Source organism: Osmerus mordax, chromosome 12 (genome assembly GCF_038355195.1).
Source record: "Osmerus mordax isolate fOsmMor3 chromosome 12, fOsmMor3.pri, whole genome shotgun sequence".
NCBI classification, from domain to species: domain Eukaryota; kingdom Metazoa; phylum Chordata; class Actinopteri; order Osmeriformes; family Osmeridae; genus Osmerus; species Osmerus mordax.
The window spans coordinates 18,061,467-18,205,645 of NC_090061.1; the positions used below are offsets into that span (position 1 = coordinate 18,061,467).

At 45.3% G+C, this 144,179-nt stretch overlaps 4 protein-coding genes, 1 long non-coding RNA gene and 1 other non-coding gene across 13 annotated transcripts; 5 read left to right on the top strand and 1 right to left on the bottom strand.

The window, feature by feature from the left end:
* Positions 1 to 38,751: 38,751 nt before the first annotated feature.
* On the top strand, positions 38,752 to 58,750 carry hspa9 (heat shock protein 9). The gene is made up of 16 exons (XM_067247383.1): positions 38,752 to 39,071; positions 40,091 to 40,149; positions 40,248 to 40,335; positions 40,412 to 40,593; positions 41,654 to 41,778; positions 41,888 to 41,961; positions 42,253 to 42,359; positions 42,474 to 42,636; positions 42,943 to 43,035; positions 43,129 to 43,338; positions 44,857 to 45,084; positions 49,791 to 50,013; positions 50,571 to 50,665; positions 50,781 to 50,873; positions 57,406 to 57,546; positions 57,693 to 58,750. The coding sequence occupies exons 1-16, from the start codon at positions 38,991 to 38,993 to the stop codon at positions 57,774 to 57,776; spliced, it is 2,046 nt and encodes a 681-aa protein (XP_067103484.1). The 5' UTR covers positions 38,752 to 38,990; the 3' UTR covers positions 57,777 to 58,750.
* A 16,779-nt stretch (positions 58,751 to 75,529) lies between these two features.
* On the top strand, positions 75,530 to 77,521 carry LOC136954132 (uncharacterized). The gene is made up of 5 exons (XR_010878080.1): positions 75,530 to 75,628; positions 76,040 to 76,098; positions 76,437 to 76,456; positions 76,642 to 76,706; positions 77,000 to 77,521. It is a non-coding gene; the product is annotated as an uncharacterized lncRNA (long non-coding RNA).
* Positions 76,127 to 76,327, top strand: LOC136954773 (small nucleolar RNA SNORA74). Its single transcript, XR_010878136.1, has one exon. It is a non-coding gene; the product is annotated as a small nucleolar RNA SNORA74 (small nucleolar RNA).
* Positions 77,522 to 80,271: 2,750 nt separating the features above from the next.
* fgfrl1b (fibroblast growth factor receptor like 1b) lies at positions 80,272 to 95,240 on the top strand. The gene is made up of 7 exons (XM_067247603.1): positions 80,272 to 80,452; positions 80,575 to 80,666; positions 87,368 to 87,640; positions 92,282 to 92,377; positions 92,642 to 92,920; positions 93,200 to 93,553; positions 93,645 to 95,240. The coding sequence occupies exons 2-7, from the start codon at positions 80,594 to 80,596 to the stop codon at positions 94,034 to 94,036; spliced, it is 1,467 nt and encodes a 488-aa protein (XP_067103704.1). The 5' UTR covers positions 80,272 to 80,452; positions 80,575 to 80,593; the 3' UTR covers positions 94,037 to 95,240.
* A 919-nt stretch (positions 95,241 to 96,159) lies between these two features.
* On the top strand, positions 96,160 to 106,506 carry fbxo38 (F-box protein 38). The gene is made up of 21 exons (XM_067247177.1): positions 96,160 to 96,518; positions 97,530 to 97,791; positions 98,008 to 98,141; positions 98,313 to 98,476; positions 98,560 to 98,725; positions 98,932 to 99,207; positions 99,309 to 99,402; positions 99,602 to 99,732; positions 100,223 to 100,393; positions 100,509 to 100,651; positions 101,407 to 101,617; positions 101,821 to 102,021; positions 102,275 to 102,574; positions 102,686 to 103,498; positions 103,640 to 103,740; positions 103,813 to 103,915; positions 104,121 to 104,287; positions 105,269 to 105,414; positions 105,717 to 105,820; positions 105,960 to 106,073; positions 106,248 to 106,506. The coding sequence occupies exons 2-21, from the start codon at positions 97,661 to 97,663 to the stop codon at positions 106,424 to 106,426; spliced, it is 3,849 nt and encodes a 1,282-aa protein (XP_067103278.1). The 5' UTR covers positions 96,160 to 96,518; positions 97,530 to 97,660; the 3' UTR covers positions 106,427 to 106,506.
* Positions 106,507 to 124,475: 17,969 nt separating this feature from the next.
* csnk1a1 (casein kinase 1, alpha 1) lies at positions 124,476 to 140,935 on the bottom strand. Of its 8 annotated transcripts, none has more exons than XM_067248331.1 (12): positions 140,214 to 140,935; positions 139,711 to 139,817; positions 138,554 to 138,680; positions 137,361 to 137,459; positions 134,496 to 134,579; positions 133,703 to 133,842; positions 132,835 to 132,922; positions 131,598 to 131,672; positions 131,091 to 131,197; positions 130,741 to 130,853; positions 129,903 to 129,984; positions 124,476 to 126,469 (listed from the first exon to the last, which is right to left on the bottom strand). In XM_067248331.1, the coding sequence occupies exons 1-11, from the start codon at positions 140,334 to 140,336 to the stop codon at positions 129,923 to 129,925; spliced, it is 1,125 nt and encodes a 374-aa protein (XP_067104432.1). In that variant the 5' UTR covers positions 140,337 to 140,935; the 3' UTR covers positions 124,476 to 126,469; positions 129,903 to 129,922. The 8 variants fall into 8 exon arrangements, with proteins under 8 accessions (XP_067104432.1, XP_067104430.1, XP_067104431.1 ...); XM_067248329.1 differs by having other exon boundaries at positions 130,705 to 130,853; XM_067248330.1 differs by having other exon boundaries at positions 130,705 to 130,853; positions 132,844 to 132,922; positions 140,214 to 140,933.
* Positions 140,936 to 144,179: the final 3,244 nt, after the last annotated feature.

Genomic DNA, 144,179 nt, shown 5'->3' on the forward strand with positions numbered 1-144,179 from the left:
TGAGCAGGCTACCACTGCCACACATTGAAGAGGAGGATGACACAGGACAGGTCCTCATGCTGGATGTGGTGGAAAACCCACCAATCACAACAGCCCAGGTGAAGCAGTGGACTGCGAAAGATGAAATATTATCACAAGTGCTGTTGTGGTGTTTGAATGGCTGGCCAAAGGAGGTGGCTTCAATGTTCAAGGCCTACAGCCAGAGAAGGCTTGAACTCAGTGTCAGAGATGGATGTGTGCTCTGGGGAGCGAGAGTGGTTGTTCCAAAGAAGGGGAGGGCCACCCTTTTAAAACATCTACACTACACACACCCAGGCATCTCCAGGATGAAGGGCTTGGCACGTTCATACGTGTGGTGGCCAGGTATGGATGCTGACATAGAAAGAGAAGTACAGTCCTGCCACACATGCCAGGAAAACAGAAAGGCTCCATCTGCAGCTCCTCTCCATCCCTGGGAGTGGCCAGAGACACCCTGGAGTAGATTGCATGTTGATTATGCCGGCCCTCACTTAGGCAGGATGTTTCTTATCGTGATCGATGCGCACTCAAAATGGCTTGAGGTGTATCCAACAAGTAATGCAACAAGCCAAGTCACCATTGAAAAACTCAGACAGTGCTTTAGCACACATGGCCTGCCTCAGACAATAGTATCGGACAATGGCACATGCTTCACAAGCCAAGAGTTTTAATCATTCCTGAAACAGAATGGTATACAGCACATAACATCTGCACCCTTTCACCCGGCATCAAATGGCCTAGCCGAAAGAGCCGTGCAAACGTTCAAACAAGGAATTAAGAAAGCAAAAGGAGATACTTTGGAAACAAAAATAGCAAGATTTCTGTTCAATTACAGAATAACACCCCAAAGTACGACTGGCTTGTCTCCAGCTGAAATGCTGATGTCTAGGAGACTGCGGTCCACACTGGATCTTCTGCTGCCCGATGTGAAGTCAAAGATTCAAAAGAAACAACTCAAACAGAAAGCACAACATGACTTACACAGCAAATGGAGAAGCTTCTCTCCTGGTGACGACGTGTACATCCGAAACTATGGTCACGGACCAAGGTGGGTCCCAGCCGTCATTGAGATGAACACAGGGCCTGTCTCCTACACAGTGCAGACAGGAGATGGACGCGTCATGAGACGTCACGTGGACCAGATCAGTAAACGTCACGCGTCGATGACAGAGACATCCATGCCGGACATGACACTGGAGCCCATGAGTCTTCAGGTTCCAGAGAACGCAGCGGAGGCTTTGACCAGAGACTCGGCTGTTCCAGCGTCGGTGAGAGGAGAAGGGAGTGAGCCCACTGAAGGGAGTGAGCCCACTGAAACAGCCCAGGTTCACCCTCCAGCTGATCCGCCAGAGACGAGTGCAGACTCACCACCGGTGCTGCGACACTCTGAGCGCACAAAAAAGACTCCAACTCATCTGAGAGACTTTGTGAACTAGTAGTGAGCTCCCTCAAGCAAGAGCAAGAATGCGCTCTGGGACTCACTGGAAGGATGGTAGTTCACCCACCTTCCTAGTTATTGTTTTCTTAAAAAAAAAAACAAAAAAAAAACTATGCACAACACCTGTAAACATTGCCATTGATGTATAGGCTAATTATACTTTTCAATTAAGAGTTACATCGGAACACTATTTTAAGATAGTCAATAGTGTTATGATTTTATGTAGATTATTTTGATAGTTAAAGCATACAGGATGGTTAGTCAGACTGTTACTGTCTATAGTATATAGTGAGCAGTTGAGGTCACAGTTAACGTTGAAGCTCACCAGAGTACTTTACTCTTAAGGGGGGAGGAATGTGGTATCGTGATCATCTGGTTCATATAGATACTATTGCAATACCACCCCACTCCAGCAGGAGGCACAGTTAACCCTAAAGGTCAAGACCTTGACAGTAGATCAAGCAGTCCCAACCTGAGTGATGTCTGTCATCCACAATCTCTGTGAGTTCTTATATTAAAGACGGAACATGATCATCTGGATTGAATCCTCATTTAATGGACACTACGTTATCACATGAACATAATTTATTTTCATCACCAATTATATAGAACAGCTTTCTCAAGCAGTTTGTGATGCATTTTGGAAACAGGAGATGAGCCCCTGGTCTAATGCGCCACCTGGCTTGAGAAACCCGTTCTCAAAGACTTACTTTTAGTCATTATTTGGATAGCACACATATTCTGAATGCCTTCGGTAGAATTCAAATGAGCCATTTTAATCTAGATTAACGCCAAAATTACAGTGAGATTAATCTAGATAAAAAATAATAATCTATGCCCACCACTACTTTTAACGATTAAAAATGTATGAAAGTCAATAAGATACTCTTTTCATCACAGTTTTTTCTCCATTTTCAACAGTAAGAAAATATCGCAATGCATAACAATGACAGATATACTTTTAACACTTTTTCTCACCATTTTCTTTTTAAAGCACATACCTCTTGAATTTTCTTTTGTACATTTAGTCATTTAGCAGACGCTCTTATCCAGAGCGACTTACAGTAAGTACAGGGACATTCCCCCCGAGGCAAGTAGGGTGAAGTGCCTTGCCCAAGGACACAACGTCATTTTGCACGGCCGGGAATCGAACCAACAACCTTCTGATTAATAGCCCGACTCCCTAACCGCTCAGCCATCTGACCCCCTTGTGAAACTGGTGGACAAGAAGATACAGCATTCATCCATTCAGTACTTTTATCATTATTCTAACAATATTTTAGAAATCTGAAACACCTGCCAGAACAGCAGTCTACATTAGACCTACAGTCGACACATTAGACCTACAGTCAGATGGATTACATAACGGTTGACCAGCATAAACACACAGGACATCGTAGTAATTATACTGTTGGTACTATATAACCCCATCGCAAAAATGCAGTCTTCGTTTGACTGTTTTAATCGTCTGCGAGCAAAAATAAAAGACTAAACTACTGATAGCATACAAAAGTTACATATATTACATACCTTTATAATTATGAATAAATGAGGAGGCGTAAAACTTAAATACCTTGTCTAACAGAGTACTCGGGGCTCTGGACGTCCGTTTGGCAATACGGTGTACATCGGAAATTGTAACTAGAGAGGGTACAATTTCTGGGGAAATTGTAGGGTGTGCTTGCTTGCGTCGGTTGCACAGGGGTCCGTTTTATAATGACATTTTTACAACTGATATTTCTGTATATTTTATATAAAAATGCATACTTATTATTTATAAAGATTACATAGATTTAAAAGCATTTTTTTGCTGCTCATTTACAACTGAAAATACGACTGAAGTGTAGAATGAAATAGATGTCTTCTCATTTCCCCTGCAAGAGGCAGCCTAGCTCATCGTTGAATCAAAACGAATAAATTTGGCAGACCGGTGTAAAAATTGACCTAATCTCTATGACTTAAACGTCTTTTTAAGTTTTCCCTTATTGTGATATTTTCAGGGATTTAGCCTACTCATTGCATTCATTCATTAATAAAGAACCCCCTTTGAAGATTATTCTACGACGTTACCGGCAGTAGAAGATGGAATCGCGATTCAAACAGTACCATCTGCTAACTGAAAATATGCCCCCCAAAACGTAAATAAGCTTGACATTTATTTAGTGGAAGATCGCTCATTCACAAAAAGCTTACTGGTAGCGATCATTGTCAGTAACAACGCAAAATGCGATATAGCCCTGTGTGGAGAAGCTGCCCCGGTAAATTGTACTACTACGGTACAGTAGCCTACTAGACTACTGCTGTGTTCGTCTTGGTAGCGATTGCGTTGGTTGAATTGGATTTAACGTTCCGTTGTACAGTTTAGGCTGAAATTAATTATTTTCATGAACAGATTGACAAAGTTTAGGCTGTGGCAATGAAATTCAGGTTAGTAGTTAGACTTTTGATTTAAGTAAGGGGAGTGCCGAACATGTTCTGTCGCCGTTTGACTTCCTACAGCTGTGTAGATGTTTTTGTAGTGTCTCGCGTAGGCTACAACGTTGCAGTGAGCTACACTGGTTTGAAACCACAGGTAATTATAATTTCACCCACAAATCGTTTACTTGTAATCTAATGTCATAATAAATCCTACAACGAAAATGTATTTGTGAGGAATGTTTATTTTAACGATTGAAAACAGATGCATCATAGACCACTGAAGTATGTGTTGCCCGGGCAACAGAGGCTAATGTCATGATGCTAATACTTCAGTGAAATAGTAGACTACTGTTTCCGAAAGTATATGTACTTCCTTAATAATATCAGCTTATCAGTAAATAGTTATCACCCTGGCCTCTTTGCTTGTGGCATTTCTGCAGCTGCCTTGCAGTAAAGCTATAGTTAGCCTAGCTATCCCCCAAGTTAACAGATGCGAAACGAATGTTCTGCCAAAGGTAGTCACGCGTGTTTTCGTGACGTTAGTGACGTAGTGACGTTAGTAACGTCAGTGACTGTGGCTAGCAAATTAGCCACCGTTAGCTTCACTTTTCGCCACAAAAACTTAACTTGAGCCTAAACCATGCAACGGAACGTAAATACCAATAGAAGCAACTCAATCGCTACCAAGACGAATATTTTGACACCTAGGTTGTCTATGTAGTCCAAATATTGACTGAGTTTTAGGGGGGCAAAAAGAAATAAAAACTAGAAAAGGCTGTTCCTGCGAAACAGCAGTGAGAATGCTGAAAACCTGAATGGGGATAGCTGACCATGCTAAAAAAGCTGAATAGTGAAGATTTTGTAGAAAGTTATAAGCTGTAGCTTCAAAGCAACCGAAAGGTATTTTTGAAAGGGGCTGGAGCAGCATTCCAACAATGATTTGAAAGGATTTACCATTACTTTTAAAGGGAGAATATTTTTTGGAGAAATACCAAAAGTCATAGCCAACATCTCCTGAAGGAGCTGAACGTTTTGATACAAAAGTTGTAGGGATCGGTGAAAGTATGCAGAACTAGTTAAAGGCCAAAAAACGGCGGAAGAACTAAGAAGTTGATATAATAACTAGAAAAGGCCTTTCCTGCTGAAAATGCGTTGGAATGCTGAAATCTGAAATTATTTTTTTTAAATGGCTGAAAATACAGAAATGAGAAAATACCCGCAAGCTGAAAGCTGAAATTAATTTAAAAAATGTGTGATTCACACAAAAGAGGGAGTGTGGAAGCTGAACTGCATCATCTAACAAAGCTAAGAGCTTAAATAGCCTACAATGCGGGAGCAGCTGAAAGCTGAACTGTTAAACAGAAGAAGTAGGCTAGCTAGTCATAACAAGAATATTATAGTTTTAACAGCTGAAATTATAGTTGGGGTAGTAATAGCTGTAGCCTATCATTGAGTGCGTTTACTCGGCTTTCTTAGTAGGATTCAATGTGTTGATTGAATGAAACATACAGTAGTAGGGCCGATACAGGAAGACACGGCGACACTTTGTTGCAGAAGGATGATGGTGCAAGTTTTGTCCGTGGAGCATACAACGATTAATAAAAAGAATCATGTAGACACGTTTATTGAGTAATCGCATAACTAACTAGAGAGGATACAATTTCTGGGGAAATTGTAGGGTGTGCTTGCTTGCGTCGGTTGCACAGGGGTCTGTATATTTTATATAAAAATGCATCGGGCCTACTTATTATTTATAAAGATTACATAGATTTAAAAGCATCTTTTTTTTGCTGCTCATTTACAACTCAAAATACGAGTGAAGTGTAGAATGAAATATGATGTCTTCTCATTTCCCCTGCAAGAGGCAGCTGACAGGCTGAATCAAAACGAATACATTTGGCAGACCGGTGTAAAAATGGACCTAATCTGTATGACTTAAACGTCCTTTTAAATCGTCCCTTCTCGTGATATTTTCAGGCATTTAGCCTACTCATATTGCATTCATTCATTAATAAAGAACCCCCTTTGAAGATTATTTTACGACTTTACCGGCAGAAGATAGAATCGCGATTCAAACAGTACCATCTGCTAACTGAAAATATGCCCCCAAAAACGTAAATAAGCTTGACATTTATTTAGTGGAAAATCGCTCATTCATAAAAAGCTCACTGGTAGCGATCATTGTCAGTAACAACGCAAAATGCGATATAGCCCTGTGTGGAGAAGCTGCCCCGGTAAATTCTACTACTACAGTACAGTACTAGACTACTGCTGTGTTCGTCTTGGTAGCGATTGCGTTGGTTGAATTCGATTTAACGTTCCGTTGTACGGTTTAGGCTGAAATTAATTATTTTCATGAACAGATTGACAAAGTTTAGGCTGTGGCAATGAAGTTCAGGTTAGTAGTCAGATTGTTTCAACTATTGAAAGACTTTTGAGTAAGGGGAGTGCCGAACATGTTCTGTCGCCGTTTGACTTGAACAGCTGAGGAGTTTTTGTTAGCTACTCACACTAGTGTCTCGGGTAGGCTACAGCGTTGCAGTGAGCTACACTGGTTTGAAACCACATGTAATGGTAATTTCACCAACAAATCGTTTACTAATGTCAGAATAAATCATACAACGAAAATGTATATGTGAGGAATGTTTATTTTAACGATTGAAAACAGATACATCATAGACCACTATAGTATGTGTTGCCCGGGCAACAGAGGCTAATGTCATGATGCTAATACTTCAGTGAAATAGTAGACTACTGTTTCCGAAAGTAGATGTACTTCCTTAATAATATCAGCTTATATTGTACATTACACATCACACATTGTGTGTCATATCACAAAGTAAAATGAGTAAATAGTTATCACCCTGGCCTCTTTTCTTGTGGCGTTTCTGCAGCTGCCTTGCAGTAAAGCTATAGTTAGCCTAGCTATCCCCCAAGTTAACAGATGCGAAACGAATGTTCTGCCAAAGGTAGTCACGCGTGTTTTCGTGACGCAGTGACGTTAGTAACGTCAGTGACTGTGGCTAGCAAATTAGCCACCGTTAGCTTCACTTTTCGCCACAAAAACTTAACAGAAGCCTAAACCATGCAACGGAACGTAAATTCCAATAGAAGCAACTCAATCGCTACCAAGACGAAACTTTTGACACCTACGTTGTCTATGTAGGCCAAATATTGACTGAGTTTTAGGGGGGCAAAAAGAATAATAATAATAATAATATATATGTGAGAGAACAAAGGTTGTGCCCTTGCCGAAGGCAAAGCACACCCAATTACACATGTAAACGGAGTAATTGTATTATTGGCATAAACCGACAATTGCTAGTAATCGGGTTTCTCATGGTCAAGTAAACGCACCAATCACCTGTGTGAGAGACTGAGTGGTGCGTGTCTGTCGTTGCCACGGTGATGGTGTAGCTATGATTGCTAACGCGCTGAGGGCAGAGAATAACAGAAATGTAGCTAGAATCCACACCTCAAACAAGTTAACCTAGATGCAAAACTGTACGTCCAATCCCAAAAATAAGGATATTTTCCGAGACCCAAGACTGCCGAAACCAGAGATTATTCTTTATATGTCTGTGCAGTCAGAAATACGACTCTACCTGCAGTTTCAAAAACGTGTTCCTTCTGCTTTCCTGGTGCGTGTTTGTTTGGTTGCCAGAGCGATGGAGCATCTGTGATTGCTAACGAGCTGGGCAGAGAGAATAACTAATGTAGCTAGAATCCACACCTCAAACAAGTTAACCTAGACGCAAAACTATACGTCCTATTAAAAAAATAAGGATATTTTCCGAGACCCAAGACTCTGCATAAACCAGAGATATTCTTTATATGTCTGTGCAGTCAGAAATACGACTCTACCTGCAGTTTCGAAAACGTGTTCCTTTTGCTTTCTCTGACGATTTTGTCACCAGATTTGCATTGGTCTCTATGGGGCGAGAGTTGGACTTTGTCTCGCTTTCGTGGGGCTCTGAACAAATGTGTACGTCTGTTGGATTCAACAGACAACTGTCTACGACCAGCACAAAATTAGCTATCTATTGATCCAAAAATGAAGCATGAAGAGCGAAAATTGTGGCAATGCTGGCAAACTAGAAATATTTTTTCAACGACATCCGAAGCTGCCCTCCACTCTAAGCGTTTCAGTCTGCACTCTAGGGTTTCACGTACACACCCATGTAAATCTCAGAAACGGCTTGAAAAAGTCATGAAACATAATCAGTGATATTGAAAAAAGTTGAATAGATATCAAAAAGATGAATTATTTAAAAATAGTTTAGGGTTTTGTCAACATTTTAAAGTTTAAATGGTGGCTCTAGCTGAAAGATTGAGGAAGAAGAAGGATTTGGAAGGTGAAGAAGTTTAAAGAAGTTTGAGAGGATTTGAAAGAAAACTCCATTGGAAACCCATGTTAAAAATATTATGAATATTGATTTATATTAATTCAAGCATAATAGGTACAAAGCTGCAAAGTCATAGCACCCATCGCCTGAAACTGCTGAATCTTTTGATAGCTGAAAGGTTTTAATAGCTGAAGATTTGAAGGCGCTGAAAGGTGTCTTGGAAGAAATAGAAGAAGAAGTTGAATAAAGATTCAAAGAACAATACTTGGAATGCTGAAGCAGCATTCCAACAATAATAATATATATGTGAGAGAACAAAGGTTGTGCCCTTGCCGAAGGCAAAGCACACCCAATAATAATATATATGTGAGAGAACAAAGGTTGTGCCCTTGCCGAAGGCAAAGCACACCCAATAATAATATATATGTGAGAGAACAAAGGTTGTGCCCTTGCCGAAGGCAAAGCACACCCAATAACAGAAATGTAGCAAGAATCCACACCTCAAACAAGTTAACTTAGATGCAAAACTGTACGTCCAATCCAAAAAATAAGGATATTTTCCGAGACCCAAGACTCTGCCGAAACCAGAGATATCCTTTATATGTCTGTGTGGTCAGAAATACAACTCTACAGGCAGTTTCAAAAACTTGTACCTAATTCTGCTTTCATGGTGCGTGTCTGTTTGGTTGCCACGGTGATGGCGCAGCTGTGATCGCTAACGAGCTGGGCTGAGAGAATAACAGAAATTTACCTAGCATCGACACCTTAAACAAGTTAACCTAGACGCGAAACTATGCGTCCAATCCAAAAAAATAAGGATATTTTCCGAGACCCAAGACTGACTAAACCAGAGATGTTCTTTATATGTCTGTGTGGTCAGAAATACGACTCTATCGGCAGTTTCAAAATCTTGTTCCTTCGGCTTTCTCTGACGAATTTTACCCACCTCTCCATTGAAGTTAGTGAGAGAATTTGAAAGGCTGCTCTCGCTTCAAAGCTCATAGCTGAAAATCTGTAAATTTGAGCTGTTTAGTAGTTACATTGGCTGAAAGAGGACAGTTTTTCCTACATTTTAATGTATAACTTTCTGTAAATTAAACTATATGAAAGTTAGAGGAATTTGTTTGACAATTTAGTTGAATATAAGAAAAAGAGCAGGCAGCAGAGTGTGCCACTCTGCTTGCTGCTCATTCATAAAAATCAAGAAGGAGCAAACATTTTAATGTATTTCAAACTGTCATAATTCAAAATTGGCTGAATATTTGAAAAGGCTGAATCATTTGGGAATAGCTGAATGTCTTGTGAACATTTTAAAGGTTGAATGGTGTCTCTAGCTGAAAGTATGCTGAAGTAGTTATGTTTGAAAGAGGAGGAAGCTTTAAATGATTTGAAAGGATTTACCATTAATTTTAATGGGAGAATAATTTGCACAAAAACCTTATTATTTTAAAAAGTATAAAAGTGAGAAATACCAAAAGTCATAGCCAACATCTCCTGAGGAGCTGAACGTTTTGATACCAAAATTGTAGGAATCGGTGAAAGTATGCAGGACTAGTTAAAGGCCAAAAAACCTACGGAAGAACTAAGAAGTTGGAATAATAAAAAGAAACAGGAAAATAATAGTGAGAATGCTTAACAGCATTCTCACAATATATATGTGAGAGAACAATGGTTGTGCTCGACGAAGGCGTGAGCACACCCAATAGTAATACCTATATATGTGAGAGAACAAAGGTTGTGCTCTTGCCGAAGGCAAGCACACCCAATAAGGTGAACGTGCAAACTGTGCTGCATCTGAGTTTTACACCGGTGTCAGTACAATGCAATCAGCGACACAGGACGCAAAATACCAAGAGGAGGTCTTGGAAATTAAGTGGGCTCGTCTCCAAATAGAAAGAGATGAAGTTCACAAGGCCCTCCATTGCTGTGCCTATTCTTCTGCCCAACCAACAAGGTAGTGTCAAATTTAGGTTACCTTATAGCCTAAGCATACAATGTTTATTTTAATTAAGTAAAGGCTGAATTGTGTATTGTATCATATATTCAGTGTTGCCTGTCCCATCTGCACTTCTAATCAGCCATCATTGAGTCCATCCTCACCTCCTCCATCACCGTCTGGTCCGCTGCTGCCACTGCCAAGGACAAGAGCAGGCTGCAGCGTATCATCCGCACTGCTGAGAAGGTGATTGGCTGCAATCTGCCTACCCTCGAGGACCTGCACACCTCGAGGACCCTGAGGTGAGCAAGGAAGATTGTGGCCGACTCCTCCCACTCTGGACACTCCCTGTTTCAGTCACTCCCCTCTGGAAGAAGGCTGCGGTCCTCACGCCACAAAAACAGTTTCTTCCCTTCCGCTGTTGGCCTCTTCAACAAGGCCAAGGGACCACACTGACTCTAATGACTTCTTGCTTAAAACACACTGCTTTTTGGACTGCATTACAATAATGGTATCTTGTACATTTGTATTTTTTGTAATATTTGTATTTTTATATTGTAATTTATATTTTATTTTATTGTATATTTTATTTAATTCTAATTCCACTTAGTACTGCTAGTTTATGTACCCTTAGTATAGATAGTCCACATATTTAAATTTTAGGTCCCTATATGTTTATTGTATGCACCTTCCTGCCAAAGCAAATTCCTTGTCTGTGCAAACTTTCATGGCGAATAATTCCCATTCTGATTCTGATTCTGATCCTTACATGTTTTGTTTTTTTCACCTTAGATCCATGTGAGGAGCAGGAGCAGGAAGAACAAACTCCAATAAAACAAATATTTCCCAACTTACTTGTGCCTTGGTTTTTAACTCTTCTTGGTACTCCACTTTCCATAGGCAAATATATATATGAGTCCTACATTTACTACTTTATTGAACTACAAGGTTAAAAACCATGCATATAAATGGTACAACACATGGCATGTCTCATCTAGCAGCCTAAATAATTCAATGTACAAATACAAGCATCTCAATCCAACATATTTACTGTCTTATTTTCTAATGTTGTCAGGCTTAGACCGTGTTCTTGCTTAACCAGACTTTCCTGTACTGACCCAACGGGAAAACGATGATTTACCACGGACATTCACATTTTCTTATTCTCATCAGTTCAATATGTAGGCTACATTTATAGAAAATCAACTTAAATAGCCTACATTTAGCCTAATGCATTAAATAATGATGAACAATGCTTTGATATAGGCTACACACCATAGCCGTTAAATGTATGGCTATGGTAGTTTGTGATTTCAAATGTTTAGGCATAGGCCTATATCTCAATCTAATTATCCGAGTATAATTATCATAGCTATATAATTGTTAACAGTAGCCTACAATTGCAAAACAAACCTAAATCCATACCCTCCATTTCCCCAACACAAAAACCATGTTAAAAAGTTAGGGTGTATAATGTATGGGTGAAGGGGCTGGGAGGGAGCGAAAACTCATACAAAAATCATAAAAGCCATTGAAGATAGCCTAAGTCCTGCACTGCAGATTTGTCCCCTCTGGTTGTGGGGAATTGGATGTGGTCTTGGATGTGGCAAAGTAATGCAGTTGTAACAGCCTGCACAGATCTTGACACTGAGGCCTTGGAGAGCCCATGTCCATCTCCAAGAACCTCCAGAAAACTGCCAGTGGCATAGAATCTTACACTGCCAGTAGTTGGGTTGCAGGGGTCAGTGCAAGGACCTCCTTGTTAGCCTCTGCAGGTCTGCTTCTATGTGGTTCAGGAGCATCATGATATCATAATGTCATCTGACATATCTTACACTCATAATGAGTATAATTGATCAACCATCAGTTCAGTCAAGACACTCACGTGATTGATTTCACCATTTATTCTTACACATGACAAATGGTTTTACATTGGCGGAATGGATGTACATGGGGAAGCTCCCGCCTTCACTGCATATGCAAGACATGAGGCAGGGACCAACGAGTTAAATCCCCACGGGGAGCACAGACAGACAACACGGGGGTGAAGGGGACGGTGGTGGGTGGCAGCAACGCAGACGGCAGGTTCGACAATGCGTGTGCGTGCATGGAGCGGCTTTATAGCGCCGCCTATCGAGCTATGCCTATGGCCTGAGGGCACGGCGATGGGTGGTATGACGCGCGCTGCCCGAGTGCCTTGCCTGAACCTGCTTCGCTCATTTCAGTCAAGACACTCACGTGATTGATTTCACCATTTATTCTTACACATGACAAATGGTTTTACATTGGCAGAATGGATGTACATGGGGAAGCGCTCCCCACCTTCACTGCATATGCAAGACATGAGGCAGGGACCAACGAGTTAAATCCCCAAACACCGACACTCCGCCAGTCTATACTATGTGTAGAGCGGAGCGTCGCTCCTCTTGAGACTGCATGACATCCCACCATTTACTGGTGATAAAATTCTGGATGCCCGGTCATGCTACCATTACAGTGACTACGGCTTTGTGTGCGTATCCTTAACGTCGTATACCATCCTATGTGCGGTCCGCGGAGCCGGCCCACGCGCACGTCCCGTCAAGACCCAGCGCTCAACGCGACGTGCGCCCGCAACCGCCCCCGCGCCGCCCATCACTCCGGTATCCTTCTCATCCGACGCGAAGATGGATGTACGGGAAGGCAGCACCATGCCGGAACGGGGATACGTTATCTAGTGGGAAGGAACACAAAAGAAATGTGACAGCACACAGGCGCCACGCCTCCACATGCTGATCCCGGCCGGTGTCCGGGCATCTCCTGAGGTACTCCCCGCTTACAATAGAGCGTGCAGCTTGCATTCGCACTGGCGGCGGAGTTCCCACGAGACATTCTAGCACTAACGGTCCGGTAGCCTTCTCATCCTGCACGGGGCAGATTTATGCTACCTCTAGAGACCCGTCCTCTAGCGCCCGTCGGCGACCCCAGGATGTACGCAAAGGCGCCTGTGTTCGTGCACCAAATATGGGTGTTACGTGAGGATGTGAGAAAAATGTGTCGGCGGCGCATCCGCCGTTCCCTGGGAGACCAGGGCATCTCAACGGATATCTCCATGCAAGCAACGTGGATTCTGATGGCCACTAGCGCATCCGAGCACGTCTGCGGATCACCACTGCTGCACGGAGATCCGAAGAGACATTCTAGCTATAGCAATGTACGAAGCCACCCAACCACCGGATACGTGCAGACCCCGTTGGTCGCTTAGTTCTCAGACCCGCTCAGCTTGAGCGTCTACGTTGGACCACTGACCAATGACTGATTGGGTGTGCTCAAGCCTTCGGCGAGAGCACAACCTTTGTTCTCTCACATATATATTATTATTATTATTCTTTTTGCCCCCCTAAAACTCAGTCAATATTTGGCCTACATAGACAAAGTAGGTGTCAAAAGTTTCGTCTTCGTAGCGATTGAGTTGCTTCTATTGGAATTTACGTTCCGTTGCATGGTTTAGGCTGAAGTTAAGTTTTTGTGGCGAAAAGTGAAGCTAACGGTGGCTAATTTGCTAGCCACAGTCACTGACGTTACTAACGTCACTAACGTCACGAAAACACGCGTGACTACCTTTGGCAGAACATTCGTTTCGCATCTGTTAACTTGGGGGATAGCTAGGCTAACTATAGCTTTACTGCAAGGCAGCTGCAGGAACGCCACAAGCAAAGAGGCCAGGGTGATAACTATTTACTAATTTTACTTTGTGATATGACACACAATTGTGACGTGTAATGTACAGTATAAGCTGATATTATTAAGGAAGTACATCTACTTTCGGAAACAGTAGTCTACTATTTCACTGAAGTATTAGCATCATGACATTAGCCTGTGTTGCCCGGGCAACACATACTACAGTGGTCTATGATGTATCTGTTTTCAATCGTTAAAATAAACATTCCTCACATATACATTTTCGTTGTAGGATTTATTCTGACATTAGTAAACGATTTGTTGGTGAAATTACCATTACCTGTGGTTTCAAACCAGTGTAGCTCACTGCAACGCTGTAGCTTACGCGAGACACACTACAAAAACATCTACAGTACACAGCTGTTTAGGAACTCCCCTTACTTAAATCAAAAGTCTATCTAACTACTAACCTGAACTTCATTGCCACAGCCTAAACGTTGTCAATCTGTTCATGAAAATAATTAATTTCAGCCTAAACCGTACAACGGAACGTTAAATCCAATTCAACCAACGCAATCGCTACCAAGACGAACACAGCAGTAGTCTACTACTGTACCGTAGTAGTACAATTTACCGGGGCAGCTTCTGCACACAGGGCTATATCGCACTTGGCGTTGTTACTGACAATGATCGCTACCAGTGAGCTTTTTATGAAAGCGATTTTCCACTAAATAAATGTCAAGCTTATTTACGTTTTTGGGGGCATATTTTCAGTTAGCAGATGGTACTGTTTGAATCGCGATTCCATCTTCTACTGCCGGTAACGTCTAGAATAATCTTCAAAGGGGGTTCTTTATTAATGAATGGATGCAATATGAGTAGGCTAAATGCCTTAAAATATCACGAGAAGGGAAAAACTTAAAAGGACGTTTAAGTCATAGAGATTATGTCAATTTTTACACCGGTCTGCCAAATGTATTCGTTTTGATTCAACGATGAGGCTGCCTCTTGCAGGGGAAATGAGAAGACATCTATTTCATTCTACACTTCACTGGTATTTTCAGTTGTAAATGAGCAGCAAAAAAACCTTTTAAATCTATGTAATCTTTATAAATAATAAGTATGCATTTTTATATAAAATATACAGAAATATCAGTTGTAAAAATGTCATCCAAAAACGGACCCCTGTGCAACCGACGCAAGCAAGCACACCCTACAATTTCCCCAGAAATTGTACCCTCTCTAGTTATTACTTGTTTTATTTCTTGCGAAACTGCTGTACAGACATGGCTCACGCAGTCTACACATGGGTGTCCGTTCATGCGCTCATCAGCTTCTGAGCATCCACAACGTCCGATGCGTTGGGGCGCACGTAGCGCTCTTACGCCGATGACGACCAACGGCCCATCAGTTTCAGCGTTGACATGGGCACCTTCGTCAATCGCTGCTGTGCGGTCAATCGCTGGACAGCGGCATTCTACGGGTTTCTGCGGTGCGGCGAATACACCACGTCGCCGCACCGCAGAAACCCGTAGAATGCCGTGAGAAACACCGTTTCGAGCAGAGCGTCGACGTACACCCCGAAGTATCCCCGTCTTAGAGCAGACACCAGTTTGTGCAGTATGGGGAGTGTGATGGGGAGACGTTTGTCTTTCCTTCGGGCCTCTGCTTGCGTAGACCGTTCATGAGGAGGCGGACAGCCGGGCTCCCCAGAAGGCTGCCTGCAGAAGGATCCACGCACCGAAGGTGGAACTGGACACCTGCCACCAATGCCTTGATGGATGATGGTTGCAGCTTACGGGATTCGAAGCAGTGCACCATGAAGGCGCACAGCACGGACAGATTCACAGGCAAAGGGCTCACAGAGAAAGCACTGCAGTACGTGGAAAATTGAGGCCAGGCAGAATCGTATGATTTTAATGTGGAGGAGCACACACCCAACCTCATGTAGCAACATGCAGACAAAACATGCTGTTGTAGCCAAACCGACCCTAGTCTAGTACGGCTTGGTGGAACATGGGGCATACCAGGCCGGTCGGTGACGAGTGAGGGCGTAGCAAGTGGAAGTCCTGCAATTTGAATCGAGATAGGGAATCAGCGCTTTGGTTGGCAAGCCCAGGGACGTAGGCTGCGCGCAATACAAAATTGCCCAGGACGCTTGTCCAGGTGAGGCGTCTGACCAGTCGGTTAATGAATGGCACCGAAGACCTCCCCTTATTAATAATGCAGACCGCTGCTTCGTTGTCGCAGAACACGGTGATCTTTTTCCTGCACCATAAATGCCCCCACAAAAGACAGGATATAATGATTGGGTATATTTCGTGAAGCGCGCTTGAATGGTGCTCCGGCGGAAGAGACAGGATCTCCTCGGGCCATGCAGCACAGAACCACTCACGACCGTGGTAACCCCCTAACCCGACGGACTGGGCGGCGTCGGTGTAGAACTCCAGGGCGGCGGACGTTTCTACTTCATCGTTATAGAAAAACGAAATGCCATTCCATTCGGCGCAAAGGAGAGCCCAAAAGGATAAATCCGACCTGCACCCGACGTCGAGCGCCAGGGTGTCCTGCAGGTTTTCTACGGTTTTGCATAGGTCGAGGAGCCTAGAAACGAAAGCGAGCCCTTGAGGGATGATGCGCATTGCGAAGGTTAGATGCCCTAGCAGAGACAGCAATTCGCGTTTACTCATGGACGCTGCACTGCAGGCGGCCCCCATTACGGAGTGGATGCGCTCGAGTTTCTCGGCGGGCAACGAGGCCTTCATTTGTACGCTGTCCAGCTGAATGCCAAGGAACTCGAGCGAGGTCAGCGGGCCTATGTTTTTTTCGTCAGATAACGGGACGCCCAGTGAGTCGAAAGTCTCTCGCAACACGGAAATGCAACGGGCCGGAGGCGAACAAGGAAAATACACCACTAAAAAATCATCCAGAAGGTGCAGGACAAAAGGCAATTTTAGCACATTTAACAGGATCCAGCACAGCGCTTCCGACAGCGTGTCGAAGATGCGCGGGCTGCTGCGGCAGCCAAAGGTTAACCGAACAGAAAAATACAGCTTCCCGCGCCAGCGCACACCGAACAAATGCCATTGAGAGGGGTGGAGTGGCATGACCTTAAACGCATCGGTCACGTCCGCTTTGCCCAGCCAAGCGCCCGCGCCTGCGATTTTAATCATATGAATTGCGTTATCCACACTGGCATAATAAAGAGAAAAAGGCCCACGCGGTATAAGGCTGTTGATACTTGCCACCGCGCAGCCGTGCGGAGCCGACAGGTCCACTATCAGGCGTTTCTTGCCTGAATATTTGCGCGTGGCTACGCCTATGGGGCTAACCCTGAACGAGGAGAAAGCGGATTCATCGAAAGGCCCGATCATGAACCCTTTAGTTGTCTCTTTTTGAAGGAGTGTGTCCACGACCCCCGGCTCACGAAGTGCCCTCTGCAGGTTGTTACATTCATATTTGACAGTTGGCAGCTCAGATAGACCAGCACGAAACCCATGAGTCAGACCATTCAAAAGGTACGTTACAAAACACCGATCTGGATACTTGTCCAGAGCAATTCTGAGTCTCTCAATGTTAATAGGGGTTGACACCAATTTATTCACTTGCCCTTCAGAGCCGGGCGGGCCCGACGAGGGCACACAGCTCGGGGATGAGCGTCCCCGCAGAAACTGCAAGCATGCAGGTACCTGCAGTTAGCATAAGAACATACATTCTCATTGAAGTGTATACACAGTGGTGGGTTAGCCGCGGATGACTGAAGGGGCCCTACCTTCCTCCGACCACCTCTAGACACGGCCTGCAGGGTCGCCTCAGGTGTAGGAACGGGCGCATATGCGGTTCTGGGACACAGGTTTACAGTGTGAGCCAGAGATCCGCACACGGAGCAAGAGAGCGGCATGTGCCCGGTAAACACACGGCTCACCAAATCTAGGTCCCTCAATGACCAGTCCAGCCGCTGATTCCATTTCTGGAGGTGCAAGGCCTCCTTAGCGGACAGACATTTGTGGTACTCGTAGAACAAACTACCACCGTAGCGCAGGGCCAGATCACAAATAAGAGCCAGGTAGTCATCCATTTCGACGCGACGCTCGGGATACGCCTCGCATAACGTGTCACGGTACACCCCGAATGCCACGCAAAATTTGGCCAAAGTCAAGTTCTTGGACATTCTGGGGTCGCTGCCCTTAAGGAACACGGACACTTCCCCGCAGTCGACCACACGCTGGTCCAGAAGGTCAGTCGCACCAAGCAATATCTGGACTAAGTTGATATCCATACGTGCAAGGATTTGGCTCCTCAGTTTTACGGACACGCCAGCCGCAGGGGACAAGAACGGTACACCGGAGGCCGCAGCCGGTACAGCCGAGGCCAGGCTCCTCCGTGGCACCACGTCTCGGTCGGAGGCCGCAGGAGCACCCACAAACCCGGAGAAGGTCGGAACGGGATCCCTTGACACCCCTGCTTCCAGGACGGCGATGCGGGAACTCATGTCGCCGAGGGAAAGCTGAATGTCCGAGAGGGCGGCCAGCACAGGATCACGGGTGGCGCTTGTGGAAGGGCTTGGCTCCCGGAAGCGAGCCCTCTTCGCAGGCAGCACGGCAGTAGGACAGGCAGCGGAGCCCCGCTTCCCTTTCTCCGACGCTTTTCCCGGGGGAGCACCCAGGGGTGCGGATGGAGCAGCCGAGCCACGTTCCAGGAAGAACACAAACAGATCCTCGTGGCTGCATCCAAGGGGTGGTGTTATTCCCTTGGCGTACAGGGCGTCCAGGATCTTGTACACCGGCCAGTTCTTCATGGTAGCCGTTTTCCCTGCCAAACGCGAACTACGCCTGACTCGGATCCCCGAGTCCTCGCCAGCCGCGCAGAGATCCTCCGAAGGAGACTCCTCAGGGGGCTGATCGAGACAATCCACCAGATCCCCAGAACCACCCGCATCGTACAGATCCGAGGAGGACATGACGAAAGGGAGACAACGCAATCACAACGACCAGACAGACGATCAAACCGCGGACCGCAAAGCAATGGCAGCAACGCAGACGGCAGGTTCGACAATGCGTGTGCGTGCATGGAGCGGCTTTATAGCGCCGCCTATCGAGCTACGCCTATGGCCTGAGGGCACGGCGATGGGTGGTATGACGCGCGCTGCCCGAGTGCCTTGCCTGAACCTGCTTCGCTCATTTAAAGTAGTGTTGATTATTCAGAAACAATGATTCCATGTTGAAGACATGGGGTGTTCATTACTTATGTGTTTGTCACAATGTCATTTGTGGCCAATATGTGAGAATCATGAGATTGCAAACTTGGTCTTGGAAAGCTGTTGGCCTATTATTGCAAGATTGTAGATATAGCCAACACTAGAAAATAAGACAGGAAATATGTTGGATTGAGATGCTTGTATTTGTACAGCTGATATGAGTGATACCATTTATATGCATGGTTTTAAACCTTGTAGTTCAATCAAGTAGTAAATATAGGACTCATATATATATATTTGCCTATGGAAAGTCGAGTACCAAGAAGAGTTAAAAACCAAGGCACAAGTAATTTCAGAAATAGTTGTTTTATTGGAGTTTGTTCTCCCTGCTCCTGCTCCTCACATGGAATTATAAGGTGAAACAACATGTAAGGATTGGACAGGCAACACTGAATATATGATACAATACACAATTCAGCCTACTTAATTTAAATAAACATTGTATGCTTAGGCTATAAGGAAACCTTGTTGATTGGGCAGAAGAATAGGCACAGAAACGGAGGGCCTTGTGAACTTCATCTCTTCAAACAAGAGCTTCCTCTCCTCAATTTGGAGACGAGCCCACTTAATTTTCAAGACCTCTTCTTGGTATTTAGCATCCTGTGTCGCTGATTGCAGGGTCCTGACACCGGTGTAAAACTCAGATGCAGCATAGTTTGCACGTTCACTTTATTGTCATTGCCTTCATATAGCATCATACAATGTACATTGAAAAGTACTAAAATAGGTAGCCTATAATAAATGTAAAGTTTTCTGTGGCGACAAGAAAATATTTTTTGTGTACTGTAATTCGTCAATTACTGTGGTTAACGTTTTAAGTCTTAAAGTTGCGTCAGAAGAATCACATTTCAGTACAATGGACAGCATCTAAGTGGAACTTAATAGACACGTACGATGGTTCTCCTTATGAGCATGTTCGGGAAACGCACGTAAGAAATAACGATGGATCGTTATTTTGATCGTAGAGAACCCTCGTAACAGCTACGATCGAGCAAAAAACGAAACCATCCATATTTCTTACGTGCGCTTCCCAAACATGCTCCTAAGGAGTAGGCTAATCTATGCGCTTTCAAGAGCTACAAATTTTCAAGAGACACTTTAGCTACGATGTCTCTGGGAACAACCCGTAAAACTAAGATTTGTCGTACGATGGATTCCACGATAAACTTAGGCTTACGATGCTTTCCCGATAACGATGGATCGTAGCTGTCAGACGTTTTCAGACGTCTGAAAAAAAGGAAGGCTAGCTTCAAACCCGAAGAAATAGCGATTCTTATTGCTTAAAAGCTTAAAAGTCTTATCTCGTTGTTATGATCAGTGACCTATGGTCTTTTGTAAAGCTCTCTCTTGGAAGTCGCTTTGGATAAAAGCGTCTGCTAAATGTAAATGTAATGTAAATGGAACAGACATACGGAAAAGTGGCAAGACTTCTCCAGTCTCTCAAAAAGAAAGGCAGCTGCAGTGAGGGCTTCTCTGAGCCAAACTGGTGGTGGCCCAAGCTCTGCCACATCACTGACACCCGAGGAGGAGAGGGCAATTCACATCATGGGTGTCACTTCCACTGACGGAATCACTGGGGGGGTGGATATCCGTGGGGGTGTTTTGCCCACAGCCAGCACCTCAAGAGCACATGACCCTGATTGTCCGGTCTCCCCTGGTCCCCTGGTCTCCCCTGGTCCCTTGGTTTCTCCTGTTCCCCTGGTCTCCCCTGGTCCCCTGGTCTCTGGTGTGCTGCAGACGGCGGTCTCAACCGCACCCAGGTTTGAGGCCACCTGTGCCTGCAGTCAGGATCTAGTGGAGCTGGAAAGGGAGAAAATTACTATTCTGAAGGGAATTCAGCAAACCCTGAAGGACTCAGCGGCCAGGGAAGCAAGATTTCAGGAGGAGGTCTTGGTAATCAAGAGGGCTCGCCTCCAAATTGAGGAAAAGAAGCTCTTGCTTGAGCAAATGAAATTTGAGAGGCCCTCCATTTCTGTGCCCATTCTTCTGTCCAACCAACAAGGTAGTGTATAGGTTACCTTACAGCCTAAGCATACAATGTTCATTTTAATTAAGTAAAGGCTAAATTGTGTATTGTATCATATATTCAGTGTTGCCTGTCCCATCCTTTCGTGCTTTTGTTTTTTCATCTCATAGATCCAAGTGAGGAGCAGGAGCAGGGAGAACAAACTCAGAAATAAAACATATATTTCTGATATCTTGTGCCTTGGAACTCTTCTTGATACTCCACTTTCCATGGGCAAATCTATATGATTCCTATATTTACTACTTTATTGAGCAACAAGGTAAAAAAAAATGCATATAAATGGTATCACACATGCCATGACACAGCTAGCAGCCTAAATAATACAATGTACAAAAACAAGCATCTCAATCTCCAACATATTTACTGTCTTATTTTCTAGTGTTGACTATATCTACAATCTTGCAATAATAGGCCAACAGCTTTCCAAGACCATGTTTGCAATATCATGATTCCCACATTGGCCACAAATGACATTGTGACAAACACATAAGTAATGAACACCCCATGTCTTCAACATGGAATCATTGTTTCCAAAATGAATAATCAACTCTAATTGATGGTTGATCAATTCTACTCATTATGAGTGTTAGATGTGTCAGATGACTCTAGTCAGTTTAATTGACATACAGACCCGTCCATTACATTCTCACGGTATATAAAGAAGAGGTCTAGCCTACTTCTCAAACGGAACATGGCTGGAATACAGCAAATCATTCGCTTGAGAGCTAGAGAGAGAGAGAGAGAGAGAGAGAGAGAGAGACGGAGGCGGCCCAGAAGTAGGCTGGTGAGGCTCAATGCCTTTGTGAGGACGATGATGAGTCCACTGGACATCCTTGACGATTCTGCTGTACTCCATAAATACCGGCTCAGAAGGGCTGACATCGTGATGCTCCTGAACCTGGTCGAGGCAGACCTGCAGAGGCCAACACAAAGGTCCTATGCACTCACCCCTGCAACCCAGCTAAAGGCAGCGTTACGCTTTTATGCCACTGGCAGTTTTTTGGAGGTGCTTGGCGATGGACATGGGTCTCCAAGGCCTCAGTATCAAGATCTGTGCAGGCTGTAACATCAGCATTACTTTGCCACATCCCAGACCACATCCACTTCCCCACAACAAGAGGGGACAAGTCTGCGGTGCAGGATTTTTTTTTCAGTGATGAGGGGCTCATCACTGATCTTGTGGCAAGATGGCCTGGCAGCAGCCACGACTCTTTTGTTTTTTCAAACTCCTCTGTTGGCCAGGAGACACACGCTTCCAGGGATGGATGGCTGCTTCTCGGGGACAGTGGGTATCCATTGAGGCCATACCTTTTTACTCCTGTCGCCGACCCCCACAACAAGGCTGATGAGAGATACAATGAAGCTCACCGTGTGGCCAGGAGTATCGTTGAGAGGACTCTTGGAAGATGAGATTCCGATGTCTCCACAAATCGGCTGGAGGTCATCTTTTTCACCCTTCAAAATGTTGTTCAGTTATTGCAGTAACTGCAATGCACCACAACATAGCTGTAAGAGCTACAACATCCCTGGGTCCTCAAGAAGACCAGTTGGAGGAAGATGGTGAGGAAGATGTAGATGGGCCACCCCTGCAGGCCCACGATCCCCGGCATGTCCAGTATCTGTCTGGCTTTGAAGCACGGCAACGTGTCATTGATGAGTTTTTCGTGTAGGCCCTGAATGGCTTATGATTTTTGTATGAGTTTTCGTATGAGTTTTCACTCCCTCCCAGCCCCTTCACCCTGACTTCCCAGTCAACCCTGTGGAGTCCTTCCATTTCCTGGGCGCTGCCATCTCCCAGCACTTTTTGTACATCTCTCTCTCAGAGGCGCTTTGGATAAAAGCGTCTGCTAAATGAATACATGTAAATGTAACATCAGCTCCCTCATCAAAAAGGCACAACAGGATGTACTTCCTGTCTCAACTGAAGACGTTCATCTGTCAAAGACAAAGATGGTGCAGTACCATATTTGAGTGCATCCTCACCTTCTTTATCACTATCTGGTACCCTGCCATGGACACACTGTTCCAGCCACTCCCCTCTGGCAGGAGGCTGCGGTCTACCCGGACAAGAACCTCTCGCCCAAGGAACAGTTTCTTCCAATCCCAAACTCTCACTGACTCATGTATAAATGGAATTAGGCATAACTTTAATCCAGGAAAATAATACCACATTAGGCCAAATGAAGTACGGGAGAATTGTACTGCACCTCCCTCTTCCCAGGTAGGCTATTGTTTCTGCATATACACTCTATTCCTCCTGTCTGCATGCTCACATGTTTTGTTGCCCTCCCACCCTCTGCTTCTCTCAGGCACGCCAGGGGGATCTGCTCGTGCATCTGCTCAGTCGTGACCCTTAAGGACTCTTCCACCACACATCCGGACCGGTAACAAACCATCCTTACCTACTTCATTCAGTCTTGATCATATTCTAGAGAATGACACTCTTGTCTTCACAGGACGCTAGGCTCGGCCTCGCTAGCAGCCTCCCCATTGTCAGGCTCAGCTTTGCCACCAGCCTCTTCATCCACCGGGCTTGGCGTGCTACCAGCCCTATAATTCTAATAAACATCTTCAATGTTCAATTATTGTTGTGTTATTGCACTCGTAAAAGCGTTACGTTAATGCATTTCTAGTTACTATTGCACATTACAACAGCCATATTTCAATGTTATAGTATATGTGTAACCTAAATTTACTTGAGAATAAACCGGATTCTGATATTGTTTCGGCACATAAACTTGTATGGTTCACTAACAAATATCCCAGTTCCAACGCAACTGGTGTAACAAGAGAACCAAAATAATCGTATTTTCCATCGGAAGTAATTTTCAGCATTAGTCTAATGTAGTTTTCATGGTCGGCCTACATGTGTCTCCACTGAGTCTCTTTGCTACGATGCATTTAGCGATCTACGACTGGTCTGGAGCTCTCGTTAATCTACGAGGATTTTCAAGTGCCTCTTTAGCTACGATGGTTTCGGGAAACGGCCCGTACAACTAAGATCCGTCTTACGATGGATTCTACGATCAATTTAGGCTTACGAAGCTTTCGGGAAACGCAGCCCAGGCTAGTTTCGAAGCATAAGTTACCATAGTAACCGAGTTCGAACTATGTTGAGCTAGCTTTATGAAACCGAATGAACTAGAAATGAGTCAGACTAACTGACATAAGTCTTGCTTATTCGGTAAACTCGCTTTATGGAACAGGCCTCTGGTGTGAAAAGCAAACCAAAATAATCTTATTGTCCATCGGAAGTAACTTTCAGCATGAGTCTAATGTAGTTTTCATGGTTGGCCTACGTGTGTCTCCACTGAGTCTCTTTGCTCACAATGCACTTAGCGATTGAAGGATTTAAAGTCTGTGTGTCTATTCCAATATGTAATGATGGTATTCAATGACACAAATCTGTGTTCTAGAAAGAGTGGTCTGGAGTCGCAGAGGTCCGATAATATCAGCTTTAATGCAGCAGTTGGAAATCAACAAGTACAGAGCTCTGGGTTTGTCTAAGTTTCCCTACCCGCAACAGAGTTTTGGGCAGGTTCACGAAGTCCAACTGGCTATCTTTCCCTGCCCCAGCATATCATATACAATGCAATTGAAAACACAAGTATCAAAAAAGGGTTGAGCTTGTTCTCTCGTGCGTCAGGGAGTTGTTCTTGCCTACGCGTCCCACCTGCTCTGGTGCCGTCTCCACCGAGATTCAAGGTTGTTTCTGAAAATGAAGAGATAGAGACACAAAGAACAGCCTGCTTCCCACACTCAGTGTGAGACCCTATGTTTAAGCCTGAGCACACTTCTAAGTTTCATAACTTTAATAAGCACAATATATTCTTTAATCCCTCTTTTGATCTCTGAAAACACCAGAGATCAATCAACATAGCCCGGACCAACCACCGCCTCCTCGTCCTGGTCAGCCAGCCCCAGCAATGGCATTTGGAACACCGTCTTTGGGTTCTCCACAGCTGAGCCAATGATCTGGTTGCACAGGGACCTGATACACGGGATAGAGCAACAATCATGTTGATATTGATATAGCCCACTCTTAAGTAAAATAGCGGAAACCTTCTTAGTCCAGTACTATTCTAGTGTGGTCAAGCAGTATCACTCTTGACCTAGTCGTAACCCTCTTTTCTGGACTCTCACATTCGTAGCAATAGCAAACGGTTCACTGCCCCTCCTGGCCCTTCTCCACCAACTCCTGGAACGTATGACTGGATTCTGGAGCAGCACAACACATGCTCCAGTGGTACCACGTACTTCCTTTCCCCAGCACCCTTAGGGCGTGGAAGGTTCTCTCGATGACCTTGAATGGTCCTGTCCATAAATGTACAACAGGCTTCCCCGAACATCTGATGATGTATTGGGGCAGGTGGGACAGGGTCTTCAAGGGGAAGGAGGGGGCAGACCACTCCTAGGTCTGATGAGGCATAGGGGCAGATGGGGCAGGGTCTCCAAGGGAATGGGGCCTTAGAACAGGGGTTAGGTAGTCAGACCCGCCGGTCTGACTCGTCCTGAAGCAAGGTGTGACAACAAACCCAAATTAAAAAAATATCCCATTACCGATTACACAATGTTGACATACAAATCAACAATAATGATGAGACTATGCAGCGTTATGGCCAAGTGGTGTGGACACACTGGACACAGTGGGAAAACCCTAATGATGATATAGGGGAAAACCCACCGTCACTCCACAGAGTGGACATTCGACATCCATGTATCCACGGCAGACCTGGACATGCTCACAGGCCCCCTTCACCACATACATACAACTTTAGCCAAGCTTTTAGAATTGTAATAAAATAAAATAAATTCGAAACAAATAGAAAAACCAGAAATTAGACAGGATATTTTAAAGTTTTCATAAGATCCCTCCTTTCATTGATAACTTTAATCAATACCCAATCTCCTCGTTTGACTCCTCCACTCTTTGGTTTACTGCTTCACCTGGAACAGAATTTAGCAGAAGACATCTCTTTTCTAGTTAGCATTTTTTCTAAAATTGGTTAACCATATGATTCGCCTCTTCATCATGCTATGTGAAAGGTTTAAGTTGTGGTATTACATATGATCTCCAATAAATCAATTCAAATGGTGTTATGCATCTGGTATAGGACTGGGAAAGACTTCAAATCACATAGTAAACATACTGTATCTATAATTACCAGGCAGTGTTGACCCTTCAGTTTTCTTATTGTTGAGCAAACACATGTAACAGCATCTAATAAGACCATACATCATCATTTGATATTCAACTCCTATTAGTCATGCCTAGAAATGACAATCTGTTTCTTTGTTCCCTTCTTTAGAAAATCAACTGTTAGTCTAATTTCGTTCACTCCAAAAAACCTTTTCTGTCTTTTAAAACAGTTAAGTTTAAGACCAATATTGTTTTAGATTCTCTATTTTACCAAATCACAGCTCTTTTTTATCAAAGATATGATCAAAGCAATTTTCATTATGCCAAACCAGAATCCGTATGCTTCTTAAATGAAATATAAACCAAATCATGTTCTTAATGTAGCTATTAACCAAACATTTTTCCCAACTATATTTTCTATAAAGGTCAGATAGGTAGAACTTCATAACTCGTTTTGCTGCAGTTCAAAACGAGCCAATTAGCTCAAACCATCATAACCACAATTTATCAGACTTGATGAGTCTTCCCAAATTATTTCAGAACTGAATGTTATAATAACCCTCTTCATAATACAACATTATCACAGCCTAACTGTTTATCCCAAACAGTATGCCAGGCTCTGATAAAACTCTCAAATAAAACTTAAAACCAAATTATAATTAAACTCAAAATAAAAGTACATTTAGTTATTTTCTCTTTCTCATTTTTAACCAAATTACATCTAATACCTTTATCAAAACTCTTAAAAACCCTAGATTTTACTATTTTGACTTAAAATGTTATCCCATATACCTTCAAAGTATATTCATAGTTTCCTCTTCAAAACATCAGTGTTTAAACCAATCATCTCTTCACATCCACAAAACGTTCTTGTTTTATTTCATAACCTTTCATGATCCTCTCTAAACCAATCCTTTATGTAACTTTCCAATTGCTTCCTCATAATTTTTCACCTACATTTCCTCAAACCATTCTTTGACCAACACAGCTGTTTAGCGTTTACCCTCTATCCACTTAATTTTGCTCTAGTGTAACTCTTCCAATTGTATTAGAACCAATTTATAAACCAGGGGTATACCCTCTGGGATAACCTTTGTAAGATATCAACGTAACTGACTCTTTTAGCCCCCACCTTTCTCCAACTCTCCTCGGGATTTCTTTAACTTCTTGGTCAAAGGAAAAAACACACCACACTCCTCTCTATTTTTATTAAATTCAATCTGACTCCACACAAATAGACAGTGTTCAGGGATTCTAACCCTTGGAGAGGACTCTAACCTCCCCTTGGACAAAGACAACGAGTTCAGGGACTCTAACCCTTAGAGAGGACTCTAACCTCCCCTTGGACAAAGACAACGAGTTCAGGGACTCTAACCCTTGGAGAGGACTCTAACCTCCCCTTGGACAAAGACAACGAGTTCAGGGACTCTAACCCTTGGAGAGGACTCTAACCTCCCCTTGGACAAAGACAACGAGTTCAGGGACTCTAACCCTTGGAGAGGACTCTAACCTCCCCTTGGACAAAGACAACAAGTTCAGGGACTCTGACCTTTGGAGAGGACTCTAACCTCCCCTTGGACAAAGACAACGAGTTCAGGGACTCTAGCCCCTGGAGAGGACTCTAACCTCCCCTTGGACAAAGACAACGAGTTTAGGGACTCTAACCCCTGGAGAAGACTCTAACCTCCCCTTGGACAAAGACAACAAGTTTAGGGACTCTAACCCCTGGAGAGGACTCTAACCTCCCCTTGGACAAAGACAACGAGTTTAGGGACTCTAACCCCTGGAGAGGACTCTAACCTCCCCTTGGACAAAGACAACGAGTTCAGGGACTCTAACCCTTGGAGAGGACTCTAACCTCCCCTTGGACAAAGACAACGAGTTCAGGGACTCTAACCCTTGGAGAGGACTCTAACCTCCCCTTGGACAAAGACAACGAGTTCAGGGACTCTAACCATTGGAGAGGACTCTAACCTCCCCTTGGACAAAGACAACGAGTTCAGGGACTCTAAACCTTGGAGAGGACTCTAACCTCCCCTTGGACAAAGACAACGAGTTCAGGGACTCTAACCCTTGGAGAGGACTCTAACCTCCCCTTGGACAAAGACAAAACACAAAAACGGTTGATTTGCCACCACTGTTGGTTTGACTAGGTACGATGAAACATAGTAATCGTCTAAATTTGGTTCTCAGTTCCGAATAGCAGTACTTTGAATTAACAGGTGTCTGCTTACCTTTTTTTTATGTTGAGGCGCCTCTGACGATTACGTCTGCGTCCTCGTACCGGTGGACGAGGAGGCCCGATCTGTCGGTCGGGCCGGAACCCTCTGGACTCCCTCTTTTCAGCGTCGGGGTCACCATTTGAAGGATTTAAAGTCTGTATGTCTATTCCAATATGTAATGATGGTATTCAATGACACAAATCTGTGTTCTAGAAAGAGTGGTCTGGAGTCGCAGAGGTCCGATAATATCAGCTTTAATGCAGCAGTTGGAAATCAACAAGTACAGAGCTCTGGGGTTGTCTAAGTTTCCCTACCCGCAACAGAGTTTTGGGCTGGTTCACGAAGTCCAACTGGCTATCTTTCCCTGCCCCAGCATATCATATACAATGCAATTGAAAACACAAGTATCAAAAAAGGGTTGAGCTTGTTCTCTCGTGCGTCAGGGAGTGGTTCTTGCCTACGCGTCCCACCTGCTCTGGTGCCGTCTCCACCCAGATTCAAGGTTGTTTCTGAAAATGAAGAGATATAGACACAAAGAACAGCCTGCTTCCCACACTCAGTGTGAGACCCTATGTTTAAGCCTGAGCACACTTCTAAGTTTCATAACTTTAATAAGCACAATGCATAACTTTAATAAGAACAATATATTCTTTATGATCTACGACTGCTCAGGGTGTTCCAATCCAATGTTGCTTAGAAAGACCAGCACAAAGGTAAGATTGATTTCTCAATCAGTGGCACCCCCAGACATTTTTCATAGGGGTGGCCAGATGGGGCCACTGAAAATCTTGGGGTGGAACACCAAATTCAAAAGCTGTAACTGAATTTAAAGGGTTGATTGACTGGGTTTTTGGGGTATTTCACACTGTTCCTTAAGGTCTCCGAATAGGGTATGTAACATTGGTTGGGCTGAAAATGGCCCGGGTGCTGTGTTATGCCCCCTGATACACCCTATTGCGTTAGCAATAGGCTAGACTGCTATTCGTTTTCTGGCTATTTTTTCAGAAGCTTCCCTTCTAATGCCGATTCATTTGCTAAGTAAGGTAAAGCTATGTTGATGTGTTTAGAAACATATTCTACCTATAGAGGGTTTTCACAACGCGTCAACAGACCGGAAGTCGCCATATTGGAGGCACTCCGCATCACAACAAAGCACAGGCACTGAAGTATATCCCAAACATCGTCAAGGAAAATGGTTAATTATTGCCTGTTTTCAGGCAATAATTTCAGGCCGCGCATCCGGGTTACCGCCCAGAACGTGACGTCGGTGAAAACCCTCTATGCTAGATACAGGAGACGTTAGCATTGATAATAGGCTAACTGTTAGTTACTTACAGCTAGCGTTTGTGATGAGCATACGGTTGGAACAGCAACTCTTTTCAGCAACAGCGGCTTAGCAAATCCTTCTTTAAATTGTCCAAGGTTTTCATTCAAAACTGTCTTTGGTGAAATGGCATTTTCAAACTTTCTCCTTTGTTGTTCGCGTGGAAGTACACAGAGCAGCGCGCAGCTAAACTCGTGTCTGAGATCCTGGGCCAGAACACCAGTGGACTGGTCTGTATGTAAATGTTGAGGCGTGACAAAGGTGATGAGGAATTTGTGACGTCACAAATTCTGCTTTTTCAAAACCGATCGTTTAACAGTGCGTGTCCACTGCAGCGATGCGAGTGACAACATGTTTTCCATACATTTTCTATGGAGCCAGGCGAATCGCTTGCGTGGTGTATTGTGTTTAGCGACGCGACCGAGTTGAGATTTTTTCAACTTTATGCAAATGAGGAGCGATTTTCGCTAACGATGGCCAATCGGAGTGTTTTCTTGTTTCTCGTAACGTAGCAACCATGGTGAACATTTCTAGCTTTCTAGGTTTCAAGGTGGAGGAGAAACGAATCATTTGTGTGGATGCTTACCCAGTCCTGTACGATACATAGCTGTATTCGTACAGAGATGTTAATAAAAAACGATGCATGGCGCAAGTTGCTGAAGTTGTTGGTGCTTATACTTTCAAATTCAGTCTAGTCACATTACGTAACTTCGTTCTGTGGTAACTAGCTAGCTAGCCCAGCTGGAACTCCCTATCGTATCGACAGATTAGCAGAGAGTTTGAGTAATATAATAAAACGTTTTTTACACATGTCAACGTGTATGTCTATTAAACAGTTTTGTATTTTGTATACAAGTTGTATTTTGATCGATGTTGCGAGTACGTAAATCCAAGTCTGCACACTTGGGCATGACAACTACAACAGTGACTTTAGAGAACTACATTCTACATTAATCTGTTTGAAACGCCCCCGAGCGTGGTAAACTGTGGGAAGGCGAGCGATGGCAAGCGATTTGCGTCGCTGCAGTGGACACGCACTGTTACAGCTGCAGTTTCAAGTTGTGAGATTTAGATAGGAAAGAGGTGTCAATGGAATTTGAGGTTCACTGTATGCCCATTTTACCCACCGAACTGTCGTTATTCAACTATGACAAGGTAAAATCGGTTTCGCAATCAATGACCCCTTTAAGGAATTGTATTCTGTTGTTGACAGACGTTGACATTCAGGGCTTAGCCCAAACCGAACAGGACCTTGAGTAGGCTTTATTTGACTTCAGCGAGGGACATCAACAAAGAAAGCAAGGTTGCAGGCCCCGGCTCAGGAACCCCGGCTGGCAGATAACTGTAGATACAGGAGAAAATAAAAAGTCTGAGAAGTAAGGTGGCCACCCGTCCAGGTTTTCCCGGGATTGTTCTCTTTTTGAGGGACTGTACCGGAAAACGTGAGAGATGAATTGTCCAGTTTTTTGTGAAAATGTATTTCTACATTTGAATTTCATAATTTAAAATAAAACATAATTTGCAATTTCCTTCTACTGCTATTTTCTTCCTGGTTATGTTCAAACATTTTTTGCCAATCAATTAATCTCTGTTTCAACACAGTTAATTTTAATCAATAGCAACAAAATATGATCTCACATTCCTTATTTTCAACAGACGTGTTACAACAGCTTCCAGCTTAGGGAGTCAGCTGGCTGAGCGGTTAGGGAATCGGGCTAGTAATCAGAAGGTTGCCGGTTCGAATCCTGCCGTGCGAAATGACGTTGTGTCCTTGGGCAAGGCACTTCACCCAACTTGCCTCGGGGGAATGTCCCTGAACTTACTGTAAGGCGCTCTGGATAAGAGCGTCTGCTAAATGTAAATGCTATTACAGTTCCATAAACTTGTTCAACACCATTGGTCTAGCGCGCCAAACGCGGTTAGAGTGAGCTATAACTTCTTGAACATAATTAACAATGAAATACATTGTTCATCAAATATTAACTTGTTAGCCTATGATAAATTAGGCCATTTATATCCCTTCAATTCACCGACCGCAAGACGGATATTACTGTAAACCAAAGGAAAACTCAAGTAGGCGTTGTATATAAAGAAAACACAATTATCATTCAATAAACTCGTTATAGCCACAATCGTTAAACGCATATAGAGTTTGTACACATTTTGTAAAGACATTTTGTGTGTATCACACGAGCGCGCGTAGTCCGTGAGCGAAAAGTTTTAGTTTAGAGACGTTCACTGACATGCTAGAGACACTGCATTTATTCTGACAGACTGTTAAAGCCTGATGGCGCCACTCTGTCAAATAACAAACAAAGGTATTTCTTTGAATCCATTCATTACAATTTTTTATTTGTTTAAAATAATGAAACACGTTAATTATAAATTACAGCCATAATAAGCAATATAAATAGGCTATGCTTTCAGGATTTACACAGTAGAAGTAAGGCAGACATCCAGTCTGCTGTTGAGTTCGCGGGCCACATTTTTTAATTTCTCCAGGAACATTTTTGGAGAAACTGACGACTCACACTGAACCTCAACATTCCATTGTTTTTCCTTAGACGAGGGAGAGAGAAAGAGAGAGAAAGAGAGAGAGATGGTGAGAAGGATAAAGTTATCATCAAGCATGTCATAGTAGATTATGTGGTGGAGGTCACAGTGAAGATGGATGAATGGATGATGGATGGAGTGCTGGATGAGACAAGTCTCATTTTGTTTCACCTACATTTTTACATAAGTCCTTGAATGTTTCCAGCAAAACATTCGCTGTGGAGTTTTCTGGAAGCACAGATGTCAGTATTTTCATTCCTTCTATGAAGTATTCAGGTGTGGAAGTGTCCTGTTTAATAGCAAAGAAAACCCTTTAGAATCAGAATCAGAATTGGTGTTTATTCGCCATGAAAGTTTGCACAAACAAGGAATTTACTTTGGCAGGAGAGCCTACCTAGGCAGCCATTTTCGGCGCCAACTAGAAAGTTACAGCATAACATGAGGAGAGGGGAGGAGAGAAAAAGGCAACCCCCAGACAATGCTTTATTTATGACAATGACCAAACTGATTTGATATGATGTTCTTTGTGATCTATTTCCCTTTCTCTCTGTCTTACCCCACACAGCAACTTAAGACAACTGCATTTGGCCTCCTGGGGGAGAAAATAAACCAATGTTTCAGCATACAATGACACACTTACATCATATGGTTGTTGACTAGTAATTCAATGAGAAATCTTAATCTAGTCAGAAATAGAAGTTAGACAATTAGACTAAAATCATTATAGCTAACCAGTCTAACATAGAGCAATGGAGAACAAAGGGAAGTTGTAGTAGCATGTTGTAGTGTGCTGTAATACTGTTCAGACTGCAGTCAGAAAAAGTAGATCAGATATGTTGTACACAACAGATGAGAGATAACTTAGTAACCAAGGCTTTGCAGAACAGACTACAGAATGTGTCATTTGGCACACTATCAGACTAACACACGTGCTGGCCTCTGATAGAACGAGGATAAGTGAAGAGAAGAAAGGATGAAAAGGAAGATGGATGGACAGAAGAAATTATGAAGAGAAGGATGGATGTAGAAAAAGAAGGAACGAAGAGCAGAATAAATCGATGGACAAATGAAGTGTGTGGATTTAGGAGAGAAAGAGTGTAGACTTACCGTACTGGCAGAGCAGTTTTCCGGGCAGGTCTGCCATCCAAAACAAAGACACGTCAATCTTGACAACAAATCTTAAACAGCATCTCAAACAACACATCAAAAAACATAATAAAGTCAAATCAGTGTAACACTGTTATCTTACCTGAACTTCCTCACTAACTGTATCCCAGTCACTAAAGAACTCAAAGAACACAATCTTACAAATGGGTCTAGCTGACATTTTATGGGTCAGGCCTAGCAGGATTCCTAGTGTGACAAGAAGCAGGGTTCTCTGTTGCAAGGACATGACCTGGATGTGTTCGAGTAGAAATAAATATCTGCTACTGAAACCAACTGGTTGTGTGGAATGGTTTACCTCTGGTTCTGTTGGCATTTTTAAAGACCCTTTTCTGAATTTCCAATGTTAAATTCTGTGAATTTTGGGGAACTTCTATTGTCGGTTTTCATAGTCAGCTAACTACATTTTCCACAGCAGGGCTCCTTACGCAGATGAACTTTCTGACTCTGCTTGAGTGCATGGCACCTCAAAACATATCAGATAAATCTTATCTCATTCCATTTCAAAAGCATTTCCTTACACATCTTCGCATAGGCCTGGCTAAATAGTCAACCACAGTCAAACATGAGAGATGTTCGCTCTCTGGTTGTGCCACACAGTGTGCGAATTACGGGGGGGGTTTGGGTGGTCTGACCCCCCTAATTAAGACTTGGACCCCCCCAAAAGAGGTAAAAACAACAGGTCGGGGGGGTCGATACATTTATATATCGTTCTTACCTGTAATCGTAAATATTACAATATATTTACCATATTCATTCAATAACAGGTTGGCGATACACAGAAATGTTGACTTTATGGCAGGGAATGTCACACACATAAACACAGCGCGCGAGTGACAAGTGCACAAAACAACTCAAGAAACACTGCGTGCGAGTGACTAGTGTGCAATACAGAAGCTGGTTGGATCCCCACAGAGCAGGGGTCACCAACACGGTGCCCGTGGGCACCAGGTCGCCCGCAAGGACCACATGAGTAGCCCGCAGGCCTGTTCTAAAAATAGCCCAACTCACCAGTGAGCTGCGTCTAAAATGTACTTTTATTCTGTTGCTATTCTTTTTTAATCACACTTGCATTTATATAGATTTGAAAATGACAATATCTTTAAATAAATAAATAAATGCTTTTATTGATGAAAGTAAAAAACAGTATTTTGCGCATGACAAAACTTCAGCGTTCATGGAGAGTGTAAGCTGGCGGGTGCAGCGAAGATGGGGAGCTGAATGCGCTTTCTTACCCCAAAAACATGGCAGAAAAAGAAAAAAAAACATATCATTCTCACAGTGAATGGGAGGAAGAGTTCTTTTTTACTACTGTGAAAGAAAGCTGCGTGTGTCTCATTTGCGGGGCGAATGTGGCGACGGCAAAGCGGCACAATGTGGAGAGACACCTGTCACAAAAGCTACCATCCTAACTACCCATCGGGTAGCGCGCTACGGGCATTAAAATACCTGATTGAAGTTGGCCCTCCATCCAACCATAGACCTATACACCCAACGCAAAACATCGTCAAAATAGTCTCAATCGTTTGTGCTGCAATTATTTTAGTTTGTGCTGCTTTACAGAATGAAGAAGTGATCATCTGAAAATGTAAACAATTGCTGAGATTAATAGATTAAAAGTGTTGAATATTGATATTATCTGTTTCCCACCTTGTTATGTCATTGTTGATAGTTATTGTGAGAAATCATTGACATGATCAGTGTCTTAATAGATGAGTATCATTAATCATTAATAACAATATATAACTAAAGGTAAACTGAGCAAATTTTTGTGTGTATCAAGTGGTGCATCAAACTGGTAGCCCCTCGTATGACTCAGTATCTATGAAGTAGCTCTCAATTTCAAAAAGGTTGATGACCCCTGCCTCAGAATGTAGCTACCGCGTAGTGAGAAAGTGCAAGAAAGGTAAGTTAGCTAGCTTAACTAATACCCCCAAAAAATTATAACATAATTTAGATCAAAAAAAAGTTGCGATTGTATTTGTAATGGCAATTAGCTATAGAATATTCACAAGAATGTAGACGCCCACGCCTGCGCTGTACTGGGTTCCCTTTACGGCCTGGAGAAGAAGTTGACCCCCCGATTGTCATTCGCACACTGGTGCCACAAAGAAAGTGTGAACTAGTTATATTGAGGTGAAATAATTCTATCATTCTGATTGGATTTTAAGAGCAGATTGATTGCTGTAATATCATATATATATCTTGAACGTTTTTGCCAATAAAAGCTTTTAAAACCTTTAAAATGTGTATTATTGTTTTCCATTATTCCATAGAAACACATGAAAAAAACTATCCACAAATACAGAACTAGCTAAATTTGCAAAAGACAAAATGTGTCACTGCCAATACTTTTGGCCTCAACTGTACCTTGATCAAATTATTTTTTATACAAAACATGTTCAGGGTTACTATATAACTAATGTGTGACTTGTGATTGTGAAGCGTAGAATGTGATTGTCACATTCTGCGCTTTTCCCTGATGAGATGTATTCTCAAATGATGCATGGCAGCAATGCTGACTAAAGATCAAACATAAGATATCTGTCTTTGATTTTCTGACAGTGCCTCTGACACACCATGGGAAACTAGAGATAAACCCTTGCTGGGGAAAAACCAATAGTTATTTTTTTCAGAAAGCAAAGGTGAAAGTTGAAGAGTTCTGTCCTTAACCACTGATCAGTTTACAATAATGAAAGACTATAACTAATGATTACATTATTACTTTTATACTGTTTGGAATGCTCTGAATAAAATAAATAATGTTGGAATTATACCCTGCTATATTAGCTACTTAGAACATGGAACGTCAGGGCCATTTCTAGGAGCCCTATCTAAAGCCTAAACAAAAGCTATCTAGCATGCAGCATCCTCTTTCTGTGCTTGCTAAGGCTATGTTGATTGTCATCCCCCTGACGTTTCTTGAGAGTAAAAAAAACATATTGTGATACTATTTAACTGCCCTGATTCCTGTTTTTATGGTCCAGTCTTCTGAGATCAACTTGTATGCGTGTATCAGACACCTGCACCTAGATCTATAATATATACGTTGATTTTGTCTTGAACTTGTACTTAGCGATTCACTTCATTGACTTGGTACTTTCACAGCAATTTGGTACTATCTAATACGTCTTCAATGTCAAAAGTAATGTCCCACAATAACTGATGCCAAATATTAGGTTAAAAAGAACAATCTACGTTTGAAATCATTATGTTTTCATATGTATGTTTATTATTATTCATTTGATGGATATTTGTATGAATCATACATTAAAATTCATGCAATTAACCAGCCAAAAACAAAACACGCCCCAACCACCACTTCTTCTCTTACTTTGTTACACTAAAACACTGTAAATTATTATCATACATTTTTACAAACTGTATATATGCTGTGTATGTATATACATTGTATAATTGCGATGCCTTGCACATCTTTCGTATTACTTCACTGTTTATACATCCCAGTGTGAAATGACTGAGCAGAATCATGTAGATTATACTGGTTTGTTTCAGACCCGAGGTGGCAGGGGACCAATAGATGTTTCCTTTCATATGATGACAGGAGACACAGGTAGACCTGGCCATCCACTTAGGGTACAGACCAGTGGAGCTCAGGCCCCCTTTCTCCTACGCAGATCTCCTCCTCTTCTCTCCTCCTTCTCTTTTTCTGTTTTCCTGGTCTTTCCTTCTGCATATCTCCCCCATCTCTATACTTCCCCATCACTCCAGGAACTCGCTCCTCAGACTCCCCTCACTGTCAGAGAAGTTAAGCAGCTCCTCCAGCTCGTCTCCCTCCGTCTCCTCCTCTTCCTCCTCTGCCTCCCGGGATGTCTGAGGCTCTCCCTTCCCCGCCAGCTCCAGGTAGCCCTTGGTGGTGGGATTAGGCGCTCCTCCTCGGCCCCCAGCCTCTGCTTTGGTCTTAGTGGCCTGGACCATAACAATTCTGTCATCCCAGGTGGTGGGGTTCCCTCTGGGGCTGCCGTCGGCCACCCGGTTGCCTGCATCTGCGCTGAGGGCCCTGGCACTGGGGGCCAGAGATACTGCAGACTTGCTGGTACACAGCCCCATGGCCCTCCACTGGTTTGGCAGGAGCTGGCTCACTGTCTGTTCCTCAACCTCTCCCTGATGATGCACCTGTGCCTTCTTGAGAGGACTGGTTGAGGTTGAGCATTGTTTCTTTAGGATGTGTGTGCGTAGAAGGGAACCCTATTCTCATTATCTAAACACAGACGTTTAGAACAGGAGCTTTTGTCCCTGGTCTCAGCTGTGTTCTTGAGAGCTCTTGACTTTAGAACAGCATCCATACTGACAGCTCATCACACAAGTCTGTTTGTGGCAGTTAAGCTCTCATACTTGAGCAAAAATATAACCCACACAATCAAACTATATTTATTTAACAGGATGTGGGTTCAATCCAAGTCACCTTAATTAATTTGTGAAAAGGTTATTTTGGACCTCCCAATTGATAGATTTATTGTTTTAACCCAGATAGTTAATTTCATCCTGAAACAATGCACTCCCTCTGGTAATCCGTAGAGGACACCATGTTCAACTCTTCAGCAATGGTCATCAATAAGGTAGAACTGACCCTAGTGTTAAGGTTCATACCTTCAATTACATAATTTGCTTACATTTGAGCCTTTACCGGATTTCATTTCCGTCATTGTTTCTGTTAGTTTCTAAAACGGCTTTTGTAATTCAGGTGGAATCACTCCTATGTTGCATGACCGAGTTTTATCTTGTGGTGTAACCTTCACATGAAAGCCAAGTGCTCATACTAATAGTGTCGTTTACGTTTCAAGTGATCTAGATTCTCAACCAGATAAACAGGGATTTTTTTTATGACACATCTGTGCTTAGTCCTTCAATCAAGAAATGTTGGTTTGTGCGTTTTGTTATTGTTAAAATGACAAGGCTCTAACATGAAGAACTAACTACCGGCTTTACTGATGTAACGCACGTGAAACTGATTCCTTTTCCAACATGACCTTCACGATCCCATGGTGTAGTGCCCCAAGTCTAAGTCTGAATATATTTTAACACATTTTGTGGTCAAAGGGTGATAACGTAGGGTGAAAACGTATTAACTTTAATTGTTTACGATATTAAGTATCCCAAAATACTACAATGTATGAAAAACTAAGTTAAATTGCTTTAAAATGAACGGTTCGATACAGGCAGTATTTTGGTGACTCGCAAAGGGTCCTTCTCAAAATGCATGGTGCAACATGCGTTGGATAATTCGAGAACATACTTGCATTCTCCTGTCCCTTCGTTTAAGATCACTGAGCAGAGGCCAGCATGCTCCTGACTTGATAGGCGAAAGACACTTGTAGTTTTGCTCAGGAAATATCACCTAAAGTCTATTTAATCGTAAAAATAAGTGGGTAACCTTTCGATTTAATCTTATTTGAACAGTTTAGGATTTTTATCTTGAGGCCTTGCGTTTTCTAATCCAAACCAGTTTCCCACACGTCCTACCACAATGTTGAGCATTGCAAGAACAGCTTCAAGGTCTCTCCCCTCGCAGAACTGCACCAGGAGTGTGTCCATCTTGATAAAGAAGGTAAGGCTAACATTACCAACGACTCATCCCAAGTGTTACTGTTAGAAAAACGTTAAGTTGTCAAGCTAACCCGTTACGACGATGTTACCTAAGATTACAAAACAGTTAGAGCTAGCTAGTTTGCTAACGATTACAGTGTAACTGGCTAGGCAATTGTGATGGAGGCTGGCTAATCCACGATTATGGTTATGATGTGACATTCATGGAAGGCTCTCACGAGCCTTGGATAAAGTCACTACAATATTACTCTAGCTGGTATGGGAAACTGGGGTTTACAGTTATTACCTGGGCGCTAGTGAGTGTCAAGCGAGCTAGTTTAAATGTCCTATCTTACGTGATCCAAGCTAGCTCCCTATCCGTGACGCAACCTCATTTGCAGCTTGCAAGAGATATCGAGCTTGGTTACGGATATTTTTCAATTTAGTAAAGCATTGGTTATCAAGTGATTGCATCGATTAAGTTCCCGTCTTAGAATTTCGTCAAACGAGTATTGTTTGTTACCATCCTGCAATAAATAGCGAGGGACCTGGCTACCTAGTTAACATATCTCTTCATACTTTTAACGTTTAATTTGCCAATATTGTAGGGTAGCAATATAGCTAAATGTCGCTAACGTTGACGCTAGAACAGCACGTATGGCAGCACTTTTTACCCGCATAATAGCCCGGTTTTAAATGAATGAACTGGCTACGACGTCATTCATTGTCCCCCTCACGTGAAGAGAGCACCGATGACCTTCGATGTGGTGTCCCTGACTTCAGCCCTCCCCCCAAATGGGAACACAACTGCCCCTCCATGTACAGGACATGTGCACGGAAGCAGACACGCCTCACACAAATTTGAATAAAAACAATGTTTTATTTTGTCAAGCTGTTAGTTATGTGAGCATGTGCCCACTTCAAAGCTCAATGTTGTCAGGTCCAACTGTTGATCTGACAGTTAAGCGATAATTTAATATATAATCAAAACATGGAACGTGTGACATATTTTCATTAAATGTGTTTTTCCGTCTTTTCCAGGCTTGCTGGAATGGATTCCAACAGGACACCCTTAGAGCCATGGCCAGAAGAGACTATGCGTGCGTTTCTTTGTAACCAGGTGTAAATTCTGCATGTGAATGTGTTAGTACAACGTGAGACTATGTTGTAGCACTAACTGTGACAGTGTGTCTTACAGCTCCGAGGCCATCAAAGGCTCAGTTATCGGAATTGACTTAGGAACCACCAACTCCTGTGTGGCCGTCATGGAAGGCAAGCAGGCTAAGGTCAGCAAGAGAACATTGATGGGGGACTGTTTGTTGCCTGAGAGTTTTCTAGATTCTTAAAGGTTGTGTGTTCCAGGTACTAGAGAATGCAGAGGGCACGAGGACCACCCCCTCTGTTGTGGCATTCACAGCTGATGGAGAGAGACTGGTGGGCATGCCTGCCAAGAGGCAGGCCGTGACCAACCCCAACAACACATTGTATGCCACCAAGCGGCTCATCGGGCGCCGCTACGACGACGCAGAGGTCCAGAAAGACATGTGAGTGGAAGAGTATAAACCTACAGAGTTCTATGCTTAAATATTTACCTGCTGATACAACTTGTCCATATTTCCACACACAAGCTAATCTTTTGCCAATGGTTCTTGAAGTTATCATTAGAAACATCATATACAAATCTAATAAATTCTTGATAATTTTTTTAAATGGGTATGGTACGTTGAAGGAATTTGTACAACTTCCTGCATAGTATTAGGCGGCAGCCATGTCTTCATGTCACGAAGTTCATAATTTTACAGTTTTACAGTCAAATCTACACAAAAAAGGCAAGCAGGGAAGCTTTCAAGAGATATGGGAATTCTGCTTTTTGCACCTAAAATAGAAACGTGAGCAAAGGCAGCAATCGGTATCGAATCAACAGACGTTCAATTTACTGTAGGTAGCAGGGGAAGAATACAAACAACGAAAATCACCAGTTAACCTAATTTAAATTAGCAAGAACTATAGACTAATACAATAACAGGGTTAAATGAACTGACAACATAAGTTATACGATTTACGCTCCAGTTCAAGGACGCACACACGCAATCTCAACTGCGGTGTGAAGCGCGTGTCCGTGCTATTCTCCGACATGCACTCTAACAATCACTGATGATAGAGGGCTTAAATTTTGTTCAGCCGTATTTCTGATACCGAAATGGTTGTTCAAGGTAGGTAATTATACAATGAGTGAATAACCGTAATTCTTAAACACAGTGACAACATCTTAAACATTCAGCGTCATGTCCTCCCTGAATAAAAGGTTTTGAAAGTCTTCACTAAAACTGATTAAGTGTGGGATCCCTATATTTCAAATTGTTTAATTGAACCTTTCTGGTGCTTCAAAATCCATTGAATATACGCTTAAGAGTCCATCCCACCAGCCATGTTTCGTGGATGTAATTTAATCCTGCTGTAGCGTAAAATACATGGCATTTTGGGGATTATCCCCATTATCCTTAATCTGTGTTTTGGAACCTGACCCTTAGGATACTAGTGAGGACAGTACCAGTCCCAGGGGGGTGACAAAGTGTGACAGGATGTTGTGATGTGTGTCTACAGAAAGAACGTGCCCTACAAGATTGTGCGTGCATCCAATGGTGATGCATGGGTGGAGGCCCATGGGAAGCTGTACTCCCCCAGCCAGGCTGGAGCCTTTGTCCTGATAAAGATGAAGGAGACTGCAGGTAAGGCATCATTATTAACCCTAATCCAATTGCCAGGGCTATAACAGTATGAATATACAGTGTACCTGATTCCAACGTGTGTGTGTGTGTGTGTGTGTGTATGTTTCAGAGAATTACCTGGGTCACAGTGTGAAGAACGCTGTGGTGACTGTACCAGCCTACTTTAACGACTCACAGAGACAAGTAAGGATACACACTCACTCTTGGCTTGTTGTAGACACACACAAACTGATGAATTGGTAAAGGAAAAGGTAAAAAGTTGATAATGTAGCAAATTTTGTCTCTGCAAAATGTTATCAGGTTTCACAGTAACTAACCTTTACATAAAGTTCTAAGTTCTTGGAATAAGCCATTAGGTGCCCTTCCTCATGAGTTCTGTATTAACAAATCTATATTATAGTTTTCAATTAAAACAACTTAATTGATAAAAGATGAGAACATCTCTCGACAGTTTTGCGTGATTGTTGTTTCCAGGCTACCAAGGATGCTGGTCAGATTTCTGGTCTTAACGTGCTGCGTGTAATCAACGAGCCTACTGCTGCTGCCCTGGCCTATGGCCTGGAGAAGACCCAGGATAAGATGTGAGTTTTATTTTAATTTGTTCACATACAGACTCACACAAACACAAGATGTCACTAGCGCCTCGATTCTTTAAAGTAACTGACTGACTCCCACTGTCTGGGCTTGCGTTGCAGCATCGCCGTGTACGATCTGGGCGGCGGCACCTTCGACATCTCCATCCTGGAGATCCAGAAGGGTGTGTTTGAGGTCAAGTCCACCAATGGAGACACCTTCTTGGGAGGAGAGGACTTCGATCAGCACCTCCTCACACACATTGTTAAGGAGTTCAAGAGGGAGGTGAGTAAGAGGAGTATGAGGAAGAATAACCTTACAGCTGGGATGTTCAACCCTGGTCCTCAGGGACCCCCTGTACTGCATGTTTTAGATGTTTCCCTGCTCCAGCACACGTGATTCAAATGAATGGTTATCAGGCTGCCACAGAGTTTGATAACCACCCATTCATTTGACTCAGGTGTGTTGGAGCAGGGAAACATCTAAAACATATAGGACAGTGGACCCTGAGGACAAGGATTGAACACCCCCGCACTACAGCGACTGTAGAGGAGGTAAACAAACGTTTAAACATGTGTTGGATGCTTGCAGAGTGGCGTGGACCTGACCAAAGACAGCATGGCCCTGCAGAGAGTCAGAGAGGCGGCAGAGAAGGCAAAGTGTGAGCTGTCATCCTCGCTGCAGGTGACTAGGACACACACGTTCACGCCCTTAGAACAAGTTGGAGCAGGTGTTGGATACAGGACTGACTCAAGAGAACTCTTCCTCCTTCCCTAGACTGACATCAACCTGCCCTACTTGACCATGGACGCGTCCGGCCCCAAGCACCTGAACATGAAGATGACCCGCTCCCAGTTTGAAGGCATTGTGGCCGACCTGATCCGCCGCACCGTGGCGCCGTGCCAGAAGGCCATGCAGGATGGCGAGGTCGCCAAGGGTGACATCGGCGAAGTGCTGCTAGTAGGGGGCATGTCCCGCATGCCTAAGGTGAGAGACTACTCTAGCTTAGCACTCCACTTACCCTTTGGCATGGTGGATGCCAAACATGTATGGAGTCCGACAATAAGATTGTTGTATGGAGTCTTAGAATAAGATTGTTGGATTGTAGGTGTGTGTGTGTACCGCGTCACTCTACATTTAGTCATTTAGCAGACGCTCTTACTGTAAGTGACTTACTGTAAGTACCAGGACATTCCCCCGAGGCAAGTAGGGTGAAGTGCTTTGCTCAAGGACACAACGTAATTTTGCATTGACAGGAATCGAACCGGCAACATTCTGATTACTAGGGCTGTCCCCGACTAAGATTTTCTTTGGTCGACCAATACTCGACTAAACGTCTGAAAATCGACTAATCGAAATTTGAAACGCTTTTTTTTTTTTTTCTTCACTAAAAAACAAAAAGGTTCGAACATTTTCCCGATCTGACTCAATGGCTGCTGGACATTGCCGATTCAGCCGCTAATAACCTACTAATAATAAGACTCGTATCACCAGTCCTGTTGTAACGGAATGCCGATGGTATTTAGTATCTCACAATGTACTACAAATTTAAAATATTGTTTGTTTAACATGCAAATCATCAGAGCGCGCTTATCACTGCCTGAACTTGCAGCATGCGAACTTACGTAGAAGCTGAGTGGGGAACGGTGCAACAGAGAAAGATTTTGTTGTCTTGGCCGGAGAAGATAATGTCATTCGATTTGGATGTGATTCTTATAATGGGCATATTCATTTTTCAACCCAGCGCGTTAGCATTAGTGAAGTAGGCCTAGGCCAACTTACGTTTTTCAGGTGGTAGGCTACATCATATTTGACGTCTATGAAAAATAAACCGTTGTTGGCAGAGTTTGCATTCAACGTTTTTCGAGTCACCCGGTACTTTGTAAATGTAAATGTACTTTAATGAAATGCTGACATACCACAGATTTCTTTGCCATTTTGACTAATAACACCGACAAAGTAGGCTATGGCAGAGTTTGTAGTTCGGCAGCCAATTGTGCTCGTGCAAAATACCAAAACAAAGCGCAGATTAACGAAAGGGAAAACAGTAACACCTTTTCTTTTAAATTATATATTTTTAGAGTTGCTTTATTTGTCTTAAATAATATAATCTACAATTTCTGAAGAACATTTAGTTAATTCAGCAATGATGACACAAGCGGGAATCAGATACTCATACTGCCATACGGCAGCTCGACTAAAACAATCTTAGTCGACCAAGAGCATATCGACCAGAAAATCCACTAGTCGACTGAGTGGGGACAGCCCTACTGATTACTAGCCCGATTACCTAACCACTTAGCCACCTGACTCCCCTAATGGCTACCTACCGGACAGAAGCACTAATATGCAGAATACAAGAAAGGGTTTGATACCGGGCTTACCTGATCCACCGGGTCTGTTAATGAGACCAGACTGTCCCAGCTCTGGGTCTGTGGTGCTCTGTCTGTGAGCCAAGGCTCTGCTGTGTGATTGGAGGTATGTTAACCTCCTCCTCCCACCTAGGTTCAACAGACCGTCCAGGATCTGTTTGGCCGCGCCCCCTCCAAGTCTGTCAACCCGGACGAGGCCGTCGCCATTGGAGCCGCCATCCAAGGCGGAGTCCTGGCCGGTGATGTCACAGATGTGCTCCTGTTGGACGTGACGCCCCTGTCGCTGGGCATCGAGACCCTGGGAGGGGTGTTCACCAAGCTCATCAACAGGAACACCACCATCCCCACCAAGAAGGGCCAGGTGAGGGGGAAACACACACACCTTTCATAGATCCTCCTCACCAAGGAGAGAAACACATTTACATTTATTCATTTAGCAGATTCTTTTATCCAAAGTGACTTTCAAGAGAGCTTTACAAAAAGTGCATAGGTCAATGATCATAAACGGAAAGATAGCCCCAAACATTGCGGGTAGCCAAGACATGAAGCATACATTGAAAAAAGCAAATGAGTGCCAATGGCTAAAACCAGAAGAGCATGTAGTTAAACAGATTACAATTAAACAACATGATCCTCGAGAGTGCTAGTGTTCCTGGAGAAAATCAAGCAACAATAATATAATTCACAGCGAGTACAAATAGTTAAATCAGTTACAACTAACGGACAAGAGCAACACGTCCCTCAATAATTGTCATTGTGTTCCTGGAGGAAGTAAGCTAACATCTGATCCAACAATCTTTCTTAAATACTGTTGTACTCACGGAACAAGTGCGTCTTTAGCCTTTTCTTGAAGGTCGAGAGACAGTATCTCTGATGGAGGTGGGGAGATGATTCCACCATTGGGGGGCCAGACAGGAGAAGGGTTGGGTTGGGAGCGGGCACTCTTGAGAGGTGGGACCACCAGACGGTTGTCAGAAGAACACCGAAGGCGGCGGGTGGGGTGTAAGGCTGGACAAAAGACTTGATGTAGTCAGGTGCAGTCCCGTTCACCGCTCGGAAGGTCAGTACCAGCGTCTTAATTCTGATGCGGGCCGTGATGTGTAGCCAGTGGAGGGAGATTAAGAGCGGGGTGACATGGGAGCGTCTGGGTAGGTTGAAGATCAGGCGTGCTGCTGCGTTCTGAATCCTCTGCAGAGGGCGGGTTGCACATGCTGGGAAACCGGCGGGAAGCAAGTTGAAGTAGTCCAACTTGGAGACAACAACTGCTTTGACTAGCAGCTGGGTGGAATGCTCAGACAGGAATCTCCTGATCTTCTGGATGTTGTAGAGGGTGAATCTACACGACCGGGAGACTGCAGCAATGTGGGCCGTGAGGGTGTGCTTGTCATCCATGGTAACCCCGAGGTTCCTGGCAGAGGATGAAAGGGTCCCCGTTGCAGATCTCAGGGTGATTGAGAGATCGTGGGAGATGGAGGGTTTGGCCGGGATGATGAGAAGTTCAGTTTTGGCGAGGTTCAGCTGGAGGTGGTGCTTGGTCATCCAGGCGGAGATGTCTGTGAGGCAGGCCTCGATTCTAGCTGAGATCCCCGGATCGGTCGGGGGGAATGACAGGTATAGCTGCGTGTCGTCAGCGTAGCAGTGGTAGGAGAAGCCATGGGAGGTGATGATCGGTCCAAGTGAGGTGGTGTACAGGGAGAAGAGGAGGGGTCCAAGGACAGAGCCCTGTGGGGAATCCAGTCCGTCTTTGGACTTGCGCCATAACCTCTCAACTGCCCGAAGGTTGGATCGTTCTTCACAAAGAACATCCGTGAGCCACGGGCAGGAGGGAGAAAATCGTGCAGGCCTGGTTGACAGGGGACGGTGTCAAGTGATGCAGTTAATGTAGATATCAGGGTGTTGGTGGCAGTGTCGGTGGGGAGAGACGTGAACTCGTCAATGGGAGGGAGGGAGGATGTTACAATGGAGGGGGATATGGAGCAGAGATTACGGCGGAAAGTTGCGAGGGTAGTGATCAGAAATGTGTAGTGGGGTTACAGAGGTTAAGTCAGTGATGCAGCTGCGTGTCAGGATGAGGTCAAGCTGTTTTCCTGCCTTGTGGGTCGCCGGTGTGTTCAGCAGCGTCAGGTCGAAGGAAGTCAGATGAGACATGAAGTCGGCGGCCTGTGTTCCTTCGAGGTGGATGTTGAAGTCCCCAAGGAGTATCAGTGGTGTTCCATCATCCGGGAGGACGCTGACGAGCATGTCCAGCTCCTCCACAAAGTCGGCTGGTGGGCGATAGAGGACAACTAAGAATGCTTTGATAGGATCAGTTGGCATCACATAATGTTGTTCAAATGATTTGGCAGTGACAGTGTGTGGTGGATGTGGAGAAAGGAGCAAAACTGTCCCACCACCTCGCTCGGTTGAGCGAGGTGAGTGAGAGAACGAGTGGTTGACGGAGAGAGCAGCTGGAGTTGCCGTTTTCTCTGGGCGGATCCATGTCTCTGTCAGCGCAAGGGCGTGAAGAGAAGCATGGGATGCAAACGCCGGGATGAAGTCTGCCTTGTTCACAGCAGACTGGCAGTTCCAGAGCCCTATAGAAAGAGAGGGCAGGTGTAGAAAATCTGGATAGGTAGTGAAGGTTAGAAGTGGACCTTTTTATACTTAATAACATAACATGTTCTAGGTAGATTAGAATACAGATAGGGTGATACTTATCAGAAGAGGTGATCCGCCTTCGTCGGCCATCCTCGGTGGACTCCTGCAGGTAGACTCCCTGTCTTTGTCCGACCGATTCTTTGTGCGCCGAGGCTGCCGCTGCAGGGCTAGGTTGCCTTAAATATGCTACGAGCCGCATGTTACAGTCAAGAGTAGGTGGCGCAAAGTTTTTTTTGTAAGTCGTCGAGTGTTTATTTACCTAGGTTATCCAGAAGTCAGAGAAAATTTACAAATGAGCTGTTTCGTCAATAAAATAAGCACATTTTCAGTAACTACACTGCCCATTTCTCGTCACATTTGAATTCAGATGCTGATTTACATGTACTGTTTAGCTGAAATATGAATTGTAAAAACTTACAGCAATGGCGGTCAAAGGATTCTGTTTGTCCTGTTTATCACGGCAACCCCGCCCCTGACGCAAGCGGTTCTTAATACTGACCAATCACAGCCAAGGGGGCATCCGGAATTACGACAGATAGTTCGAAAATTCAGGAGGTGCACATCGAGCTCTCCGAGGGCTCTCAGAGAGGGTGTTCCCATTTGTCCGTTTTTTGGAAAACGGAGAAGCATATATCAGCCTACAGTTCTCAAAGACGCACACACGCAATCTCAACTGCGTTGTGAAGCGTGTGTCAGTGCAATTTTCCGACATGCACTCTAACAATCACTGCTGATAGACGGCCTAAGATTTTGTACAGCCTAATTTCTGATACCGTGGTGGCAGAAATTTTGCCATAGAGGAAACACTGCACTATATATTATCATTCCAGGTTAAGAATACTAATGGAGGCTGCGTTGGAAATCGTAAATCAAACTTTTGTCATTATTTTGAGTGGAAATTTCATTTGCATTTGTAGAGGTGTATTCGTGCACGTCGGGCTGGCCCTCACAGCGGAACAACAGTTTAGTGGCCACTCTGTCCATTCGCGCACCTCACAGTTGCGTATTGATCAGACAAGAAGACACGCTTATCAACTCGATTACTATTGATCAAAACAGAACGAGGGTTCGGCTGTAGCCTACTTGAAACATACTATTGAGAACATATTCGCTGACATCCATTGCATGCGTGATGAACACAGCTTTTTTTCTTTTCATAGCAGACTTTTTTTTTGCCTTTGGCGCTCGGGATTTGTCATTGGCGCTCGGGATTTGTCATTGGCGCTCGGGATTTGTCATTGGCGCTCTGGAAAACGGCTTTGGCGCGCGCCACCATTTTCTCTATGCAGGAAAAACCCTGAGTACAGGGACATTCCCCCGAGGCAAGTAGGGTGAAGTGCCTTGCCCAGGGACACAACGTAATTTTGCACGGCCGGGAATCAGACTGGCAACCTTCTGATTGGTAGCCTGATTCCCTAACCGCTCAGCCATCTGCCCGCCTTGGATCAGAAGACTTATATTAAAAAAGGATATTCTTGAAAACTACTGTCGAACTAATAAGATAATAAACCGGTCTAGGCATTACAGAAAACATTAAAACGACTAAACGCACGTGGAAGAAAAATGCACGTGGTGTGAACAATGGCTAGCCTGGCTAACACACCGAGCAGGCTAACTTAGACATAGCAACGAAATAGCTAGCAAAAACCTATGATGAACTAGCTAGCAACACATTAATTCCCACTCGCCAAATCCTTGAATCAACTACGCAGTTCTTTTCTTCTTTTCTATACTTCTCTTATCTTTTGTCAAGATAGTATAATGTACACCACTTATTATTAAATGAAAATAAAACATATATGTATATCACTTTTCTTGGTTCACGTTCAGCTTTCACTCTTCGTTTTAACATCTTTTTTATTCGTGCTCACGTTCGTTCACCTCAAGCGTGGGGAGTGAGCCTACAACACACCGTGAGCTGATTGGCATAAATTCAAGTGTTCATCATTACATTTCTAAAACGTGATTGGCTTATTCTAAATAATTTGTTTAGTTAGAAAATAAATATTTTGCTCAAATTAACCTTTAGATTTAAACATTTAAAATAACAAATAAATCATTTGTAACCTGGTCTTTTTTTACTGGGTTACACTCGGCTATCAACGACCCGCGGTCTAGCTAATCGATGTCACGTCAAGTACCCGAAACTACTACAACAATAGATCCTAACGTACCTATTATACTAGTAGATCCCAATCTGCTCGACCCGTGAAACTAAGTTACTAATGACCAATTAATGTAAATAAACTCTTGCTACTTACAGTTAGATGACATACACAAGGTTTATTCAACAATAACACTGCGCTCAGACACACACCCCTCACAGCCACCCCCAAGAAGTCTGGATGCTCATATTCACATTCTTCAGTGTGAATATGGCATGGCCCCCTCCTCCTAAACAAAGGCACCCTAACCCCCCTCCCCCTCCAGGTGTTCTCCACAGCGGCTGATGGTCAGACCCAGGTAGAGATCAAGGTGTGCCAGGGAGAGCGAGAGATGGCCGCTGACAACAAGATCCTAGGCCAATTCACGCTGGTGGGCCTACCCCCCGCTCCCCGTGGCGTCCCCCAGATTGAGGTGACCTTTGACATCGACGCCAACGGCATCGTCCACGTGTCTGCCAAGGACAAGGGCACTGGCCGCGAGCAACAGAGTAAGTAGGCTGCGCACGTGCAAGAACCTGAGAAACAACACTCAGACATCAACAACCAAACATGTTCTCTGATGGATGTCTCTGACTGCTCGTGTCTTCTAGGGCAGTGGTTCCCAACCCTGGTCCTCAGGGCACCCCTGTCCTGCATGTTTTAGATGTTTCCCTGCTCCAACACACCTGGTTCAAATGAATGGTCATAAGCAGGCTTCTGCAGAGCTGTATAACGACCCATTCATTTGAATCAGGTGTGTTGGAGCAGGGAAACATCTAAAACATGCAGGACAGGTGTTCCCTGAGGACCAGGGTTGGGAACCACTGTTTTAGGCCAGGGGTGTCAAACCCTGGTTCTCGAGGGCCAGGGTTTGACACCCCTGCCCTAGAACAGTTGTTTTAGGGTAATGATTGACCACTGGGAACAAAGAATATTGGGTAACTTCGACAAAGTATCTCTGCCATGTCTAAGTTTATAACCAACCTACTCTCATCCTGCTCTGCTCCCTTTCTCCTCCCCTTCTCTTCCTCCTTTCCTCTGAACCCCCCGTCCTTTCCTCCTTCAGTCGTGATCCAGTCTTCCGGAGGCCTCAGCAAAGACGACATTGAGAACATGATTAAAAACGCTGAGAAGTACGCCGAAGAGGACAGGAGGAGGAAGGTAGAAGACGCCACAACCTGGAGACGGTCCATAGATCATTGAGACTTTAAATTATTACTTTGTTTCTTGTATCTAGTTGACAGTGTCTAATCCGTCTGATGTTGCTGGGGTTTAGGACCGTGTGGAGGCTGTCAACATGGCGGAGGGTATCGTCCATGACACCGAGTCCAAGATGGAAGAGTTCAAGGACCAGCTTCCAGCTGATGAGGTATGGCTAGAGGCTCTTGTCAGTCAGTTTTAGATCTATTAAAGATCCCAGTGTTTCCCACAGACTAGAAAGCAATTTGTGGTGGGGCGACATCCTTAGAAGAGTGTTCCGAGTACACGCAGCAAGTTTGGCGTGAATCCATCAAAGATTTGCTGAGATACAACACAACTTTCTGTTTGGCGGCTCTGCTGCCGATTTCGATTGGCCGTAGCGGACAAACGGTTTCGAAAATCTAAAATCATTTTGATAGTTTGTGTGAGGATTGCATTGACTATAGCTTGTAGCTTGACTACAGGTAGCTAGCGACTGCGCTGTACCTGGCTTCCTTTGCAGTGTCTTACAGTCTCGCTAAACAGAGAACCAGAGACATGACAAGCTTGTCGGCTTTGGCTGGATTCGAACCTCTGACGTTTCCAGGACACCAACTTATCCTAGTGAGCGATTCTCAGTGCTGCAAATCACAGTTCAGTTACTGGGTAAAAATATAAGCAGTTTTTCCTGTGGCAAGCGGTTGTCCGATTTGGCCCAAGTTTAAACAGCTGTAATTCAGTCCTATTTTGACATGTCAAGGTGATTGTGGTCTGAAGATAATCTGTCCCTAATTTGGTGAATATTTTATACATTTTGTAGGAGGATTAGGACAAAAACGTTTTATTAATTCATTCAAAATGGCGGCATCAATTCGGCTGGTATCATAAGTTAACGTGTCAGACACGGGATCACCCCCCTAGAGGTTAGAGGACACATCTACAAAGCACAATAAATCTGACTCTTCTTGAGTATAGATCCCATCCATCCATCCATCATCTTCCGCTTGTCCGGGGGTCGGGTCGCGGGGGCAGCAACCTAAGCAGGGAGGCCCAGACTTTCCTCTCCCCGGCCACTTCCACCAGTTCTTCCTGGGGGACCCCGAGGCGTTCCCAGGCCAGCCGAGAGACATAGTCCCTCCAGCGTGTCCTGGGTCTTCCCCGGGGCCTCTTCCCAGTGGGACGTGCCCAGAACACCTCACCAGGGAGGCGTCCAGGAGGCATCCTTATCAGATGCCCGAGCCACCTCAACTGGCCCCTCTCGACGCTCTAAGGGAGAGCCCGGACACCCTGCGGAGAAAACTCATTTTGTCCGCTTGTATTCGCGATCTCGTTATTTCGGTCACTACCCACAGTTCGTGACCATAGGTGAGGGTAGGAACGTAGATCGACTGGTAAATGGAGAGCTTCGCCTTTCGACTCAGCTCCTTCTTCACCACAACGGACCGATGCAGAGCCCGCATCACTGCGGACGCCGCACCGATCCGCCAGGGAGGCTGAGGAGTGTGATCCCCCTAAAGTTGGAGCACACCCTCCGGTCCCCCTTTTTAAAGAGGGGAACCACCACCCCGGTCTGCCAGTCCAGAGGCACTGTCCCCGATGTCCACGCGATGTTGCAGAGTCGTGCCAACCAAGACAGCCCTACAACATCCAGAGCCTTAAGGAACTCCGGGCGGACCTCATCCACCCCAGGGGCCTTGCCACCGCGGAGCTTTTCAACCACCTCGGCGACCTCAGCCCCAGAGATAGAAGGGCCCCCCCCAATGTCCCCAGACTCTGCCTCCACGTCGGAACGCGTGTTGGTGGGATTAAGGAGGTCTTCAAAGTATTCCTTCCACCGATCCAGGACGTCCCCCATCGAGGTCAGCAGCGCACCATCCCCACCATATACAGCGTTGACAGTGCACTGCTTCCCCCTCCAGAGTCCAGAACCTTTTCGAAGCCGTTCGGCAGTCATTCTTCATGGCCTCGCCGAACTCCTCCCACGCCCGGGTTTTTGCCTCCGCGACCGCCAAAGCCGCATTCCGCTTGGCCTGCCGGTACACATCAGCTGCCTCTGGAGTCCTACCAGACAACAAAGTCCGATAGGCTTCCTTCTTCAGCTTGACGGCTTCCCTCACCTCCGGCGTCCACCACCGAGTCCGAGGGTTACCGCCGCGACATGCACCGACCGCCTTGCGTCCGCAGCTCCGGTCAGCCGCCTCAACAATGGAGGCCCGGAACATGGCCCCTTCGGACTCAATGTCCCCGGCCTCCCCCGAGACATGGTCGAAGCTCTCCCGGAGGTGGGAGTTGAAGCTCCTTCTGACAGGGGATTCTGCCAGCCGTTCCCAGCAGACCCTCACATTACGTTTGGGCCTGCCAGGCCTGACCGGCGTCTTCCCCCACCATCGTAGCCAACTCACCACCAGGTGGTGATCAGTTGACAGCTCCGCCCCTCTCCTCACCCGAGTGTCCAAGACATTCGGCCTCAGATCCGACGACACGACTACAAAGTCTATCATCGAACTGAGACCTCGGGTGTCCTGGTGCCAAGCGCACATATGGACACCCTTATGCTTGTTCGTTATGGACAAGCCGTGTCTAGCACAGAAGTCCAACAACAAAACACCGCTCGGGTTCAGATTGGGGGGGCCGTTCCTCCCAATCACGCCCCTCCAGGTCTCACTGTCATTGCCCACATGAGCATTGAAGTCCCCCAGGAGGACGAGGGAATCTCCGGGAGGAGCGCTTTCCAGCACCCCTCCCAGAGACTCCAAAAAGGGTGGGTACTCTGCACTGCCATTTGGTGCATAAGCACAAACAACAGTGAGGACCCATCCCCCCACCCGAAGGCGGAGGGAGGCTACCCTCTCGTCCACCGGGGTGAACCCCAACGTACAGGCGCCGAACCGAGGGGAAACAAGTATTCCCACCCCAGCTCGACGCCTCTCACCGAGGGCAACTCCAGAGTGGAAGAGAGTCCAGCCCCTCTCAAGGAGACTGGTTCCGGAGCCAATGCTGTGCGTCGAGGCGAGGCCGACTATCTAGCCGTAACTTCTCTACCTCGCGCACCAGCTCCGGCTCCTTTCCCGCCAGCGAGGTGACGTTCCACGTCCCTAGAGCTAGCTTCTGCAGCCGAGGATCGGACCGCCAAGGCCCCCGCCTTCGGCCGCCGCCCGTCTCGCACTGCACCCGACCCCCATGACCCCTCCTGCGGATGGTGAGCCCACTGGAAGGGGGTCCCACGTTGTCTCTTCGGGCTGTGCCCGACCGGGCCCCATGGGAAAAGGCCCGGCCACCAGGCGCTCGCCATCGAGCCCCACCCCCGGGCCTGGCTCCAGGGGGGGCCCCGGTGACCCGCTTCCGGGCAGGGGCAACTGAGAACCATTGTTAGTTTTCTTCATGGTAGTTTTTTGAGCCACGCCTGGTCTGATCCTTCGCCTGGAACCTGTTTGCCTTGGGTGACCCTACCAGGGGCATAAAGCCCCCGACAACATAGCTTCCAGGATCATTAGGACACGCAAACCCCTCCACCGCGGTAAGGTGGTGACTCAGGGAGGCGATCCCCTGATCCCCTGAGAATGAAACATTATCATTACCATTATACTGTTAGACAGCTACTGTGGCATACCTGGCTTCACTAAACAGATAAACCAGTATCATGACATGCTTGATGACTGTGGTTGGGTACAAACCTATGACCGTGCACTTCAGAGGAACCCGTCTTATCCCAGTGAGCTATTCTCACTGCAGGGAAATGCTGTGTTCAGTTACTGTATAAAAAAAAGTAAGCAGTTTCTCCTGTGGGAAGCGTTGTCAGATTTGACCCAAGTATAAAAAGCTGTAATTCTGTCCTATTGACATGTCAAGGTGATTGTGGTCTGAAAATGATTTGATTACATGTCCATGAAAATAGGAGCAACGGCGAACGAGGAGTTTGTTTTTATGAAAATTCCAAATGGCCGACGCCCAAAATGGCGGACACGGGACAATGTGATATATTTAGACTTAGTATGCCACGTAGAATCAGAACAGACCAATCTTGTGATTTATGACAAATCGGTTCAGAAGTTATGATGCAAGAAATCCGATGCACTGGCTAGATGTAGCATCACTATATCTACAAAGCACAATAAATCTGACTTCATGAGTATAAATCCCCTGAGAATGAAACATTATCTTGACCATTATGATTATACTGCTCGACAGCTACTGTCGCATACCTGGCTTCACTAAACAGATAAACCAGTATCATGACATGCTTGAGACTTTGGCTGGATTCGAACCTACGACCTTGCACTTCAAAGGAGCCCGTCTTATCCCAGTGATAAAACGCGCTGAGGGCAGAGAATAACAGAAATGTAGCTAGAATCGACACCTCAAACAAGTTAACCTAGACGCAAACTATACGTCCAATCCAAAAAATAAGGATATTTTCTGAGACCCAAGACACTGCCGAAACCAGAGATGTCCTTTATATTTCTGTGTGGTCACAAATACGACTCTACCGGCAGTTTCAAAATCTTGTTCTTTTTGCTTTCTCTGACGATTTTGTCACCAGATTTGCATTGGTCTCTACGGGGCGAGAGTTGGACTTTGTCTCGCTTTCGTTGGGCTCTGAACAAATGTGTACGTCTGTTGAATTCAACAGACAACTGTCTACGACAGCACAAAATTAGCTATCTATTGATCCATAAATTAAAAGCATGAAGAGCAAAAATTGTGGCAATGCTGGCAAACTAGAAATATTTTTTCAACGACATCCGAAGCTGCCCTCCACTCTAAGCGTTTCAGTCTGCACTCTAGGGTTTCACGTACACACTCATGTAAATCTCAGAAACGGCTTGAAAAAGTCATGAAACATAATCAGTGATATTGAAAAAAGTTGAATAGATATCAAAAAGCTGAATTATTTAGTTTAAATGGTGGCTCTAGCTGAAAGATTGAGGAAGAAGAAGAATTTGGAAGTTGAAGAAGTTTTAAGAAGTTTGAGAGGATTTGAAAGTAAACTCCATTGGAAACCCATGTTAAAAATATTCTGAATATTGATTTATATTAATTCAAGCATAAGAGGTACAAAGCTGAAAAGTCATAGCAGGAATGGCCTGAAACTGCTGAATTTTTTGATAGCTGAACGGTTTTAATAGCTTTAAAGATTTGAAGGCGCTGAAAGGTGCCACGGAAGAAATGGAAGATAAATAATAATAATAAAAATACGTTGAATAAAGATTCAAAGAATAATACTTGGAATGCTGAAGCAGCATTCCAACAATAAGAAGAAGAAAAGGAAGACATACTTAAGGTGGCTTCGCCGCTTTGCGGCTTGGCCACCAATGAATCACACGCACAACCCAAAATACACACATTTAACACCCTATACAAAATTCACACCCCATTTAAGTCCTATCTGCCAGAAACGGAAGAATAGAAATGAGTTCCCTTATCCTGAGACCTGCTTTCTTACCTGCCTGTTTCTATATCTATTTGTCCACCTCACAAGTTGCTTCAGCTGGCTCTCTCACAGCAGCATGTTGGATGCTGTCCTCCTCTCCTACACTTTCTTTCTCAATGCCTAACAAATGTATCTCTTTCTCTCCCTGACCCTGTCTTTCTGCTTGAGCAGCACTGGTTGAAGCCTGAAAATATTTCTGGGGAAATTGTGGGGTGTAGAAGGCTAGTTACTGCACTACTACAGAAGTGTAGTAGTTAGCTAACTCTACAATTTACCGGGCTAGGTCTGAATATAGGAGAAAAACTGAGCTGGTATATGCAGGTAGCAACGCTAGTGCTACCTGCATATACCTAACTATTTAGCTGGTCGGCTCCATGATGCCGGTAAGTAGGGCACGTGAGATTTCTCACCAAAAACAAAGAGGAACCCTCTTGTCTAGCAGATTAGGACATGTTCATAGGTACCTAGCAAAAAGCAACCTCAACTTTCCTAGACTTTTAGCTATGGTACTAATGCTGAGGGCTTGCTGATATCGCCGTCTGTCTAGAATGGCGTATCTATGCGTCGTTGCTAATGTGTGCTGATGTTGTGACTGTGTGTCTATGTGAGAGAGACGTGTGAGTGACCGAGAGACGGAGGGAGAGCAGGGAAAGGAAATGCAGCTGAACAAATACGCTGCGGGTTTTAAATAGCGTGAACAACATTTTTTTAAAGAATAATGAAACGCAATATGTGGCGGCCGGTGTTGATTCTGTGTCTGTAGCTTTAAATGCTATGAGGAAAAAAGAGGTGGGGCTAACTGCCATGCTTTGTCGTTTGCAAGCCATGATGTCTGGAGGAAAAAACAATGTCGCGCTCGCACGGTCGTAGATCATTTTGTCATTGGTGGACCAAATTCTCTGTGTGGGCAAAGCAGATAAAGGGGAGGTAACCTTCCCTATTGTGACGTCACAATAGGGAAATTTTCAAAACCGAGCGTTTGAGCTTTCATTTTCTCAAAGGCGGAGAAGAATACCCAGGGCTTGGTTTTACACCTATCGAAATGTCTAGCCACTGGGGGACCAAGGGCAGGCTAGGGGAACTCATAATAATGTTAAATAACCTTCTAAAGTGAACATTTCATGTCATGGGACCTTTAAGGCAAATTGCAGTTGCAAAGTCAAAACTAAATTGTACACCTACAGTATATATATTGTGTGTGTGTGTGAATATAAAATAAAACTACAAATTGACTATTGACAATCTGTTCTCACCCCTCAAAAAAGTCATGCCTTCCCTTTTCTCCTGTCAGTGTAACAAACTGAAGGAGGAGATCACCAAGGTGCGGGACCTTCTCTCCAGGAAGGACGCAGAGACGGGGGAGAACATCAAACAGGCCGCCACCAACCTCCAGCAGGCCTCACTCAAGCTCTTCGAGATTGCCTACAAGAAGGTACGGTTCCCTGCCTAGCTCAGCACGGAAGGCTGTGATTTGATTGCGGCACTCATTGTTGGGGCTGGAAAAATGCATCCTCCTATCCAACAAGGTGTGATGTGTTGATGCTTGGTGATTATTGACGTTGTGTGTTTGTCCTATAGATGGCGTCAGAGAGGGACGGCAGCGGTGGCAGCAGCAGCTCAGGGCCGTCCTCTGGAGAGGAGAAGAAGGAGGGCCAGCAGTAGAACCTTTTGCCCTGGAGGTTGTCATGAAGACAATGGGGTTATGAACTGGTGGGCTTGGGAGATGCGCCGATGCGTTGTCCTGAGCGATGTTTGCGTTCAAGTCATTCTCACCTATACTGTGTTTTTGCAGTAAAACAATACAGTACAATAATGTCAATGTATGTTTCTCTACCCCCCCTCCACACACACACACACACACACTCTAATTTAATTGTCGATATATATATATATATCATGTATGTTTAAACACCAATTATTTACATCTGATGTGAAGTAGTTTCTGTATTGTTATTTTCTGTCTGCGAGCCCACTGGGTTTTGACCTGGCTCCGTCTCTCGTCAGTCTGAAAATGTTGTGTTCCAGGCCAGCCTGGCCGTAGCTTCTCCTGGTCTCAGCTGTGTGGGGGCCCCTGCCCTGTTAAGCGTAAAGTTACATCTGCCTCTTCTGTACCGAGAGAGAAGTATAGTGATGGACATGGTGGTGAGATACCATAATATGACAAAGCAACAGGCTTGTTTTTTCATTTTTGGGGGTTTTGATTTATATGTTTGAATCTAGAGAAGGGATTGCTGGTGTTCCTGGGATGCATGAGAAGTGTGATTGGCTCGCTCATCACCATGGATACATGTTTAATACTGAAGTCGGTGTATATACATGGGGATCAGAGATATTATGCATCATTTGTAACTGACTGATTAGAAACATGTCCCGTCATCGTCATTTTGCTAGACTACAGAATGAATCTCCTTGATGGCATGTGTTGCCATTAATACAGTATACGTTATTACCTGATGAGTTGCTACTTGACCTACAAAGAGAGCTAGCTAGACAGCTGTTCTTAAAGGTACCCTCTAAGTGGGGTAGTGGGGGCAGCTGATGGGTTTGGGTGGTAGACATGATGATGGATTACATCAGAGTGAAAATCTGTCTCAATTACTGTTGCTGTCTTTTCTAATAAAATTCCAAATTTAAAACTTTTGTTTTCCTGATTTGGGCATGTGTGGTCATATGGTAGAACATGGTAATCCTTACGGATTACATTAAAAGTATGTTTCCAAACCTTTGTGTACTTAATTAGAAAAGAAGAACCCTTTATGGTCCTACAGTAATAACACTTAAGAACAATTGTGTGAATTGTCACAAAATTGCTGCATACAGCCCTACTGCACTTTCATGTTTATTACGTTATATTCAATTGTACCGTATTTGTCAGTACTTTTTATATCATATGTTGAAAGACAACGCATATTTTTAACATTCTATATGTTCATTATACGTTTATTGAATGCACCAGCCTAACATAGTAAATTCCTTGTTTGTGTACACTTTGTGATTTCATTTTTTTTTCTCAAATGCTTACACACGTTTTTTTTTAACTTTTTTTACTACAACTGCACATGCAAAATGCCTCACTTCTCTTTAAAATGAAGCACCGCATTCAAAATATCACAAACACGTCTCAAAAGCACACATTTGTCTCATGTTGCAAACACTTGCCATTATATTACATTTTTGGATACATCATACACACAGTTATTAAAAACCTAAAGCTCTTCTTTCATGAGCTCCTTTGTACATTCATGTAGAAGATTGAAAGTAAATGGCAGAGATTAAAAATTCATGGTAAACTCGAAAACAAGATTGAAACCAAACTTTACTTTACTATAAGCATTTGTGGTTGTGAATACAGTATTACACTGTACAAAAGAAAGAGTGTAGTAGGACAGAAACCAAACCTAATTTTGAAAAATGTTATTACAGAATGGTGTGTGTGAGCCATGAACTGTAGCATACAGTAATATATACTATTTTCTACAATATTGTCAGAATGTCTTCTTACAGTCACTGTACTGTTGCACAGTATGATACAGTAATCCACCAGACTGTGACCAATCATGCAGTGCACTGCAGTCAATGGATGATGATAGATACTTTATTAATCCCGTGGGGAAATTCAGGTATCTCTCAGCTCATACCAACAACAACCACAGACAATATTTACAGACAGGGTTGCCAGGTCTGTGTGACAAAACCAGCGCAATGGCCAATCAAAACCAGCCCTAAACCAGCCCAATGGCCATTAAAACCAGCCCAATATCAGAACTCAAAATATGCCCCTGCCAAACTATATACAATGCTTTTAAAGTCCAATAGCATTGCTATAATTGCCAAATGTATTGTAATATCTACAAAGTAACACCAAATGTTTAGTATGCCAGCATTAAAAGCAATTTTCAGGAGGTTTTCTCAGGAGACTGAGAGCATTAGGCACGTGTGCACACGCACATGAGGGCTTGTCCCATGTCAATGTGTGTAAGTGCTGATCTGGAGTCAGTTTGGTAGGATTTGGGTATAAATAATTTCATTTAAAATATGGATTTTTATTTAAAGATATTCATGTAATTTGCATGCAAAATAGGTCTACCCGAACCAGCGGACCAAAAATTCAACCCGCGGCAACACTTCAAAAGTAGCCCAATTCCGCGGGAAAACCACGGACCTGGCAACACAGACAACACGATACAATACAAACAGACAACACAACAAGGCCATGTACAGAGTAGATAAGATAAAACGTACGTAGGGTGCTGAGCTGCCCGCTACGGAGACTGCTGGACTGTCCTGCCAGGACACGGCGGAGGGGACGACCGACACCGCCCACGATGGCCAAGAGCTTGCCCCGCATCTGTATCTTGACAAGTCACTGGCTTCCTGACCAGTCTGTCCAGCCTTAGTGTATCCCTTCCGCTTTGCTCCAGGGGCCCGTTCTCCGTACGTCGCTTACATCCGAGATCAAATGACACATCGAAGATGACATCATCATGCTAATCATGATCTGGCTAATTCGGTTCTTCCAACACCCTTGTTGTTTATGATTAGTATAGCTGGATTGAGTTATGCGCAGGGGCGGAGCCACATGGTGGCCAGGGGGGGCCACGGCCTCCATTGGTCAGAGAATGGCCACCCTGCCTTTTTTTTTTTTAAACCTTCCTGGACAGAAACGGTATAAAGCTGAAATAAATGCATTAGTATTTTTTTTATAAAGTCGTCTTATATTGGCATTTGTCACTTATGCTACAAGCCCCATATTCGCAACATGTTGGGCCACGCCCCCATCAACAGCGCAAGACACAAACCAACGTACCTGCATTCTGACAGCGCTTCAATGGAGACTAGCAGCTAACCACTGGATACCGTTAGAAAAGTGCTGCTCTGAGTGATGCAGTGTGTGAGTTTTAAAATAGTCGTTTTTGACAATCAAGTGCCACCCCAAATAAAAGACTGGCCAGAGCTGCCCCCGCCCAGAAATAATGTCTTGGCTACGCCCCTGGTTATGCGTTGGTCTAAAAGGGGGTATGTATCGATAGTAGAAACCTTGATCAGCAACGCTGCTATTGGCTGCTCACATAAGTCTATGGCTGCTCACCATGGCCAAAAAGAACCCCCCGTGTTTTCTGCAAAAGAGCAAGAGCTTGCTCGAAGGTTACTCCAAATTGGAAGATTTAACCAAACTGCAGGGAACACCTCAAAATCTGCAAAATCCAGGAGAAACCTGGCAAAAAGTAGCGACCACGTTAGATGTTTTATCGTGTATTACAGTAGGCTATTTGTCTTTGTATTTTCTTGTTTTCATAATTACTTTGTTTATCATCTAATGTCATATAATAATTTAATGTGGTTCCAACAAATTAATGATGTAAATGACACCCTCACGAGAAAACCAATAGGCTACCTCTCAAAAAGTAGGCTGGCTCGCTGTGCTAATTGGATCTATCTATCACGCAATGTGCGATTAATATTAAATTCTGCAAATTATTTGTGCACCTTCTATAAAAGGTTTTTGTCGTAAAAAACTGACAATACATGGCTGTGACAGACTTCCTGTATCACCTCTGCTTGTAAATCCGCAATCAAATCCTGTTTACATAAAATAAACCTGCTCCCGAGCAGATTCAAGTTTACGGACCTGTTGCTATGACAGCAAGTCCAGGATGAGCTTCAAGAACCGAACAATCCAAGATCATTACAAATCGTCAATCAAATCCAGCTAACTGAGTTAGCGACGTACCGAGAACGGGCCCCTGAACTACATCCGGATAGCACGTTTCCTACATTATCGCTAGCTACTTTACCATCGAGTTAACATGACTAGCGCATATTACCATCAATTAACTGGCTGTGGATAGAAGCGATACATCGAATAGTGAAGGACTTAAATATTGTGTGTCTATTCCAATATGTAATGATGGTATTCAATGACACAAATCTGTGTTCTAGAAAGAGTGGTCTGGAGTCGCAGAGGTCCGATAATATCAGCTTTAATGCAGCAGTTGGAAATCAACAAGTACAGAGCTCTGGGGTTGTCTAAGTTTCCCTACCCGCAATAGAGTTTTGGCTGGTTCACGAAGTCCAACTGGCTATCTGTCCCTCCCCAGCATATATTTGGGTGTGCTTTGCCTTCGGCAAGGGCACAACCTTTGTTCTCTCACATATATATTATTGGGTGTGCTTTGCCTTCGGCAAGGGCACAACCTTTGTTCTCTCACATATATATTATTATTGGGTGTGCTCAAGCCTTCGGCGAGAGCACAACCTTTGTTCTCTCACATGTATATTATTATTATTATTTTTATTTTTATTTCTTTTTGCCCCCCAAAAACTCAGTCAATATTTGGCCTACATAGACAACGTAGGTGTCAAAAGTTTCGTCTTGGTAGCGATTGAGTTGCTTCTATTGGAATTTACGTTCCGTTGCATGGTTTAAGCTTCAGTTAAGTTTTTGTGGCGAAAAGTGAAGCTAACGGTGGCTAATTTGCTAGCCACAGTCACTGACGTTACTAACGTCACTGCGTCACTAACATCACGAAAACACGCGTGACTACCTTTGCCAGAACATTCGTTTAGCATCTGTTAACTTGGGGGATAGCTAGGCTAACTATAGCTTTACTGCAAGGCAGCTGCAGAAACGCCACAAGAAAATAGGCCAGGGTGATAACTATTTACTCATTTTACTTTGTGATATGACACACAATTGTGATGTGTAATGTACAGTATAAGCTGATATTATTAAGGAAGTACATCTACTTTCGGAAACAGTAGTCAACTATTTCACTGAAGTATTAGCATCATGACATTAGCCTGTGTTGCCCGGGCAACACATACTACAGTAGTCTATGATGTAGCGTTATCTGTTTTCAATCGTTAAAATAAACATTCCTCACATATACATTTTCGTTGTAGGATTTATTCTGACATTAGTAAACGATTTTTTGGTGAAATTACCATTACCTGTGGTTTCAAACCAGTGTAGCTCACTGCAACGCTGTAGCTTACACGAGACACACTACAATTTGTAGTAAACAGCTGTGTACTGTAGCTAGATGTTTTTGTACTGGAAGTCAAACGGCGACAGAAAATGTTCGGCACTCCCCTTACTTAAATCAAAAGTCTATCTAACTACTAACCTGAACTTCATTGCCACACCCTAAACGTTGTCAATCTGTTCATGAAAATAATTAATTTCAGCCTAAACCGTACAACAGAACGTTAAATCCAATTCAACCAACGCCATCGCTACCAAGACGAACACAGCAGTAGTCTACTACTGTACCGTAGTAGTACAATTTACCGGGGCAGCTTCTCCACACAGGGCTATATCGCATTTTGCGTTGTTACTGACAATGATCGCTACCAGTGAGCTTTTTATGAATGAGCGATTTTCCACTAAACAAATGTCAAGCTTATTTACGTTTTGGGGGGCATATTTTCAGTTAGCAGATGGTACTGTTTGAATCGCGATTCCATCTTCTACTGCCGGGTAACGTCGTAGAATAATCTTCAAAGGGGGTTCTTTATTCATGAATGAATGCAATATGAGTAGGCTAAATGCCTGAAAATATCATGACAAGGGAAAAACTTAAAATGACGTTTAAGTCATAGAGATTAGGTCAATTTTTACACCGGTCTGCCAAATGTATTCGTTTTGATTCAACGATGAGGCTGCCTCTTGCAGGGGAAATGAGAAGACATCTATTTCATTCTACACTTCACTCGTATTTTGAGTTGTAAATGAGCAGCAAAAAAATCTATGTAATCTTTATAAATAATAAGTATGCATTTTTATATAAAATATACAGAAATATCAGTTGTAAAAATGTCATTCAAAAACGGACCCCTGTGCAACCGACGCAAGCAAGCACACCCTACAATTTCCCCAGAAATTGTACCCTCTCTAGTTGTGAGAATGCTGTTAAGCATTCTCACTATTGTTTTCCTGTTTCTCTTTATTATTGGGTGTGCTCAAGCCTTCGGCGAGAGCACAACCTTTGTTCTCTCACATATATATTATTGGGTGTGCTCAAGCCTTCGGCGAGAGCACAACCTTTGTTCTCTCACATATATATTATTATTATTTTTTTTATTTCTTTTTGCCCCCCTAAAACTCAGTAAATACTTGGCCTACATAGACAACGTAGGTGTCAAAAGTTTCGTCTTGGTAGCGATTGAGTTGCTTCTATTGGAATTTACGTTCCGTTGCATGGTTTAAGCGTAAGTTAAGTTTTTGTGGCGAAAAGTGAAGCTAACGGTGGCTAATTTGCTAGCCACAGTCACTGACGTTACTAACGTCACTGCGTCACTAACGTCACGAAAACACGCGTGACTACCTTTGCCAGAACATTCATTTCACATCTGTTAACTTGGGGGATAGCTAGGCTAACTATAGCTTTACTTCAAGGCAGCTGCAGAAACGCCACAAGAAAAGAGGCCAGGGTGATAACTATTTACTCATTTTACTTTGTGATATGACACACAATTGTGATGTGTAATGTACAATATAAGCTGATATTATTAAGGAAGTACATCTACTTTCGGAAACAGTAGTCTACTATTTCACTGAAGTATTAGCATCATGACATTAGCCTGTGTTTCCCGGGCAACACATACTACAGTGGTCTATGATGTAGCGTTATCTGTTTTCAATCGTTAAAATAAACATTCCTCACATATACATTTTCGTTGTAGGATTTATTCTGACATTAGAAAACGATTTGTTGGTGAAATTACCATTACCTGTGGTTTCAAACCAGTGTAGCTCACTGCAACGCTGTAGCTTACGCGAGACACACTACAAAAACATCTAGCTACAGTACACAGCTGTTTAGGAAGTCAAACGGAGACAGAAAATGTTCGGCACTCCCCTTACTTAAATCAAAAGTCTATCTAACTACTAACCTGAACTTCATTGCCACAGCCTAAACGTTGTCAATCTGTTCATGAAAATAATTAATTTCAGCCTAAACCGTACAACGGAACGTTAAATCCAATTCAACCAACGCAATCGCTACCAAGACGAACACAGCAGTAGTCTAGTACTGTACCGTAGTAGTACAATTTACCGGGGCAGCTTCTCAACACAGGGCTATATCGCATTTTGCGTTGTTACTGACAATGATCGCTACCAGTGAGCTTTTTATGAATGAGCAATTTTCCACTAAATAAATGTCAAGCTTATTTACGTTTTGGGGGGCATATTTTAAGTTAGCAGATGGTACCGTTTGAATTGCGATTCCATCTTCTACTGCCGGGTAACGTCGTAGAATAATCTTCAAAGGGGTTGTTTATTCATGAATGAATGCAATATGAGTAGGCTAAATGCCTGAAAATATCATGAGAAGAGAAAAACTTAAAATGACGTTTAAATCATAGAGATTAGGTCAATTTTTACACCGGTCTGCAATAATGTCACGAAAACACGCGTGACTACCTTTGGCAGAACATTCGTTTCGCATCTGTTAACTTGGGGGATAGCTAGGCTAACTATAGCTTTACTGCAAGGCAGCTGCAGAAACGCCACAAGCAAAGAGGCCAGGGTGATAAATATTTACTCATTTTACTTTGTGATATGACACACAATTGTGATGTGTAATGTACAATATAAGCTGATATTATTAAGGAAGTACATCTACTTTCGGAAACAGTAGTCTACTATTTCACTGACATATTAGCATCATGACATTAGCCTGTGTTGCCCGGGCAACACATACTACAGTGGTCTATGATGTATCTGTTTTCAATCGTTAAAATAAACATTCCTCACATATACATTTTCGTTGTAGGATTTATTCTGACATTAGTAAACGATTTGTTGGTGAAATTACCATTACCTGTGGTTTCAAACCAGTGTAGCTCACTGCAACGCTGTAGCCTACTGTACCCGAGACACTAGTGTGAGTAGCTAACAACAACTCCTCAGCTGTTTAAGTCAAACGGCAACAGAACATGTTCGGCACTCCCCTTACTCAAAAGTATTTCAATAGTTGAAACAATCTGACTACTAACCTGAACTTCATTGCCACAGCCTAAACTTTGTCAATCTGTTCATGAAAATAATTAATTTCAGCCTAAACCGTACAACGGAACGTTAAATCGAATTCAACCAACGCTATCGCTACCAAGACGAACACAGCAGTAGTCTAGTACTGTACTGTAGTAGTACAATTTACCGGGGCAGCTTCTCCACACAGGGCTATATCGCATTTTGCGTTGTTACTGACAATGATCGCTACCAGTGAGCTTTTTATGAATGAGCGATTTTCCACTAAATAAATGTCAAGCTTATTTACGTTTTTGGGGGCATATTTTCAGTTAGCAGATGGTACTGTTTGAATCGCGATTCTATCTTCTGCCGGTAAAGTCGTAGAATAATCTTCAAAGGGGGTTCTTTATTAATGAATGAATGAAATATGAGTAGGCTAAATGCCTGAAAATATCACGAGAAGGGACAACTTAAAAGGACGTTTAAGTCATAGAGATTAGGTCCATTTTTACACCAGTCTGCCAAATGTATTCGTTTTGATTCAGCCTGTCAGCTGCCTCTTGCAGGGGAAATGAGAAGACATCATATTTCATTCTACACTTCACTCATATTTTGAGTTGTAAATGAGCAGCAAAAAAAAGATGCTTTTAAATCTATGTAATCTTTATAAATAATAAGTAGGCCCGATGCATTTTTATATAAAATATACAGACCCCTGTGCAACCGACGCAAGCAAGCACACCCTACAATTTCCCCAGAAATTGTACCCTCTCTAGTTGGGTGTGCTCAAGCCTTCGGCGAGAGCACAACCTTTGTTCTCTCACATATATATTATTATTATTTTTATTTTTATTTCTTTTTGCCCCCCTAAAACTCAGTCAATATTTGGCCTACATAGACAACGTAGGTGTCAAAAGTTTCGTCTTGGTAGCGATTGAGTTGCTTCTATTGGAATTTACGTTCCGTTGCATGGTTTAAGCTTCAGTTAAGTTTTTGTGGCGAAAAGTGAAGCTAACGGTGGCTAATTTGCTAGCCACAGTCACTGACGTTACTAACGTCACTGCGTCACTAACGTCACGAAAACACGCGTGACTACCTTTGCCAGAACATTCGTTTAGCATCTGTTAACTTGGGGGATAGCTAGGCTAACTATAGCTTTACTGCAAGGCAGCTGCAGAAACGCCACAAGAAAAGAGGCCAGGGTGATAACTATTTACTCATTTTACTTTGGGATATGACACACAATTGTGATGTGTAATGTACAATATAAGCTGATATTATTAAGGAAGTACATCTACTTTCGGAAACAGTAGTCTACTATTTCACTGAAGTATTAGCATCATGACATTAGCCTGTGTTTCCCGGGCAACACATACTACAGTGGTCTATGATGTAGCGTTATCTGTTTTCAATCGTTAAAATAAACATTCCTCACATATACATTTTCGTTGTAGGATTTATTCTGACATTAGAAAACGATTTGTTGGTGAAATTACCATTACCTGTGGTTTCAAACCAGTGTAGCTCACTGCAACGCTGTAGCTTACGCGAGACACACTACAAAAACATCTAGCTACAGTACTGTACACAGCTGTTTAGGAAGTCAAACGGCGACAGAACATTTTCGGCACTCCCCTTACTTAAATCAAAAGTCTATCTAACTACTAACCTGAACTTCATTGCCACAGCCTAAACGTTGTCAATCTGTTCATGAAAATAATTAATTTCAGCCTAAACCGTACAACGGAACGTTAAATCCAATTCAACCAACGCAATCGCTACCAAGACGAACACAGCAGTAGTCTAGTACTGTACCGTAGTAGTACAATTTACCGGGGCAGCTTCTCCACACAGGGCTATATCGCATTTTGCGTTGTTACTGACAATGATCGCTACCAGTGAGCTTTTTATGAATGAGCAATTTTCCACTAAATAAATGTCAAGCTTATTTACGTTTTGGGGGGCATATTTTCAGTTAGCAGATGGTACCGTTTGAATCGCGATTCCATCTTCTACTGCCGGGTAACGTCCTAGAATAATCTTCAAAGGGGTTGTTTATTCATGAATGAATGCAATATGAGTAGGCTAAATGCCTGAAAATATCATGAGAAGGGAAAAACTTAAAATGACATTTAAATCATAGAGATTAGGTCAATTTTTACACCGGTCTGCACTAATGTCACGAAAACACGCGTGACTACCTTTGGCAGAACATTCGTTTCGCATCTGTTAACTTGGGGGATAGCTAGGCTAACTATAGCTTTACTGCAAGGCAGCTGCAGAAACGCCACAAGAAAAGAGGCCAGGGTGATAACTATTTACTCATTTTACTTTGTGATATGACACACAATTGTGATGTGTAATGTACAATATAAGCTGATATTATTAAGGAAGTACATCTACTTTCGGAAACAGTAGTCTACTATTTCACTGAAGTATTAGCATCATGACATTAGCCTGTGTTGCCCGGGCAACACATACTACAGTGGTCTATGATGTATCTGTTTTCAATCGTTAAAATAAACATTCCTCACATATACATTTTCGTTATATGATTTATTCTGACATTAGTAAACGATTTGTTGGTGAAATTACCATTACCTGTGGTTTCAAACCAGTGTAGCTCACTGCAACGCTGTAGCCTACCCGAGACACTAGTGTGAGTAGCTAACAAAAACTCCTCAGCTGTTCAAGTCAAACGGCGACAGAACATGTTCGGCACTCCCCTTACTCAAAAGTATTTCAATAGTTGAAACAATCTGACTACTAACCTGAACTTCATTGCCACAGCCTAAACTTTGTCAATCTGTTCATGAAAATAATTAATTTCAGCCTAAACCGTACAACGGAACGTTAAATCGAATTCAACCAACGCAATCGCTACCAAGACGAACACAGCAGTAGTCTAGTACTGTACTGTAGTAGTACAATTTACCGGGGCAGCTTCTCCACACAGGGCTATATCGCATTTTGCGTTGTTACTGACAATGATCGCTACCAGTGAGCTTTTTATGAATGAGCGATTTTCCACTAAATAAATGTCAAGCTTATTTACGTTTTTGGGGGCATATTTTCAGTTAGCAGATGGTACTGTTTGAATCGCGATTCTATCTTCTGCCGGTAAAGTCGTAGAATAATCTTCAAAGGGGGTTCTTTATTAATGAATGAATGAAATATGAGTAGGCTAAATGCCTGAAAATATCACGAGAAGGGACAACTTAAAAGGACGTTTAAGTCATAGAGATTAGGTCCATTTTTACACCGGTCTGCCAAATGTATTCGTTTTGATTCAGCCTGTCAGCTGCCTCTTGCAGGGGAAATGAGAATATATCATATTTCATTCTACACTTCACTCGTATTTTGAGTTGTAAATGAGCAGCAAAAAAAAGATGCTTTTAAATCTATGTAATCTTTATAAATAATAAGTAGGCCCGATGCATTTTTATATAAAATATACAGACCCCTGTGCAACCGACGCAAGCAAGCACACCCTACAATTTCCCCAGAAATTGTATCCTCTCTAGTTATTATTATTTTTTATTTTATTTTTTTGCCCCCCTAAAACTCAGTAAATACTTGGCCTACATAGACAACGTAGGTGTCAAAAGTTTCGTCTTGGTAGCGATTGAGTTGCTTCTATTGGAATTTACGTTCCGTTGCATGGTTTAAGCTTAAATTAGGTTTTTGTGGCGAAAAGTGAAGCTAACGGTGGCTAATTTGCTAGCCACAGTCACTGACTTTACTAACGTCACTGCGTCACTAACGTCACGAAAACACGCGTGACTACCTTTGCCAGAACATTCGTTTAGCATCTGTTAACTTGGGGGATAGCTAGGCTAACTATAGCTTTACTGCAAGGCAGCTGCAGAAACGCCACAAGAAAAGAGGCCAGGGTGATAACTATTTACTCATTTTACTTTGTGATATGACACACAATTGTGATGTGTAATGTACAATATAAGCTGATATTATTAAGGAAGTACATCTACTTTCGGAAACAGTAGTCTACTATTTCACTGAAGTATTAGCATCATGACATTAGCCTGTGTTTCCCGGGCAACACATACTACAGTGGTCTATGATGTAGCGTTATCTGTTTTCAATCGTTAAAATAAACATTCCTCACATATACATTTTTGTTGTAGGATTTATTCTGACATTAGAAAACGATTTGTTGGTGAAATTACCATTACCTGTGGTTTCAAACCAGTGTAGCTCACTGCAACGCTGTAGCTTACGCGAGACACACTACAAAAACATCTAGCTACAGTACACAGCTGTTTAGGAAGTCAAACGGCGACCGAAAATGTTCGGCACTCCCCTTACTTAAATCAAAAGTCTATCTAACTACTAACCTGAACTTCATTGCCACAGCCTAAACGTTGTCAATCTGTTCATGAAAATAATTAATTTCAGCCTAAACCGTACAACGGAACGTTAAATCCAATTCAACCAACGCAATCGCTACCAAGACGAACACAGCAGTAGTGTAGTACTGTACCGTAGTAGTACAATTTACCGGGGCAGCTTCTCCACACAGGGCTATATCGCATTTTGCGTTGTTACTGACAATGATCGCTACCAGTGAGCTTTTTATGAATGAGCAATTTTCCACTAAATAAATGTCACTTATTTACGTTTTGGGGGGCATATTTTCAGTTAGCAGATGGTACCGTTTGAATCGCGATTCCATCTTCTACTGCCGGGTAACGTAGTAGAATAATCTTCAAAGGGGTTGTTTATTCATGAATGAATGCAATATGAGTAGGCTAAATGCCTGAAAATATCATGAGAAGAGAAAAACTTAAAATTACGTTTAAATCATAGAGATTAGGTCAATTTTTACACCGGTCTGCAATAATGTCACGAAAACACGAGTGACTACCTTTGGCAGAACATTCGTTTCGCATCTGTTAACTTGGGGGATAGCTAGGCTAACTATAGCTTTACTGCAAGGCAGCTGCAGAAACGCCACAAGCAAAGAGGCTAGAGTGATAACTATTTACTCATTTTACTTTGTGATATGACACACAATTGTGATGTGTAATGTACAGTATAAGCTGATATTATTAAGGAAGTACATCTACTTTCGGAAACAGTAGTCAACTATTTCACTGAAGTATTAGCATCATGACATTAGCCTGTGTTGCCCGGGCAACACATACTACAGTAGTCTATGATGTAGCGTTATCTGTTTTCAATCGTTAAAATAAACATTCCTCACATATACATTTTCGTTGTAGGATTTATTCTGTTATTAGTAAACGATTTGTTGGTGAAATTACCATTACCTGTGGTTTCAAACCAGTGTAGCTCACTGCAACGCTGTAGCTTACGCGAGACACACTACAATTTGTAGTAAACAGCTGTGTACAGTACTGTAGCTAGATGTTTTTGTACTGGAAGTCAAACGGCGACAGAAAATGTTCGGCACTCCCCTTACTTAAATCAAAAGTCTATCTAACTACTAACCTGAACTTCATTGCCACACCCTAAACGTTGTCAATCTGTTCATGAAAATAATTAATTTCAGCCTAAACCGTACAACGGAACGTTAAATCCAATTCAACCAAAGCTATCGCTACCAAGACGAACACAGCAGTAGTCTACTACTGTACCGTTGTAGTACAATTTACCGGGGCAGCTTCTCCACACAGGGCTATATCGCATTTTGCGTTGTTACTGACAATGATCGCTACCAGTGAGCTTTTAATGAATGAGCGATTTTCCACTAAACAAATGTCAAGCTTATTTACGTTTTGGGGGGCATATTTTCAGTTAGCAGATGGTACTGTTTGAATCGCGATTCCATCTTCTACTGCCGGGTAACGTCGTAGAATAATCTTCAAAGGGGGTTCTTTATTCATGGATTCATCAATGAATGCAATATGAGTAGGCTAAATGCCTGAACATATCATGACAAGGGAAACACTTAAAATGACGTTTAAGTCATAGAGATTAGGTCAATTTTTACACCGGTCTGCCAAATGTATTCGTTTTGTTTCAACGATGAGGCTGCCTCTTGCAGGGGAAATGAGAAGACATCTATTTCATTCTACACTTCACTTGTATTTTCAGTTGTAAATGAGCAGCAAAAAAAAATGCTTTAAATCTATGTCATCTTTATAAATAATAAGTATGCATTTTTATATAAAATATACAGACATATCAGTTGTAAAAATGTAATTCAAAAACGGACCCCTGTGCAACCGACGCAAGCAAGCACACCCTACAATTTCCCCAGAAATTGTACCCTCTAGTTATACAGTGCAATTGAAACACAAGTATCAAAAAAGGGTTGAGCTTGTTCTCTCGTGCATCAGGGAGTTGTTCTTGCCTATGCGTCCCACCTGCTCGGGTGCCGTCTCCACCCGGTTTCAAGGTTGTTTCTGAAAATGAAGAGATAGAGACACAAAGAACAGCCTGCTTCCCACACCCAGTGTGAGACCCAATGTTTAAGCCTGAGCACACTTCTAAGTTCATAACTTTAATAAGCACAATGCATAACTTTAATAAGCACAATATATTCTTTAATAGTGTCCCCTAACCGACCCACTGGATCAGAACGTTATTTATTTTAGGCTATAATTTATATTAGGCTGATCTGAAATTGATAGCCTAATATATTCCGATGTCTACCACTATTTCAAATAGTAGCTACATAAGCCTACCAAATATGATTTGGTAGAGTGCGTTTACAGTCAGTAAAGAGGTTATTGGAGCCTATAAAAGTCTGATGCCTACAACTATTTTTTTAATGGGAGTCAACAAACAATGTACAGATTAAGACATGACGGCTTAAAAAGACCTACTAGTAGACCAGGGCCCAGTTCGTCGTAAGGGTTGAAGCTAAATTAATCAATTGTCCCTTTGGCCCGTTAACATTAGCCAGATGAGTGAGAACAGCAAATATGGTTCGTCAACGGCTGATCCTCATCCAAATCATGTGGTTAATTTCAACCAGGCTAAATTTATCAGGGAAATTGCACGTGCACGTCCTACTTCAAAAGGCAGTAAAGGTCGATCACCAAAACCGTGATTTTCTAACGGTATGATGGCGGAAAAGACGAAAGAGAGAGCGGTGATAGGCTCGCCATCCGAGCAAACTATTATAATGAGTCTCTACGAAGACAATAAGCACATGGCTAAGTCAAACACCGCCACCGCTGCCAGACCAAGACAAACAGCTTGGGAAAAAAATTGCCGATAAGCTATGCGAAAGTTTTGGGGAAATGTATAGGCTCATAAGTGACTCATTACCCCAATTAATCAGATCACATTTCTTTAAATGTGCCTGCTGGCAGTAGGCTTAATTGAAATTAATAATCGAATGAGATCTTGCTAGCGAAAATAATGATCTCAACTCTTTCAGAATAATTAGGCTAGATAAAAACAAGGCCAAAGAGTATCTAATTGATACGAATTCATAGACATGGTAGGCTACTGCGCTTATATCATGTACTATATATGTGTATATGCATGTAGGCCTATGTGTAAATCCCTCTTTGATTTCATTGACTGGGACATGGCCAGGGAATATGATGAATTGATTCATCAGCTGGTAAGCGCCAAGTACACTTTTCTTAAAGAAACGCATGCTGCGGCTTTGCCAATGTTTTCTGCATCGCCTATACTGTAGCCTATAAAAACGTAGCCTATACCTGACGCAAAAAACCTCAAGGCTATTCAGAGTCTGAAGTACAGTTAAAGTTTCAAGTAGCTTTATTGTCAATTTCTTCACATGTCAAGACATAAAAAGGAATCGATATGACGTTTCCCACTCTCCCACAGTGAAACATATAAAAAGCACCGGCACAACAGATAAGACAAGACATTTCCTAAAACATAGCGTTACATATTCACATACAGCAGCATAAGCTCATAATAAAGCATAAAGCTTGCTTTTTTTCTTGCTGCAGCGTGTGATATTTGCAATGTACGGTCCGAGAAGGTCTTGCAAATAAATGAGTCCTTGTCGGCTGAATCGATATCGCTCAAACAAGAACTCATCCGTGTGAAATAAAGGATCTTGGCAATCGCGAAGAACTCTATTGGTATGGAAAGCTATTCGAACTAAAATATAGCTCCTTCAACTGGGTCTCTCAAAAAGGGAGCAGCCATGTTATTTTCCGGGGGTGTGGCAAGCTTATCAGCTACACTTACCTTAGCCTGCTCTGGAGCAGGTTAGTGCTAATTGATATGTTACTATGGTGATTTATCGAAAGTTGCTTCCACGAACAAAAAAGAGGGGCTTTTTTTATCTTAGCCTGAAAATTAGCTCGCTAAACCGCTTAGCGAGCTACGACGAATACCCCCCCTCTATTGCTTAATCAAAAAAGGTCTATAGTATACCGTGCGTTGTGCTGAAACAGCTATTATGTGTACATTAGAACATGTGTATAAGGTGCGAGAGGCAGTACATTACTGCCTCTCGTACCTTATTGATTAATTATAATACGGGTGGATGAAATCAAGCATTCTGATTGGTTGAGAGGGAGTTCCGGGGTGTGCATTATTGAGCGATAAAGTACTGTGCGCCTTTTTACATTTACCTTAAAAGGGAAGCGTTCCATATTAGTGCGCACTCAAAAAGTAACTGTACACCTGTTTACAATTAAGCTGAGGAGCGTTCCGTATTGGTGCGTTATCAAAATAACGGTTAGATTGTGCGCGGCCGTTATTCATTTCAAGCTTGACAGTAATCACATCAACAACATGTTTCGTGTTAACTTCGATCTTTTGGGGGGGATGACTTTTGATCAATGGTTTGCCGAAGAGGATGATTCAGGTGGGCGTCATGCTCTTATAGACATTAAACATTCCCTAAACAGACCCTAAACATTCTAAATCATTCAAATGTAGGCACTGGGTATAGGCTATACTATAGTTACGAGTTACTCGATAGAATAAGGGCAAACAGTGTTTCTTTCGTTGCGCAACATTTCAAAGACCTCATTTTCTTTACGTACGACCATAGATATATATAAACACAACATAGATATATATAAACACTAGATTTCTTACGGCGGAGTCTAGAACGTCCGCACATGGCGGCCATCTTGCTACAGTCAACGTCAGAGATGTCGTTATGCCGCATACTTCTATTAAAAAACAAAAAACATAATTATTCATAAGTATGCAGTGGCATACCTGCATCTCTGACGTTGATAACAAACCAAACCGTTTCAAAATCGGTTGAAAATTGAGCAAGTTATGGTCATTTAAAAAGTACATCAACACAATGTTATGGGTGAGCGAGTTGACTGTAGCAAGATGGCCGCCATGTGCGGACGTTCGACTCCGTTGTCCGGCAACGCGGACGAGACATCTAGTGTTTACATATATCTATGCGTACGACGCCAGTGACGTCATGGGGAAGGACGCGTCTGTGAGCATCTATCCCATCAGTCATAGCGGCAATCGGCTATAAAAACGTGCGCGAGGCGTTTACAACTTCTCAATCTGCTGATAACCAGGAGTGAGAAGACACGACAATGTTGAATTATATTATAATATTCAAATCGGCGACACATAAGTGAGTGACTAAAATAATGCGATACATTCTGTATTAACGTTTCCCAAATGAAAGCTTGTGTATGCTAGCAATAACCATGGATCCTTATTGCGTCTTTCTAACAAACTACAGTAGCTAGCTAGTGTGGTAATGGTGGTCACCTTACAAAGGCAATACAGTATCACAATGTAACAGGTCGTTTGTAAGGAATAACTAGCTGGTAGTGGGTCAATTTAAATGTTAAGATTCGCCTTTTGGTGGTTCTAATGTATTCTGTCCGGTTTACTAAACCAGGCGAGTTGAGCCTGCCTGAATCAAGTTTCTCGTGCGACGTTTTGCACGTGGTCCAACTCAACCATGTCTGGATGTAGCTAGTTATCACGCTTTATCTTGTTGCTAACAATAATGCTGAATTTGATTTTGTTTGTCCAGGTCTTACCTTTGTACAGAGCCAGACATGGAAGAGCATATTGGAACATGACACATTTAAGGTAACTTCTCAGACAGGCTAGCTTACCTCCCAGCGGTCAGTCAGCTGTCTTGGCCTTCCGTGCCAAGATCAGTGTTACATTGCTGGTAGATAATTGCCCCACCATCTGGCCTGGTCGGGTGGACACTGTTTTAGTGTCTGCTTGTGCTGGGCTGCGGCAGGGCTGTGCCCCTCTGAGAGTGGACTGTCCCTCTGTACATGGGGGCCGTCCTGGTTTGGGGTCCAACACCAAAACATGGTCTTGTATGAGTATCCCTGATGTGTTGTTGTTGAGTCAGTGGTTTTAATGGTCCATTTTTTTCCCCATGTGAACTTGTGAATTACAATGGCTGTTTTAAGATGTCAACCATACCTTAAGGGTAAGAAACTTTTGTACTTGCAAATTTACGGTCAATGAAATGACGTGTGTGTGCAGTGATGATACTATCAACACATCATTCAGATTTTATGATGATGACACATCGGAACCCTGAGCACAGTACCTTCCTAATCAAATGGGGTGTATTTTCTTGACTCGACTCATCCTCTGTGCTCCATCTTGCAGGAACTGTAGACCCACAGCATACGGTGTCTGGATGAGCTGAGGCTCTGCGTCAGTACAACTCCAAGGTATAATTATAATAATCCTAAAATGTATTTCTGTTCAATTATCCTAAAGTGGTCGGTGGAATGGAGTATTATAAGTACGACCTTTGAACCCAAGTGTGTACTCTCATGGCGGAGGCCTTCTTCCCTCGCTGTGAATTCAAAAGCCTTGGCAGAGAGACTGCAGGACTTTGGCACAGGTTAAAGTAGGCTCAATCTACAATAATCTGACTAGAAGACCTGAGACAAACCTTTTAGTCAGAAGTGCAACACTCCCTCTACCATGTCACTAGATTTACTTTTCTCTTTCCCCAAAGGCAATGCCAACTGGATGTAGGACGGGACACTCAGGCTGTTCAAGTCAGAAGACATGCGCTTCAACGTTTGAAGCTTTTACACTTTGACTTCATGTCGAGTTGAAGCAAAAGTACCCAATAATCGTTGAGCTGATTTGGTATGGCGAGATCTGCTCAATTAAAGGCTACTGCATATTGAGCTGAAATGTCAGCCAGGTTCAAATTCACTTGGTGTGGTTATGCATTGTAACTTGTGAATTCTGCAATAAACAAGTTAACTGCAACAAGTTTATTTTTTTCCAGTGTTGCAATACAAAATGTCACTGGCTGCAATTTAGGTTCTGACTTGTAGTAATGTGTAAAAGGGAGGATCAAACCTGTCATGTCGATATGAAATTGTTACTCTTACACATAGGGGAACTGTTAATTTGTGTGGCTGTGCATATTGAATAGCATTTTTGGACTTTCACATTTGCTGCTAAAACAGCTGGGCTATGCATTCGAGTATGTTAATTCTACATGAGGCGAACATCAGCAAGGACTAGGTGGTCAAAGTGGCCTTGAAACGCCTTGAAACTGAAAGTTTGTCAGGGACTGCAAGGCCTTATGTAGTGTGGTCCAGTCTGCTGAGTCCATTGGCAGGAACCTCCCAGCCCTACTGGACACCTACCACACACAATGCCTCAGGAAAGCAGGCAGGATCCTAAGACTTACCACCCATCCTTCAGTCTCTATATCCCATTGCTTTCTGGCAGGCACTACCATAGCATTCAGTTTTGCACTAGCAGACTACAATAGTTTCTATCCAAGGGTCATCAGGCTTGTAAATGGACATTGACATGGACATCGATACATTTCTCACTGGTCACTTTACATTGATACATTTCTCACTAACCACTTTACACACTGTCACTTTCAGTTCATATTAACTTACCCCACTTGTCTTAGGTTAGTATAAGTCTTGTGTTAGTTAGGTCTATACGGTTAGTATAGGTCATTGTGTATTAGAAGTCTAGTATATTGTATTATATATTGCATACTATTTTGTATATTTAGGTTTATTTGAATTCTATTGTAGCTTATCATATACGTGTCAGGTAGCTGAGCGGTTATGGAATCGGGCTAGTAATCAGAAGGTTGCCGGTTTGATTCTGGCTGTGCAAAATGACGTGTCCTTGGGCAAGGCACTTCACCATACGTACCTTGGGGGAATGTACCTGTACTTACTGCAAGTCGCTCTGGATAAGAGCGTCTGCTAAATGACAATGTAAATGCTGTAATGTATGTTCTTAGTACTTATATGTTATGTTATGCCAGGTTGCTTGCGTTGTCTTGTCCCAAGAATTTCAGTGCCTAGTCTGACCTTGTGGTCTGTGCACCTGACAATAAAAAATCTTGAAACTTGAAACATGAACTAGAGAGGGTACAATTTCTGGGGAAATTGTAGGGTGTGCTTGCTTGCGTCGGTTGCACAGGGGTCCGTTTTTGGATGACATTTTTACAACTGATATTTCTGTATATTTTATATAAAAATGCATACTTATTATTTATAAAGATTACATAGATTTAAAAGGTTTTTTTTGCTGCTCATTTACAACTGAAAATACCAGTGAAGTGTAGAATGAAATAGATGTCTTCTCATTTCCCCTGCAAGAGGCAGCCTCATCGTTGAATCAAAAAGAATACATTTGGCAGACCGGTGTAAAAATTGACATAATCTCTATGACTTAAACGTCCTTTTAAGTTTTTCCCTTCTCATGATATTTTAAGGCATTTAGCCTACTCATATTGCATCCATTCATTAATAAAGAACCCCCTTTTAAGATTATTCTATGACGTTACCGGCAGTAGAAGATGGAATCGCGATTCAAACAGTACCATCTGCTAACTGAAAATATGCCCCCAAAAACGTAAATAAGCTTGACATTTATTTAGTGGAAAATCGCTTTCATAAAAAGCTCACTGGTAGCGATCATTGTCAGTAACAACGCCAAGTGCGATATAGCCCTGTGTGGAGAAGCTGCCCGGTACAGTAGTAGACTACTGCTGTGTTCGTCTTGGTAGCGATTGCGTTGGTTGAATTGGATTTAACGTTCCGTTGTACGGTTTAGGCTGAAATTAATTATTTTCATGAACAGATTGACAACGTTTAGGCTGTGGCAATGAAGTTCAGGTTAGTAGTTAGATAGACTTTTGATTTAAGTAAGGGGAGTGCCGAACATGTTCTGTCGCCGTTTGACTTCCTAAACAGCTGTGTAGTTTAGATGTTTTTGTAGTGTCTCGTGTAAGCTACAGCGTTGCAGTGAGCTACACTGGTTTGAAACCACAGGTAATGGTAATTTCACCAACAAATCGTTTACTAATGTCAGAATAAATCCTACAACGAAAATGTATATGTGAGGAATGTTTATTTTAACGATTGAAAACAGATAACACTACATCATAGACCACTGTAGTATGTGTTGCCAGGGCAACACAGGCTAATGTCATGATGCTAATACTTCAGTGAAATAGTAGACTACTGTTTCCGAAAGTAGATGTACTTCCTTAATAATATCAGCTTATACTGTACATTACACATGACAATTGTGTGTCATATCACAAAGTAAAATGAGTAAATAGTTATCTACCTGGCCTCTTTGCTTGTGGTGTTTCTGCAGCTGCCTTGCAGTAAAGCTATAGTTAGCCTAGCTATCCCCCAGGTTAACAGATGCAAAACGAATGTTCTGCCAAAGGTAGTCACGCGTGTTTTCGTGACGTTAGTGACCTAGTGACGTTAGTAACGTCAGTGACTGTGGCTAGCAAATTAGCCACCGTTAGCTTCACTTTTCGCCACAAAAACTTAACTGAAGCCCAAACCATGCAACGGAACGTAAATTCCAATAGAAGCAACTCAATCGCTACCAAGACGAAACGTTTGACATCTACGTTGTCTATGTAGGCCAAATATTTACTGAGTTTTAGGGGGGCAAAAAGAATAAAAAGAATAATAATAAAAATAATAATATATATGTGAGAGAACAAAGGTTGTGCTCTCGCCGAAGGCTTGAGCACACCCAATGAACCACAACAGTGTCTAATAAGGGTATCCGTAGACGGACTCTGACCACAAGGGGGCGCTATTATGCTGCACCTGCATATGATCACCGTCTCAGGCTGGTCCTGGATTGGCCAGAGGTTGCCAGCTGTGTCACAGTGAGCGCTGTGCCGCTGTTCCTTGTGGAGAGCCGAGAGATGCAGAACAGCACGGGAAGGATGAGGAGAAGCAAGAAGCCGCAGCACTTTTTTTTTCAGAAAGGACTGATCCCTTAACCTTTTCACCATTTTTGACCCTGCACTATTAAATGTCGCACATTCGAACGTCAAATGTGTGAAGTATTCATATTCGGTTCATTGTGCAGTAAAGTAGATTTCAACGCCAGTAAAACTTTGTTTGGTATTAATTCACAACATTACTTTGGCTGGAGAAAAAATGTAAGTATCCAACTTATAGGCATGCATTGAATTCGGTCAGTTCGAAGAATTTAAATGTAATTTGGTAAATTTTATAAACTGTTTTGGCTAATATGAAGGACTGAATTCTCGTTTCTCGACAGACTTTCAACTTTGCGAAAGATGATCTGGATGGACGCGTGTGTGTCTCTGTGCGCTGTTCTGCTCACTCTGCTCTCGTCGTGTGAGGCTAAAGGTAAGAATAACTCCTCAAAAGTGGCCCCGAGAAAATTAAAGAAGTGGTATGCTGTCCATATGTGTAATTTGTCCAAACGAGTTTCCTCTGAGCCATATGCAGCTTATTATAGCCTATGTTTGAATTCAAGTATGCTAATAAAAATGAGCATGGATATAGATCAGCTGAATATTAATCGATACTTTTTTTATGGACATTTTGAGCATCTTTTCAAGAAACGTCTAACCAATAATGAAAATGCATTTTTCACAACAAATTATTTATTCACTGCCGTTTCTGTTCTGTCAATGTTTCTGTTGGAGTAAACTCAGCTGAGGCACCGGCTACTCTCGCATGTTTAATCCTGAGGAATTTATCAAACAATTCAGTGAACTCCTTTTGGCTTCTGTCTTCACTCTGATGTGAAGTCAGAGCAAGCAGGGAGAGACACAATCCATGTAGTGGCAGAGTGTTTAATAGGAAACTGTGCTGAAGGGTGCCCTGCTGACTGACATACCACACATGGGCCTGGAGGACTGGGGCTGAGGCCAGGGCTGGAGGACTGGGGCTGAGGCCAGGGCTGGAGGACTGGGGCTGAGGCCAGGGCTGGAGGACTGGGGCTGAGGCCAGGGCTGGAGGACTGGGGCTGAGGCCAGGGCTGGAGGACTGGGGCTAAGGCTCGAGCTGAGGCTGGGGCTGGACGGTTGAGTTAGTAGTTAGGGTAGTTACCCTTTAGATAGGGTATAGAGGTTGGAGGACTGAGGCTGTATCTAGGGCAGGGGCTGGAGGTTCTGAGGCTTTAGCTAGGGTAGGGGCTGGATGTGAGGCTGTGGCTAGGGTAGGGGCTGGATGTGAGGCTGTGGCTGGGGTATAGAGGCTGGAGGGCTGGGATCTACAAGCTTGGTAAGAACAGAGGTGTGTAAGTTAGCGTTTCAAGCAAAGTAGAAAGGTTGTGAAGTTAAATCAGAGGAAACCAAGACCTCTTCAGATCAGGTGGAGTCATACAGGAGGGGGAAAGGCCTGTCTTTCTTTCTTGTCTAGAGGGAGTGGTGTGTGCGGTCTGTGTGTGTGTTTGTATTGATTTGTCGTTGATGTATAATGTAGATTCTCTAGTATGGTAATTATTCCACAAAGTTCCCCCTGAGTAAGAATGTGCAAATAGCTTCTAAATAGGATTATTAGTTAAATGTGCAGCCATGTGGACTAGTGTTGGTACCTGCAGTATACCTATGTGTGTGTTTGTGTGGGACCCAGACCTCAGGTACCCAGGAAGGCCACAGCAGCCTTTATGGGGCGTAGAGGTCGCACTGACCCTTGCGGTCATCAGCCTATTGTTCTCTCTGTTTACTCGACCATTAAGTGTGCTCATGCATTCTGTGTGTGTGGGTTGTGGGGGGGGGGGGTCTCCTGGACTCCTGCTTGGCATCATTAAGCAGCTAATGGTTGATAGTGGTGGACTGTGGTGGATAAGTGATGGATACAGTAAGTGGTAGACAACTGGTTAATACCTGACTGATAACAGCTTGATAGTGTATCTGGTGGTGCCGGCCAGCTACTTTGTGTGTGTCCCTCGAAGCCTGCTAGCTGTTCTGATGCAGAGTCGCTCAAGCTGTGTACCTGTGTGTGTTCCTCTGTGTGTGTGTAACCCACAGCTAGTCTAACAAGTACTCTAAAATCCTAATCTGGAAAACAGACCTATTATGGGATGCGAACCTGACGTTTGCTCTGGCAACAGTCTTTGTAGCCCATCAATCAGTGTTATCTCATCATATTCTTAGTCAGCATGCAAAGAGGCTGTTGCCAAACCCCTCAGACTCTCACTGCTCTCTCTCTCTCTCTCTCTCTCTCTCTCTCTCTCTCTCTCTCTCTCTCTCTCTCTCTCTCTCTCTCTCTCTCTCTCTCTCTCTCACCTCCATGCTCTTTAAACTCTGCTGGAAGAAGAAAAACCTCCTCATTATTGTTGTTTTGAAGTGGTTCCCAGCCGCGTGGCGGTCTCTGTAGCAGGGATGTGGGTTAGCATGGCGCTGTGTGTGTGTGAGCAGAGGAGAGGCAGCTGGAGATAAACAAGGCTAGCTAATGAGCCTGTTGTTTTGGTCTGGGCCTCAGCCCTGGGGTGCTTAAGAACCGGTGGTCTTTATAGAACCACAAGAGAAAGAGAATATTCTAGCCCTGGTCTAGGACATACCACACAGGAGAGAGAATGTTGTAGCCCTGGTCTACAAAAGGCAAACGGAACATAATTAACATTTCCAAACATTCTACCATACTCCAGTTTATGGTGTACACATGTGTTTATATGTGTGCATGTGTGCGTTTTTGTATTGGGCCCTATTCTTACCTGGGAGCGCAGTGTATGCACAGGTGTGAGAGGGGCAGTACAAGAGTGAAAGAGAGGTTGGGAGATCCTGTCATCCCTCCATCCCTCTCTCCATTGTTCTCTCCATTCCTGTGGACTTAGCGTGCCGGGGCTGTGTGCTCACACAAGACCAGGCTGTATATCTGTGTATGTGTGCATGTGTGTGTGGGGGCGCATGTGTGTGCACGTGTGTGTGTGTGGAGCTGCTCCCCATGTCAGGTCTTTGTGCTACAGATGGGATTATAGGTTCTTTAACTACAGGGATTACAAGATCCTTTCTCCTCCCCTCCCTCCCCCTCACCCTGGTCTTTAGCCTGTCACACTGAGTCAGAGGTCTGAACACAGCCTGCGTGAGAGAAGGAGAGGACAGGACGGGGTGGAGGAGATGAGTGGGGTGGGGAGGTGAAGAAGGGGAGGATGGGATGGGGGGGAAAGAGAGGAGTGAAGGAGAGTGCAGTCCTGAGGCATGGAATAAGGGAAGAAGAGGTGGAGGAGAGGAGGGTTGGAGCTAGTGGAGAGTAAGGAGAAGGTGGAGGAGAGGGAGGAGGAGGTGAAGGAGAGGTATAGGGGAGAGAGGAGGAGGTGGAGGAGAGGTATAGGGGAGAGAGGAGGAGGTGGAGGAGAGGAGTGGTGTAGAGGGAGGAGGAGAGGGAGGAGGAACAGAGGGACATATGAGGGTGGAGGTGGCTAGTTGAGTCCTGTGGTTTTCACAGAACAGCAGCATTCATGATGGGTAGACCCTGTTGGCACAGCGGGAGAAGGGAAGGAAGGATGGAAGGATGGGAGGGCCTCCTGATCTTTATCTCTCCTCTGCTCTCCCAGAGGAGGACCAGGTATTGTCTATCTTTGGAAGATTCATAGAGGGGTGCAGGGGCGTAGCCAGGACATTATTTCTGGGGGGGCCAGCTCTGGACAGTCTTTTATTTGGGGTGGCACTTGATTGTCAAAAACTATTTTAAAACTCACACACTGCATCACTCAGAGCAGCACTTTTCCAGTACGGTATCCAGTGGTTAGCTGCTAGTCTCCATTGAAGTACTGTGAGAATGCAGGTACGTTGGTTTGTGTCTTGCGCTGTTGATGGGGGCGTGGCCCAACATGTTGCGAATATGGGGCTTGTAGCATAAGTGACAAATGCCAGTATAAGACGACTTTATAAAAAAATACAAATGCATTTATTTCAGCTTTATACCGTTTCTGTCCAGGAAGGTTTAAAAAAAAAAAAAAGGCAGGGTGGCCATTCTCTGACCAATGGTGGCCCCCCCTGGCCACCACGTGGCTCCGCCCCTGGAGGGGTGAGTTCTGCTGCATAGTGCATAGGAGAGAGGTCAAGACATGGTTCACCTACTGCTGAGTGGAGAAGCCGCCACACACACAAACATATCCACTCACCTACACACACACACACACACACACATATTTACTGGGGTGAATCAGAGGTAATCAGAGGTAAACAGGGGCTGTAAACCTAGCTATGTTTGCCAGGGCCTCATATCTTCTTTATATCACACACACACTCAAAACACACCCACACACAGGTTCTAATCTTGGCCGTGATAAGGAGCTGAATTCCTGTGCCTGGTGTGTTTGGTCTGATGCTCCTATCTCTCTAGACAAACATGCTGCTACAATAGAACTGTTCTGCCTCAGCCCTCTCCCTGTCAGGACCAGGATAGGACCAGCTCAGGGCCAGTAGATCTCCTCCTCTCAGGACCAGGATAGGACCAGCTCAGGACCAGTAGATCTCCTCCTCTCAGGACCAGGATAGGACCAGCTCAGGACCAGTAGGTCTCCTCCTCTCAGGACCAGGATAGGACCAGCTCAGGGCCAGTAGATCTGTCCTTTGTCAGGACCAGGATAGGACCAACTCAGGACCAGTAAATCTTCTCCTCTCGGGACCAAGATAGGACCAGCTCAGGGCCAATAGATCTCTCGTCTGTCAGGACCAGTTCAAGGCTGGAAGATCTCTTAGCCTTGTTCCCCTCTTCTCTTCCCCCTCACACAGACTCTTTTGGTTCATTGATAAGAATCTCTCGTTCTTACTTTCTCTTTATCAACATCTCTCTATACCATATACAACTGAAAAAAAAGACCACTGCACATTTTCTTTCCTTTTTTCAAAAGTTGAGAAGGACAATTTTATTTTCAGAAGGGTAAAATTCTTAATCTTCTCTTATTTTTTCCCAGAGCTGTATATACTGTATACATACTATACTTTTTTTTCTTTTTCATCGTCTATATCTCTATATAGATACTGTATATATACTATATACAGTATATATATATATATTATGATCTTAACATTTTTCTTACACACATGTATATGCCACTTCCTGTGCTGTTAAAAGTTGAAGCTGTGTTGTGGTGTGCTGTTTGAAGCTCTTTGTTCCTCTGCCGGATTCTAGGCTCAAACTCCCACACACTCACACACACACACACACACACACACACTCAAATGCAGATGTCTGTAGCATTGAGATTGAAATTAATATCAGACTTGCCTGTCTTTCTTTTCATTTGTCTTTTAGTTGGTAACTTTTATCTAGCTTGGTTAAAGCACAAATACACAAACACACATTCACTCACTCACACACACACACACACACACACGCACGCACAAACACACACATTCACACAGATGATGTATAAAGGGAGTAGCAGCTCACTCCTGTCAACTCTACACACTCCTGCCTGTTACTTTAGAGCATTTGTCTGTTATGTGTCTCAGAACAGTGTGTGTGCTTGTGTGTGTGTGTGTGTGCGTGCTTGTGTGTGTGTATGTGCGTGCTTGGGTGTGTGTATGTGCGTGCTTGGGTGTGTGTATGTGCGTGCTTGTGTGTGTGTATGTGCGTGCTTGGGTGTGTTTGCGTGTGTGCGTGTGTCAGTTCAGATTGGGGGGTTCTCTGGCTGGCGCCTCATCTGCCAACAGATCCAGTCAGGCCTACCGACTGGTGGTGGACCCAACCCTCCTCAACCCCCCTCCCTTCACCCCCCCACCCCCCCTTCCCCTCCCTGTCGGCACCCTCATACCCGTGACCCTTGTCCCCTCCTCACTCCCCTCTCCAAGCCACTTTAAATCTTCTGCCGTCACAACCAGACACCTCTGTGACAGAAGGAACCTCTCTCCTCTCCTATTCCGGAGGACCAGGTCTCCTCTGTCTACCTGGAATTCTATTCATGGAGCAGTAAAATGTCTGGTCCTCACTTGGAGCACAGAACCATCTCAGTCTAACTCTGAGGAATGTTCTGTAACTGTACGCCTGCACCGAAAACAAGCTCCACTTCTCTGCTCCACTTTACTCTCTCTTTCTCTATCTCTCTCCCTCCTTTGGCACTTTCCTGGAAGTCTACCAGATGCTCCAGGTGAAAACAGTTCTTTGACTTACACACTTACACACACAAACCTTTAGCCAGGCAGAGAAACAGACATTTTAGGTTGAGTTTAGTGTTTCTGTGTCCATAAAGTTGGCTGTTCTCCCACCTGTTGCTGTTAACGCCACAGGATGTGACAGTACCAGGCATGAATGAGGGGTGCTGTCCAACACACACACACTCCCAGACACACACACTTGCACTGTATCCACTCACACAGGCATGCACACGCATAAACTCATACATACGCACACACCATACTCACAGACATGAGCACACACACTCTCACACACACACACACACACACACACCAGCGGTGCGCAGGGCCAGAGGAAGTGGAAAGCAGCTCTCGTGGGAGCTCTACTGCTGAGCGGACAGGATGAAAAGAACTCTGTGCACGCAATGAGCAGGCAGAAAAAAAACCCTGACAGGAATAACAAGACATTCCCCTCGAATAACTGAGCACAACCCCCTTGGTCTCCATCTCAATATGCCTCCCTCCCTCTCTTCCTCACTCTCCATCTCTCTCCCCCCACCCCCCTTCCCCCTCCTCTATCACTATGTCATTCTGCGCTCTTCTCCAATTGGTGGAACCTCTCTTGTGAGGACCTCCCCCCCACCCCAAGTTCTGTGTCGCTCCTTGTTGCATGACAATCATTTTAAGACAGTTACAGCTAACCAACAACAGCAACAAGTCTCTCAATAAGAGTCATTGTGATCCTGGAAGAAACTAACATCAGGTCCAGCCAAACATTCCTAAGTACCGTTGTACTCCCGGAACAAGTGCGTCTTGAGCCTTTTCTTGAAGGTGGGGAGACAGTCAGTGTCTCTGATGGAGGTGGGGAGTTGATTCCACCATTGGGTGGCCAGACAGGAGAAGAGCTTGTGTTGGGACCGGGCGATCTATCTAATATAATGTTTCCCTCATCTGTCTGTCTGTCTGTGTCTTTCTCTGTGTGTGTATTTCTCTGTGCTTGTGTGTTTGTGTGTCCAGGCCCACCCTGGGTGAGCCGGCCGGTGGAGGAACGTCAGACGGCCTGGGTGGGCCGCAGCGTCCGGCTGGCGTGTCCCGTGGAGGGAGACCCCCCGCCCCTGGTGCTTTGGGTGAAGGACGGCCGCAACGTCAACCCTGGCTGGAGCCGCTACCGTGTGCTGGAGCGGGGGCTGAGGATCCGGGAGGTGGAGGAGGGGGACGCTGGCAGCTTCGTCTGCAGGGTCACCAACGGGTTTGGCAGCGTGGCTGTTAACTACACGCTCGTCGTCCTAGGTGGGAATCTGCTGAACACACACGGTTAGACACACATGCGCACGCAAAGGCGAACACACTCGTTGTAGGTGACGATCTGTACACACACACAAAAACACTCGTCATTGTGGGAGGGGATCTGCACAACACGGGCACACACACAAAGACGAACACAAGTTCGTAAACGTACCCTCTCCACATAAACATACAAAGACCCGCACAAACATACACGCCTCATGCACACGCAAAAACGGTCACACAAACACGGCAACATTATAGGAACATGGTTTCATTCAGCCAGCCTACAGTGAGCGGGTTCAGCCGTTGTGGAAGTGTAACATTGGAGCCGTAGCGACGACTGTTGCTGACTTGTTGGTACTGAGAGGACACTGCAGAGGTTACACACACCCTGAGAACAAAGGGCTGCTTCTTTACCTGCTGACACACACACACACCACGCATGTTTATCAGGTCTGTAACACTATACACTGCTACTTACTTTACAAGCACAGCAGGGCAGATGCCCACACTTGTACACAGACCAAAACACACACACACACACTTACAAAATATCTTCATTTGTGTGAAGAAGGGGAGCAAATGTATTTATTTTTTTGGTGATGGAGGGCCGCTGTGGAGTTTGAGGGGGGGTTGGGAGGAAGGGAGGGAGGGTGGGGTTATTATGTTGAGGTGAGGTAACGGGGTAAGGGGGGGGTTATGAGGTTGTTGTTCCTGGTCGATGGGGGCAGCAGGGCACCAGGGGGGAGTCTCTGAGTGGGGGGTACTTTATTGGTGACTGAAGAGACTAAACTGTGGAAAGGAGTGTGTGTGTTATTGTGCGTGTGTGTGTGTATGTCAGGGGTAGTGAGGATTGAGAGCAGCCGGCAGTCTTCCTGTTAGGTCCCAGAGAGGATTGTGGGACAGTTGAGTTACAACGCCTGCCTTGGTCTGGTCCCTGTAGAACTGACCTGCTGACCGCTCACTGGGTCATTAACTCTTCATGTGTGTGTGTGTGCATGTGTGTTACATGAATGGTATTGCGCGTGTGTGAGCTTGTGTGTGTGTGGGTCTGTGTATGTCTGTGTGTGTGTACGTGTTTGTCTATGTGTGTATGTCTATGTGTGTATGTCTGTGTGTGTGTGTGTGAGGCCAGGGGAACTCCAGCCAGGCTGGGGTGTTCTCCAGCATCCAGGGAGGTAGTGCACCAGGAGACATGTGATCTCTCCTGACAGACCTAAACCTGGCACAGCCTGCCTCACAACATGCATGGGCACAGAGGAGGAGGGAGGAGAAGGAGAGAGGTGGAGGGGAGAGGAGGGGAGAGGTGGTTGGGAAGAGGAGGAGAGAGGAGGAGGGGAGAGGTGAACCTCAAGTTTCTGGTTGAATGTGTGTGTGTGTGTGTGACTGCGTGTCGTGGTGTAACAGGAGCTGCTGTGATGTAGCTAGCAGCATGTCTGTCCCTGCTCTCTGTCTTCTACCCCAGACCCCTCCACGCTCAGGTGCTCTCACCTGACAGGCAGGCCTGACGACATCACACAAATATGAAACCTGCTTACACAAACACACACACTCACACATCTCCCTGCTGATAGGAGATCCTTTGTGTACTCAAGCTCTCATCAGCCGTGCCACACAGCTAGACAGACATCATGACATCATGTCAAATTGCGTGTAATCGTTTCTGATGGTGAGCGAGGAAGTGAGGTTGTGGGGATCTCCAAGTCTGTTCCTGGAGAGCTACAGTGCAGTCCTGTATACGTTTCCCACCCTAAACCTAACCCTATTCTGATTAATCTTAAAAACAAAATAGGTAATGGAACCAGGTGCTCGGTTAGGGATGAAACTAGACTGTCCTGCTTGTTTACTGCTGCTGTGAGGAGACTTGAGTAAATGTTGACTGAGTCCCACCTCACACACCCTGCGCCTGTAGTATTATCAGCTACTGTACCTCCGCACTGACCTGTCTGCTGGCCTGGCTGCGTCTGCCAGTAGGTGTCTGTCGGTTTGTTTGTCTGTTGGTCTATTTGTCTGTATGTCTGTCTGGGGAAAACGTTGGATTTACTTGAAACATGGTCAAGTTGTTCCACGCATTTGTGTTTGGTAATGAATTGAAAATACAGGTGAATCCAACATTACATTTTTTCCAATGTGTGTCTCTGTATGACTGTGTGTCTCTGTCATCTGAAGTGTCTGTCTATCTCTATGCCTGTCTGTCTGTCTTTCTGTCTGTCCCACCCACAGTCCTGGTCTCAGTTGTCCCTCTGGTCCCTGTGGTGGAGAAGACTGTGGCTTTTGGTCAGACAGCAGTCTGCTCTGGTCTGTCCTCACAGAGGGCCTTCTGGTGCAGGAGGTTTTATGACGGGCCTGCTAGTGCAGCTCCACCTCTGGGACCCTTTGTTCTTTGTTTGCAGGCAGAGGTACATGTGTTGCAGTTTAGCCCATGTCTCCCTCACCTAAATGGATAATTGTATCAAAATTACCCTGGCAGGCCAGCTCCAGACCGCTCAGAGTGTCTAGGGGGGGTCTGTGTGTGTGTGTAGATGTGAGACAGGTTTTGGCGAGCGTGTGTGTGTGCGCGTGAGTGTGTCGTCAGGCTAGCGGGGAGTGCTGTGACCACAGTAGGGTATTTCAGAAGTGCAGGCGTGTTCCGGGTTGTTCCATTCCAGGGGAGAAGGGGGTTATTTTCCATCAAGTCACAACCCCAGTGTTAATGAATGACTGCAGGACCCACACACACACACACACACTCACACACACCACTCCCTCTTCATTAGTTTCATGCTCAGATGACTGCAGTAGTGACATGGAGACCCAAACCAAGACCAGACCCCTGTCTGTCTGTAGTCTGGCTGTCTGGCTGTCGGAAAGAGTCAAAGTGAGCACCTTAAGTTCCTGGTTAGTGAAGAGGAACTGTTCACAGCCTACCAGCTACCAGGGAGGGGTTAACGTGAGGTCACTTCCTGCAGCGTGGCGGTGGTTAGCACAAAGAACAGCGGTGAGACTAATTAGGCAGTCTTTAATTAGCTCCCTCCCTGCCTGACTACCATGGTTTCACAAAGCCCTTTCAGGCAGACACACACATTCCCTTGCTACTGTAATGGATTTAAGTATGAAACCAATGCCAGTCAGTGTAGATTGTGTGTTTGTCTTTTAAGGTGAAAGTTCATTGAACATTGAAAATTCAGTAGTACTGTACACCTTCTCTCCACAAGTTAGCTTTTTTAGATCAAAGTCAAAAATACCTCTCTCTCTTCCTTTTTTGATGTTTTTTTACTTCAGTCATTGCTGTGGGGGTCACTGAAACCGGGTCTTTTCCCCAAAAAGGTCTTCATTCACCCACACACCCACTCTCTCTCTCTCTTTCACACACACACACTCTCAGGACCATGTATGTGTGTGTCCCAGGTATGAATGGAGAATGAAGCTGTTTGATCACAGCTCCTTTTAAGTTCCTCCTCAGAAGGAAAAACTAACATGTGGCCTTATAAACACAGGCTAGCCCGGTCTCCCCAGGACCAGACCCGCCGTCTCCACTCCTGTGCCCCTCTGCGTGTGTGTATGTGTGTGTGAAGATGAGGAAAAGTCTCCAATCCACCATATTAAAACTCTGCTAGCATCACTTTTTCTCTCCTTACTTCCACACACACACACACACACACACACACACAGACAGCTCTGGCTGAGTGTGTTTTCCTTCCTTCATCACATCCTGTGCTGGCAGTGACAGCTGCGTAGAGTTTGTGTTTGGACTGGCCAATGTTTCTCATCTGTTCATTAGACCGTCCACGGTTCAACTCTCTCTGGCCTCCGACCTGCTCTCAGTCCTGTCCAACACCCCAAGCATCCCTGCCATGGAGAGAGACTGTGTGTGTGCCCAGTCAGCAGGGCTAGAACAGGTACTCTATACATTCCTGTGGGTGGTTCCAGAGAGGCGTGTCTAGCAGCCCCCCCCCCCTCACCCCCCATTGGCCAGTGAAGTAGAGCTGAGGGTTGTTAATTGGCTTCCTGGTCAGGGTTAAGTCAACAGGCCTTCCTGGTGGAGGCAGCAGGGGAACCTGGGATAGGAAACAATGCTGCTCTGTTAGCATAGCTTGCCTCACCCCTGTCTCACCCCTGCCTCCAGTCTCTCACCCCTGCGTCCCTGCCTGCAGTCCCTCACTCCTGCCTTACTGCCTCAAGTCCCTCACTCCTGCCTCACTGCCTCAAGTCCCTCACTCCTGCCTCCCCCGCCTCCAGCCCCTCACTACTACCTCACCAATGTGTTGATCACCTTCACCCCCCCTGCCTCAGTTAACCTTACTCTTCTCCTCCCTAACGCCCTCCTCTGCCCTCCTGCCTGCCCCATCCTAATTCTGTCTCCACTTCCGTGCCTCTGCCTCTGACGGCTGCTAGGAGAACAGGCCACCTTCTCTATAACTGACAGACACAGAGGAGGTTACACACAGTTCTTCAACACTCGGCCATTCTTTGTCTGTTAGCCCTGCTGGAGGCCACAGCTACATCAACATGTCAAGACTCCAGCATAGATCCCTCAACATCACCAGTCATCCTTCCAAAGCTGGATGAGCAACACACACGTGTTTTTACAATTCCTCTGTGTGTGTGTGTGTGTGTGTGTGTGTGTGTGTGTGTGTGTGTGTGTGTGTGTGTGTGTGTGTTCAGATGATACAGTAGTGGTGAGCCAGACCAGTGTTCCTTCTGTGGCAGCAGAACCCAGTGCTGAACTGATCCAGCCAGACCCTACTGGAGAACCTTGGGGTGAGACAACACACACACTAACACACACACTCACACCCACACACACAAATTCTCACACACTAACACGCACACTCACACACATACACACAAATTCTCACACACTCACACCCTTCTGGTGTACCCTGGGCCAGGAGAAGAGTCTGGGGCTGCTCTCAGGGGGTTTGTCATCCAGATTTCAATATTCTCATGCCATACACCTGACCTCAGTGACCTAATCCCTGTGACATCATCATTGTGTGCCCACCTCCTTCTTCCCTCTCCTAGTCAAGCCCAGATTCAGCCAACCGACCAAAATGCGTCGCCGTGTCCTCTACAAGCCTGTGGGTAGTTCTGTGCGTCTGAAGTGCCAGGCCACAGGGAGCCCCCCTCCCTCCATCACCTGGTGGAAGGACCAGACACCCCTACCCCCCCCTCGCAGGGATGCCCGCCCCCAGTGGACCCTCACCCTGAAGAACCTGCAGCCAGGGGACGGCGGCAGGTACACCTGCCAGGTGACCAACCCTGCCGGCCACATCAACGCCACATACAAGCTGGATGTCATAGGTATGGGAATGGGGGTCAGGTTGGGGGGAACGTGTGGAGAGTAGTTATATACACACCAACTAATGAAAGGATGGTTAGATGTGTAATGATGGTGACGTGGTCGTTATTGTGGGTTAATTGTAGCTCAGATCTTCTCTCTCTTGGTCTCTTATCTTTCTTTTTTGTCTCTCCTGGTCTCTGTCTCTTTTATCTCCCTCTCTTGGTCTCTCTCTCGTTCTCTGTCTCTCTTGGACTTGGGTTTTTAAAAATCTTCCTTCCTTCTTTCTCTCTATCCCTCAGAGCGTTCCCACTGCAAGCCGGTGTTAACGGGGACCCACCCGGTCAACACCACCGTGGAGTTTGGCGGCACCGCCTCCTTCCAGTGCCGGGTCCACAGCGATGTCAAGCCCGTGGTCCAGTGGCTGAAGAGGGTGGACATGGGGGCGGAGGAGCGCTACAACTCCACCCTGGAGGTCGGAGGTCAGCACTTCGTGGTCCTGCCCACGGGGGAGGTGTGGTCTCGGCCCGACGGCTCCTACCTCAACAAGTTGGCCATCGTCAAGGCAACGGAAGAGGACGCGGGGATGTATATTTGTCTGGGCGCCAACACCATGGGTTACAGCTTTCGTAGCGCCTACCTCACCGTGCTGCCGGGTAGGAGTGAGCGTGTGTGTTTGCCTGCATCCATGTATGTGTTCTCTACCCTCACTGACCTCTCTTTTCTTGTGTGTGTGTGTGTGTTCAGATCCCCAGGTGGAGAACACAGTCACCCCGCCCCACCTGAGCTCCGGCCTGCCCTGGCCTCTCATCGTCGGCATCCCGGCTGCTGCCCTCCTCATGATGGGCACCATCGTCCTCTGGCTGTGCCACAGCCGCCGGCGCCACAGCCGCCGGCGCCACGCAGCACTGCCCCCCCGTGCCCTTGCACACCGAGACCACCACCTACCCCCTTCAGACAAGGATCCCCCCACCCCCGACTGCCCCCCTCACAGACTCCTGGGCCTGAGCCCGGCCACCCTAAGCGCCACCCCCAAGGTCTGCTCTAAGGTGTACACGGACATGCACACACACACGCACACACACTCCCACGCACACATGGAAGGCAAGGTTCACCAGCACTTCCACTACCAGTGCTAATCGCGGACCAGTTAGCGCATACAGACAAACACACACACACACACACACTTACATACACACACACACTCCACCCTTGTGGTCTTGTCCCTAAGCCACTGCTGCTACTCACACCCATCAATGGACTACAAGCAAGGGACGATGAGCCACACAGATGGAACCCCAAAGATATGAACTACATCCTCCATGGTGCATTTGCTGAATAACAGCAACCTTCCTGCTGTACACTTCCTGCTTCCAGTCAGATTTAGGAATTGAATTCCAATTTACGTTTCAATTAATGTAAATTACACACCCTAATATGGACTGGAGCTGACCCAGTGCTGGAATGTGCCACCACGTTAGCCTCCACGAAACAAAATTGTACATAAGTGAGTTAGCCTCTGTGTGTTCAAAATGTCAACTGTCACCAATAAACCAAGGTGAACTCGCCAGAATGTTTAAGTGTTAAGTGTAGCTAGCTTTTGACTGTTAGCTGCTACGCTAGCTGTGGTGTTGTCTGTAAGAGGATGTTACGGTGTGAGACTCCAAGAGTAGAGCACAACTCATCAGGGAAAATGGTTGGATAGACAAATGGATAATAATGTTAAAAAGGGCTTTTTCTATTTTTGTATTCAGCTATTGTATAATATTAACAATGATATGTATCCAACTGTGCCTGAGAACTACAGTATTACCATGTTACTCACTGTGTGTGTGTGTGTGTGTGTGTCAGAACTGCAGAGGTCTCTCTTGGCACTGGGTGGCTGTATTATTCTAATTTCTTGTCAGGTATATTTTTATATAAATCTAGAAAGGACGTGCATTTTATTCATTGTCATTTTTATAGCTCACCAAAAAAGATATTTTAGTGATCTGTAGATGTGTCTGAAAACAAGCAACGGAGCAATAAGGAACAGAAATATTAATTGTATTGGTAACATCTGGCCTGGTTGTGTATGCAGATCACCCTTCTGGCCAGTTCTCAAACTCAGTATTTTTTTCTTTCTTGGAAAGCATAGCAAACATTTCAATGAATCTTTTAGCCAGTCCTCCAGGAACAGGAGTGTTTTAGACATGGTCTAAACCAGGTATGGAACCCTAGTTTTCAGCCACACCAACAGTCCCCCCTAATCCTTCTCCTCTGTGAAAGCTTTCATGCTGTAGACCCCCTCTGGTTCTCCTGGCTGTACAGTCATATTTTTGCAATAAAACATCCATTATTGTTCTCTGACTCAATGTGTTTGCCATAAATGTATTTCAATGAAGGAAAAAGTGGGAAAATGTTGTTTCTGCAGTGAGCTAGAGTCAGAGAGGGCAGTGTGGTCTGGCTTGGTGTGTGTGTGTGTCTGTGTGTGTGTGAGTGTGTGCTCGGGCCTTTCCCTGGATAGGCCTCAGAACTCTGTTAGTCTAAGGGCATGAGGAATGCTCTGGGAAAATCAAGCTGTTCTCTCAGCAGCAGGCAGATAAATATTCCCAATAGGATTTGATGGTTATTAATTAGGGGCAGAGTTCCACCGGCCCTGGTCCCAGAGAACACCTTGGCTTCCTCTGAGGTCCCCAGGTGGTTGTAACTGCAAATCACCACTGGCAATGGCATGATTTAAAAGGTGAAAGTTGAAGGCCGGATATTTGTCAATGACACCAAATATGGAAATGTTGTAGCCTACTTTCTTTCTTTTTTTCCTTGATTTTTTATTTTAATAAAATAAAAATAAACCGTTCTGTTTGCACACAGTCAATACGCATTAACTGTATTTTAGGATATACTACATGGATGTTTTTAGGAATGTCTCTTGACTTCGTTGAGGAATGGACTTGTATGGCCATCTAGTGGCATTTTGGCTACATTGACTGTTCGACTGATTGTTTTACTTTTTAATTAGCGTTGGTAGGAAGGGTTTTTAGACATATCTTGTAATTACATATTATGGACAGTTCTAATTTTATGCATTTGTATATCCACGCCACCTTATTGCCATTCTAGGACCATAGCCCTGCGGCCCTGCCCCCACCAACAAGGGAGAACGTGAGATAGCTAAGGGGCGGGCTTCCTCTTACTAGGATGACGGAATCACGTCGTTCTGAACATCAGAGAGAGCTTTAAAGTGCGAGTTCATCATCTTTCACATCTAAGTTGTTTATACCTCCCGCTGGAGAAAGAGACTTTCAGGTCTCAGTTCCTGGATCAGTTCTGGTTCAGAGAGCATCAACGATAAAGCGCATCAGACAGCCCGACGCTGCCACAGAAGGCGTTAGCTTGTAACTTCATTACTGTAGTGTCGGGTTGGGGAGCTAACAGCACTGCTACGCTAGCTAGCTAGCTCTAGCTGTTGACGGCAAGGCGTTCTGTAGCATACATACTTGCTCGCCTGCTACAAGATTTGGCCGCTTGGACGTTATAAAGAAGAAAGTGAACTTCATTGTGTTCCAGCTCCTGCATTGGAGTTCTGGTGGAAAGACTGTACTTCGCCCCTATCTTCATGAACTGTCAATAGCACAAAAGGTGATGTTGTTAACCTAGTACCTAAGGTGCATGTTGGTCCTAGCTTCCCTCTAGCTCGCTAACACGGTACGATGTGTTGTTTGCTAACCCTAACGAGTAGCTAGCTAACTGGCTAGCAGTTAATATAAAGCTAACGTTAGCTCATGTTTGTGTTCGTGCCTGCATTCTCATTACTTTGCATGCACATATTTAATGTCTTTGTCTAAGCTGCTCGTTTGTTTCTGTCTAGTAGTGTGCTATTATACTTAGCCTAGGTGTCTGGCTTTAAATTATGGTAGCTGTAACAATCTGACCACCCAGTTGTAATGTCTAGGTCAGGGTATCTAGTAGCTGCATCATCATTAACCAAGCCATAGTAACAATACCATGCTAACATTAGCACTAGCTAGCTAGGTTGGCTAGCATGAGCTAGCGGGGTCTCTTTTATATGTATCGATAGTTATTATGCGCCACAGCAAACCGACATGTTGATGAGACATGACATGACAAGATGGTATTTGACTTGCTCATTAACTAGCGTCATATATATTTCAGTTCCATTTGAAAACATTTCCAAATATAAATACACTAGGTAACTCAAGTATTGATGACATGCCACGCTGCTGTGCTATTATCGTCGTGTGTCACTATTGTGTCTGAAAGTTCCGAGATATGGTAAATGTCATTACTATCCACGTTAACTATATGGGAGTCAGGTGGCTGAGCGGTTAGGGAATTGGGCTAGTAATCATAAGGTTGCCAGTTCGATTCCCGGTCATGCCAAACTGACGTTGTGTCCTTGGGCAAGGCACTTCACCCTACTTGCCTTGGGGGAATGTCCCTGTACTTACTGTAAGTCGCTCTGGATAAGAACGTCTGCTAAATGACAATGTAAAATGTAACTACTGCAAGCTCTAAACCTAGTTGCCTATATAAAGAGTTACATCCCTTAATTTTGTCATCTCTTTCCTCTATCTTACCAGTGAGTGACTGTGCAAAAACTGAACCCATGTCTCTTTTCCATTCTCATAGGCTTGTTGGTACAAAGCGAGTGTGACTGCAGGTCAGGGTACATGCCTGAGTAGGGGCTGCTGGGCTGAGGGAGGCAGAGAGAGAGTAGCCTTCCCTGGGTGTGGGTGGACCTGCTGCCCCCTGCCCTGGCCATGATGGCCCCCCGGAGGAAGACCAGCAGGACCCAGTTGGCTGGGGGCGGCCAGGCAGACCCCCCCAGGCTGGAGGAGCCTAAAGACTACATCAATGAGCTGTCACACGAGGTCCTCTGCCACATATTCAGGTTGGTATTGGTTTTAGCCTTATTGCTTGAGGCAATTAATGTGCCTCCCTCCTCCCCCCCCCCCCCCCCTCTCTGTTTTTCTTCATTACCCCTCCCTAACCATAAAGCTAGAAATCCCATAGCTGTACCCATATAACTATATATTTCCCATTATAAGTATTTATAACCCTACACCCCCCAATAGAGAGATCGATAACCCTATACCTTTTCATACAGGTACCTGCCCATGCAGGACATAATGTGCATGGAGTGCCTGTCCAGGAAGTTGAGGGAGGCGGTGACTCTCTACCTCAGGGTGGTCAAGGTGGTGGATCTGTGTGCCAGCCGCTGGTGGGAGTACATGCCCTCAGGTAGGCTCCTGGTTGTCACACTGCTAATGCCCTTTCTGCTGTGGCAGTTAACTACCATCCCTCAGCTAATGCCTAGTGTTGTTGCTCTCTGGTGGCCACTAGCTACGAGTGCTACCACTAGTACTCTTTAATGCTACATAGGCATGACTTGGTGTCTGCTGTGCATGTCAGGTTTCACAGACTCCAGCTTCCTGTTGCTACTGAAGAAGATGCCTGACCTGGAGCAGCTTTATGGGCTGCACCCTCGTTACCTGGAGCGCCGCAGGGTCAGAGGTTACGAGGCATTCAGTATTCCTGGCGTCCTTGAGGCCCTTCAGGCCTGTCCTAACCTGCTGGTGCGTCCTGTGTGTGTGTGTGTGGTCAGATGAGCAGTCGTTGCGTGTGTATAGACCTGATGTTCCCCCTCACCTATCTCCAGGGTGTGGAGACATCTCACCTAGAGTTGGTGGAAGCCATTTGGAACTACATGCCCCAGGTGCACATCCTGGGAAAGTTCCGAAACCGCAACGGAGCCTTCCCCATCCCCCCCGAGAACAAGCTCACCATCCCCATCGCAGCCAAGATCCAAACCCTGCACCTTGTCGGTCAGTACACTGCTCCAACCTCCTTTCAGCTGTGGACTAAAGGATTGATTTTACAGATAGCGGAAGGTTATAGGGGTTTTGTTGGTTCCAAGTTGAGTGGTTGGTTTTAAGGTCAGTGCTTTGGGTCTAGGGCTGGTGGTACTATGGGTCTAGGGACTAGGAGTTGTATATGTTCATGTCCTGAACCCCCATCTCCTCTCCCCCAGGGGTAAACGTTCCAGAGATCCCCTGTGTGTCCATGCTCAGACACCTTTACCTGAAGTGGGTGCGTCTTACGAAACCCCAGCCTTTTAAGGACTTCCTGTGCGTGAGCCTCAGGACGTTTGTGATGAGAAACTGCGCCGGACCAACTAACTCCCTGAAGTACGTTCCCCTGGTAACGGGATTGGCCTCGGCCCGTAACCTGGAGCAGCTGGAGCTGGTGAGAGTCCCCTTCCTGGGGGGGCTGATACAGCATGTGGTGGAGGACTCCTGGAGGTCAGGTACGGAGGGGTGTGTGTTGTGTCTGTCTGTGTGTGTTGTATTGTGTGAGTCTTGTGCCTATCAGCTAGTCCCCTTACATCTGCATATCTCTGTGTTCCAGGAGGATTTCGTAATTTGCACACTATTGTATTTGGTGCCTGTAAGAACGCACTAGAAGTAGACCTGGGCTACCTCATCATCACTGCTGCACGCAGGTAAGGTCTCAGCAAACTACTAAATCATAATCACAACTGGAGGTATCTCTTACCACAAAAAAGCTCTGAGTGCTCTGTCAAAAGACGGGCAATTCATAATTTTTCTGCAAGTGCCCTTCAACCTTTAGTACTGAATGAAGGAACGTTTGAAAAGTGCAGTGGATGCAAATCCTGAGCTGATTGTGTCTTTTTTCTCCAGGCTACATGAAGTGCGTATCCAGCCTTCCCTAACCAAAGATGGCGTCTTCTCGGCCCTGAAGATGGCCGAGCTGGAGTTTCCCCAGTTCGAGACGCTGCACCTTGGCTACGTTGACGAGTTCCTGCTGCAGTGTAAGCCTTCCTGACTGTATCTCTCTCTCTGCCTTTCTCTCTCTCTCTGCCTTTCTCTCTCTCTCTGCCTTTCTCTCTCTCTCTGCCTTTCTCTCTCTCTCTCTCTCTCTCTCTCTCTCTCTCTCTCTCTCTCTCTCTCTCTCTCTCTCTCTCTCTCTCTCTCTCTCTGCCTCTCTCTCTCTGCTTCTCTCTCTCTGCCTCTCTCTCTCCGCCTCTCTCTCTGCCTCTCTCTCCACCTCTCTCTCTGCCTCTCTCTCTCTTTCTGCCTCTCTCTCTCTCTCTGCCTCTCTCTCTCTCTGCCTCTCTCTCTCTCTCTCTGTCTCTGCCTTTCTCTCTCTCTCTGCCTTTCTCTCTCTCTGCCCCTCCCCCCTCTTTCTCTCTATATCTTCTTTATTCTCCCTCTGACAGGACAGGGCACTGGAAAATTGGTACATGAAGCATAAGACCTAGAGGTTAAATGAGAAACTAATTGGCTGTGTGTGTGTTTCAGGTAAGATGAGTCACTCTGAGCTGGTGAAGTATGGCCTGGCTGACGTGATTGAGAACCCGGGCATCATCACAGACATCGGCATGAAGGCTGTCAACGAGGTTTTCTCCTCCATCAAATATCTTGTCATCTACAACTGCCCCCACCTGCACAACCCCCACACATGGATCACAGGTATACAAAACTGGAACACACACTCACACACCAGCAACACACTCAGACAGACAAACCCCAGTAACGCCCACCTGGTGTGTGATACTTTCTGTGTGTGTGTGTGGTTCCTCTGTAGACCACTCTCGGTGGAGCAGGCTAGTGGACCTGACTCTGGTACGTTGCCATGCCATCAAGCTGGAGTCGTTCAGCCAGTTCATCGAGCTGCTGCCCAGCCTGGAGTTCATCTCCCTGGACCAGATGTTCAGAGAACCACCTAAGGTAGGATTGACCTGGAATACACAATCACCCAGCCTGGTCACACCTCACATATGACTGAGAGCATCTTAACCCCAGCATATTATACCCCTTTTCCACCAAGGCCGTTTGAGTGCTGGTTCGGAGCCAGAGCCTATTTTCAAATCAGTTCTTTCTCTTTCGACACCCAAAGCACCAGCTCCAAATCTGGGAAAGTGGTTCTTAAGTAGCACCAAAACATTGCTGGTATAGAACTAAAAACCACTTGTGTCAGGGACTGAGGGTGGGGTGACCAACAAGACGAACAGAATCCTTTGACCGCCATTACTATAAGGTTTACTATTCATATTTCAGCTAAACGGTACGTGTAAATCAGCATCTGAATGAAAATGTGACGAGAAATGGGCAGTGTAGTCACTGAAAATGTGGTTACTTTATTGATGAAACGGCTAATTTGTAAATTTGCTCTGACTTTTTAATAACCTATCTCATTTGTTCTCCGTCCTCGGGGTCTTGCAAGACCGTTCTCGCAACAATAATGTGTGGATCCTTTGTGTTTGGAGCTGCCGTGGGAAATATGAAACATATACAGTGACGTAAGACCTGGCTGTAGTGGCTCTCTAGCCCGTGGAAAAGCAAAGCGGTTCTTAGAAGGCTCGCAAATTAAACCAGCTCCGAACCGGCTCTAGAACCAGCTCCCAACTAGGTCCTGGTTCACGTTGGTGGAAAGGAGGTATTGGAGGCTCAGACATCAGTAGCGCGGTGTGTGTGTCCCTCAGGGATGTGCCCGTGTTGGTCTGAGCGCTGGGACAGGCATCGGGGTCTCCTCCGCGCTGGTCAGCAACCAGAACTCCAACAATGACAACGACAATAACAACAACAACAACCACCACCAGAACAACAACAACGAGGCTAACCTGCCCCCCCCGCCCCCCCCTCCTCACAACCAGGAGGCCCCTCCTCCCCCCCGACAGCAGCACCATGCGGAAGGTAGGCTGCTAGAACAGGCCTAGAACATATCGGCTGCTTAGAACATACCAGCTGCTCAGAACTAGGCTTAGAACATCATACCAGCTGCTTAGAACAGGCTTAACACAGCAGCTGCTCATAAGAATTAACAGCTGGTTAAAGCAAGGTTGCTAACTGGGTTAGGATGCTATTACAACACACTTAAAATCTGTGTGTTGCTGCAGAGCTGGCCGAGGTGAACGGGCTGGATGGGATGGGGGGGCTGGGCCAGGAGGACCTGCAGCCCGAGGCCAGGCCTCTCCGAGGGGCCGGGGCCGTGGAAGAGCCTGTGGAGATGGAGGCGAGGGCAGTGCGAGCGGAGGAGGTGGTGGAGGCCCCTGGGCCCAGCCAGCCCCCTGACCCTCAGCTGGACGAGGAGCAAGCAGGTAGCGACACAACATCAGACAGGCGCACACAAATCACACTGGTTTGTGAAGGGGACGGCCTTTTAAAATTGTGTCCAGGCTTATTCCCTCGCTCACTGTTCTTTCTCACTGTCTTTTCTTCTCTGCCTCTCTTCCTCACCCGTCTTTTTTTTCTCCCCGTCTTTCTCTGTCTCTCTTTCTCCCTCTCTCCATGATCCTCATCTCTCTCGCTCACGTTCACTCCCTCCATGGTCCTCTGGTCTCTCTGCCCCAGGTCCTAGTGGGGTCCAGAGTGTTCTGAAGAAGCCCCCTGTGGTGATGTCAGACTCTGATAGCGAGGAGGAGGAGCCGGCTAATAGGCCTCAGCCTGCTTCCTGTCCCACATCCATTTCCTGTCCCCAGCACCCCTACAGTGGGGGAGGGGCTACAGAGGCAGCCATGCCCACACCAAAGGCCACACCCACATGCAAGATAAGCACTGCTATTGGCCAGGACCCCCCAGCCCCCCCCAGCAGTGAGTGTTGCCGTGCAGATGAAGTTACAGGTAGTGTCTACAGCATGGCTTGTGTGTGCGGTACGTACAAATGTGTGTGTGTGTGTTGTTTCAGTGTGGGGTCTTGTTATGTGGTATCTGTGTGTGTGTAGCCTCGGCCATCTAAATGTGTGTGCTCGTGTGTGTGTGTAGGTAAAGGGAAGACCCCCCTGCGCAGGCGAGGTCTTGCCCTCCAGGAGCCCAGCTGTGAGAAGGGCTGTCAGGTGACCAGTGACCAGATCAAGGCTGACATGAAAGCAGCCACTGAGCTGGGGGACAGGGGGGCAACGGGAACCTCCGCCGGGGGTGCCACCTGGAGCACCACTGGGGGGTCTGGAGCTGCCTCTGGGGGGTCCGGAGCCACTCGGTCTGGAGGTGGTGGCTCTGGAGCAGGAGAGGCTGGGGGGGCAGGCTCCACCACAGGAGGATGTGTGTGTTCCATACGCTGGAGAGAGGACTCAGCCAATCAGGAGGACAGAGGAGGGGAGGGGCCTGGGAGAGGAGGGGCGGGGCCAGAGAGGGGAGGGGAGGGGCCTGGGAGGGGAGGGGCAGAGCCTAGTCGGGAAGGGGCGGGGCCTAGGAGAGGAGGGGCTGTGGAGGAGGAGAGGAGCGTGAGGGCGGGTTGCTACTGCAGCAGGGTTCGCTACAGCCCCGCCCCAGGGGCAAGGACTAGAGGCCAGCCTTGCCCCCCAGACCCTTCTGCCTCTCCTGGGGCAGCAGAGGGGGAAAGGGTCCCAACCAGGAACCCAGGGTGGCTGGATCCAGCAGAGGAGGCAGCAGGGTGCAGTCCAGCCAGAGGAGGGAGCGTGGCAGGGGGGCCGAGAGAGGGCACAGAAGCTCCAGGCTCCAGGAGGGCCAGGGGAGAAGAGTCTGCCCAGGATAGGGGCCCTCGAGAAGGCTTCCCCAGGAGGCCACTCACCCGAGCTCGGAGCCGACTGTCCTCAGTCCCCCTGGAGGCAGAGGCTGGTGAGACACTTCGTCTGTATAAACTCTGGGAGGTTCTGTAATACTACTGATGATGATAATATAACTCATGTCGTCTGTTATGTTATAATGTGTGGTGGTAATGTTGAACGGTGTTGGTTGATGGGTTTGTTTGTTGTTTAGATCTGTCCAGAGCCAGGCCCAGGGTCACGGTGAAGAGGAAACGAACAGCCGACAAATCCACCAGCACCTCGGACCCTGTCACTGAGGACGACCACGTACAGGTACACACACTTTATACAGGAATAGTCCTGCCCAAGTTTTGCTAGACCCTGATTGTGTGTGTGTCTCCCCAGGTGCTGAGTCTGAAGTCTAAGAACTTGGTTGGCATCACCCTCACCAACTGTGGCATCACGGACCTGGTGCTGAAGGACTGCCCCAAGATGATGTTTGTCCATGGTAGGTCTGTTCCGCCCAGACACCGGCCATCGTAACACATACACACATCTTCATCTTTTTTAACGCCGGCTCTGCACTTCAGAAAACACTGTCACGTAGGTTTGCATAGCGGTGTGTTTAAAGTGGGAGTCTCTCCACTCCTGAGAGCTGCCCCTGTGGACCGTGCTCAGGATGTTTGTGTTTGTGTACTCTACCTCCCCCCCAGCTACACGCTGCAGGGTCCTAAAGCACCTGCGTGTGGACAGCGCACCCATCGTCAACCGCCTGGACTTTGCCCAGTGTAAGAAGCTGGACATGGAGCAGGTCCTGGATCAGATCCTACGCATGCCCCCGGAGAGAAACCGCATCATCTACATGCGCCCCATGCAGCAGGTCAGGATGATGTCACCTGCGCCGAGGCAGGAAGTCAGTCATGAGAAGTCACCTTCCCATTCCAGATAGTATTTAAATATCCCCAAAAGAGAAGTAACCTGAAAAAAGAATACAACTATTAAACAATAAGCATTTTTGTTTTATGTGTATGTGTATGTGTGTGTGTGTGTGTGTGTGTGTGTGTGTGTGTGTGTGTGTGTGTGTGTGTGTGTGTGTGTGTGTGTGTGTGTGTGTGTGTGTGTGTGTGTGTGTGTGTGTGTGTGTGTGTGTGTGTGTGTGTGTGTGTGTGTGTGTGTGTGTGTGTGTGTGTGTGTGTGTGTGTGTGTGTGTGTGTGTGTGTGTGTGTGTGTGTGTGTGTGTGTGTGTGTGTGTGTGTGTGTGTGTGTGTGTGTGTGTGTGTGTGTGTGTGTGTGTGTGTGTGTGTGTGTGTGTGTGTGTGTGTGTGTGTGTGTGTGTGTGTGTGTGTGTGTGTGTGTGTGTGTGTGTGTGTGTGTGTGTGTGTGTGTGTGTGTGTGTGTGTGTGTGTGTGTGTGTGTGTGTGTGTGTGTGTGTGTGTGTGTGTGTGTGTGTGTGTGTGTGTGTGTGTGTGTGTGTGTGTGTGTGTGTGTGTGTGTGTGTGTGTGTGTGTGTGTGTGTGTGTGTGTGTGTGTGTGTGTGTGTGTGTGTGTGTGTGTGTGTGTGTGTGTGTGTGTGTGTGTGTGTGTGTGTGTGTGTGTGTGTGTGTGTGTGTGTGTGTGTGTGTGTGTGTGTGTGTGTGTGTGTGTGTGTGTGTGTGTGTGTGTGTGTGTGTGTGTGTGTGTGTGTGTGTGTGTGTGTGTGTGTGTGTGTGTGTGTGTGTGTGTGTGTGTGTGTGTGTGTGTGTGTGTGTGTGTGTGTGTGTGTGTGTGTGTGTGTGTGTGTGTGTGTGTGTGTGTGTGTGTGTGTGTGTGTGTGTGTGTGTGTGGAGTCTGTCGTCAGTGACTTGTGCGTCCTGTGCCCTAGATCGACTCCCTAGCCCTGGAGAGACAGCTGTTCCGGGGGCCCTACCCCTACCACATCGCCCTGGTCCACGAGTTCAGCAACCCCCCAAACGTACGCAACAAGGTCCGCATACGAAGCTGGATGGACACCATTGCCAACATCAGCCAGTAAGATCAACAGACACGCATGTAGAAACAGACTCAGCCGCAAAGGCCACCGTCTACTAGGAAGATATCAGATATGCGTATATTCACACACACACACACACACAGTTTGAGTCCTGTTATTCCAACTCCAGCCAGCAGGTGGTGCTGGTTTCCTGCTCAGCTTCAAGCGTAGACAGCTTGTTGGCTGGAGTCATTGCTCCGCTCTCTGGAGCATTCATACTTCCTTTCTGACTTCCTGTGTCTGTGTTACGACATACACACTCACATCTAAATACTAAACCCTGTGTGTTTCTGTCCTCCAGGGAGCTGATCAAGTATGAGTTGTTTCCCGAGGCGACGAGGACAGAGGAGGACGTGAGGAAGCATCCCAGCTATCCGTGGGGCCGGGACATCTACACTCTGGAGGGTGAGACAGGAAGTCACCTCCGACATCATGGCATGCTCTTCCTGTTCTGCAGGAGATCCGATGATACTGGACGGCGCTTCTCTGTGGGAGCTTGTTGGTGTTTCTGATGAGGTGTGTGTATGTGTGTCCCCGTTAACAGGCGTGGTAGACGGAGCTCCCTACTCCATGATTACAGACTTCCCCTGGCTGAGGACCCTGAGGACAGCAGACCCCAACAGCTACGCCCGCTACGACTTTGAGGATGATGAGAGCAGTGAGTTACCTAGCTACGCCCTCCCCCACACACACACACACCTTAGTAGACAGAGGAACGCACCTCTCCCGTGTAACCCCTCATCCTTTTAAGCCCGTTCAACCTTAGATACACATGTTCCCTCACCACACCTCCACGTGACACACGTCTGTCTCTCCTCCCCCTCCCGCCCAGCCACCATCTACGCCCCCCGCAGGAAGGGCCAGCTGTCGGCCGACATCTGCATGGAGACCATCGGGGAGGAGATCTCGGAGCGGCGGCAGGCGCGGCGAGGGGTCTTCCAGAGGGTGGTGGTGGTCTTCATCCACTACTGCGATGTCAGGGGGGAGCCCGTGGACGACGACTACATCTAGACCTGCCCCACCCCCTCTACCTCCCCTCCACCTCTGACTGTTACTCCATCGATAGACTGCGCTGTGAGGCGGGGGGATGGGGGGGGGGGGGGGGGGTCCTCTAGTTGCCTTGTTTTTGTATTAGCTGACCTGACTTTGCAGGAGAGGTGAGTGGGGAGAGAGATGGCTGACTGGTGGTCTGTGTGTCTGTGTGACTGAGTGCTGGGTTCTGTTAAACAGCTCTCTGTCCTCCACCGCTACTGCTGCTCGGTGTGTGTGCGTGTGTGTGCGTGTGTGTGTGAGAGGGAGGGAGGGAGAGGGAGGGAGGCAGAGGGAGGGAGGGAAAGGGAGGGGGGGGAGAGGGAGGGGGAGAGAGAGAAAGAGAGAAGTGAGTCCACTGCCAGAGGCCTACCAATAACTGTCCCCCAGACCCAGGTCGCTGACAAACAAACGAGATGCTTGTTGATTACCTCAGAGCTGGCACTTCTGGTTCAGATTGGACTGGGTCAACTGAAAGCAAGTGTGCCAGGAGTGTATGCCAGTGTTTGTGAGAGTATTTCACCCCAGGTTTGCTGCTCCCCCCCCCCCCCTCCACCCCACCATGATAGAAGTGTCCTTTGTCTGCTCTGAGACACAAAACTATTTGGTCTTGGTTTGTTCTCCACATCCGATTTTTTGTGTTATTTATTTTCTTTTAAGTTTTCCCGTTTGTGTGTGTGTGTGTGTGCATGAGTGGTATTTTGGTTCAGAGCTTGTGTGGTGATTGTGTTGGTATAGTATGTGTGTCACAATTATGCTAACCCAGGAAGATAAAAAAGTGAATAGAATAAAGAATGAGCCTGATAGATGATGGCTGCCCAGCAGAGCAGAGAAGACCTTCAGTGATCATCTGGATCTATGGGGTGGACCAGTAGCTTCACAGTCTGACTGAAGCAGAAGCTAATCCAACCTGATCCTTATACCGTAAGAGTTTGCTGATGTTCAGACAAGCCAATTAGCTATATTGTGCCAGGCAAGATCAATTGAGCACAGATAAATATTTCAAGTCATTTCATTTAGTGTTTTGACCCAGGTTTGGTGGAGTGGCTTTATGGACGAGGCCAGGCGGGGGTGTTAAAGAGTTGTCCCTTCTGTAAGAGCCTGTTCAAATCTCTACGGCACCACAACTTGGCGTGTCCTGGCTGGCCGTCCAATCTTGGACGACTCTTTCCTGCAGGACTAGGATTTAATTCAACAGACCAGGAGACGGTGAACCTGTAAAGAAAACATGCAGGGGTCACACATACGCTCCTTAGAAAACTGCTGCTACAGGGGAGTGGACCTGGAGCTAGGATGCTGTAGAAATGGTGGCCATGTCTGCCGTTTGTGACTTCTGACGATTCCTTCTGTATACTGTCCTTGATGAGAGACAGGAAGTACGGGGTGGCGTAGGCAGCAGGTCTCTGGTGGGGTTGCTGAATCAGTATATTGTGACTGTCATCATGGAGGCTTGTATGAAGCACACTGGAGTTTCGGAATTATGATGGGGGATAATGAGGTTGAAGATGGCCCCATGTTTGCTGCTGCTGTGTGTGTGCGTACACGTGTGTACGTATGTGTGTGTGTGGTATAGGTGCCTCCCCCCTCCCAGGCCGTGCTCATAGCTCCGGCCATGTCTCCTCTCTGTACAGACCCCCTCCAGCTGGTCAGGCAGGACACGGCCCTGTGTACAGACATCCCTGTGTCTCGTTGATCTTCCAAGATTTGTTTTATATGTTTATATAAAAAACAACTATTTCACATAATAAAAAGGGAAATCGGAATCTAATGCACTGCGTCTGTGTTATTGTGTTTGTGTGGTTTGTCTTTCTGAGATCTAGTTTTTTTCCATCTGAGATTTGGTTCCTTTCCACCCAGAAAGCCAATCAGATAACTAGTCTGTGTAGAAGGTAGAAGAAAGGGAGCTCGGAATGACACACTCAGAGTTAGATTTAAACATCTCAGATCATCCATGAGCCCCTCTTAGCAGGAGAGAAGACAGACTCAAACATGCCCCTCCTTTTCCTCATCTACTTTCCTCTTCTTCCTGCCCCCTTTTCCACTTCTGCCTCTCACCCTCCCCCAACCCCTCGCCTCCTCTTGCTTCACTACTTATATCATCATCCTGTAACCCCCGACCGGCTCGGACATATCTCTTTTCGCCATGTCTTCCTGCACCCCCCCCCCTTCCATGTTTTCAGCCAAGCAGCGTGAGCAGGTCTGGACTCTCTCCTGTCTGGGTGTTTATCTCCTGTGACACACGCGAGGTGTGCCATATCCCTGAGCCGTCTCCTTCATCTTGTCTAAGCAGGAAGACGGGAGAGATTTGTGGAGGTAGTCCCAGCACATCTCATACACTAGCACACTCGGTTACACTCTTTATAACACGCACTAACACATATTGCTGTCTTCCTGGGACCTGTGGTGTGTCTAGGTGATGAAGCTGTGTCATCTTCAGATGCTCCTATCCTCCAGGAACAGGAAATACATAACCCTATAATACGCTCAAACTGGAAGTTTGTGCCAGTAAGGCATCCTCATACATCAGCTGATTTCCTGGAGGACCTCTGAGAAACACGCATTCTATTCCTGATTCCTAATCTGGCTTTCTGATTGGCTCCCGTTTTAAAGGGCCTCTGTGTGCCAGTCATAACGTAAACAGGGTCGTCAAGGTTGTTGACGCCTTGGAGATGCAGACAGCAAACCCTCCAAACAGGTTTCTTCTCTCGCTGTTCGCGCTACAATTACCAAAAGAGGCAAGTTATGTCCCCTTCAGAGTAGCTGGAGCTAAACTAAACCTGGAAGAGACAAATGGAGAGGGAGAAGGGTGAGAGAGGAATAGAGCTGGTTGTACTTTGGCATCTAGAGGAAGGAATCTAGGGTCTAGATAGAACAGATATCAGTGTTTGCACTAATATGTCTATTATTTGCACTCGTGTGACTTAAAATTCCTCATTGTTAATCTTTTTCTTCCTTCATCTTTAAATCTCCATCACAACTTGTGGACCCTCTCGCTTTCTTCATGTCATTAAATTAGTCTGCAGGGTAACAGCCTCTTGTGTCTTCCTTTTGAAGTGCTGGGTTTGTTCCTACAGATAAATTGTGTCTTTCTCCTGAGGGCTGATAGATCTAGCCTTATAAGGACCTAGTCCTGCCACCTCTGTCTGTCAGTCCTAGACCTGTCTACACATCAGCCTGCCTGTGTGCCTGCCTGAATGCCTGTATCTGTCCCCATGACCCCATCTCTCCTCCAGCCACACCACCACCTGTTCTTCAGCTCCTCTACAGCCTCCCCTCCTTTTGGTGTCTGGATCTCCTTTGGGATTCTGTCACCCCCTTCCTGCCCCTTTGACTCCACTGAGGAGAGATAAACCTGGAGAATTGCATTGGATGCGAGACAGACCAGGGATCTGTAGTCTTCTGGCTGAACTCTGCCTGAAATGGAGCTCAAACTACACAATCAATAGAAAGGATTTTGTGAAGTGTCTTGGCCAAAGCCCTGCAGCTCTGATGAAGACGCTTACTGGGGTTGGCTCTGACCAAGATTACAAGGGTCTTTGCTCTTTATATATGTTATGGAATATTTTCTAATAAGAATGTTTAGAAGCCATCTTGCATCACTTACTAACGGTGACTATCTCTCTGATGTAGGAAGGCAGGGTGTCTGGGGGAGGGGAGGCAGGGAGTGGAGAGGAACATAGACGTTCTCTTCAATTTCATAACAGTTATTGCGGTTGCATTGGTTCCTCTGACATGGAGCGGTCTAGAACGTGTGATTGTGTCATTAAAAAAGGTGTGTCTAGGCCTGGAGAAAATTTCCACATGAAACATTTAGATATTGTTGTTTCATGTTGAAATGATCTCCAGAACTTGACACAAATTGTATTTAAAGGTAGTAGTACATACATACATACATATAATTCATGCACATACATACACATTATGTTTAAACATGGGTCTTTAAGTCCATGTAAGGAAAAGAGATCCACATGCATAAGAGAGGAGGGGAGACTTCTGATGCTCTTCATTGAGACATTTTCATGTTCAAACCATTCTATTAAATCTATCTTTTTTGTCCTTGTTGAGAGGAGGGGAGCAGAGGAGAGGAGGGGCTGCCAAGGCGTGAGTCTCTGGTTGGCTGGTCTGGTTAATGGCCCCTGTCTCTCCTGATGTAAACACACTCTCTACTCCAAACATTGCCTTTTTAAGGCCTGGGAGAGAGAGGATGAGTGGAAGGGAGGCGAGGGGGAGGAGTGGGGTGAGAGGGTTGACCTAGACTAGCTCCGAAGTTCACTCCACTAATAAAGACCCTCTATCCCCCTTATGTGTGTGGAAAGGAGGGGCTTCCCTGAATGAGTGACATTTCCCAGACCCCCAGCAGACCTCTGGAGACCAGTCTTTTCTATCTCTCTGACCTCGCAGCTGGACACGACAAGGAGAAATCCTATGTGTGTGTGTGTGTGTGTGTGTGTGTGTGTGTGTGTGTGTGTGTGTGTGTGTGTGTGTGTGTGAGAGAGAGAAACAAGGTCAAGGCTTTGGCCTGAGTAGTTAGCTGTGTGAGTCAGTGAGTCAGGACATGAGGACAACAACAGACATTGATAGAACCACAGTCACTACAAACATGACACAACAACACAAATGATACACTGAAAGACATTAGACTCTATTGTCACCCTCTTTATAATATTTCTGTCTATTCTCTCTCTCTCTCTCTCTCTCTCTCTCTCTCTCTCTCTCTCTCTATGTCACTCTCTCTGGTAATATTGCTCTCAACTGTTTCATTCCTTTCTTTCTGTACTGTCAATCCCTCTCCATCTCCCTCTCTCAATCTCTCTCCCTCCATCTCTCTTTTATTTTATTTGTTACTTTCTTTCACTCTCATTCTTTTTTTTTTGCCCTCTCATACTCTCTCAGCCACAGGAAATACATTTTTTTCTCTGTGACCAATTAGTTTGATGAGCTGATTCCTTGGCTTTTCTCACTTCCTGTTGCCCCACCCCCCCCCCCACACAAAATCACTCCTCCCCTGGAATGTTTCTCTGCAGTAGTGCAGTAGTCTCAGTGTCAGACATGGACCAGTCTGTCTGCCTATTACAGGGCATGTTAACCTTGTGGGAATCGAACCCCACCACCTGGCTTCTTGGCCTTGCCGGTGAAGCTTTCCTGGACATCAGACCAAAAGACATCCTTGTGGACACTGTCGTGATGCTACTTCCTGTTCCGGGTCGCTGGCGGGGTCATGGGGTCTCTCCTGCTGTCTGAGTGATACAGCCTGACAGGGGGGTCACATTGTCTATGCATGTATGTGTACATACAGTATGCATCCTTGTGTGTTTATGTGTATGTTTGAGAGAGATTCTTATGCCAGAAAGACAGTCGGTAAGATTTTTTTCTCAATGGTTCCACTTACCAAGCAAGCAAAACTCTCTTTCCTTTCCTTCTCTTTTTGCTCCCCTCTTAGCCTCCCTCTCTTCTCTTGCTCTCCCTTCCCGCCTTCCCCTCCCCTCTCTCCTCCTCCCCCCTCTCTCAAAGCTCTGTCTGCAGCCAGAGGTTTGCCCATATGGGGCAGTAAGATCTTAAGAGTGGAAGTCCATTACAGTAAGTAGCGTCAGAATGTGTGTGTGGCTGTGTGTGTGTCAGCGCGTATTTGTGTGCGCGTTTGAATGTGTCTGCATCTGTGTGTATTTGTGTGCAAACGTGTGTCCTCGCGCGTGTGTGTAAATGCATGTCTGCGTGTGTATTTGTGTGTGTATGTAGTCTTTGCCGTTCCCAGGCAGGCAGCCCTCTCCCTGTAATGGATTCCACATGGACCTCTGGTGAGGCGGCCAAGGCTCCTGCACGCGCAGAAATCTCCAAATTTAGAAGAAATATGAAAATGGTCAAATGCTGCCTCCTTCGCAGGGGAAACAAGCCCTGCCCCCCCCCATCCAACACACTGCCCCTCCCCCTCCCTCTCCCCAGACGCCACAGGTCACAGCAGAGGTCATGGGGGGCCCTGATGCTAGCCAATCGTGAAGCCAGAGGGGCGTTGTCAGGCTGCAGACCCGCCTTTTGTGGTCTTATAAGGTAACAGACGTGTGTGTGGTTCTCAGGCCGGCCCCACTTCATAAGGCAGTCTGGAGTCTGGAGGAACCTCGAATACTGGCTCTCTCCCTCTCTCTCCCTTTCTTTCTACCTTTCCCTCTGTCTGTTTTTGTCTTTATCTCTCTGTACCTCTCACCCGTTCCTGTCCACCCAGACCTCCAGGCCTCCTCCAGCAGACATCATCCTTCCTGGGCAGGAACGGAGGCCGAGGACCAGGCCAGCACCAGGACCAGAGAGACACCAGAACTCAGGTAAGACCACTCTCAGCTGGTTTCTCTGCTGTTTTGGGTTTATCTGATGTCTCTGTTCTCTGCTGGGGTTGTCGATGTGTGCGTGTAGTGGTCTCGCTCAGTGACACAGAAGTTCCTACAGTCCCTTGTCCCTGTACTTACTGTAAGTCGCTCTGGATAAGAGCGTCTGCTAAATGACTAAAATGTAAATGTAAAAATGTACAGTCGTCTCCATGGAGATGCCCACTCATCAGCCAGCGGTGGTTGATTAGCGTACGGCTGTACTCTGGGGAGAGGAGGGGGAGGCAGGCAGACAGACAGCAGGGAATATGACAGGGCCCCAGGTCAATGTCCAGGTCTACCCAGGTCTACCCCCCCCCCTCCCCCCTCGGGGGTCAGGGGGTCTTTGTCGTGCTGACACACACCTGCGACATGCCAGACGTGCCAGACAGAGAGCAGGGTGGATGGGGCTGATGGGTAATGTAGTAACTTTTGAGTTGTTGTGGTGTTGGCCTTTTTATCAGACTAAAGAGATGGATAGATGTCAGGTAAGAGACACATCAGAGGGGGAAGGAAGATGGATCGAAACTATAGCAGATGTATCCAGCTGGGTGTCCCTGGGTCTGGAAGGACATGCCAATGTGGTGATGCCACACACACATACACACACACACACACACACACACACACACACACACACACACATACATTGTTGAACTATACATAGAATCCTGTGCTCCTCATCTGAGATGTGAGTCAGAAGATGTGTAGAGCTGAAGTGTAGATCTCAATTCTGTGATGAAAGGACGGATGGGAGGATGGACTGATGGACAGATGGAGAAACGGAAAGATGGAAGAATTGTATGGATAGTTCAAGAAAATTGTGGATGATAGAGCGATGACAGGAAATATTGTGTTTGTTTGGAGAGGTTCGGGGCCTATGTGTGTATCGTATTGTGTGGGTGCATATGTGTGTGTTTGTAACTGAGGATGGATTCCCATGACCCTCGAGTGGCCCTCAGTCTCTAGCCTGTCCCCCTGCGTCACTCCAACCTCTCCTCCCCAACATCTCGGCCCCCCCAGGCCCAGGGGACCCCCGTTCCCAGGGTCACTTTCACATGAACACCAGAAGGGTGGGGGGATGGGGGGAACTCCTCAGGGACTGGCCAGAGGCGTCTGTTCACATGGCTAAAGGAAGAGAGGCTTCATATGGGCTCTGTTAGACACAAACACACAACAGCCCAAACACATAACCAAACAAACACATTTAGATTTGCCTGTACACACACACACACACAGGTTAAGTTTGTGTGTCTTTAGATGCTGATAGTAGCAGGATCTTCTACCCTGTTTTCCCTAACTGACAATCCAGATCCTACCCCTCTGCATTCTGGGAATATTTCAGGAGTTGTGTCACTTCCTCTCTGGCTAGTAAACTCCTCCTCCCCCTCCCTGTGCTGATGCTAGAGAAAACGGAAAGGTGTCCTTACATATTATATCTTCTGACAAGCGCAAACATACACACATACTGTTTGTACAGCGATTTTTATAAAAGTGTCTGCTAAATGAAGTGTTTTCTCCTGCCCCACCCAGAGGTGATTGATCCAGAAGGGGCCCAGTAGGCAGTAATGTCTACAGTAAGTGGACAGGTCATGTGAGAGATAACAATAACTGGCAGCAGCTCTGTACAGTGGCCACATCATTAGTGTTGAGGTTTGGGGTGTTTAGGTTGGAGTGTTGAGTGAAGCGCTGTGGCGGTATGTCTGTTGCCCGGCACCCTGGCCCTGACTGGTCATCCTCATCATCCTGTATGGAGGCTGGTGACACTTTTGTCTCTGATCTCTTCCCTGAGGCTTTCTGAATCACAACCCCCTTAGCCACGCACCCTCCTGTCATACCTATTTCTTAGAAACCCACAGAGATGAAAAGAGAGGAAACAGAAAAAGAGAAGAAGGGTATGGGAGAGGGAGCCCCCCCACCCCCAGTCCCACCAGTCCCCCCTTGCCCCCACACTGGCGCTTCCTGTCCTGGAGATTTAGGGAGATGGGAGAAATGAGAGGCAACCATATATGGTAATGTTTGGGCATGCGGCAGGGTTGTTATCAGGAGAAGCTTGTGTCTGTCTAAACACTCTGACCAGAGCTGAGGAGTTGAGGCTCTGCTACACGCTGGAGCACTTCACTGGCACACACACACACAGGCACACACACACACACACACACAGACATGGACAAATGGGTGCTTTACAGACACAAACGATGTGAGCAGGTGGTGATGTCTTTTTCAACTTGTCTTTCTCAAGTGAGAGTTTCCTGGCTGTCTGAGCAGAAGAGTTAAGGGGATGAGGGTAAGGGTGGGGGGCTGTGTGATGGTGGTGGGGGGGGGCGTAACCATTTTTTGGACCTCGCAGGCCCAATAAGGAATCAGAACCACAACAGAGCCACCTCTGACAGGCTTCTGGCTGTCTCAGCCTGAGCAGAGTTGAGGTCTTGGTAGAAAGGACTTCCTTACCTGGGCTGCCCATCAGGGTGAGGTGTGAGGCTGCAGGAAGGTGCTGACATCTCTGGGTTTGCTTACAGCTACGTCTGTGAGACTGGGCCAGCTCACCAAGCTAAAACCTCTATTAACTTTAGGCTCTTAAGTTTCAGGCAGGGCTGCTCACCGAACCACTTCCTCGACACTGGTCAGCAAAGGGCTGTGAGGGAGAAACTGTGAGGATGAGGAGGGTGACATTGAACCAGAGTAAGGAGCCTGGGAAACAGGCTGTGGGATCACACACACACACACACACACTCAGACCCCAACACACAGACATGCAGAGAGGTTATTTCTTCAGCCTGTGGACGGGGGTGCTGTCACATCTAGTGAGTATGCAGGAGAGGAGGCTTTTTTGATTTCTCAATCACCTTGTATCTCTTTTCCCTTTCAAGTGGGGCTTCTGTTGCCTGTGCCTGGAAAAGGCAATGAGAGAGAGAGAGAAGTGGGGGAGGGTCAGGCAGTCTGAACAGCAGCAGTGACAAACTATCTTTCTTTGCGATCGCAGCCTGCGAGAGACCGAACCAGGGAATGTTTATCGAAAGCTCTGCTACATTTTCCATGATCCCAAAAATAAAATGGCTCCAGATTTCCTTATAAGGTCTTAATGGGGAGAGATTCCAGGAGAGGGAATAGAGACAACCTAAAGCTCCCAGTTCTTGGAAGCGGCTCAAAACTCCATAGGAATTCTGTCCTCGTTTTTTCTTCTATTTCTTCACCTCCTTTTTTGTCCTGTGGTCCTCCTCTGATATGTGGTCGATGGTCCCTAAATTAGATTGGAGATTTAGAACAGCGCTCCACCAGAAAGCTCAATCAGAACAGCAGGAGACACTGATATAACTTGGCTTTCTCTCTCTCTCTTTCTCTCTCTCTCTCTCTCTCATTTTGAGTGTGTAATTCATCATAATTTAACAGTCTGGAAATATGTTGTCCAGTTGGATAGAACACAATCTTTAAGTCAGTCCAACAGTTTGAAAAAGAGACCAAGATACAAAGTACTCCCTCTCTCGCCCCCTAGAGGACAGGGTCAGGAGTGAGTGACAGCCATTACTGCTGCCAGGGACAGTGGAGGGGTGAGTACACACACACACACACTCAGGGTGTAAAAGTCAAGGCCGTAGCCATGGAGTCAACATTGGGGGGATGAATTAAATGTTTTATGATAATTTCAGACAGTGTGCGTGGTTGCCTGTCGTAGCGTAGCACATTTATATTTTTATATCAATAAATTGGGGGGGACATTTTGACCAGATTTGACATCCCCCCCAATATGTATTATTATTACGGCCTAAAAGTAGGGGAAATGTAATACAGTTGGAAGTGTATGAGAGTATTTATGTAATTCAGTATCCCAAAGCATGTGGTGTTCCTCCGCTTTGTGTGTGTGTGTGTGTGCATGTGTATTCCCTGCTGAGCGTGCTCCTGCTCTGTTAGTTAGGTGGTCAGGTGTCCTGCAGGGCTAAGCTTTGGATTGTACCGTGATGCAGGTTGTGCTGCTATCTCCTGCTTGTCTCTCTCTCCTTGCTGCTTGTTTCTCTTATCTATTTGTCTTTCACACATTACTGTCTCTCCTGGTCATCTATCCTTTCTTTCTGTCTGGTTCTCTTTTGTTTGTTTCTGACTACTCTCTCCTGCCTGTCTGTCTCTCCTGTCTGTTTCTCTCTCTCCACTGCCTCTCTGTGGTTTGTGTTTTTTGATTTGGCTATTTGGCTGCATGTTGTTTGTGTGTGTATGTGTGTGTGTGTGTGTGTGTGAGAGAGAGAGAGAGAGAGAGAGAGAGAGAGAGAGAGAGAGAGAGAGAGAGATATTATAAAGAGGGTGACAATAGAGTCTAATGTCTTTCAGTGTATCATTTGTGTTGTTGTGTCATGTTTGTAGTGACTGTGGTTCTATCAATGTCTGTTGTTGTTGTTGTAGAGAGAGAGAAAGAGAGAGAGAGAGACAGAGACAGAGAGAGAGACAGGAATGTGAGTAGGTTTGCAGGAGTGGAGTCCTGGGGGAGATAGGCGGATGAGGGGCTGGAGTTCGGTGTGGAGGGCAGAGGGACAGGAAGTCACAGCAGTTAGATGTGCAGTTTTACAGGCAGGGTTCAAAGCTATTTCCTGTATACACTGCCACCCCAAACACATTTCCACATAACATTTACAGCTCCCACACACCTCAACACAGACTTTATTTATAGTCTTTGTGCATGTTTGTGTGTGTGTGTACAGAAACGTGACGGATACTCACAATCCTTCCAATGATCCTCCATTGTTCTCTCTTTCAGGTGTGTGGACAGAGTCCACTAAGGGTCAATCTAAAGGATGTGGTGGGGAACAATTGATGATGAAAAGCAAGATTCTGAGTTCAACAGCTTAGTCTCTCTCTCTCCTTCCTGGTAGAGGAGAAGACAGGTAAGGTACAGGAGTCTGTGTGGATCTGGAAGGATCTACGAGAGCAGTCTAGTCCTCCTGTCCCATGCCCTCCTCAAGGCGGTAGACCCTAGTCCCCCACATCCAGGTGAGGGGTGGGGGAGTGGAGGGTAGGCCTTTAACTTCTTGCCCAGTGTCAGGGTGTAGGCTGTGGTTCCTCCAGCCCTAGGTGCAGTGCTGCATCTCTGGTCAGTTGGGAGTCTGAGATGAAGCACTGTAGCTCGGGAAGGAGAGAGATTTCTGCGTCACCGATCGACTCTTTTCACCAAACCTCCTTTGAGGTTTCTAAATTTTTTTCATCTCTGAGGGTTGATTCGTTTTTTCCACTGTTAAGGTTTAGGTTGGTTATCGGTGCTGATCTTTGGGCTGAAGCCCTTTGTGACACTGTTTTCAAAAAAAGACTGCAAATGAACTCCTCATTTGGTCCTCACCAGCATTCATATATCCACCATTTCCTCTCATCCTCAACTGTTCCTGATGTTCATCTCCTCCCTCCTCGCTCCCGGGGTCCAGTTTTCCCAGGAATCCCTTGGCCAATCACTAGGGGGATTCCTGGAAATACTGTTCTTGGGGGTGGGGCTTAACATCGTGGTGACCAATGCGTTCTCTGTTGATAGATTACCACCCCTGTGTGTTGTGAATGTTTGTTCTTGGCTGGCATGTGGCAACTACATTTACATTTAGTCATTTACTTACTTATAGTAAGTACAGGGACATTCTCCCCGAGGCAAGTAGGGTGAAGTGCCTTGTCCAAGGACACAACGTCATTTTGCACGGCCGGGAATCGAACCTGCAACCTTCTGATTACTAGTCCGATTGATTTGATTTTTGATTTGATTACTAGCCACCTGACTCCTTACTAATAGCCATGAAGATGAAATATTAGTTCTGCTGTACATCAGTGCTGAAGCCATATCCAATCCACACTGGCTGCATGTCAAGCTTCATGTTTGTTTCTGTTTAACTTTCTGTCATGTTAAAATGAACTTTGACTTCAGGGGTTAGATTTTTTTATGGGGTTTATGGTGGAGACCACTTCATTTCTGTATATTATTAAACTTTAAATAAAATGTATTAATCGTGTTGTGTTGTCCTTGCAATTTATTTGTACTGCAGAACTGTGATAAACTGTGTTGATGGAAAGCAAATGTAGCATCTCATTCATGGCCTAAACATGAGGAAACAACGTCTTCTGTGTTCTCATAAAAACTACTAGCCTGGGTGCCAGCCGAATTTAGCCCCGCCCACAAAATGTTTTGGTCTGAAAGTTGGGGTCTGGGGTCACTCTGTTGGGGAAAAGTTATGTTCGAACAAGAGCTGTTTGGACCAATCAAATTGTCAGGGCGGGCTTGGGTTGAATTAGTTTTCAACAAACAACATACTACGTTGCTCTGATTGGTTGTAGGTCTATCCAATTGAGCGAAGAGGCTTTTTTTTCCGGGTTCGGTTGAAACACGCCCCATACTCACAGCCCAACGGAGAGGTATCAGACTCATTCTGACTTGAATTATGAATATGACAACGTCAGGCTAAAGAACTACAGCATACGTGCAGAAAATTGATGGCCACCAGGGGTCGCAGGTGAGCTAGTTTAATTGTTTTCTCAGGTATCGGCCGCAATTATCGAGTAACCCTGTCTCTACAATCTTGGATAATAGATCCACATGATAAAATATTTTACATAGCTCTATTGGTATTGGGGTATTCACAAACACTCATTAAATGCATTCTATAATCATGTTTGTGTTGGAAAAGAGAGGGAAGTAAAACTCATACAAACGACCATCTGAATACGTCTATGTATGATTAGGAACTAGGTGGAGATTTTGGGGTTAGAGGCTGTATGAGATGCTGACTGAGACAGGTCACAAACTGGGGGGTCAGGAGCTTGGGATATATCAAGGCTGGGAGGCGATGAGGAATGCAGTTCAACCACGCCTTACAACCATCATGTTGGTGGCATTGTTGACATCTCCCAAAACCACTCAGATCGAACGACACACTATATTTTGGTTTTAATTTTTCCGCTGGGGTTCATAAAGCATGACTACACAGAAAAACAGGCACCGTTTCACATTACTTTGTATTTCGTAATACATGTTATTTTTTTATACTGACATATATATATGTTTTGTAGTTTTTCTCTCCAAGAACATCAGAAAACAGCACCCTGATGTCAAGAAGGTGACTTGGTATTCTAAACGCCTCAGGCTCTACCAAGATATCCAAAAAGCCTTTTTTCTAAATTCACATACTGAGGTAAAGTTAGTTTCAGGTTGGATATCTATTTGCTAAGAACAACTCTATGGATGTGAAACAGAACTGAGAATGGAACTGTACAGAACACATATCAAGGGAAGTTATGCTTTTTGAATCTTTTGTATCAGAACGGGTATTTCTGGTTCCATAACCTGCTCTTCTTACTCATTAAAAGGTCGGAGGCCAGGAGGGGGGAGGAGGGGCGAGTACAGGTAATGACTTGTAAAGGTACAAATATCATATGCCACTCTTAAAGGTTACGCAGACAAAAGGGCGGGGCATGCATGCAAACATGTATGCACACACACACGCACACACAAACTCTTTCACTTTCTTTCGAATGTATTCAATGACTCTCTGTCACTCATGTAATCTCAGAGTTTCACATATGTAAACGTGGCACTCACTTATTCTCTCTCTCTGCTGGGCCTACTAGTACAAGATTTACAGTACTTCCCCACACCTGCTGATAAACCAAGATTAACACACCTTTGGGTGCGGCCCTGGCATACCGTGTCTCTCTGATTCACTGTGTTCCAGGAACACAACCACAGTTTCTCACTCAATCACCCACTCACTCTCACACACTCACTCTCACACACAGACACACACACACACACAGGAACACTCCAACATGCACACAATGACCACTCCCTAAGGCGTGTTTCTCTGTGATCTCTGCCTCAGTCTGGCAGGTGCATGTTGGGTATCGGTGTGCTAGTGCCCTGTAACGGGTTTATAGCACACCAGCCGTCCAGCCAGCGTCACCACCAGGTGGCCGGTCTCCGCAGGAACAGAAAGTGACTGTTAGAGTGGCCCACCGGAGATGCCCTACCAGAAGAACACTAGCTCATCTATAATAGGAGTCAGGTGGCTGAGCGGTTAGGGAATGGGGCTAGTAATATGAAGGTTGCCAGTTTGATTCGTGCCAAAATGACGTTGTGTCCTTGGGCAAGGTACTTCACCCTACTTGCCTCGGGGGAATGTCCCTGTTCTTACTGTAAGTCGCTCTGGATAAGAGCGTCTGCTAAATGACTAAATGTAAATGTAAAATAATAGACATCCCCCAGCTCTGCCTCAACTACTCTTCTCCGCTCCAGGTACATCCACATGCACAAGCAAGTCCTCACCACAGGAATCTTAAATACAGAGGAAGAGCCTTAGAAAGAGACAGACAGAGACAGACAGAGACAGAGAGCAAAGAGAACATTCAGAACTACAAAATTTGAAAAATATATAATATTCTGTCATGGATAAACTACCTTTATAGCCTCTCTCTCTCTTCCTTCCATTCATTCCTATATTATCCCTCAGGAGGGTAGCACTCCATGTGTCACGAATCATATTTCATAATAGCAGTGTTGTAACATGAGGGGGGCGATACATAGTATCGGGAGTCAGGTGGCTGAGCGGTGAGGGAGTCGGGCTAGTAATCTGAAGGTTGCCAGTTCGATTCCCGGCCGTGTCAATTGACGTTGTGTCCTTGGGCAAGGCACTTCACCCTAGTTGCTTCGGGGGGAATGTCCCTGTACTTACTGTAAGTCGCTCTGGATAAGAGCGTCTGCTAAATGACTAAATGTTAAAAATGTTAATAGTATGTGAGCACGACCTCTTTCAACCTGATGTAAGGTGATGCTTTCCTGGGTCACTGGATGATTACAACACCTGCAGGAGAGAGGAGGGGGGTTTACAGAGACAATGCTGATGCACAACACGTTGGAAACAGACACACACACATGAGAGAGAAGATGATCTGGAGATGGTAGTAATGAGAAGACAATCTAAATCAATGGTTATGGAGGACTCTGGAGAGGCCAGTATGTAGAGCATTTACATTGTGGCCACTCTTTATGATAGTTATTCGACACATAATTGTATGTGACTAACACACTAAGTTGTGCTCATGACATGACAATGGATATGTGAGACAGCTTTAGAAACGCAGGTAACTTATATGCCTATACAGGTAAAGCACAGTTTTGAACTTCTGGTTCGATAACATGATAGATTATCAATTTTGGAACACGCTAACTGTATGTGAGGCAGTGAAAGAGAGTGAATAACCTTTGAGCTACAGACACAGGAGCTTCTGTGGGCTATTGGAAGATCCCTGCGTGCTTGTACATGTGAGCCGAAGTATAAAGCTGCAATTGTGGTCCCTGTCTACCAGCTGACGCATGGACATACGATCCCTTCTCCTGTTTGATCCTGTATGACACAATGCTTTAGCGCAGTTTCACACGAACGCCACATTGGGGCGACTTCAGTATGACAGGAACGTAGAATGTACGTTAATGGCGTCTTTATGAATGCAAACCAAAATTGTAGAGAAGTGATAGCCTATATGGCAGGCAGACCTACTGAACCACGAGGTAACTTAACTGGTACCGTTACACATTCACAGAGCGAGACTATACCCAGAGGTGCCATCACCACTGTAAAAGTAGTATTGCCAAATGTTATCGTCAGACACAATATGGTGGATCCATAAAATCATAAAGGTACCTATTTTTCTACTGTGTGTTTATTGTATGTTGTGTGTAGTTATGGATCATATTCATGCAATGTAACAGGGAAGAAAATTGTTTTCGCATAATTTGAGGGCAAATTAGCGAAAATAAATTCATGTTGGCTAATATAATATTTTGGACTCATGTTGATATGTTTACGTCTAAATAAGATGATCGGTAGGCCTATTACTTTGAAACTTTCTTTAGTTTAATAATGTTTGTAAATTGTTAAAACTCAAACTTGAGATTTTACTTGGGCACAGCAGATTTATAGGCCTACTGGGGCAGGGTCCAGCGATGCCCCTGAACTGCCTATTTACAATATAGTGCATGCGCACTGCCACGGTAGTCGTGCACATGCGCACAAATGGCGCAACGTCTTGGGAACCAAACTAGCGCATTCAAAAGTCGAATGTTTTCATTTATCACAGCAGATGTAATTAGATTCCTAACTAGATAAAATTTGGTTTTCATTACAGTTTACTTTAGTTTTTAAAATGAAATAAACGCCATAATGTTTGCGAAAAAGTAGTATTGCCTGGGAATACTGGCAATACTGACTGCGGCGGTCATGAGTCTATCAGCTCTGCTGTCGACATATCGTTTTAATGGATTGCCCATCCCCCAATCCTGCTGCGTCGGTAAATGGCAACCATCTCGCTCTCTTTCTCTCCCCCCACACCTCCCTGCAACGGACCATGCCCTCCTTCCACCCCTCCTACTGGCAAACTATTCTTAATTTCCTAACTCCCGCTGCCTACACGATGGGAAACAACATAATAGCTTTTTGGCATGTCATGTGTGCTGCGAGTGCAGTGAGGGGACAGAGTAAAAGACCCGAGAAAGCTTAAACAGAATAGGGATTAGCCTACGTTTGGAGCACTGGCGGTAGACGGGAAGAGGAAGAGACTACAGGAGGGGGAAGCCAGATCAGCACTTGATGTATACAGCTGCCTCTCTGCTCTGACCAGGCCAGTAGGCTACTCCACTGGGTGTGGGCTCTGTAAACAGTAAAGAACCAGGCAGGTTAATTTATTCAACTCCAGGCCGATTGGGAATTGAGTAAATTAACCGATTATCTACACAACATATACTTGACCTCCATCAGTTTCCATTGTTAACTTGCATAGATTTAGGTCAGGATGGAACGGGTGCTATTAAAACCTCATAGACCAGGACTCACATCCAGTCCAGTGAGCTTTTTGTTCAAAGCGACTGTTCCACCAACAACTCAGTCTGAAGATGGCTGCGTTTCCAACCTCTTTGTTCCATCTGGGGTTTTGTGTGTCTGAGAGCTGCTTAACTTTGCTGACAGATGTTTCCTGGTCTACCTGAGTTCATCTCTTTACAAATAATCAAACCAAAGAATCAAACGAGACTAAACCTGGCAGAGCATGGTTTGGTCCAAATTCCTGCCCAAAACAGGCCAGGAAAGGTCAAAACAAAAAAACTTTTCGTACATTCAAATACTGATAAATTCACAAATGTCAAGAAGTAAATATAATAGACATGGACAAAGGGATCACTGGCTTTTACACAAACATTTGAACCATTTATTTTCACCAGATCTGCTAAATGACTAAAATAATAGTCTGTGTAAACTGGAGAACCTGGTATCAGAGCTTTGCACTGGGCAGAACAGTGTTTGGAGCTATGCACGTCATCTAGAAATGAACCAAACAAGCCAGGCTATGGTGAAACAATGCTAGGAAGTTGGCATTACTACTTGGACAGCACCTCAGGAAAAGAGCCATGTAGTGACACTGGTCTAACAATAAACACACATGGAGGGGGGACAGGATAGGGGTCTGGGGGACCTTCTGTCACTCTGCCCCCCCCCCCCCCCCATCTACTCCATAGCTACTGAGCTGACCAACTATATGCTTCATCACTTTGGGTTTATTGTGTCAAGGATGGAGGAGCTAAAACCCAGACTCCTCCCTCTCTGAACCAGACTCATCACATTACACTCGAGTATGGTGATTTATTTTTATGATAATTAAAAGAAGTTTCCACAAGAACCATTTGAAGCCATTTTAATATTTACAGATATAAATCCTGGAAGATTTTGTTTTCATAACACCACCACAAGCGCCTAACAACTACCCACCACCACCCCAACAATACCATTGTCATTTCCCAGGAACTGTCTCTAGATTACAGCAACATCTTCTGGATCCCTTCCACTGACCAAACCTCCAGAGAAGTAAAGCCCTTGGCCAGAGTAGACATCTTATCAATCTCTTTCTATTCTGGCCAAGTCTTAGGCGTTAACGGGTATACCTGCTCACAGACATGGGCTGTGTATGGTAGTATACTGGTCAGCGTGATTGCCAAGAGAAGCAAATGTAAAGTACAAAAAAAATCAGACCTACTAGGCGATAAGACAGACCTCTAGAATAAGTCTTCAAATTAGAGACTGGGACATGTTCTGACAAGTCATTTCCATTTATTCTTGACATGCTAGAAGGGAATAAATTACACTTTTAGAGAGCCCAGCAGTCCTTACTCTAGCACTAGGCCTGGGGTCAGGGGGGACAGCCAGTACTGATGAGCAGCTGCAATGACTAGAGGCTGAGAGAATCTTCAAACCATCCTTGCTGGAAAAAGACTCAGATAGAAAAGAACTCCCATTCTAAAACTTTCTTATCAATAAAAAAAGTTGAGGAAGAGAGAAAGGTGAGGGAGGAGTACCAGCGAAAAGGAGAGAAAGTCCCAGAGCATAGGGTAAGAGCCATAGGCTAGGGAGCAACAACGGAACAACACCCGTCCCCAAAACCATCGATTCAATAACAGGGAAAGACAACTCTATAAAACTGAAAAAAAGTAAGTTCTGATAAAAAACGTGTATATATGTATATAAAATTGAAACCGGGATTGGTGGGAGTGAACATGTTCCTCTGTCTCAGAAACACAGAAGCCATTGTAGCGATAAAAAAATAAAATAAAACAAGGTTACATTTTCTCAAGACCTCAATACCATCTCAATAGAGAAAGAAAATAAAATTAAGATTATTGACGCATTGATTTTTTGTTCCCCCCCCAAGCAATTTACAGAGGTTTAATTAAGTGTTTAGCCTAAACGATAATGAATATGCTTGTGCGGAGTTTATGGTTTTTATTCATTGTTTGAGACGTCAGAATACCAGGTACAATATAGTTAATGCAGCGCCCTAAGGAGAAATCTAGTAGTCACTAGAATGTTTTTTTTCATTTTGACATTAGAAGCTCTTCTAGCACATATCAGCAGGCAGAATCTTTATTACCTTTTTATGAAAAAAACGGAAGGAAAAAAACCCGAAAAGAATTCAACATTTGCTTAGTATTACCCCAGGATTCATTCATAACAACAAAAGTAGAACAGTTTCACTTTACAACTTTCATTTCGCTTCAAAATGAGCAGGGAGAAATAAACAAGGAGTTGAATCAGGAAGAAGATGGTTGGTTGGTTGAGGAGTCCTGAAGGGAGAGTCTGTGTGGGCCATGCCTGGCTGGGGAGGGTGAGGGGGGGGGGGTGAGGAAGGGGAAAATGGAGAGAGGAGGCTGCCAGAGGGGTGAGCGGTTGGGGGCTAGACATCTGGAGGGTAGTAGTGGGCCAGGAACAGCATTGGCATGGTGCACCATCACATCAACAGTGAGCCAACCATTTCTTACAAAAAAAAAAACGTACAAAATAAAAAGGACAAAAATCGTCTTCGGTGGACAGGACAATAGAGAAGGCTACAGATTCCATACCAAGCCTGCTTTCTGTGTGTTGAAGATATAGTATATACATACCAATATATAGATATATGCTGAGCATGGTATCTATATAGAGCCATAACATATATAGTATATGGAACAAAAGTTCTTTATCAGGAGAGAAAGGGTTGCCCACGGCGACCGGCTGACAGGCTCTGGTGGGTGTGTCCTGGATGCCGAGGTGGGCGGGGTTGGTGTTGTGATTGGTTGGGAGGCATATCCTGCTACGACCACACTGCTCTGCTTCACATCATTGGCTTCTTACTCAGAAACCTGCAGAGTAAAAGAGATACAGGAGGAAGATGGGAGAGAAAAGGAGGTAGAAAACAGTGAAGTGATGGAGCAAGAGTGAGAAGAGGAGAGGCAAAGAGAAGAGAAAAAAAGAAAAGAAAAATAGAAGAGGGGTCAAACTACGAGACACACAGCATAATTCTAGCCAGCAGGAATGAGAGCCTATCAGCCAGCCAGGACACAGCCAGACAACTCCAGCCCTGGAATAAAAAGTGCCCTGTCATGGTTCAGCCGTGGTCTGTTCTGCAGTTGAGCTGGTGCTGCAGGGGGAGAAGTGCTGAGAGAGTTGCAAAGAGAAAGATTCTGAGAGATGCAGGAGAGACGCTGAGAGAGATGTTGGAGAAATGCAGAAAGAGATGCTGAGAGAGGTGCAGGAGAGAAATGCCAAGAGAGGTGCAGGAGAGAGGTGTTGAGGGAGATGTTAAGAGAGGTGCAGGAGAGATATGTTGAGAGGTGCAGGAGAGATAAGTTGAGAGGTGCAGGAGAGATATGATGAGAGGTGCAGGAGAGATATGTTGAGAGAGGGAGACTCCATAATAAAAGCCAGCCTGAATGTGCCTGATGGAGAGGATGCATGTATCATTCATGAAGGCACCTCCACTCCCATTGCCCTCAGAGACACACAGTCCTGGACTGCTCAAGCACAACCCAGGGAAACAGGATCCAGTCTTTCCTCTACCCTATTGGAAAGTTGCCCAATGTGACTACCTGGGATAAACAAACAACTGGTACTACCTGTGGAGTCTGCTCATAACAAATATATACACACACACTGGTCTGGCAAGTGTGTGTCCCAATCCTTCTGATCCTACTCGTGAAGGAGACCAGGAAGCTTCCGTGCTGGACTACGTTGAGCAGATCTGATCAACACCACCACAGTACCACCGAGGAGGGCACCGCCCAACCAAACAAACACCACGAGAACCCACCAATGACAAAACAGGACACGTCGGAGGCAGATGCCCTACGTGATAGACCGCTCTGGGTAGGTTATCACACTGCTTGGTCCTGGCCACACCCATCTCCCTGGCTAAATGAGGCAGTAGCATGAAATCTGATTGAAGGCTTTCAGCCTGGGGCGCTGAAAAAGCACTTTTTCAGCACTAAGTGTGCAACATCGACAGAATCTCTATCTTTATTTCTAGCCAATGCAGACTTCAGGAAGACTTTGATAGCTCCAGTCTGTCAGTCTCTGCTGATAGCTAGTCTGTCACTGTCCTAAGAGCTGCTGATGTGTGTCTATGGCAGAGGATGACTAGCTCTCACACAAGCTATTCATAGGACCAGACTGATATAGCCAACACCCTTTAGCAGGCTGGCTTCCCCGCCTCACCACTATGACATTTACAGTGCAACAGACATTTACACAAGACTGTCATCTCTCTGTTAAATACCTGCGATCTGCAACACAAGCTGCCATCAGATGTAGGCTGTGTACAGAAGGTGTTGGGAGTGCTGGAGGCCTGAGGCTGGGGCTGAAAAGGGGCAGGCCTCTCCAGATACATTCCAGAGCAGTGCGGGCCCTTGGGACGCCAGAGGGGCTGGGAGGAGGCAGACTAGGCAGACTCTGGTAAACAATGTCTTCATTGTTACAACCTGACGGAGAGGCCAAACCAGCCTGGTAGCTAGGAGACCAAAACTGCTGCTGCTTCAGAAGCAGCCTGGCCTAGCTTGGCTAGGACTGAGGGGCTAGACTGGTCTGGCCTAGCTTGGCTAGGACTGAGGGGCTAGACTGGTCTGGCCTAGCTTGGCTAGGACTGAGGGGCTAGACTGGTCTGGCCTAGCTTGGCTAGGACTGAGGGGCTAGACTGGTCTGGCCTAGCTTGGCTAGGACTGAGGGGCTAGACTGGTCTGGCCTAGCTTGGCTAGGACTGAGGGGCTAGACTGGTCTGGCCTAGCTTGGCTAGGACTGAGGGGCTAGACTGGTCTGGCCTAGCTTGGCTAGGACTGAGGGGCTAGACTGGTCTGGCCTAGCTTGGCTAGGACTGAGGGGCTAGACTGGTCTGGCCTAGCTTGGCTAGGACTGAGGGGCTAGACTGGTCTGGCCTAGCTTGGCTAGGACTGAGGGGCTAGACTGGTCTGGCCTAGCTTGGCTAGGACTGAGGGGCTAGACTGGTCTGGTCTAGCTTGGCTAGGACTGAGGGGCTAGACTGGTCTGGTCTAGCTTGGCTAGGACTGAGGGGCTAGACTGGTCTGGTCTAGCTTGGTCTGGGATTGGTTCAACATCTTAGGCTACAGGCTGGTCTGGTAGTGACTCTGGCTCTGATATTATAAAGCATATATATATATATATAAAGGCTGGAGTCTAATACTGACTCCATAGAACAGGGTCTGATACTGACTCCATGGTGGTTAGGGGCTTATACTGACAAATTTGCCAGGGCAAAAGGCTGATCCAAACAGATTCCTGGCTGGACCAACCAGCTCTACACTATCGCTGCCTGGCTACAGGAATTAAACTGGCTATCACTGCCTCTGCAACACTTCTAAATAGCTCTTTTAATGTGTTGAAGGACGGGGGAAATACGCACCAAAAAGCGTGTTGTGTGGGCTACGGTTACGTGCAAGTGAGAACTTCATTATCATTGATCTATTTAAGGCCTTTCCAGGTGTGGGATAAAGAGAAGGTAGGTGGAGAGCAGAAAAGATGAATGGCGGTTGCTTGGTAGGACCGATAGAGGACATGAGCTGAATGGCTAGGGCTGGGTTTGGAGGAGAGCTGAATGGCTAACTATGAAGTTCAGGGCTGTAACAGAACTGTGTACACAAAGGATTAGAGCCCAACCACGTCATCAGCAAATCCTATATATAACCTGGCTGTACTAAGCAGCACAGTCATGGAGGGGGCTGGCTGCACAAAAGGGGATTGGAGGGGAGGGGGGGAGATGCAAGACTAAGTGAGGGAGAGTGAGGAGAGTTCAAAGGAGTATGAGACTCTCCTGATGCTATGCTCATATCAAACAACAATCAAGACAGAAAGCTATATAGCTATGTAGGAGACCTGAAGCTCACTAGCCACCTGCAGCCAGCAAAGACAGCAGCTTTCATGGGATTGTTGAGTCAGGTGTCAGTTTTATCTCCAGGCGGCTTTCATCTCCAGACGCCGCCCCCCCCCCCCCCACACACACACACACACACTTCTTACCTACACACTGAAGCAGATCTCTTTAAGACCTCTTCTTCCTCACCATAATGGGCCTTAAGGCTGGTCTCCACTCATTCACCCCACCCCAGATTATTATGCCGGCTGTAATCCCTGTGATGCTCCTCAAGATACCAATACTCAGTCATTCACTTCACTGTGTGAAGTGACCCCTGACACGGGTCAGGGGTCATTGGCAGGTTACCCCCACCCCCAGATTATTATTCTAGCAGGGTTATAATCCCCAGGCCTAATCCTAGTCCTGGTCATCACCTGGCAGACCTGGCCCCGCCTCAGGACAGGATACCAGCGGGCTGGACGCCTCCGCCATCGCCCCTGGCAACCAGAAGACCCTCTGGGATAGGAGGGAGGAGGAGGGGGGGGGGGGTTACAGCAGAATGACATCACGGTGAAGAAACCAGACCACAGAGACATGAGATGAGGTATAGTGAGAAGATGGTTAGTTCGACTAGACAGACCCCCTACGCCCCCACCCACAACACCCAACCCAACCCCCCCCTTCTCTCAACATTTAGCAGATCAACAAAAAGCTGCAAGATCCAGAAACAATGGTTGGTCAAAGGAATCAGGCAAGAGTGGATTGCAGCCCTGGGGCTTGGAGAGGGAGGGGGTTAATAGAGAGAGAAGGGTTCTTAAGAGGGAAATGAGCAGCGACGCTGGTTCAACATCCACAGACGAGCCCATAAAGCCCTTTGTCCCACAAAAGAATACACACATGTTGGGTACAAAGTTAGTAGGCAAATTTCCCAAGGACGTCTTTGCATTGGCAAGACAGACCAATTGAATTGTCCAAATTGTAATTATCCATGTTTTGGGGGGAGGGGACTGGAGGGGCGGCTTTTCTCACCAACACGTCATTAACAGTTTTTTTTTTTCTCACAAATAATAAGGGGAAAAAATGTTCAAATCCATGTTTGTTTTTTAACGGCTGGGGGGTGGTGATGTGGGGAGGGTCGAGGAGGAATGACAAAACAAAAGCAATTGGTGTCTTCATCTTTTGCTTTTTTTTTTTTTTTTTTTTGCTGAAAACGTCGCTTGGCTGTTTGCTACTAACCTTTCATGTTAGTCTTGGGTTTGTCAGTTTGCTTGCCTGTGGGGGTTGGTGCCTGGGGCCCCTGGGCCCCCGAGGAGGCTGCCTGCTGGGCTGCTTTCTGCTTCAGCATCGTCCAGTCGAACGTGTAGTCGTACTGGTGGTTCAGGGTCCTACACGCACACAGCGGACACACAGAACGCACAAAGACACAAAAACAGAGCAACGCTCAGTTCAGCCTCCTTCGTTTATTTATCCAGCCACTTCCTTCCCTGGGATAAACCTTTGAATTTCTGTATGGATGAGATAATGTGTGTGTGTAAGAGGCTGTGTGTGTGTGTGTGTGTGTGTGTGTGTGTGTGTGTGAGAGACAGTGTGTGTGTGTGTGTGTGTGTGTGTGTGAGGAGCACCTGAAGAGGATGCGGAAAAGCTGGCGGAGGTACATGTAGTCTGGAGCCTCCTCGAAGCGCAGGCCACGGCAATAGTTCAGGTACATTGCAAACTCTGCTGGGAAGCCCTGGAGGAGGGGGGGAGAGGTCACACATAACCATGACACCCGTCACTAAAAGCCAAGCCAGGTCTCTGATTGGCTACTTAGCCTCCCTGGTGTGGGCTGTATATAGCCTGGTGGTCACAGGCCTTCTATAGATAGCCTGCACCCTGAGAGAAGCAGGCTAGGCAGACAGACTGGAGGATCAGGTGGTCTTGACTAAGCCACGACTAAACCCTGGGATCATTTACTCTAGCCCTAGTCCCAATCTAAGGTTAGTTAGTCCTTCTCTGCAGGGCCAGGGGTAGCCTGTCAGTACTGCTTAGCCAGGAAGCTGTGGCATTAAACTCTGCCCATCTAGGCTCCTTACTTCCAGGGGACCGTGAGGGGCTCTGTAGCCAGTGAAGAGGTGGTGTCGCCGCCTCACCTTACATAGGACCTCCACGGGCGTGGACATCTTCTTCTCACTGATCTTCTCGTACTTCTGTTTCTTTGTGGCAGCCTGTGGAACATGTGGACGAGAAATGAAAATGTTGTGCACCGCAGACTTATCACTACGCTGTCAGGCACACAGGGCAAGCGGACAACACCGACACCACAACGCCGGCCGGCCTCACACGCTCCATACGGATGTTCTCTGCCCACGCGTGCGGCGCCGTTAAGAGTCATGTTTGGCGATCGAAATCGCATCTCAAGTCACATGCGGATTGAAAGTTTAATTGGATAACTACTGCCGGTCTTGGCGTGGGAGCCCGTGTTCTGTACTGTTATCACGGCTCCAAACCGACGTCAATCCAAACCGGTCCATCAGGTTCCATGCTCTTCTTACAAAGCTAAACATGCATGTGTTAAGTCACAGGGCACACCTTGCAGGGCTGATCATCATTCCACTACCTGATCCTTCCTCCTGGCTGGTTCTACTGACGAGCTGTGCTCTCTGGCTGGCAGGGTATGTAACAGACGACTAAGGTTTCAACCCTGTCGTAACGGTGAGGTGTGAAGGAGGGCCCGCGATTACATTAAGACGTCTGGCGTTCCCTATATAACCCTGCCAGGCTATAATAAGACCAGCCCTCTCACAAAGATCGGTGGGGGATGAGGAGATGAGACTGCGCTAGGGGATGAAGCAGCATTACGCTGCAGAGCTGCTAGGCTGGGGGTTGCTAGGTACGCAGCTATCTAACCTTAGGTGGCTAGTTCAAGGGCTCTAACCTTGGGTCGATACATTCACTAGTGACGCCAGTAAGAAGTATCGATTTTGTGTAACTGAGGGTTGTTCAAATGGGGGTCGTTTCAATTATGAAAGCCTGTAGTTCGTTTTAGTATGGTTCGTTTAGCAGGCAAGAATACGCACACATTCGTTTAGCTGTTTGCAGTGTGACTTGGTAAATGAAACGCATGTCACCTTGAACGTTTTTGGTTACATTGTGTCTTCGTTTACCCTTTAGGCTTAACTCAACCCCCACAAGGCCAATTCACACCCTACATGTATGTGTTAGCTGCTAACAGGCTCTGTTCACAATCAACTTAATTTCAAAAATTTCATTTAAATGAAGTACCCAAATTTTGTCCGTTCTGCAAACGGCTAACAGTGTTCCATACTTTTCGGAGGGGGTGCAAGTTAGGCTCTTAAATGTCTGGACGTGGCGCCCTAGAGTACCTGCCTGGCCTACCTTTAGACCCTGCCAGGGCAGGCTGGTTCTGTTGAAATACATCAGCACGTAGCCTAGCGACTCCATATCATCCCGACGACTGGGGAAAGAGAGGACAGCGGTCAGTACATATGTCATCACAGATCAATAGAGAGAGAGGGGAGGGGGGGTGACAGCATGAGAGAGAGCACACTTCACTGTCAGTCAGTGACTGGATTCTGGGTCAATGAGAAAGACAGCTGCTAGTGACAGTGAACCAATGAGATCAGCTTGTTGCCATGAGGCTCCGCCCCCTTGGGACATTGCTTGCTTCTGCAGGGAGTCAGACTGAGGCCTCAGATGATGCATCTGTCTTTCCCTTCTCTCTCCCCACCTCCCCGAGAGAACTGCAGATCGTCACTGATTTTACAATTGCTGGATTAGGTAACAGGCAAACAGCTGGAAAACATGTCTTCACCTTTCCAGTCGTGTCAGATCTGAGACCGTAGTTTCCAGAAGAGTAAAAAGGGAACTGTGCTTTTGATGGGTATTTTAACAGGGGACTGTTTTATACTCTTTCCTGCCAACCAGTTAATGTCTGAACTCTTATCTCTAGCTGATAAAAAGGCGTTTGTGTGATCAAGATCTGCTTTACAGGCTAGCCCGACAACCTCAGTGTGTTCCAATGTGAGTGTTTCAGTCTCTCCATGTCTTCACACTAAATTCTAGTTTACACCTTAACATATTTGCATCCAGAAAAAAATACAACTGTCCAACCTACTAGTGGTGCAGGAATGTACCGGGTATGGTCAGTGGCTGAGCTACTGGGAGAGTGGGTGGGCTGGGGGAGTGAGGTGTAGGCCCAGGTTAGCAGGGCGAGGTGTGACTTCTGGATGTCTACCTTTGCTCGATGCCCAGATGTGCATTGATGCTGGCGTAGCGAGCAGTGCCAGTCAGGTTCTTGTCTTCTCTGTAGGGGATGTGTTGTCGTGTTCGGTTGTCACGGTACTTCTTGGCTAGACCAAAGTCGATGAGGAACAACTGGGGGGGGGGGGGGGAAGAGAGCAGAGGAAGGGGAAAAAAGAAGAGGAGAGGGGAGAGAGAGGGGTGTAGAAAATAGAAAAACAAAAGAACTGACATTTGAGACATTTCCTTTGATTATGGAGGTGTTGACAAAATGCTTTCCGAGGCAAGATCATGGCTACTGTTTTACTTCCTACTCTAGGGGCTGTCATGTGACACTTTGGGCCTGCCCTCCTTGGGGCCTGTGATGTTTCCTACAGAACAATGGTCATGTGACTCAGCAACCAAAAAAGTTTGCTTGGGCAGATAGCCAACTGCAACCAGACGTAGAAAACAAGAAAATCGTGGAAATGAAAAGGTTCCGAAAATATCCCAGTCAGTCAAGTCTTTCCAACATCTCCACAAACACACACCACTGCCATCTGAATTAGATTATAATCTCTAGAGATGTTTAGCATGTGTGTCTGGTTTAATGCCAATATAAGAATTGTAGACGAAAATAATGACATACAAAAATAAATAAGTAAAGATTAACAAAAAAAAAAAAATGGTAGCGAAACCAACAAAATAAAACCGTCTGTGGAACAGAAACCCCTCCAGTCAGTGTCAGAATCATAGGCAACAGTCAGGGGTGCAGGGGGAGCGGTAGGCGGCTGTATGGGTGTTCAGACCTGGTTTAATCCTGAGAAAGATGGGTCCTGAGCAGAACTAAGCGCCAAGCTTCTTTTCCTCTTCCCCACGGGAGATTCTAAACACTGAACAGACAATAGAGGGTGCACTGCATCAGCACAGGAACGCTGACAACCAACCCCACGAACGTACGCGCGCTAACGCACGGCCAGCGCAGACAGGCAACACCAAGGCTCGGAAAAAGACCAGGAGGAGAGGGTGGGGTGAGGAAGAGGGAGGGGGGAGGAGGAGAAGGGAAGGAGCGCACCCATGGCTGTCCTCCTTCCTTTTGCTAACTGGCTAGCGTTAGCTCAAGTTACTCCTCCTGGGGCTGAAGTTTGGGAGAGAGCCGGGGCTTAAGAGGCCAGCCTGGGCTGCAGCAGGGCAAAGAAGGGGGGCGGGGGAGGAGTAGACCCTGCCAGATACACAGGCCCCGCTGCCTGAATGACTGGCTGAATGACAGTCACACAGACAGAATGTTGGCTGATACTGCCACACCCGCCGTTGCTGTGTTCTGTGAACTCTATTATTGAAACACATTATTTGTAAGCCTATTTTGTGTTTGTTTTTTACTTAACTTTGCAGTGGGCTTGGTGATGTTGCAACATTTAACGCTAGCTGTGCCTCAGTTTTCTAGGATAGCTTTGCTAGGTTGGGAAAACAGTCCGGGAGTGGAGAAATACCATCACCGTGCTACAGCTGTCTGACTGGCACCACTAGTGTTAAAACGAGGAAGCAGGTAGACGGCTAGCCACTACAAGCCATGCTCTAACATGGCGCCCTGACAACAAGGCGGCGTGAGAAGCTTTCAACACAAACGCAGCCACCCAAAAGCCCACCCTGCACCCCTCCCCCCACCCATTTCAAGGATCTAATGAACCTGGCTAGTATTTCTAATAAAACAATGGCATTCCAAGGGTGGTTTTGTAGTAATTACTGTGTAAATCGTGTTTGTATCATGTAACAATACCATAAACAAGATTGTGGCAGAGAGGCCTATGTGGATTTGGTTTATCAAGGAGGAAATAGTAGAGGATCAATTTAGGGTAAGAGTTTTTCCAAAGCAGTATAGAAAGTGTCTGAGGCTTAAGGTCTTGTAGGTGTGGCCAGATAGTGGTCAGAGCAGATCCTGCTAAGGAGGCAAGTTGTAGAAAGCAACTAAGGACACAGCAATGGGACAAGCAGTTAGTCTGCAGGGATGCCAAGCTGACAGGAAACTGGCGGTGTGTAGGTGGATGGGAAGGGATGTCTAAATCCAGAATTTAACCACGAACAATGTTGGCTGAATGCGTTTGGTCTGAATGGAGTGTGGGTCTAGATTAGAAGATAGGGTCAGAAACATTTGCATTCTACTGGTATGGGATTTGAGGCAGCTAGGCTTCCGGAACCGTTGAGAGAAAAGGCAGGAAGTGATGTGCAAAGCAGAAGAGACAGTAGACCTGGACAACAGGACAGCGTGGGGTTGGATAACGCTAATGCTCACATTAATGCTAACGTTAGGCCAGGTGATGATGCAAACGCTAACTAGCCGCTAGGCTAGATGCTTAAGCCAACAGCTATGCTCGGCTTCCATCCAGGGGGTAGAGTTGCCACCTTGGCCTGCCCAGGACCTCTCAGGTGTGGGTGCGAGTCAGAGCTGGACGTCCTACAGGTGGGGTGTGCAGCCACTCTCGACGGAGGCGGTGGAGTTTAGTATAAAACAAAGGGACAATTTCATGTGTATGTCAAAAGAAAGAAGCTGGAGAGGCTGGCATTCACACAGACACACAATGGTAAACACTGATTCCAGAGAGCACTGCCAAAAATGGGAACACAGGCTTCAGTCGAGGCTAATTTACCCAGACAGGTGTTGCTTGGTTCTGGTTGGACTGGTCTGATCAGCTGATGAATTAATCAGCTATGGAATGGAACACTAACGACCGCCAGTTACTATGGCCTGATCAGGTTCAATACACAGTTCATGCTTTAACTTTGCCAAATGTTGCCTGTCTGCAAGGGCTCAGGATAGTCAATTTTAAAACAAAAGTACAAAATCAGGCAACTTGGTATACAGTTTAAATATGTAAAGTAAAAATAAAATAAAAATCACCAAAGTTAAAAACGTCTTAAGGATGGGTTTTTTTTTCTGTGAGGGGGGGGAAAGAATAATTGGAGTTACACAACATGCAGAAGCCTGTGGTAATTCAGAGCATGGCTGTCAGACCCAGAAATGCAGTAGAACTACAATAGAACCATGCGTAACACTGTTACTGTTCAGTAACTACCGTGTTCAATTTGATCTCTATAGGTGCCACTGCCTTACAACCGCCATGTTGTTGAGGAAAGCACTCTGGTTGCGAGGGAGGGCGGGCTTACACGATAAATTATATTCCCTCAGATACATTCAATGTCCACTCAGAGGAAATGCGGTTTGTTAATAATGAATAACTGCAGGATTAGAACTGGGGGTGGGGAGGTGACAGTCCTTGATATGTTTTATTATTACTTACTTGTCCATGATCATGAGAATGTAAACAAATGACCAAACTAATAACTAACCAAAACAGGGATAGTTCACTCAAATTGTTGAGGGGTAGTCCACTTACAACTCAATCGATATCTTTAAAATGAATGGTGCCTTACAGCCGCTAAACAAATATAAACACACTGTTAAATAGCAGACAAGCAACTCTGCCATGTCACTTGAATAGTCTGAGGGATTCCACTAAACTCATTTCAAACAAAATGGTTCCACCATTTAATTCATTTGAAGTGAATTATCCCTTTACGAACCAACCCAGTACATTTGTTATGAACAAAACCTATTTCATTGGAAGCAGCAGCAGGTTAAAGTGAGCAGGTTCAGGGCTTGAGAAGCTGAGGCTTACCTTGTTACAGTGACGCCCAATGCCCATCAAGAAGTTGTCTGGCTTGATATCTCTGTGGATGAAGTTCTTTGTGTGCACATACTCGATTCTGCTAATCATCTGTTGAGGGAAAAAACTCTCCGTGTCAGATTAAGCCTGTGAGGGGGCCACATGCCATGTGTGGTCTTTTGTGGAATTTTTTTTTGTGTTTTTTTTTTTAAACCCTCAAACTGCTCACAACCCTTTCGAAGAATATGTTCATCCCAACACACTTTAAATTCAGTGAACATCGCAAATCATTTGGTACACATTTGCAATAGCAAACCACATGTGTAACCAACTGTGTGCTTCAGAACAGTCAAAGGGATGAAATAAAGGAAGGTCCACATGCAAGTAGTGGTTCTTTTCCACTGCATTGTACCGACTTGACTACACTCATCCTGGGGCATCCTGCACACACCCGCCATTTTAAAATAGCCAAGCTACCAAGCTACTATTATTGCGGCAGCTGTCTATAAAAGCGGGTGCTACGTTTTCCTTTTTCATTCACTGGACTACTTGATTGAATGGCAGGCCGCAGAACCACGCCTTAAGGAGGCACAGACATTCCCTGTCTGACTGCAGACTAAAGGATACAGTAAGTGCTGTGTGTCATGTTGAAGACGACGATCCAAGCACCTGGGACCAGAATGAGTGGCGTCTAGATGGTACCGTGCAGTGGAGTAGCAACAATTCACCATAAAAACTTTGAGTTTGTCTCTCAAAGGTTTCCTCTCGCATGTCAGTTTGAAAAAATTGGATGAGCACCAACATTCAACTGTAGAGTAGTTATGTTTTAAACTGACTTACTTTGGAAACTAGAGGTTGAGCAAGAGATTAAAGTCCGGACTCCTATACCTGGTATATTTAACAGTAAGGTAATAGGGTGTGCTTTCAAGACCATACAAGATTAAAGCTGTTAGCAGTCAAGTCCTGACAAGAAAAAAAAATTGCTTTATTTGACTAGGGTTAACTCCCTGGTATTTTACATGTTAAGTATACCCTGAAGCCAATTAAGTTTGAAAGTGAACTGGATCAGGGGTCAGCTGACATATCAGGAGTTGTCATGACAAATGGCCTCTGACATGAACAAACAACCAATGTGCCTTATTTGACTTAATCTGCGTATTAAATTTTTCACTATTTGAAACTGTCTTGACAATGGGTGTGCATACCTGGTCTGCCAGCATTAGGACAGTCTTCATAGTGAACCTGCGGGAGCAGAAGTTGAACAGGTCCTCCAGACTGGGCCCCAGTAGGTCCATCACTAGGACATTGTAGTCCTTCTCTTGGCCATACCACCTATGCATACATAAAAACATGTAAATAGTACACACACTTCCAAGGTCTGTTCACATTTTAAATTCACACCATGTGGCCCCTGCACTAGCTAAACAATCCACTATCCGACAAAGACTAATTTAATTCCAATTTGGTGACCATCTGAGAAAACATATATAATAATCACTAGGCCAAAAATGGAAATTTGTCCAAATAATAAAACATTTAATTAGGTATTTTTCAAGAGAACAGCTTCGGCAGTAGGCCCAAGTCTGTGTTTCAAATGAAGGATTTTCTTCACAAAGCGTGCTGTAACCAAAAACATGCCATCCTTCTTAGATAATTAGATGCTTTTGCCATAAGAGCAAAGGTCAGTATAACTCAATCAGAGGCAGTGAAGCATGAGGGGTGGCGGCCTCATGTATCATTAACACGATGCTGTCCTTTTCCAGCAGCCAGAACCTGCCTGACAATGTTCAAAACGAAGGACTAACCAAGCTGTTCAGTCACTAAATAAAATGTAATGCATCAAAAAAAAGTAATCGTTTCTGGCTCAAAGTCTGTGGCACTGTAGCGCTGAAGTCACCTTGATAGACAAAACCACTAGGCCCTAAGAGTTGTTTTCCCCAATGCTGAGCCGCCATTTTCTAACAGAAGGAAGACATGTTGGAACAAACACAACAAAAGACAAGCGGCCATTTCCAACCACCGCCGTTAGCTAGCTACTTTCATAAATGTGTAATCAATCCTACACACCCAGTCCACATTTTCGAAGTTAAAACGTCGACATAAATAGGATTACACGTCTAAATGATGTTCCATGGATATATTAGAGGATTCCAAAAATCCTACAATTAAAACACCGAGAATAGAACAGCAATGAGATTATGGCTAATACCAGCTAGCCTGACAAGCTCGTGTAAACTAAAAAAAAAAAAAAAAAAAAAGATATTGTAGGCCCCCTAATAATACATGTTTTAATGTCACAGTGCAGGCATCACATTACAAAAGGATACTGAATGGAATCTTAACTTTAAATGTATGTTCTTACCTTATGTGTGGGATTCCAACTCCTCCTTGTAAAATTTTATACAGTTTGCTTTCATATAACAACTGTGGGTGCCTGGCTTTCTGTGATTCCAATTTGACTGCTACCTCCTGTTAAAAAGGAAAGAAATTGATTAGTCTCATAACTCATGTCGAGCTCACTGACTAAGCAAATAACACTGCACCAGTTCCATAACTGCAAGTAGTCAGTGCAGCTCACCAGTGTTAATAGCCCTGGCTGTACTGAACAAATTAAACGTATTTTTTTAAGGATTGTAAAGTTGTATGTTCAAACAGCCAACGAGATGGCTGGCTAAATAGCATGAAACTCAATACCATACTAGCCAGGTAACAACAAAAAAAAAATGCCTACAGGATGAACAAAACGGAGGTCTTGGCGAGTCAGGCCGATGTTGGCCAGTTGATCTGGCGAACTTAGTTATTTTAACTAGCTAACCAAATTCAGCACTATTTGTCGCTACATTCGATGAACGATGTGAAGTTTACCTCTCCATTTGTGATGTTTATTGCCAGATAGATGTCTCCGAATGATCCGGATCCAATTTTTCTGACAAGCTTGTATTTTCCACCGACAATAAATTCGGCTTTCGAGCCGCTGCTGCTGGCCATATCCACACACTCACGAGCACCACCCGATCAGGTTAAACAGGATTCAGTGGGACTACTCCGTCGGTTCCCCTTCTCTCGCAGCTCGTTATCAGAACATAGAGTCCTGATTAGCCGTGGGCGATCACTTGAAACAATGTAGATAATGGGTCTAGAATGCAATTTTGCTGTTCGGCAGCTGTCGATATCTTCGCTAGCTTGTAAACATATATTCGTGGAAATAACTTATCCACGAAAGATATGAAAACAGTACTTCTGAGCAGAAATCCAAATGTGACCGGATTACGTTGACAATCATCCAGTGGCCTCGAGTAACTGGCTAGCTAGGCTGCTGCTAGCTAGCGTCGAGGTACGAAAAATGACACCAGTCACTCGAAGCCCCACTCGATAATCTCTTCGAACCACCTCCACGAGAGGGGCGATATGAATCTTTAATAGCAAATTTACGACGATGGATTCAATATCGATACAATTCTCCAATTCCAAGAGAATATTTTACCGAATTGAAGGGTCGCAGCTTTCCTTCAAAGCGCAACCCACTCACTCCGCCATCTTCTTGTCACTAGTTAGCTTCTCCTCAGCCTGTCTCTGTGCCTTCGAGCTCGCGCTCAGTTTTCCCAGAACGAGCTCATGCGGGCACGAGCGGGCCGTAACTGCAGGCCAGAGGAAGGGCTGTGACGTGACAAGGTTTCATTTGCGGAAGCTCTATTTCTTTCACTTTAATTGGATTTTAAATTAAATAGAAAGCTTTTCCCAAAATGTTTTCATAACATTATTGATCACCCATTGATAAAAAAGTTGAATAGAAAACAATTCATATGAACAGATAAAAGCACACACAACATGGGCTAGAACAAAAGGTTTGTAAGGTTTGTGTTGGCTACCCAATCTACCATTCAGTCTATGTTCTGTACACATATGCATTCATATTATTTATTTAGATCAGTTAGTGTGTACAAACTAGTCATTGCAACATAGGTGACAGGTGCTAGGCTGTAGTGTTGACCAAGGCTTGTTCTCCAGTACTCTCTTCACCACATGTGGCTCACTGGTGCCATCTGTTGCTAACAGTACTCATTCACAGGTCTGCGTAGGCAATTAATATACAATTAGGTCCATAAGTATTTGGACATTGACACAATTTTCATCATTTTGGCTCTGTATACCACAACAATGGATTTGAAATGAAACAATCAAGATGTGCTTTAAGTGCAGACTTTCAGCTTTAATTTCAGGGTATTTACATCCAAATCAGGTGAACGGTGTAGGAATTACAACACATTTTATATGTGGCCCCCCCCTTTTTAACCCTCGTGATGCCTTCGGGTCACATGACCCAAAGGTTCATAACGAACCATTGTTGTGTTTACCCAATACAAAAACAAATACAAATAATTTTCTTTTAACCATTCCAATGTGGGGGGTCTGAGACAGCCCGACAGTTAAAAGAAAATGCTTCACTTTGTTTTTGTATGAGGTAAATTTGTCGCAATACGACAGTGGGTCACAATGACTGATGGGTCAGAATGACCCGAAGATAACACAAGGGTTAAGGGACCAAATATAATTGGACAAACTAACATAATCATAAATCTAATTGTCACTTTTAATACTTGGTTGCAAATCCTTTGCAGTCAATGACAGCCTGAAGTCTGGAACCCATCGACATCACCAGACGCTGGGTTTCGTCCCTGGTGATGCTCTGCCAGGCCGCTACTGCAACTGTCTTCAGTTCCTGCTTGTTCTTGGGGCATTTTCCCTTCAGTTTTGTCTTTAGCAAGTGAAATGCATGCTCAATTGGATTTAGGTCAGGTGATTGACTTGGCCATTGCAGATTATTCCACTTTGCCTTAAAAAACTCTTTGGTTGCTTTCACAGTATGCTTCGGGTCATTGTCCATCTGCACTGTGAAGCGCCGTCCTATGAGTTCTGAAGCATTTGGCTGAATCTGAGCAGATAATATTGCCCAAAACACTTCAGAATTCATCCTACTGCTTTTGTCAGCAGTCACATCATCGATAAATACAAGGGAACCAGTTCCATTGGCAGCCATACATGCCCACGCCATAACACTACCTCCACCATGCTTCACTGATGAGGTGGTATGCTTTGGATCATGAGCAGTTCCTTCCCTTCTCCATACTTTTCTCTTCCCATCATTCTGGTACAAGTTGATCTTGGTCTCATCTGTCCATAGGATGTTGTTCCAGAACTGTACAGGCTCTTTTAGATGTTTTTTGGCAAACTCTAATCTGGTCTTCCTGTTTTTGAGACTCACCAATGGTTTACATCTTGTAGTGAACCCTCTGTATTTACTCTGGTGAAGTCTTCCTCTTAATCGTTGACTTTGACACAGATACGCCAACCTCCTGGAGAGTGTTCTTGATCTGGCCAACTGTTGTGAAGGGGTTTTTCTTCACCAGGGAAAGAATTCTTCTGTCATCCACCACAGTTGTTTTCCGTGGTCTTCCGGGTCTTTTGGTGTTGCTGAGCTCACCAGTGCGTTCTTTCTTTTTAAGAATGTACCAAACAGGTGATTTGGCCACACCTAATGTTTTTGCTATCTCTCTGATAGGTTTGTTTTGATTTTTCAGCCTAACGATGGCTTGCTTCACTGATGGTGACAGCTCTTTGGACTTCATATTGAGAGTTGACAGCAACAGATTCCAAACACAAATACCATACTTGAAATGAACTCTAGACCTTTTATCTGCTCCTTGTCAATGAAATAACGAACTCCCTTTATGAGGGAATAACATACACCTGGCCATGGAACAGCTGAGCAGCCAATTGTCCAATTACTTTTGGTCCCTTAAAAAGGGGGGGGCCACATATAAAATCTATTGTAATTCCTACACCGTTCACCTGATTTGGATGTAAATACCCTGAAATTAAAGCTGAAAGTCTGCACTTAAAGCACATCTTGATTGTTTCATTTCAAATCCATTGTGGTGGTATACAGAGCCAAAATGATGAAAATGGTGTCAATGTCCAAATACTTATAGACCTAACTGTAGCTTCTTTGCTATTAAAGCAAACTTATATAAACTGACTTAACGTAAATGACTAAACGTAAACTGAAACTCAAATAAGTGTTGCTCTCTGAAAGACAGTATAGTTGACTGCAACAAGACTACAGCTCATTCAAAATTCTGCAGCCAGATTATTAACCAAAACTAAAAGGAGAGAACACATTAGTCCTGTCCTAGCTACTTTACACTGGCTCCCTGTTACCTTCAGAATTGACTTTAAGGTCCTTTTCCTCACATACAAAGCTCTACACGGACAAGGACCTAGCTACATTGCTAACTGTCTTATAAACTACACACCAGCTAGAACACTGCGATCATCAAATGCAGGCCTATTAGAGGTCACCAGAAGCAGTCACAAGAAGATTGGTGATGCGGCCTTTGTCAATTACGCCCCAAAACTATGCAACAAATTACCCATAAATATTAGGGAAGCAAACACGCTAGACATTTTTAAAAGACAGCTTAAAACTTACCTTTTTACCAAAGCATTTAACTAATTTTATCTCAGAAGGGTTTTACTACTTTTATTAGTTATATATTGTTTGCTATTTTAATTATTACTTTTATCACTTGTATTCATATAGGCAATTCATATAGCTTCTTTGCTATTAAAGCAAACTTATATAAACTGACTTAACGTAAATGACTAAACGTAAACTGAAACTCAAATAAGTGTTGCTCTCTGAAAGACAGTATAGTTGACTGCATAAGACTACAGCTCATTCAAAATTCTGCAGCCAGATTATTAACCAAAACTAAAAGGAGAGAACACATTAGTCCTGTCCTAGCTACTTTACACTGGCTCCCTGTTACC

Excerpts from the sequence above, each read along its gene's own strand:
- hspa9 (XM_067247383.1), top strand. The coding sequence starts at position 38,991 with ATGTTGAGCATTGCAAGAACAGCTTCAAGGTCTCTCCCCTCGCAGAAC. Across the intron at positions 40,150-40,247 it reads ATGGCCAGAAGAGACTATGC|CTCCGAGGCCATCAAAGGCT; the intron begins GTGCGTTTCTTT and ends TGTGTCTTACAG. Across the intron at positions 43,036-43,128 it reads AGCTGTCATCCTCGCTGCAG|ACTGACATCAACCTGCCCTA; the intron begins GTGACTAGGACA and ends CTCCTTCCCTAG.
- fgfrl1b (XM_067247603.1), top strand. The coding sequence starts at position 80,594 with ATGATCTGGATGGACGCGTGTGTGTCTCTGTGCGCTGTTCTGCTCACT. Across the intron at positions 87,641-92,281 it reads CTACACGCTCGTCGTCCTAG|ATGATACAGTAGTGGTGAGC; the intron begins GTGGGAATCTGC and ends GTGTGTGTTCAG. Across the intron at positions 92,378-92,641 it reads CCCTACTGGAGAACCTTGGG|TCAAGCCCAGATTCAGCCAA; the intron begins GTGAGACAACAC and ends TCCCTCTCCTAG.
- fbxo38 (XM_067247177.1), top strand. The coding sequence starts at position 97,661 with ATGATGGCCCCCCGGAGGAAGACCAGCAGGACCCAGTTGGCTGGGGGC. Across the intron at positions 99,733-100,222 it reads TGACGAGTTCCTGCTGCAGT|GTAAGATGAGTCACTCTGAG; the intron begins GTAAGCCTTCCT and ends TGTGTGTTTCAG. Across the intron at positions 104,288-105,268 it reads ACATGCGCCCCATGCAGCAG|ATCGACTCCCTAGCCCTGGA; the intron begins GTCAGGATGATG and ends CCTGTGCCCTAG.
- csnk1a1 (XM_067248329.1), bottom strand. The coding sequence starts at position 140,336 with ATGGCCAGCAGCAGCGGCTCGAAAGCCGAATTTATTGTCGGTGGAAAA. Across the intron at positions 139,818-140,213 it reads TAAACATCACAAATGGAGAG|GAGGTAGCAGTCAAATTGGA; the intron begins GTAAACTTCACA and ends CCTTTTTAACAG. Across the intron at positions 132,923-133,702 it reads CATCTGGGCATCGAGCAAAG|TCGTCGGGATGATATGGAGT; the intron begins GTAGACATCCAG and ends CTCTTTCCCCAG.